Genomic DNA, 121896 nt, shown 5'->3' with positions numbered 1-121896 from the left:
GAAGCAGACACTGGGATCCCTCATCTAACGTCAAGGAGGGTTTATCACCGGAACTGAAGTACAGTTCAACGAAAGCTCTCTCGTCACCTCAAGAGGTGCCAGAAACATATTTGATAACAGCCGACACCAGTTACTAAATAAAACTTTAAAGAAACCAAGTATGAAATGAAATATCAAAAATAAATATTCCTTATCATACTAACAGCTAGTGTCAGAATGGTGACGTACATGAATCAAATCACAAATCAGTCCGAGACACTGTTCCAGGTATTCTCACCCAGGATATGAAAGGTACAAAAGAGGTGTAACTATCAGAATTGTACACAATTTTTCAAAGATTACATACCTTATACACCAAAAACCCAATATGAATATAATAAAGTTTAAATTTATAATAAACAAGTTTAGTAAATTGGTTATTTAAAAGGTAACTATATAGAAAAAAAAGATAACTATATAGAAATGTAAAACTTTACCACAAAGTGGCCAGTTAGAAGATCTAACTAAAAAAATAGATTTTATTAATAGCAACAAAAATATCTAAACATATGGCTAAAAAGAAGTATCTAGAACCTATATGAAGATGGAAGAACCAAATGTTAGTGAAAATATGGTTGGGATTCTAGCAAATATAGAGAAATACAATATTCTTGAGAAACAACAAGGAATTTTATAAACATGTCTGTCTTTCCCCTAAATAATTTATGTGTCTAACAAAAATCTCAATAAAAATCCCATTGGAACTTACTCTTAGAACTCGAGAAAATAATTGTACAGCTCTCACGGAAAAATCAACAGGTGAGAAGACAATCAAATTAGAGCTTTATCTCACAGCATATTTAAACACAAATTCTGCAGATGATTTGTCATTAAATATAAACCAAAAAATTAATTATTAAAAATTTAGAAGAAAAGTAAGTGACTGGTTAACTTTCCTGCAAAGGGAAGTATCTTTCTAAGTACAACATCAATGTAAAGGAGAAGTTTATACACATATGCACATAAAAACATATATAAATATACCAGTTATATTTATATATTCATATACATATATATACACATACATAAAACCCCCAAACAACTGCATGACCAAAAAAAACATACACAAAAATTAAAGACCACTTTTGGACCAAGAAAAAATTTACAATGAACATGGTGGACAAAAATTAATGTCCTTAAGTTTCAGAGTATCTCTAGAGTCTAAGAAAAATACTGATACTTTCACAATTTAACAGATAATTCTCTGTAAGATGATGAATGGTTTAGTAAATGTGAAAAAAACGTTCAATACTATTACTAATCAGGGAATAAAATGCTTTTTTCCCACTTATTTGCAAAGATAACATTCAAAGCTAACGAGGTGGCCCTAAATAAGAACTGAAACCACCATGGGTTACAGGGCACGATCCTGCGCCCTTTCTGTGAATGATCTTCCCAGAAGTATGTATTCGGAAAATTCAGTTATAAACTGGCAAGCCCACATCTAAAAATCTATTCTAAGGGAGCAATTAAAGATGTGAACAAACATTTACTTATAACCTGATGCTTCAAACGGTGAACATTTATAAGTAATGTAAATGTCCAAAATAGGGTCATGGTCATTAAATAATCAAATATCCAAATAATTTAAAATGACCAGCATTAAAAAAAGCGTATTTATGAAGAATACTTTAGTAGCCTGGGAAGATGCTCCCAAAATGAAGTGTCAAGAAAGAAGATGATAAAATTAGTATTACGATTCCTTAAAAAATTATTATTATAAGAACATGTGCCATATATGATCTCTGGGTAGTGTCAAGTTGGGAGATTACCACTTTAATTTTACGCCTTTCCCTATTTTCTACAACGAACATGTATTATTGAAACAGAAAATATTAAACAGAAGATTTACTGAAAACAAATGGCTTTTAGGAGGTAGTAGTTTCCCCGACAGCTGCGGATTGCTGTTAGTGCGCTGAAAACCCTACTGCTATAGGGACCGTGTGGCAAAGCGGCATAAAGTAACAGGCACACGCTCAAATATTGTCACATGTCAGTTTATTGAGCAAAAACCAGGATGCCAGCTAGAGGATAACTCTATTCACTTGATTACTTTTCATGATGTCAAACAAGACTCTGAAGGCCACAGAGTTACACAATGACTTTCCCACATTTTGTTCAGAAAGACAAAAATCAAATCCCAGGAAATGTCTGACTCTGAAAATTGCCTTCATTTTTTTTTTTTTTTTCTCCAAAAGGCAGTAATTAAGGGTCAGGAGGTACACTGGTGCGGGGGAAGGACAAAAAAGGAACATGTAAAAGGCAAATAGTTTTGCTAGATTTCATTGTCAAAGTTTCAGATCTTTTCAATTTTTTTTTTTATTTTTCGTAGCAAAAAAGGAATCAATACTTTTCATTCCGGTCTTGTCAACTTTAGCCAAAGCCTTCTGAGCTGCAGTCATTTTGCTATTTTTCTGTTAAGGAAAATAAGAGAAAAATTGTTACAAATGTAACATTTATGAATCGTACATGCAAATCAGACAAGACCATGCACGTCTCAAGGTTCATGTATTTGCTGCTAACGTGCTTCACAAGGGAGCGATGATGATGATGATGATTTTTTTCTTTTAAGTTCTGATTTCCATTCCGAGTTTAGACCCAAGACCTAAAGTCTGAAGCAACAGGCAGGAGACAAACCTCTGCCCTCTGAGGGTGGAACGTTACGACCCGTGGTTGACTTTGGGGGGACGGCTCCGGAGGGAGGGCCTATTAGGCCAGTAGCGCCAACAAAGGGACTGGGAGCGACTGGGGGGGTCACAGCGTGTTGCGGCGTGATGACGGGTGCACAACGGGCGCCCAGGGCAGCCACGGGGGCCTAGGACAGCTGCTGTATCCCAGACAACCCATACCTGGGAGCATGGGGACCAGCCGGGCGACCGCCCCGGTCCTCGTCCGACAAAGGGAGACTTTTCATAAGGCTGCCTGGAGGACCCTGCCTTTTAGAGGCCGCTGCCCTGCCGTCACTGCCTGGCTCCGTCCTGGGACCCGCGCTGCCAGACGCTAAAGAGCAGCAGGGCCGCACGGGCTGGGACTCGGCAAAGCCGAAGCCAAGCCCTCTGTCCCCCGAGCGCCGTGGGGCGAAGCCTCTGCCGGAGACCCTGCCGGGGGCACGGGGCACGGGCCCTGGCATCTTGCTTCTCACATTCGGCCCCGTTTCGGGGGCTTGTTTTCTGCCTGGATGGGACAAAGTGACAGTCTCCTCGAGACGAGTTACCCCCCGAATTCCGCTGACATCCTGGCCCAACCCCTCAGTTCCTGGGACTGTGCCCGGGTAGACGGGACAAAAAGCAGCCGTCACAAGGGTGGGGGCAAAAACAGTTCCACGGAGGAACTCAGGAACGGCCCCTCTACGGAAGCCGTCCAGAATGCTCCCTATCTTGCCAAGTCTCAACTTGGATTGCCCCCTGACGTGGCCTGCCCAGATACGTCACGCAGAGCCCCAAGGGTCAAACCGATGAACGTTAAATGCCAAGGAGCGGGTAACTGCTGTTAAAATTTAGGAGGAGGGGATCCCTGGGTGGCTCAGCCGTCTGGCACCTGCCTTCGGCCCGGACATGATCCTGGAGACCCGGGATCGAGTCCCACGTCGGGGTCCCTGCACGGAGCCTGCTTCTCCCTCTGCCTGTGTCTCTACCTCTTTGTGTCTCTCATGAATAAATGAATAAAATCTTTAAAAAATAATAAAAAAAATAAAATTCAGGAGGAAGTTAATTTATCTTAGGGCAGGCAAGGTCTTTCTAAGCATAAAAATAATGAGAAAGTCACAAGGAAAAACATTTCCTACATTTAATCCTCAGAATAACTTACAACTGTTTTTAAAAAAAAAAAAAAGAATAAAAAGGCTAAAAGCCAATTAGGGAATTATTTGTACCCTGTATGTCATGAAGTGTTGTTAAATTCCTAATCTAGAATAAGCTCTTAAAAATCAACAAGAAAAACCCTAGTATCCCAATACGAAAAGCAGGCACTGGACATGGACTGACAATTTGCAGAAATGCAAATGGGCCACAAGCATTTGGAAAAAACAAACAACTAACTTTTCTCGTCAGAGAAATACAGCCTAATTAGAGAGTCAAAAATTTCAAGAATAAAGATAATATTCAGTGTTGTCAACAAAGCAAGATGAATGCTCAACAGCAATGATGGTTGGGAATACAAATTTCTACATTTTTGGAAAGCAGTTTATATACATATACACATACATATGTGCATAGATACACAGTTTATATAACATGTAGACACACACACATATACACAAACATGTATTTACACACATATATAAACATGAGCTCCTTCCACATGATTTACATGTTTTATAGTCATATATATGATTATATGACAAAATCATATGATTATATATAATAAATACATAAAACCACAATCCTATATATGTGCACACACATATTTACATATTGTCTCAAATCACAATCCTACATATGTACACACACAAATATATTTATATATTATCTCAAAAATCATGGAAAGAGCTCATGTTTTCTTTTCTTTTTCCTTTTTTTTTTCTTTTTCCACAGAGCTCATGTTTTCTAAGCTCTTACCCTTTCTTAGTTCTAAATTGTGTCTAATGAGATAACCAGAGATACAGACTATAACGTTTATCACTTCATTAGCACAAGAAATTAAAAAAAGCAGGATAACCCATGTGTCCAAAACCAAGGGAGCTAGTAAATAGATCATATTCCTTACGGCGAAATAAAATAAATGACTGAATATCGTGAGACCATTAAGGTTGTCACAGAAAGCCTCATGACACGTAAATGTTTTCACGATACAGTGCTAAGTGAGAGAAAGGGGGCCCTGAACTGTAAATATTAAAATGCCAATTTTAAAAGCTATGCATGCATTTAGAATGTATGGATCAGATAAAACTTTGCATGAAAGGTCATGAAAGTATTTGCTGGGGTGACTGCTGGATGGTGACTAAGGACCATCGTCATCGTCACAAGCTCTGGGAAGCTTCCCGGCAGCACAGCTCCCTCGCTCTGCGCCCCTCCGAGGACAGAGTCCGGCACGCTCTTGCTACGTGTACCGCCCCGCCTTGACCCGGGAAAAAGCCTTCCTGGCTTGACACATTTGCTGCCGTTCACAATTGTGACTTAATCACTGAGTCACAGAAATGCAAGTTACTAATCCTTGCGTTAAATCACAAAATTAGGGCAGCCCAGGTGGCTCAGCGGTTTAGCGCCGCCTTTGGCCCAGGGCATGATCCTGGAGACCCGGAATCGAGTCCCACGTCGGGCTCCCTGCATGGAGCCTGCTTCTCCCTCTGCCTGAGTCTTTGCCTGTCTCTGTCTCTGTGTGTCTCATGAATAAATAAATTAAAAAATCTTTTAAAAAAATTAAAAAAAATAAATCACAAAATTATAATTTAAAATTTAAAAAAAAAATCACAAAATTATACAATCACAGTCAAGCACATTCCCGGATGTCCTCACGCAGATCGCCTAACTGGATCCAGGAACGGGCCACGACGGCGGGACACACATACCTTTTCAGTCTTCAAATCCTTCCTGTTAAACTTAGTGTAATCTTCTTTTGCTTCTACGGGCTCATCAGATAACTTTACTTTCTGCAATGTTAGAGCAGGGAAGTGATGTCAAATGTCACCTCAACACATCAATTCGGTTTTTTTTTTTTTTAAAGACTATACGGGTCATTTTGGTCAAGGCCAAAGGGAAGAGCAGACCCTGCAAGGGGCCCACTTTGCATTTCGCCAATTGTGTGGGAGAGCGAGCCGCGGATCCCCCCAGAGCGGCAGCCGTGAGGCGGGCCCATCCGACGGGCTCCATGGCCCGGCACACGGGCAGCCGAGCGGTGCTGCTCATGGATTCTGTTCGTAGCAGCGTGACGGGGCACCTGGGTGACTGCCGGCTTCGAGGACAGTCTAGGAGGGCGAAGGCGGGCACAGAAGTCAAAGACAAGAAATTCTTTGAAGGGGGCCAGGTGTCCAGCTGGAGCCACCACTTGGTGTAATGCCCGTTTAGGAATAAGGCATGAAAAAAAAAAAAAGCAATAAGGCACGAAATTATCTCTTATCACCATTTTCGTATAGCCTCACTCTTACCTCCTTTCAACTCAACTATCTCATTTTGTCCACACGAGGACAACTCCGCAAGGTGAGCAGCCAGCAGGACGAGGACGCACAGAGACTGAACGCACGACCGGAGGCCCCTTCGCAGAGGCCGGGGTAAGGCCTCCACTGCTGTGCAGGGCTCTTTCCATGAGGCCCAGTGCAACTAGTGCCCAGTGCTCCGCCTTTCCTTCCTGTTTCCACCTTCCTCCTGAGCACTTTGCACCCATGAATGCGAGAACCTTGTCAGGAGCTAGGTCTGTGGCCTTAATGTTCACATAACCGAAGGGACTGGGACTTATTTACTACGTGAGAGGCACGTAGCAGGGCAGGTTAGTCTTGATGCTCAACACGGAGAATTGACGGCACAGTGGCCACAGCCTGGGTTTCTGCAGATCCTCAGGCTCTCTGTGGAGACACGGGGTGGACAAGACCCACTGTGGGTCTCCCCCAGGAAAGGCGGATTTGTTCCCAGCTTCCCTCCTCCTAACCCAGCATTTGCTAAAGCACAGAACTGCGGCGTGGGCGTTAAAAGACGCCACGGCACGTGTGTGGGGCCGAGGGGATGCAACGGCAGGCCGTGAAGTTCTTCACCGTAAAGCACAGAGGGGCATCCTGGAAATCCGTCACGTCACGCGGCGGGGCGGGCCTTCTCTTGGTCACGGGGCAACCTCCACGCAAACGCATCTTCAAGGGAGAAAGCCTAGCTCATCACCAACGGACTACCTGCCCGCACAGTGTGCACCCAAGCCACGTTCGGAAGTAATACAGATTTCTACTTGAATTAAGGTCAGTAAAGGGCACTTAGGTGTGTGATGCTTATTTTTATGCAAAGGGGAAGGAGAGTGGACCTCACAGGGAGTAGAGATGAAGGCTACGATGGCCTCGCACTGCAAAAGGCAGGGACCCCGGGTGGCTCAGGGGTGGAGCGCTGCCCTCGGCCCAGGGCGTGACCCCGGGGTCCTGGGATCGAGTCCCGCATCTGCTCCCCACACAGAGCCTGCTTCTCCCTCTGCCTGTGTCTCTGCCTCTCTCTGTGTCTCTCATGAATAAGTAAATTAAAAAACCTTAAAATAAAAAGCCTGCAGAAGGCTTGAAGTCCTAAGATGGTCTGCTCTCCTCTATGGTAAAACGTTCTACTACAGATGTGCTGTCCACTTGGGCACGCTCGCTTCTCGCTGATAAGTCCGATGGAAAACGTTCAAGATGAGAGTTAAGACGAAAAGCGCTTCTTAATGAGCATACACCGTTTAATAAGATGACTGACTTGTCCAAGGGTTTTGGCGGCTCCGGATCAAGCAAGACACCGGTTATCAGCTCATCAAAAAGACGACTATGCTGGAGGGGCCTCGGCACTGACCTTTCTCCAGTTATTCACAGCACGCGCTGAATATGTTCAAAGGAATCCTCATTTCTACACTTATTTTGTTATTTAAATGACCAGATCAGGGTCCTTGCTTGGGTGGCTCAGTCGGTTAAGTGTCTGACTCCTGGTCTCAGCTCTGGTCTCAACCTCAGGGTCATGGGTTCAAGGCCCGTGTTTGGGCTCCACGCTGGGCATGGAGACTGCTTTAAAAAAAAAAAAAAAGCCCAAATTGCTACAGATTTGGGGGAAAGTTTCAGAAGAAACAGGAAAAAAAGGCTCAGAAAGACAGCAACAAAGGCTATGACTCAGTGGGTAACGGGTACAGTTCTGGAGAAGGAGCGAACGAACGGCCCAGTACCACAGGAGTTAGTGTCCGGAGGTTCTTATCCTTAACGATGGTCTGCAAGGAGGAGCTCAAGTGTCCCCAACCCGCTGACTGCATCCGCCCCGCTGGCCGCCAGCCGTCCACTCAAACGACAGAAAGGGGCGAGGGCGGGATGCTGGGCTTCGGCCCACGCAAACGTGTGATAGTAAGGAAATAGTGCAAAACACATTAAGGTCCACAGGCCCACGAATCGTGGGTGGCGGCCTCCCCGCTAGCACAGCGGAGCGGGGGCTGGGGACAGAGGCCGTGGGCTCCGTGGGGCTCAGATGGCCACTCTCTGGCCTTTACAGACCAAGGCTGCCGACCCCTGATCTAAATCATCCCCAAGGACATCACAAGCACTTTAAGGTCTGGAAATCAAAATAAGAAAACAGAAAACCGGGTTAAAAGTGAAGGAAGGAAATGCACCACCGAGGATGGCACCAAGGGCCGAAGGCTTCCAGAACGGGCGCAGGTCCCCTCTCGAAGGGCCTCGAAGTTACTACGGAAGGCAGACATCTGGGAGAAAGATGCGTCGCTTCTGGAGGGAGAGGAGCGAGACAGACACGCTCTGCCTCGTGTCACAGGGCAATCGGGTCTCTGCCCCGAGAGCGGCTGTCGGGGCTGAACTGCCACGGGAAGGACGCGGCCCTGACCCCGCACGACCTCGGGTCTTGCAGCAGCTGACCCCGCGCCGCGCTACTCCCCTCCAGAGAGGATGGCCCTCCTTTGACGAGCTGCCGACGACCGTTGATGCGCTTGAAACTTTCCGTCCTCAAAAGTCGAAGTAATGAGTGCTCCAAACGGGACAGGATACCAAAAAAAAAAAAACAAAAAAAAAAACAAAAAACCCCAAAACAATGAAACCCAAGCACGTTGGCCACGTGGAAGGCAGGGAAAGGCGCGGTCCCTAACACCCACGGCGTGTCCCCCTTCCATTCTCAAGGAGCCGGTACCCCGCTGGTGGGGAGGGACCTCAGCAACACGCTGCCGGCGCACGTCTCTATTTCCCTGCCTCCGAGAAGCGCTCCTCGAGGGTCTGGGGGATGGAGGGACCCCGCAGTGACCCCACAGTTTGCCATCGGGGTGGTGTATGGCCGACTCCTCTGCTCTCCCCCTCCAGGAGACAGACACAAGCCGCAGCCCACAGAGCAGAGGAGCCGTGGGCGGGAGCCTGAGAACGTCTGGAAGAGGAAGGGTTTTTTTGCCATACACAAGTTGCCTTGATCATTCCAAGTAGGGGTGTGTTTTGGGGGGGAAAAAGCTTGGCTCCCCTCGCTCAAAGGATTCTTTGTGTTGCAAAAATCATGCTTTTAGTGCCGCCTTCAGCCCAGGGCATGATCCTGGAGACCCGGGATCGAGTACCATATAGGGCTCCCCGCATGGAGCCTGCTTCTCCTCTGCCTGTGCCTCTGCCTCTCTCTCTTTCTGTGCCTCTCGTGAATAAATAAAATCTTAAAAAAAAAAATCATGCTGCGTTCACCTCTGGGCCAGTAACAATTAGATCTGGCAAAATGAGTTTTTGTTATACGTCGAGTATTCCTGACGATTAACAGAGCTAATTACAGCACCTGGCTGGATTTTAATTCTATATCCGTAAGGTTTTTACGTAGGTTATCTGGCTACAACCGACTCTTAACTTGGTTTTCGCAGCACTGTTCTTATCATTCAGGTAAAATCTACAAAAATAAAAGAGTATCGATGGAGAGCTCATTATAATCTTTAATCCACCCAGCGTCACTCCGCCCAAGGAGGACTCAGTAGGCTTTACAATGTACTAGAGCACACTCTACCTCTGCGGTAAAAATGTAATATTTATCCAAGTCCCCCAAAGATATCTTAGTCACAGCTCCTTACCTTCGATGGAGGGCTTGGCAATGGAACTGAAGGTTCTGGAAGCCTGAGGAGTCAAAAATAAGAATCAGAGTCATGGTTTTTCATAGACAAGCAAACAGAGAGACTGGGTCACCTTAGGACTTAGTAATGCGACTTTCTTGGACTAGCTTCACCCCCCGGTGTCCTAGTGTAAACCATCTCGGTGGAAAGAATGACGTTTCTCTAAATGAAAAAAAAAAATATTCATTTTTCTCATATTGGAATTGTCTGAACTAAAAAAATAAAATTAGGACTCACTTGTTACAGTGGAACTGCTCTTCTTTAGTCTCCATAAATTTAGCATAAATGTAGTATTTCTCCCTTCATAAGTGATGAATCCACCATACATATATTTTTATTTAAATACAATGTATTTGACATACAATGGAATCCAGCGTATATTGAATAAAAGTCAGAATTATTTTAACTGCCTAACAAAGAGTCAGAAAAACTTGACCTTTCTTCAGTTAAAGAGAAGTTTAACTGACATGTCTTTCTCTCCAAAAGCTAATCACTTCTGAGCAAAGAAAGGAATTTAAGAAATAACAGGAGTACAAAGACCTAGGTCTCTTATGAGACAAACAGGCACTGAGAAACCCAGGGAAATATTAAACAGAAAGATAGCGTTATCAATCTAAAGCAGGCTTTCAGAAACACTTTATTATGGAGACCAGTTTCCACTCATTGTTTTTTAAAGTAGGACCTATGCAGTTTGCTAAAAACAGCAACTATATATCTATTAAGAAGTCGCTTTATCTTCACGTATCAGAGGGGAAAGCTATTATAAGAATCAGGAAAAGCTATTATCACACCCATAAAATCTTAACAATAGTTGCTAAAACCTAGAAAAGAAACACATTCCTTTCAGCCTAACGTAAAGTCTTTATATTATATTAAATATCTTTATGAAGGACAAGCCACAAATCAAGTCGTTCTTAAACCCCTTTTCAGCCTCAGACACAGATTGTGTTTCATCATTTGAGTTCCAAGTGCTGGGCACAATGGAGGTACTTGGCCAACGTCTAATGACCGTGAAAATGCTACAAAACCTTTAAATGTAATTTTCAAAAATATTCTAGGGGCGCCTGGATGGCTCAGTCAGTTAAGCCTCTGCCTTCGGCTCAGGTCATGATCTCAGGGTCCTGGGCTTGAGCCTCAGGTCGGGCTCCCTGCTGAGCAAAGCTGGGGTGGGGGGGGTCTGCTTCTCCTTCTCCCTCTGCCCCCCACCCCCCGCTCTCTCTCAAATTACAAAAACAAATCTTAAAAAAATATATATATATATTCTACATGCCATCTATTGTTTTCTTCTAAACTTTATTTCGCTTAAAATGATCACGTGGAACCAAATTAGTAAAGTCTAACTGGGAATAAAATTTTATACCGTTTACCCTCTACAATCATAGCAACTCGCGATTCCAGTCCTAATGCTCACTAGTTTCCTCAATCAATATGCATCACATCAATTTGTTCCAATAAATCAGTGTCTATTAAAAGTCGCCTTCAAACCACAAAGCCTAGGATCTAACTCAAGAATAATTTCTTATCTGAAACAGTGATGTGATAAGCTTTAAAGGAACCTGCTGGGGAACTGAGAAGCACCGAGGCACTTCCTAATTATAACTAAAGACGAATGATACTTACTTTAAATATTTTGCTAAGTCATCACTTAGTTCTTTAGGGATGTAATCAGATATCAGGCCATGGGCATAGCAAACATAATCCTCTGGAAGAAACAGAATGGAGAGTGCAAGACAAAAAATTAGTAACAATTATGGTAGTTTTACAGTCAAATTGACCAGAGTTAAAATTCTGGCTCTATCAGGCCTTAGAGACTCACTTAAGCTCTTAGCCTCCGTTTCCTCATCTGTAAAATGGGGATGCTAACATCCATCTGTTAGAGTAGTGAGCAATTTCATGGGTGAAATATGACAGAGGATGATATCAAAGTTAGGAGATGACATAACACAGCAGATGCTCACCAAATGATGGTTAGCAAGGATTCGGGGTCGTTTTCTTAGCTGAGGCCTTTGAATACAAATAAAGCTCAAAATCAGCTGTGACAATTTGACATGTTCGTGCCTTCTAAAGACTAATCTTTTCTAGGTCTGTTGCAATACAGAATAAATCTAATTAACGAGTAGTAATGAGTATGTTCATTTAAGAGACATACTATATGACACGTCTCTGTCAAGTACGTGCTTTATAAGAATCCTGAGCATTACATATACCCTCAAACTAGTAAAACTGCCTTCTGGGCCGCCCGGGTGGTTCAGCATCTGCCTTTGGCCCAGGGCGCGATCCTGGAGACCCGAGATCGAGTCCCGCATCAGGCTCCCTGCATGGAGCCTGCCTCTCCCTCTGCCTGGGTCTCTGCCTCTCTCTGTGTCTCTCGTGAATAAATGAATAAAATCTTAAAAAAAAAAATAAAAAAAAAAAAACTACCTCCAAAAATGTATAAAACTAAGCTCGGTAGGATGTATCATTGTCAATTAATTCTTAGCACCTGGACACTCAGTTCTAAAATGAAGCCGTGGCATCAGTGAGCTGCAGCTACATGAGACCAAACCTGTTTACAGCCCTGTTTTTAAATTCAGTATTTCACGTATACTAGAGGATAATCAAAGTTAATATGTGGATAATCATTTGGAGATAATCAAAAACACTGTCTCAGGTTTGCTGCTGGGATACTTATTTGCTCCTTTTGTTTCGTTTTTTTTTCTTTCTCTTCTGCCTTCAAACTAAGATAATAATTTGCCTGAGCATTAAAGGGACTGCTGTCCGGACCACATGATCTCGGAGAGTCTTCAGTGAGAGACTCTCTCCACCAACATAGAACTGAAAGTTATCACTAGACCCTTTAAGAATTAAAATGTGCTCCTGGTTCTAGGTTGGTAATTATCCACGAATGGATGAAGGGACCTAAGAAAGCCAGCATGTTATTTGTTTGCCTCTTCTGGCTGCAAACTTCATTAAAGATCTAAAAAGAAAGGAAATAGTGTAAATACTGCAGGCTTACTTTCTGGCTAGACCCTAAAGCCATGGCAATAGAGCCGTGCCCAGTCCCTGAATTGGCTTATACCGACTCAGAAATTGGTATAAACGCTGGATTCAGAGCAGAATATGTGGCCTACGAGTTAGGATGGGTTAGTTGGCTAAGTCATTTACATCTCTGAGACCACAAATCCTTACTTTTAAAATGAGATCTGTCTAAATAATCTCTAATATCCCTTCTCCTTCTTAAAAAAAAAAAAAAATCATGGTCCATCCACCCATCCGACTTAACCCCCTCTCTTTTGTTAGAGCTGATCAAAAACCACGATAGCTGGTAAACTGAGGCTGGCCAGAGCTTTCCCCCATTTCCAGAATGGCAGGAGTCCTCTACCATCTACACGTGCAAAGTGTTTTAAGGTATATTTCGGCCAAAGATCGCCTGAATTATACCTTCAATCACAAGCAGACTCTTGGTTCTAGTTTTTTTTTTTTTTTTTAAGATTTTATTTATTTATAAGAGACACAGAAAGAGAGAGAGGCAGAGACACAGGCAGAGGGAGAAGCAGGCTTCATGCAGGGAGCCCGATGTGGGACTCGATCCCGGGTCTCCAGGATCATGCCCTGGGCTGAAGGTGGCACTAAACCACTGAGCCACTGGACCTGCCTTCTTGGTCCTAGTTTTAATTGTTTTAATGACAAAACTCAGAGGCTTTGGAGTTTGTATGCCCACAACAGGGGAACACTGGATTGGAGCTCAAAGTCAGAATAACTTCTGTCCCACCATTTGAGAAGGTTAATCGCATAATGTAGCTGTGTTTACTCAACTACACAACTATGCTCATATAAAAATAAGAGGACGGGACGCTGGGAAAAGCAAAAGAACAGACCTTAATAACCTAAAAGAAAAAAATTGCCGGAGGAATTGATTTTCACCTAAAATCAAAATATTAAGACCAATAGTAGGATCCGCCGCAGAGAGGTAGCACATTGGAAACCCAGGGCCACACAAGTAGTGGCACAAACACGGTAAGTGTGGGCCTCGGAGCCAGCAGCTCCATCGGAAGCTCCGGTTTATCATTTACCAGCCGTGGGACCTGGGGCGCAGCCGCCAGACTCTCAGTGTAGATGGGACCTGCGGGAGGGTCAGCGGGGCTGCTGTGTGTCCAGCGGCAATGCAAGCAGGGGGCTTGCACACAGCGCTCTCTTGATAACGACAGCCCGAGTCGTTTGGCCGGTCACTGCTACTAGTGCAAAGCAAATATTTGCCAAAGGCAGGATTTAAGCATCAATTAGTGAGAGCGATGATCTACGGTAGAAGTATTACTGGGTTCTGAACCCCGAGATCTGCGAGAGCACACGGGCAAGAACGCAAAGCCTCTGAGACATCACGATTTTAAATCCGCAGCACAGGCATTTATACGTCAGCAGCTTCCTCCGGGCAAAAAGGACTTCTGACGAAATGATCTGCTTACCTTCCTTGTCACTGGAAAACGGGTCACCAGAGAAAAATGCAGTTGCCTGTACCCGGGCGCTGACGTTCACGTTGTTGGTTTTTAGGGCTGATACGGTCTGCTGAACCTGTGAAGTAACCATAAAGGGAACGTTAGGGTATTTCCAACTAACGTTAGAAATCCAGAACCTTCCAGATCGTCCTCCCACCATTTAGGATCAGGAAGAAGTACCCGAGGACCTAGAAGTGTCTTCACCAGGTATCAGACGATGAGAGATGGCTCAGTTTATATGCAATAATTTTTCTAAACAGAATAAATAATAAATTTTCCCCTGCCTAAGGATTTAAGAAAAGAGACATATTCAATAAATATAAACGTCCCTTTGCTATTCGTGTCATTATTATTTGCTAAGGACAAAACTAAATGCCAAGGTCCTGCTCAGCACTCACCCTGATTCTTCACCTACTACTAATGCAAATGCAGGGTGACCCATGGGGGCATCTTTGCTCTGCTTTGTATAGTAGTGGCCTCACTGCAAGGTCCATTTCCATTTTTCCAGGTTCCCCATGTGCCCGGTAACACGATGGAACAAGCAGGTTTTTACATACAAGATAGAAGAGGAGCTTGGGAATCGGTACTATACCGGTATGCACGGAACCGGAAAAACTGTCATCCATAGACCTGGTCTGGGGAGATTCCTAATCAGTGCGAAGTGCACGATATTCTTACGCCACTGGCTGTCAAAGTGGTTGGTTTGTTTCTACTGTACCCACAGTAAGAAATAACACAGCAATCCAAATACTTCAACACATCTATAGTTACATGCTTCATAAAACCATAATTAATACTTGTCCTTACTCTGTGCTATATTTTAATACATCACACTACACCCCATCCCACCCCACCCCACTCCACCCCATCCCACCCCACCCCATCCTACCCACCCCAATCCCATCCCATCCCATCCCAGTCCCATTCCATCTCATCCCAATCCCATTCCATTCAATTCTAAGAGAAATACTGATCAAGACCCACTAAATCAATCTGAAAAACGCTGCTCAGACCTTATAATAGTTCTAGGATTTTAGGATCACTAAGATCCCTCCAGCAACCAGACGCTGACAGTGAGACACACTGTCTCTAAGTGTGAATCCCGTCTGCCCCAGCCCTTTGCTGTGCTGCATGTGAGCAACGTCAACCTCTGAGACAACAGCAGGACTTGCAGCAGCAAAAATGCATCATGCCTGGTATCACCTGGCATGGAAGACTCAAATCTCCATCACCATGGAGAACTTCTTGCACCCAGTGGTGAGGATCCTGGGAAATGGGGAAGATGACGCTAACTCCAGACATACATGAATGACGGAGGATGAAAAGTCAAACATTTCTTTTCCTATCTGGGTATCTTTATACAGTTTTTCTCCTTTAACTGCATACACAAGATGGTCTTTGGATTCGGACTTAGCACCTTCTCTAAATATTATTTAAAGGGAGCATCAAACTTTTCCTGCTGGAAAAAGTAGGTACTCCAGTACTCCAGGTACTAGAGATGTACTATACCTTTTTTCCAAGCCACTTTATTGTCTTCTCCTTGCTGTACTTATAATACTTCTTTTTGTCTACTTCTGGATTGAAGAAAAAAAAACATAAGTGTATTAAACAAAAAAATAAATTCCTAAGGTTATATCTTATACTATATATATACTATATATATCTAGATATATGCTATATATATATATTATACATCTATCTACATATATATACTATCTATCTATATATATCTTAAAAATGTTTCATAACGGTTTATATTCTTGAAAAACTCAATTTATAAGCCTGGGAGTCTAAAAAAAAAAAACAATCCCAAAACAGAACTTGGGTGACTCAGGTTTCATCCAACCATTAAATGAATGGGAATCTAAGCAAATCATCCAATTACACTAACGGTTCTCATCTCAAGGAGAAATTTTTTTTCTTCCCTTTTTGTTGCATCTATATGAGATGACAGATGTTAACTAAACGCACTGTGGTGAGCATTTCGTAACAGCTGTGAGTCAAGCCATCGTGCCGGACACCTTAAGCCCATACAGCGATGTGTGTCGATCGTTTAATGAAACTGGGAAAAGGCATAAAACAAAATCTGTAGAGAATGAATCCGTCATTTTTAAAACAGCAAATTAACACGGCAAGCAACCTTCATTTTTTGAAATAATTCTGAGCTTACCCTAGTGTTTTCCATTACAGACATCTTTTCTAAAATGAAAAGTGGAAATCCCAAGAAAGGAAACTGAAACTAAGTGCAGATGCATATGAAGTGCACTGCAGACGTTCAGGGGGAAAAAAAATCTTGTTAACTACTTGGGACTGTCCTGGCGGGATGAGCGAGAGCGAAGAAGCGATAAACCCATCTTCGAAGGCGCTAGCAGCGTGACCACAGCTGTATTTCAGGGAATCCAGATTTACGACAGGCTTGACTCGGCCCTTAAGGGGATAAAGGCTCCAGGTCTTCTAGGGTCCACTTGCTCCCTTCGCAACCCCCTGGCTTTGCACAGGGTGACGTGGGCCCAAACGTCCTCGGCGACCCTTCGCCCAGGGAGTTTCTGGCTCTCTGGGCCACCGGCAGAGCCGGGCCCCTGGCTGTGGGGGGTGACCTGGGGCCCCCGAGAGCCCCGGGCCAGCGCAGACTCCCCCACCTGACTGCTCGCCATCGCCGTGGGAATGGTTTTCCGTGGGCCGGCCTGTCGCCTGCACCACGCCACGGTTCCCACGGGCGAGGGGCTGGCCGTGGCTCCGAGCCTTGCTCCCCACTTCAGCCTGTGCTTGTGTGCACCGTGGGCACCAGGAGGCGTGACGGAGGGCCCGGAGCGGCGGAGGGGAGACGCTGCCAACGGTGCCAGAAGCCCTGGGGCCCCGGGGAGCGCCACCTGCTGCGCTCGAGCCAGCGGCCCGGCCGACCCGCGGCCTTGCTCCTGCCCACGGGCCCACACGAGGCGGTGCGGGGCGTGCAGGGGGCCCTCGCTGCAGGACGTGCGGCCGGGCGGGGAGCTCTGGGGCGCGTTCACCGCCTGAGCCCGGCCCCGGGCAGCTCGGCGCAGCCCGTCCTCAGAGATGCGCCTTGATGCCGCTGCGGCCTCCTGCGGCCTCCAGTCTCCACGTTCCTGAACGTCTGCAACCTGCCAGCTTCCTCGCCCTCCCGCCCCGAGCCCCGGAGCCCCCGCAGGCCCTTCCTTAATCCTCTTGAAAATGCGCTGCCGGACTTGGTGGAGACGCGGGCCTGCACCGACCCTGGGCCCGGCGCCCGGCCCCGGCCGAGCAAGGCCACCCGCGGGGCCGGGCGCACGTGCCCACGCCTCACCCGCCACCAGCACTTGATTACTTTAGAAGGAAGCTTAGGGACACCTGCCAGTGCCCACAGCACCACGCCGCGGTCCACGCGCAAGCCTGGCGGAGCCCCTCACGTACACTCCTCGCGGACTTCAGAATGAATCTTGGGTGGGAACCGCGGCCTGGCCCACCCCACCTCAAAGGACTGGGCTAGAGGGACGCGGAGCGCGTCGTCCCAGGTCACGGAGCCAGCGGGCAGGGCAACCAGAGCCTACGCAGCGGACTTGACGCTCTGGGATCTGATGGTCGTTTTATTGAGATGAACTGGGTCCTGACCCTTGGCAGTGCTTCTGACCCTGCTCTTCGTGGGGGCACAACTTCTCCATGATTCTACAAACACTCGTCCTCCTGGTTCTTCTAGGTCTCTGGTGGCTTTGCTTCTGATTCGTTTCTGGCTCGGTTGCTGCTGCTCCACGGCCAACCGTACTTTTCTCAGGGGTGAGTTCATTTTTTCTTTTTTTCAAGAAGGCCAACCAAACCCAAGCAGGAAGCCTAGAGACACTGCTCACCTTCCTCCCAAACCGTCCTCCTGGTCAGCCAGGCCTGAACTTCAAGGCCATCACTCACTCCTGCCTCCCTGCCCACATTCTATCACTGGATTCCAGTATTACCTTTGCGGGGTCCACGGAGGAGGAAAAAACAAGACCAAATACATAAACAAAAAAAAATACCACGTCTGATATGAGGAGGCTTGACTTCTCATGGGTCTGTAACTACTTCATTTTTTTTTTTTAAATTACCTTTATTTAGGAATAGCGTTTATGTGGTTAATATACCCACTTTATATAATTTGAGGGTTTTGAACAAATACATATATACGGTCGTGTAACTGTCACCCCAAAACGTTCTCGGGCCCTTCTGTAGTCTATTGTTTCACACCTCTCCAGACTTCAGGTGACCACTGATCTGCCATCAAAATTGATTACTTTTTGCTTTATTCTAGAACTTCATGGAAATGTAATCATACAGCAAGTACTTTTTTGTGACCATCTTCTTTTGCTCCACATAATTTCTGTGAGACACATCCATTTCACTGCCACTATTAATAGTTCTTTTGTCTTACGGGGTAGTATCCCATGTATGGACAGCCTACATTTTGTTTACACACTCACCTACCAAAGGGCATTTAGGTTGTTTCTAGTCTGGGGCTATTTTGAAAAAGTTGCTATGAAAACAAAAATGCTGCTCTGAACGTTCTTGCACAAGTCTTTCCATAGAGATGTGTTTTTGTAAGTCTTGGGTAAACCCCAGGAGTAGAATGACTGAGTCATAAGAAACTTGTCAAGTTGTTTACTATTTTATGCTTCCACCACCCAGGTAGGCAAGTTCCAGTTGTTCCTCAACTTATTGTTTTTTTTTTTAATTTCAAGCCACTCTAGTGAATACTAATGATATTTCCTTGTGGTTTTAATTTACATTTCCCTGGTGACTAACGATATTGAACATGTTTTCTGGTGCCTATGGGCTATTTATAAATCTTCTTTTGCTAATTGTCTGTTCACACTTTCTGGCTTTTTTTTTTTTTAACTGGGCTATATGAATTTCATCTCATTATTGTGTTAAGACAACTCTTTATATATTTGAGATACATATTTTTATCAGATATACCATGTAAAACATTTTCTTCCAACTACAGTTTATCTTTTTTTTTAGTGGGGTCTTAAAAAAAAACAGAAGATATTAATTTTGGTAAAATGTAATTCATGGGTACATTTATAATATCTTTTTTTATAATTAATAGGTTTTGTGTCCTAAGAAATCCCTGCCTATCCTCAGGGTCACAAAAGTTTTCTCTCTTCTTTTAGAAGTTCAGTAGTTTCCATTTCTGCATGTAAATTAGTGATCTATTTTGAGTTAATTTTTCTGTTAACACTGTTTTTCATATGAATATCCAAATTCTTCAGACCATTTGTTGAAAAGACTCTCTCTTCTCCCACTGAAGGATCTTTGTACCACTGAAAAAAATTCAATTGACCATATAAGTGTGGGTCCACTGCTGGGTTCTCTATTCTGTTCCATTATCTATATGTTTATCCTTACACCAATGCCACACTTCCTTGATTGTTATAGCTCTAGAGTAAGTCTTGAAATCAGATTGTGTGAGTTCTCCAACTTTATTCTTTTTCAAAATTGTCCCAGTTATTGCAGGTCTTTGCAAAGTCACATAAATTCTAGAATCAGCTCATCAATTTCTGGCTCTCTCCCCCAAGAAAGCCTGATAGGCATTACATTAAATCTATAGATCAGTTAGAAGAGAATGGACCTCTTAACAATATTGAATCTTCAAATTCATGAACATGGTATACCTCTCTATTTAATTCATTAATTTCTCAGCAATGTTTTGTAACATCCAGTATACTGGTCTTGCACATACTGTGTTATATTTATTTCTAGAACTTCATGATCTTTGATGATATTCTGTGTAATATGTTTTTATTCCATTGTCCAATTGTTCACTGCTAGTATACAAAAATACAATTCATTTTTTGTACATTGATTTTGTATCCTGTTTATTAGTTATAGTAATTTTTTTTGGTAGATTCATTTGGGCTTTTTTTGGTAGATTCATTTGGGCTTTCTACATACATGTATATACTTTTTATGTATAAAGATGGTTTCACTATTTAATTTCCAATCTATATACCATTTTCTTTTTCTTATTTTGTGAAACTCTTAGGACTCCCACTCCAATGGTGAATAGAGTGGTCAGAGCAGACATGCTTACCTTCCACCCAACCATAGGGGAAAACCGTGTTCAGTCTTTTACAGTGAAGTATGATATTAGCTTAGGTCTGTCATAGACGCCATTTACCAGACTGAGGAAGTGCCTTTCTATTCTAATTTGCTAAGAATTTATTTTATGACTGAATTTTGTCACATGATTTTCCTGCATCTCTTGAAATGATCTACAAGTTTTCTTTTGTCACGTGCAAGCAGGTGAATTATGCAGATCGATTTTCTAATGTTCAACCAACCTTGCATTCCTGAGATAAACCCCACTTGGTTATGTTATCCTTTTTATATATTTGATTTGCTGACATTTTATTAGGAATTTTTCAGTCTATGATCATAAGGGATATTGGCCTGGTTTTCTTTTTAAAATAATTTTGACTTTGATATTGAGGTAATTTTGGCTTCATAAAATTAGTTGGGAAGTATTCCCCCCTCATCTAATTTCTGAAAGGACTTGAGTAAGTATCATTATTTGAGTATTATTTCTTTCCTAAAGTAACGTAGAATTAAGCAGTGATGCTAGTTGGGCCTGGAGGGATTTTTTTTTGATAAGTTTTTAATTACACATTTATTTCTAACTGAACATTCCTTGGACAAGATGATCACTAAGAAATATCCAATTCGGATATCTCAGAAGGCTACAAAAGGCTACGAGTGCGTAAATTATGGCCTAATTTTGAAATTTACAAATTTTGATAAGCAAAGGAGTTCAAAATATTCGTGAAGGCCATAGATTACCCACAATTATGAAAAATATCATAACACGTTTGTTCGTGTGTTAGACTTAACGTTTGCAAGAGCTGGTGAGTTAGATAATATGTACATATGTTGGGAGGTTTCTTTCCCTAATGTGTCTGGTGCCTATAAAACGGGTCTCAAACATCTGGAAAGACTGGGTTTACAAAATAAAGATAGAATAAAAGTGAGTCCACAATTAAATAACATGTTCAGCAATTGGGTAATCGGCTCACAGTCTTGCATTTCCCTGATGTATTATTGAACGAACTGCCTAGAGCACATTTTCACATCTACTTTCTCAATGTTTTCCATAACAGAAACTCATATGGTCTCTTTTTTTTCCCCCCTGCCCCCTGGAGATAGAAACTTGGCAACTGTACTTGGGGTATTTTAATCAGGTAAGTTTTCCTGGCTCTTCCTGTTAATCACATCGGACAGCCTAGTGCAGCTCTGGCGTGCAATGTGAAACAGTGTTCCACTCGAGATGAAGTTCATAACCCTTTATTAGGCCTTTCCCCTGTCATCCCTCCGCTGAATGTGAGCTCCTTTGGCAAGAAACAAAGTAAGCCCCAGAGCTAGCAAACAGAGACACATCACTTCCTTCACTAATAAAGCAGGCAGAGCCGAGTAAGGTCACCGCCACCATCACTGGGGATACAAACAACCGTGGCTGGTTTATGCAGCAGGGATGAGGTGGGTGGGGGCGGTTCTCATAAACCCAGCAGGCTTAACCAGATCTTTAATGCCACAGACTTCTGAGACAGCATCTGGAGTCTAATATCAAAACAGCTGGCTGGGGAATTTGAGTGTTTGGGGTTTTGCTCCGTCTGCACAGAGCCTATGGAGAGAACGGATGTTAATAGCATCAGCTCTCTTCCTTATGTTTGCTCCCTCCTGTGGACATCACCTGACCACCCCTAGCAGTCCTCCTTGTTTCTTGTTTGGAAAATCCTAGCAATAAAATACGGAATGGAAGCAAACACTAGCGTATAAATGGACAGTAATTCAAATAAGCAGCCGATACCCAAGGCAATCACTGTTCTCTTTTCCTGAGAACAGGAAAGCTCACTGCCGGGATGAGAAGTCTGTCTTCTCCTTAAGGTGTTGCAGTCCCCTGTCTTCTTTTCTGTCTCCCTCTCTTTGCCTCTGGAAGGGAAATTATGAAGATGGGGTATATCCCAAGACTGTTTTGTTTTGAAATGAGTTTCTATTTTTATATGAGACACCACCTAAGGATTCTACCTAACACCTAAGTGTTCTGGAAGTGTTACACGGTTGCAAGAAGGAAGGGAAAGAGCTGCTGTCAGACAGGGGTTGCAGTTCTGGTGCCACCACTTCTATTGCCAGGATGCTAGTCCAGTAACTTCATCTCTTTGAGCCTCTGTCCCCTCATTTGCAAAAATGCAGGTTGTAAAAGTGAAAGGGATACTGTAAAGATACAATAACTTATGTAAATACAGAGGATACATAATTTCTCATTAGATGGTAGATGTTTTTGTTATTATCCAATTATCCCCATTCTACTTCACTTAATATATTTATTTAGCAATGGACCATCAAACGGGTGCATATGGGTGTGCCCAGTACTTAAGCATCAACAAAGAATTAAAAATTTTCTAATTCAAAAAAATAAAATAAAATAAATAAAAATAAATAAAAATTTTCTAATTCAGAAGCCTTACTAGTACTCACATTCACTGAGCATTTACTATACATCTAGTACTCTCTGGGCACTGATTTACTTGTATTACATCATTTAATTCCAGAAACATCTCTTTATGGTAGCTAGCAGATAGACTATTAACTGCAATACTTAAATAATGCTCACATCCTGGTCATTCAATAATCTCAACACTATGAAGCTAAGAGAACAAAAAGCTTTATTTTATGATGTAGAACAACTTTGCAAAGTACTAAATATAACATATGGGGGATACTCTCAACCCTTCCAACTCTTCATCTTACAGACCAAGAATGCTGAAAACTGAATGATTTCAACACTATATAACAAATACACTTTTAATTTTCCTTATAAGCCAGTAGATCCTGAGATCAGATTACCAAACTATTCTCTTTTTTAAAAGATTTTATTTATTTATTTATTCCTGAGAGACACAGAGAGAGAGGCAGAGACACAGGCAGAGGGAGGAGCAGGCTCCCTGCAGGGAGCCCGACCCGGGACTCAATCCCAGGTCTCCAGGATCACGCCCGGGGCCAAAGGCAGACGCTCCACTGCTGAGCCACCCAGGCATCCCTACCAGAGTATTCTTAAAGAAATTCTTTCCCCAAAAAGATATGAAACAAATACAATAAAATATTAACATTTCTTGATTACCGGGTTGAGTACAAATGATACTTTTATCTGTTTTTTATCTGAATGTTTTATATCTTGAATTTTCTCAAGTTAAAATGATTGTTTTACTTGCCCATAGATACTTTCACTTTCTGAGCAGATATTTTATCAGCCTATATGTTTTCCAGGTTTCTTAACATGCCAGGCCTCAAATTTTTCTTTTTTAATGACAGTAAGGCAAAACATAAAGTGATAATTCAGATTTGATTTCCTATAGTAAAAGATGTATGCAGTTCTCTCTAGAAGTCTTGACAGTTTCTTCACAATCAAAACATTCTTTAAATCTTAATGGAAGGTTTAAAAACAAAACCAAACATTTTAAAAACAAGGAAAGAAAAGGAATAGTAGAATCTCTTATAGCTCCCAAATATGCTTCAGCCTCTAAAAGGCCTGTTCATCAAAATACACATAAACAATCTCCCAGTACTTGCTTCACCCCTTAACCCAGAAGACAAATACGTGAAATACTGTCTTTATGTCGGTTCTGCGTGCAAGGACAGCATGCTGAGAGAGACAGCCTTGCCCATGAAGGTCCAAAGGGAAATGCATAGTATTTCGAAGTGTATTTAGAGCTGGTCAAACAGGTAAGTGCAGAACTTCCAACATTTAGGCAGTATTAAGAAGTCAGAGGTCGGGACAGCCGTTCAGATAATGATTCAATCAACGGTCAGGGGTCCGTGCGCAGGAGGGAAGGATGAGAGAGAGGGAAGCTCTTGCTCTGGAGCACAGGCTGCAAGCCAACACAGGCCGGTGCATTCACCTCGCTTCTGGATCTGGGCTTCTGGGTTTGGGGTTAACGTAACTGTCCTCGACACAGCTCGTAGGAGCACTGGGGATAACGAATCAGTTGCGTTTTCAATGTACGTGAGCTTGGCAAAATTCAAATGACTTGCAATTATCCTCCGTTACTGAAGCTCTCAGAAACGGCTGCGAGCTACTTCCCTCGAGACTGTTACGTCTCCCAGCTCAGGACCCGGCAAGGACTTTAACAGGACTCTTCAGACAAAACCTTGCTGCTATACACCATATGCAGAACGGAATGCTAGGCCCCGCCGAGCGTGAATTTAGTTGGATCGAAGATGTGAAATGCTATCAGTGAGGTCTCCCCTTTCGTGCTGAGCTCACACTTCTTGGAACCACCACTTTCTTGGGCTCAAAACCGTCACGACTGCCAAACCGGCCACCTTTTGTGAATCAGCAGCTTGCTGTCTTGTTTCCCGCACCACATTTCCACATTAACCCTGAGCCTGCCTGAGTGACCCTTTTGAGGCATGGATGCCACGTGTGCCCAGCGTTTCTAACTTTCCGGGACGTGCTCACATACGCAGCCTCTCTTCTTTCTCTCAGAATCCAAAGGAACAGTGACTCGGGCTCATCTCCTGGGTTCCCCCAGCCTGCTCCTCCCACCTGTGCCCCCAAGAGGCCCCGTGCAGCCAGGGCCCCACGCGGCAGTCATCCTGGACTCCTCCTCCTCCTCCTGGACTGCTGCCCAGCAGCCGGGGAGGCTGGTTCCCCGGACAGGTGCCACCTGCCGCTAGCTCTAGGTGCTAAGCTCAGGCTACCGTCATTCCTACCGGAGCCCCGCAGCAGCCTCTGGGGACCTGGCCTTAGACTCTCCCATGTGCTTTCCACATTATGGCTCACACTCTGCTGACGCTCCACTACCAGTAGGCAGAGTCCGACACACATAAGCCCCTTCTTCATCTGAGCACGTGCCTGTGTTCCCACCCCTTTCCTTCCTTACCACCTTAGAGGCACCGCTGGCATCCTATACCCTGGCTCACCTGAACTCCTTAGAGCTGCTGATCATGACAAACTCTCTCATGAACCCATGCCTCTGTGATGCCTCTGACCTACCCTTCAGCGCTGCACTGGGAGCAACACGATACCCAAATGCTTGCACTCTCCAGGCGCAAGGTTATACACCTGTCCTGTGTGCACCCAGAACACCCCGAGTTCACTTCTGTTACTCTCTGCTGCCATTGCCCTGCTTGCAATTTGTCCCCAGTAGACTCAGAGCTTAGTGAGACAAAGGATCATGTCTTATTTATAACCAGCCTGGAGTCTAACTCCAGTGCCCTACATAGGCTGCTTAGTTGGCACTCGATAAGCACTTCTGTATTCAATGAAGGCGTAGGCCTTACGTAATCTTACAAGTGAGAAATCCGAGGCCGAAAGCAGGTAAGGAACTGAACTAAAGTCACAGACTAGTTCAAAGAAGAACGGAGACCAAAGCCCAAGCCTCGTGACTCCTGGCCCTGTGGGAGACAGGCCACCGTATTCCACAGGATACAATTTCAAAGCCTGAACGATCCAGTGCAACAGAGAACCAGTTCTGACAAGTGGAAGCAAGTCTGAACGACAGCTTCCCCGACGGGTGATTAGAACAAGCCTTACGTTCACGGGGACAGGTGCCCAGCCTTTCCAGCAGCCACAAGCCTGATTTCAAAGGCCACCTAGGATACCTTTCTCCTCTGTCACGTGTCGAAGTAACTTCTCGAGATCAGGAAGTCTCAGCAACAAGATGCAATTTGGAAACGTGTCATCCAGCACAACTTGATCTAGGGGCTGGAACTTTCCCTGAAAAAAAAAAAAAAAAAAGACTTTATTCAGTCAAGAATGCAAGCACTCCAGTAGTCAGCAAACTCAGAAACTCACACCTTATAAGAAAAGAGAAAAAGGCACATCATCTCGTAGCTGGACCTTTAAATAAAGTTCAAAGCCACCTGTTTCACCTAAAGAACCCCTACACTGGGCAGCCCCGGTAGCTCAGCGGTTTGGTGCCGCCAACAGCCCAACAGTCCTGGAGCCCCAGGATCGAGTCCCACGTCGGGCTCCCTGCATGGAGCCTGCTTCTCCTTCTGCCTGGGTCTCTGCCTCTCACTCTCTCTCTCTCCTCTCTGTGTATTCTCATGAATAAATAGATAAAATCTTTAAAAAAAAAAAAAAAAGAACCCCTATACTGGGAGAGGCTCCAAAACTGACCTCAGCTCCCTCCTGGAGCTCTTGAAAGCCCTGGGGATCCAACCAGCATTACCACCCGTATCTAAAGTACAGTCACGGGATGAAGCGGGGATGGCGTGGGTGGATCTGGAAGAGCACTAGAAGCCATGGAAGCTTGCACAGATGGTGGAGACTGCGTTGGGCTGGTCCCAGCCATTCAGTGGGAAGAAGAACCAGCTGAGGTCACACAGCAGGGGCCCTGACCACGACTCAGGAGTAAGCCCAGATCGCACCCAAGCAAACAGCTTCCCCTCATCCTTAGCCCAGGGCTGAAGAAAGAAGAAAATTAACCAAAATGAATCCACTCTTGCCAGAGCCGTCTGACGGCGCTTCCAAATGTCGACCATAAGGAAAGACAAGACAGCCAGGCGGGTAGGTGCAAGGAGGCTGCTGTTAAGTCCGGCTCATCTGCAGAGGTGGGTGTGCGAGGCCTGGGAGCCCAGGGGCCAGGGCGCACACACAGGAATTCAGAACATTCTTCTTCCCAATCAAGTTGTTTTTACTGAACTGTCAGGAGCGTGGAGAGGTGAAGTCTGTCTAAATGATTAGTGCCCTGACTTGGAGATACTGGACCTTATAGAAAACGTATGGCCCTGCCCATGTCCCACTGCTAGCTCACTCTGCTGTTCTGTTTTGGCGACAACCCCATCGGAAGACAAAGAAACCATCTGGTCAGTTTTCTCACTGCAAATATAGCTTTCTTTGGTTTTAAGGGTGAAAACTCGTTCATTCAGTAGCAGGTGTGAAGGCTCCTCGTATGTTCTCTTAAGTCAACAAGTGGCAAGAAATGCCTTAATTGAAATGCTTTTTTCCATCAGATAGTAAGAATAACCCGCAGACTTCCCAAGTCTTGCTGTCTCTAGATATCTACCTTAATCTACATTCTTCCATGGTCAACAAATATTTTCAATATTTAGCAGTTTAAAACAATATTCTGATTTATATATAATGGACTGCCACACAGTAATGATATAATAATTTCATAATTAGGGATCCCTGGGTGGCTCAGCGGTTTAGCACCTGCCTTTGGCCCAGGGCACGATCTTGGAGTCCCGGGATCGAATCCCACATCAGGCTCCCTGCATGGAGCCTGCTTCTCCCTCTGCCTGTGTCTGCCTCTCTCTCTCTCTCTCTCTCTCTGTCTATCATGAATAAATAAATAAATAAATCTTAAAAAAAAGCCAACTATGTGTTAAAAAAATAATAATTTCATAATTAATATTTCATTCTCCCTTTCTTTACCATATAGGCCCCAAAAGGAAACACAATAGCAACCTGCTTCAAAATAAAGTCAATAACAGTTGGCATAGCTAGAAAGAAGAATCTCTCTGGTGTTAAACCTTATGATTAGAAAAGAGCAGGTCAACGTTTCAAAAGCGCATCCCAATATCCTTTAACTCAATAGGATAAGATTGTATCTAAAATGCAGGGAAGGAAGGAAATACCTAAATGTCTCATGAGTTATCTCATAGGGCATTTCAGGTATTTGAGAAGAAAAAGTAGGATGGTTTACAATGAAAGCCAACACCACTTTGAGCAGGATTTCTGCTTCGCTGTCCCTGTCGACCTGAACCAGCCACGGCACCCTCGGGCCTCCCAGGGGGCCTGGCTGAGGGCTACTTTGCCACAGTCGTGGTCCTAACGGGACACGGGCAAACACCCCCACGACATGGAGGGAGAGGCTTTCTCTCTGTTCATGCATCCCAGAAAACAAATGGGAGCCAACTCAAGTACTGAACTGAATACAACCGGGTCCTTCCTTCTGGGGGTGACCAGAACCACTCCTGCTCCCTAGAGATGAAGACTTCCTAGCTTCATTGCTTATATACCTTAAACTGCCTTGCTTCACGGTAGCTTCCATATGATGAGCACCATGGATGAAGCAAGGAATAAAACCTCCCGGGTCCACATGCCAGGACGGAGGATGTAGGGAAGGAGGAGAATGCAAGAAGCTAAGCTGCATCAGGAGAGAAAGTGTGACTTAAAGTTTCAAGTCCGTTTTATTGCTTTCAGTTTTTAGAGCAAATTAAATCGACAGACCTACTGTATGGAAGTTCTGGAAATTTGGTCTAAGGACTAAGTAAGATGAGCCCAAAAACATTTACATAATAAGCAAACATCGGGGTATAAAAACCCAGATTCTTCCAAGCAGTTTGAATAGCACTTCTTCCTTAAAATTGTTAATTCACAGGTTTTCCAACTGTGGTTGGTAAATCCCTGGGAGTCTCTAATACCTTTTCAAGGTCATTTTCACAATAATGCTAAGATGCTATGTGGATTTTCACTGTGTTGACATTTGCCCTGCAGAGGTGGGCAGAGGTGCAGCCTCCTGAGCACCAGCCATGGCCATGGCACCAACCTGTGCTCCTGTGTTCAACCAGGAGCTCCTGTGCTCTCCACTGCCATGCAGGGCAGTTAAAAAAAGAGAGAAAAAACCAGTTTTACTGAAGGATATCCTTGATTAAGGAGTAAAAGCAATTACTTTTTGGTTAAACCTTGACCCTGAGTGCAAATCTTTTAAACATTCCGTGTGTTAAAAGTGATGTTAAAGCCCTTCTGCTACCCAGGCACCGTGATGACCTCAAGAAAATGTCCTTGCATCACTAAGCCAGGAGCAGAAATGGCCCCTTTTTCCCCTTTTTGTAGGATACCATTTTCAACTGGAAAAACCATCGTGGACTATGGCTGTTCAGACTTGGGTGTTTGGCTGGACATCAAAAAAGTGAACCCGTCACCTCAAGGAAAAGACTGGCAGTACTTGTAGCCTATGATACAATTTTAATTTCCAAGTGAAAATCAGAATCGTAGAAGAGTGGCCTCTGTGGCCGTGACAGCTTCCCGATGACTCGGTGGTGACAGCAACAACGGAGAGAGACACAATGAGGTGTGTCCAGACGTGGAAGGTCTGCAGAATCCAGCGGAACAGTATTCTCCCAGTGACTATCCCAATGCGTGATATTACAAAGTCGTATGTGGGTAAAAAAATCCATTCTCGGTGCAAGACAGACCAACAGACTCACATGAACAGAACATGGGGACTTCACCGACGGGGTTTCAGATTCCGCATCGCCACTGACGTTTCAGAAACCGCCCCCTCGATGTTTGGAGTGCTTTCAAACAAGAGTATCCAGTTACCTGAAAGAGCCTATTGCACCATCCTTCCCTTTTCCGACTACGCATCTCTGCGGGGCTGCACACTCTTCATATACTTCCACCGAAACACGTGCAAACAGACGGATGCAGAGCCAGATACGAGAACCTAGACGTCTTCTGTTGAGCCCGACATCAACGAGATTTGCAAAAAATGGAAAACAGGGCCACACCCTCCACTGGATCTTTATGTTATCACGTAATGGGCTTATTATTTTTATTTCAAAATAAACTAATAAATTATTTTTAGATTTCTCAGTTTTCATTTCTAATGTAGTCAACGAATCAGAATCTATACATTCTACACATGTATCAGAATCTATACATGATACATCCAATGTATCAATGTATCAGAATGTATATTCGAATGTATCAGTATCCTGATAGATAAAATCAGGAGCAAAGAGCTTTTTGGGACCCTCAGAAACTGTCAGGAGTGTAAAGGTATCCTGAGATATGCCCCAGGACCTCTGGCTGAAACTATCGCTCCGTGAAGTCTGTCCTTACACTGCACAGGTAACTTCATCCTGTGGATCCTAACTGGGATCCCTCAAGTCTCGGGTGCAGCAGCCCCATTAATGAGCTTTTCCTAGGCACACCACAGTTTACCTAAAGTCTCTCACAAAGAAGAAAATAAAAGAAAATAAGTCTTCTTTCCTCCCCGAAGGCCTGAGGGAGGTCCGTTCCTTAACATCTGTACTGTATTTCAAAACTAATGAGTACTTCACGATAACATTTTCATCGTTAGGCTTTTTGCCACACGAGCCGGGCACGTGGCAGAGAGGGCTCGGCCGTTCTCAGAAGTCACAGGAAAACTAGATCAGGGCTGGCTCTCAGGCGTGGAGGTGCCCCAAGCCATCCCAGCCCACCTGGTACCCATCCATGTTCTATACCAACGACGCCAACCTGAGTTAAATTACACAACGTCTGAATTGTGGGGACTCTACATCTGGGTCACGGGGAGCAAAGAGAGAAGCTCAGCCGAAGAGCACCCTAGTCCGTCGTCCCCTCACCGTTAACACCCCCAACAGGGAGACCCACCTCCTTATCAGCCTTTCTGAGGTAGTGGAGAAGCAGAAATAGAGGATCCATGGGTGTGGCGAAGTGGAGCAGACCGCCTACAGATTAAAAAGAGAACAAAGGAAATTAAATGTCTTGGAAAGACAACTTAGTTATTTCATCTTAATCCCAACGTGGAAACCATTCCTTGAAAAATATACGTGGAATTCCAAATTCAGAAGTTCTTCTTACATAGGCACAGGATTTTTTTTTTAATAATAAATTTATTTTTTATTGGTGTTCAATTTGCCAACATACAGAATAACACCCAGTGCTCATCCCGTCAAGTGCCCACCTCAGTGCCCACCACCCAGTCACCCCCACCCCCTGCCCTCCTCCCCTTCCACCACCCCTAGTTCGTTTCCCAGAGTTAGGAGTCTTTATGTTCTGTCTCCCTTTCTGATATTTCCTACCCATTTCCTCTCCCTTCCCTTTTATTCCCTTTCACTAATATTTATATTCCCCAAGTGAATGAGACCATATAATGTTTGTCCTTCTCCGATTGACTCATTTCACTCAGCATAATACCCTCCAGGTCCATCCACGTCAAAGCACATGGTGGGTATTCGTCATTTCTAATGGCTGAGGAATATTCCACTGTATACATAGACCACAGCTTCTTTATCCATTCACAAATTACCAAAACTGGATCAGGCACAGGACTTTCTATAGGACTCTTTCGAAAGGCAGAATGTGCTAAGTGTTGTCACCACCTGTCACCTAACACTGTTAATACAGTCTCATTAACTATGTTCCCTGCGCTGTATTTTTCATTTCTGTGACTTATTTATTTTACAACTGGAAGTCTGTACCTTTTAATCTTCTTTAATTCAGCCAGCCGTCCCCCCAACTCACCTTCCCTCTGGCAACCACCAGTTTGCTCTCTGTATTTTAGAGTCTTTTTTGGGGCGACTGGGTGGCTCAGGCAGTGTCTGCCTTTGGCTCAGGTCATGATCCCAGGGTCATGGCATTGAGCCCTGTGTCAGGCTCCCTGCTCAGTGGGGTGTCTGCTTGCTCCCATCCTCTACTCATGCTCTCTTTCTCTCAAATAAAGAAAGAATATCTTTAAAAAAAAAAAAAAAAAAGGTGGGGGCAGCCTGGGTGGCTCAGCAGTTTAGCGCTGCCTTTGGCCCAGGATGTGATCCTGGAGACCCAGGATCAAGTCCCGCATCAGGTTCCCTGCATGGAGCCTGCCTCTCCCTCTGCCTGTGTCTCTGCCTCTCTGTGTCTCTCTCATGAATAAATAAATAAAATCTTAAAAAAAAAGTGTTTTTTTGTCTCTTTTGTTGTTTATTTGGTTGGTTTCCTAAATTCCATTTATCAGTGAAATCATACAGCATTTTTCTTGGACTGACTGACTTCATTTAGCATTATACCCACTAGGTCCACCCATGTTGTCACAAATGGCCAGATCCCATTATTTTTTATGGCCGAATAATATTCCATTGTAAATATACATACATATGTATTGTTCTAGTTGAAGTTCATATATGAATTGTTTTAGTTGATATATATATATATGTCTCCTCTGACAAAGGAAACAAAAGCAAAAATGAACTATTGGAACCACCCCCCCCCCCCAAAAAAAAAGAGAGATCTGGACATTGAAGGAAACCACCAACCAGATGAGAAGGCAACTACTGAATGGAAAAAGATACCTGCAAATGATACAGCCAATAGAGGGTTAATTTCCAAAATACATAAAGAACTTATACAACTCAACACCAGAAAAACAAATAATTTGATTAAAAAATGGGCAGAAGACCTGAATAGATATTTTTCCAGAGAAGACTTCCAGATGGCCAACGGATACATGAAAAGATGCTCAACATCCCTCATCATCAGGAAAATGCAAATCAAAATCACCATGAGATATCGCCTTACACCTTACACGAGTGGTTAGAATAAAAAATACAAGAAATAACAAGTATTGACAAGGACACAGAGAAAAAGGAACCCTTGTGCGCTACTGGCAAGAACGCGAATTGGTTCAGTCACTGTGGAAAACAGTATGGAGGGAGATTCCTCAGAAAAGTAAAAATAGAAGTGCCACGTGATCCAGGAATTTCACTACTGAGTATTTGCTCAAAGAAACAGAAAACACGAATTCAAAAAGATACATGCACCCTGATGTTTATTGCAGCATTATCTACAGTAGCCAAGGGATGGAAATAGCCTAAGCGTCCACCGAAGGATGAATGAAGAGACAAGATATGGAATATTTAGAAATCTTTTTTTTTTTTTTTTTTTTAGAAATCATTTTTAACAGAGGTCCTCCCACCATCCCAAATAAGGGGCAAGAGTCAGGGGAAACACTGACCGAACGTGAACCAGGGAAACATTAGGAGACCTGTATGTATAAGTTTACCTATAAAGCTTCAGTAAAAGGTAATTTCCTATGTTTTTGAGGATGAAGCCATGGGCAAGCAATAGTCTTCCCTCCATACATAGCTCTTTTTATGGTCTGTGGGTTAAGAGCTCGAAACTGCCAGTGATTTAAAGCTCAGAAAGTGGTTCCCCAACCTGAGGCCCTGCCCTATCCAAACCTCACCCTATCCTCCTACTCCCTGAGAAAAAGGCATGAGGAAGAGAGCCTAATAATAAGACTGAGCGTAAGAAACAGGACACTCTGTAGCAAGATTCATGGTATTATCCAGGAAAAAAAGGCAAATCAAACAAACTAGGCTATCCATTCCCCACTTTTCTTCCCTCGTCACAGCCCATCCAAGCATCCCAGACTCTCTTCCATAAGCCAGAAGATATAGTTCATCAAATGGAATAATAAACAATTCCTTTATCTTTATACTTATTTTGGTTTCAGGGAACATACGTACTTACTTTTATTCCCTAACAGAGCAACCCACCTCTACAGCCAAGAACTTCTAACCCCTAAATTATATATGCAATTCCATTTCACAGTAAGTGAAAGGAAATTTAAGATAGTAATGCACATTATATTAGTTGATTGTTCTTTTTAAAGTAGAAGAGAAGCTTATGAAAACAACCTCTTAGAAGCTCTAAGCTCCTTTTATATGAAGCATCCACGATAGAAATTAGGAACCGGTTTCTAGGTCTGAAAACAATATCCTGGTGGCTATTCTTAAAAACAGTTCTCTCTTCAAGGCTGAGTTTAAAAAGAAGACGATAAAAAAAATAAATAAAAAAAAATAAAAAGAAGATGATGATGAAAAAAGCAGGCACTTTGCTATGAACCTAAAACCACTTGAATAAATAAGGTCCAGTAAAAAAGAAAGGGGGGGGGGGTTAGGTACCAGCTCTGACAGTCCAGGAGAGGAGATCAGTATTTCCCAGTATCATCTGGGTGTTACTGTGTCTCTCTAGCTAAACCCAATTGCAAGTGCATCACGTTAGGAGTTGGAACTCTCATATTTTGCCAGATCAATGAGCACAGCGGCAACAATAAAAGGGAATGCAGACTTTCCACCTGCCGGATACATACACAGACGGCCACTGCATTTTGGCGACCGAAAGCCATTGCACATATTCTCAGGCACGTAGGTATAGGAAATTTGTCACCAGCAATAAACTCTTGCTCTGGAATGTCTCAGAAGAAAGTGGCCTTTCCACCTTGGCACTAGGTGAAGACATACACGGCCAACAGAAAACAGAGGGCTTACAAAGAGATACAAAAATACTCTCCAAAAACCATGAGAAAAGAGGCAGAGGGAACGCGAAATGCCTCAACTATCCCCGACTCCCCCCACCTCCCGACTCCTAGAACCATCAGGACACGTCGTATCCGTTTTCCTTCTGAGTCAATGCTGCCCCCAAATCAGAGGACCAGTAAAAGAAACAGAACGTTGGTGCTGGGTATGTCGGGGATATGTGGGTGAGGGCAGTAATAATTTATATGACAAAGCATTAAAAAATCTGTTATATTCTATTTTATTTTAAAAGCAGCAGCAGTATCCATTTGCACAGGAATAAAATGCTACTACTAAAATGCGAAGATCCTCAGAAGTGCCTAACAGAACAGAGTTCCCAGCCCATACAATGCAAACCCGCACGTTAGAACGATCATCTAATTTCTTTTCTTTCTTTTTTTTTTTTTAAGATTTTATTTATTCATGAGAGACAGAGAGAGAGAGAGAGAGGCAGAGACACAGGCAGAGGAAGAAGCAGGCTCCATGTGGGGAGTCCAAGGCGGGACTCGATCCCGGGACCCCAGGATCACGCCCTGGGCCGAAGGCAGGCACCAAACCACTGAGCCACCCAGGGATTCCCCGATCATCTAATTTCTAAGAACCCATCAGTGTTTTAAGACACAAAGCAGAGTTATTAGTTTAAATTGTCCTACTATGTAAGATATGCTGGATATTGATCTTAACTTGCTCCAGTGATCTTCCCCTTGCCCTGGATTACACCCTGCTGACGCCCAGGCAGCCACGGCATGGGCCCGACTGCGAACTGGGCCGCCAGGCCTGTGCCTCCACCCGTGAAGGGTGGGAAAGCCTTCCCACACCAAGTAGGTGTTTGGTGAATGGAAATATATACACGAGTCACTCACCTGATTGGACTGATTGGTCTATAAACCAAGAGTGGTGTTTCTCCTTGAAAACTTTTATTTCAAACAGCTGCTGGAGACACAGATCGAACAAGTAAATGGTTCCTTCCCCTGTTAAGACAAATCTGGTTTTTATTTTTAAGTTTTCACACGCACGGAGCATCAAGAGGCTGTGGAGGCTGTCCCTCAGTTCTGAGGAGTGTCCCTACTATGAACATAAACACATTCTACACAGACTGGCTCCAAGGAAAGCGTGTGGCTACCGTAGACAGACGCTTATTCTCCAGCTCTGTGATCCTCACTCAACTCAAACCAATAAATAAAAAAGCGCAAGTCATTCATCTCAACTGCTACAAAGCGTCTCACTGACTCCTGCGTTAGGTCACGAAGGGAAACCCGTTCTTAAACTGCCCAAACCTACTGGTTCAGCCAGATGCACCGAGCTGGCGGGTGGCTCCTCCCGTGGGGACCCCAAGGGCCAGCTCTGGGCAAGGAAGGACCTCGAGTCTGAATCTATGTGCACCACATGCTGGGCGTGTGCCCTTGGGTAAGGTATGGAAACCTTTCTGTGCCTCTGTTTCCACCTCTGTAAAGTGGGAGCAATATGGAACCGACCTCACAGGTTTTTGCAAGGATTAGAAAGGCAGAGCACGTGCAGAGTTCTCAAAACAGTACTGGTACGTAGTAAATGCTCAGCGAACGTTAGCCTTTATTTTTCCACAGTCACGTAGTAAATGCAAACATTTGTTCCTCTGTTGTTTATTTTTTAATTTTTTTAAAAAGATTTATTTATTCATTCAGAGAGAGTGACAGAGAGGCAGAGACACAGGCAGAGGGAGAAGCAGGCTCCATGCAGGGAGCCTGACACGGGACTAGATCCCGGGTCTCCAGGATCACACCCCGGGCTGCAGGCGGCGCTAAACCGCTGCGCCACCAGGGCTGCCCTGTTCCTCTGTTGTTTAAAGGCATTTACATAAAATAAATTTTACAAGGAGTTTGACTTTTTTGTGCACCTTTACTTTCGTTGCATGCTTCACAACCCTTTACTGCTACCAAAGACTTCGCTTGAAAAAAATTGCTTGCCTCAACTTAGTCTGATGTGTAATGAGGAGTTCCGGGTAATATAGCTGACCGATTCCATTTGCAATTCAAATTCAACTCCACGTTGAGGAAGAGGACACGGGAAGAAGCCAGAAGTGTGTGTCTTTCTTGTGGCTTCCAATTGTGTCTTTCCATCAACACCAATAAGGCACCACCCATTGGCTTTCCTTTGCTCTTACTATTCAGGACTGACCCACCAGCACAACGCTCTAATTGGCTACATATCAGATGTCGACCCAAAACCTTAAAAAATCAATTACAACCTTCTAACATACATCTTGTAGAATAATGAAAAAATAATCCCACATGGAGGTGCATCAATACTACTATGTATTTATGGAATATTTTAATGTTTTTGCCTAAAAATCAAACATAAAATGCACTTAATAGAGTCAAAATGAAATTAGTTGCCATAGAATATGTATCTCTGTACACAACGCTTTTTATATTAAAAAAAATCACTTGGGCAGCCCAGGTGGCTCAGCGGTTTAGCACCTGCCTTTGGCCCAGGGTGTGATCCTGGAGTCCTGGGATCGAGTCCCACGTCGGGCTCCCTGCATGGAGCCTGCTTCTCCCTCTGCCTGTGTCTCTGCCTCTCTCTCTGTGTCTCTCATGAATAATAATAAAATGAATTAAATAATAATTTATTTTATAATAATTCATTTATTAATGAATGGATGTGTAATAATTCATTTTATAAATAATATGAATAAATAAATAAAATTTATTTTAAAAAAATCACTTCTAGACTGGGAACAAATACACTGCCTTCTGGTCAGAACAAAATAATGGAAGTACCACTAACAATGAAAACACTCAAAATCCTGGCAGGTCAAGAGAAAACTTTGTTTTTTGTTGTTGTTTTACTCTGATTATTTTACTTCACCACATAACATGAATGTAAGTGGAGGCTAATGTTGGATAGCTGCTTTAAGAAGAGTTGCTTTAAGAAAGCTGAAGATTAGTCTGTTTTCAGAGAGAAACTAAACACACCATTTCTTATCTTGCATGCATTTCTGATGAGCGAACAGTTTTACTGATTCAGGAGAAATAAAAAATAAAAAATAAATAAAAAATGTTCAGATCAAGCTTGCTTTTGTCACCCAGCAACGCCGTCTTGCCTTTAAAAGCTAGTAAGGAAGGACAGACGTACGAAGGTAAATAAGTATACAGACTTTTTGGCAGCAATGTTTAAAAAAAACCTTAAAGTTACTGCTATGGGAGAAGGGGAGAGGAAAGCTTACCTGAACATGGATTCACCAATTTTACAAACATAAGCCCACTTTTCATCTTCTTTGAAGCATCTTTTAAATACTCTGAAAAGAAATGATGAGTTTGTAAAAGTTAAGACATTTGCTTTGTCGCTCACCTTATTTACTCTGTTTTTCTTTTCCCTTCTGTTTACGTGGTTTTTCTTTGTAAAGTCTCGAGCTCCCATATGGTTGTACCCTCTGTGTCCTACGTAGGCCTTCTCAAGCCTATATGCATCACCTCTATTTTCTCCAAATAATGTGTCTTTAATCTATCTGGAATACGCCTGGGTAGAAGACATGGAGAGGAGATCGAACTCTTTTTTTTTTCTTTTTTCCAGTGAACTGCCCGGTTGTACCAATGTGGTCTTCTAAAAACCCATGACTGGAACAGATCCTTTAGGCTACGTGTTTATTTATTTATTTTAAATTTATTTTATTTTATTTTATTTTATTATTATTATTTAATTTAAATTATTTATTTATGATAGTCACAGAGAGAGAGAGAGAGAGAGAGAGAGAGAGAGAGGCAGAGACACAGGCAGAGGGAGAAGCAGGCTCCATGCACCGGGAGCCCGACGTGGGATTCGATCCCGGGTCTCCAGGATCACGCCCTGGGCCAAAGGCAGGCGCTAAACCGCTGCGCCACCCAGGGATCCCTAGGCTACGTGTTTAAACTACACTTTTAAGTCTGCGTATGGGAACTCTATGTCGGTCCACTAGTCCGTGTCTTTATTAGCATTACTATTTCAAAATTTTGATTATTACAGCTTTAAGATACATTTCAATATCCATCGAAATAAGCTCTCTCATTATGTGTCCTCTACAATATTTTACTGTCAAAGTTTTAATCGTGTAGATCAAACCACGATGGCCATTTTATTCATAACCTCCTCCACGCATTTTGAATGCACCCAGACTCCTAGAGACTCTCTCTCCAGATGGAACAAAGGGGCTCCGATCATCGAGCAGAGCAACAACCACCCAAAAACACAAATCGGAGAGCTTTGGGGTAAGGAGCGGCTCTTTATGGTTTTTATTTTCTCTGGCCCCACTCCCTTCCCCTACTTCAGATCTTCACACGCTTAAACGTAGCAAGTGTGATTAGAAATCGGTTTCTTCATAAATGGTTAAAATACAGCTTTCTTCTTAAAATAAGAGTAACATTAACTATATAAAGGAAAAAAACCTGATTTTGAGATTTCCACTTGGAACTAAATGGAGTAACGGGACTGTATCTATCCTCCCACCTGAAACCACCACCACCAACAAAATATACAAAACTGTTAAGTTCCAGACACTGAGTGGTGATCCCCGAGAGATGGGCAACGATCGAGGGGCCCCCCCCGAATGCCCCCGCCTACTGCCTGGGGGCGTCTGCAGCCCGGAGTGCAGAAGTGAAGGCCCCAGATGATGCCGGGCGGCCTCCTTGGGTAGATGACGGGGCGCTGAAGGTTCTAGAGGCGTCAGGGCCATGGTTCAGAGGGCAGCGTGCGGGCAAGGAGGGAGCTACAAAGAAACAAAACCCCAGAGACGTGCACAAGGGAGAGCTGCAGTCCTGGGGCGCAGACCCCGACGCACCTGCGAGGACAGAGGCCGCCCCGCGGTCGCCGGGCCAGGGGTCCCTGGTGGCGCAGGGCTCTCAGCGCCGGGCGGGTGGGCGCCCCCACACCTTCACGCACCCAGAGGGTCGCGCCTCGGCAGCAGGAAACCAAGGGCCCGAGCTAAGTTCTGCTGTGGCACCAACGAAGGGCTTTAAAATGCAAGACCGAAAAGCACCAAAGCGTTTCCGAGCCCCTTCCCCGCGCCCAGAGGGAAGCTCCAGATCACGTACAGGCGCACGGACGTATTCGTCAACCCGAAAGGTAAAATTCACGCTGTCTGGCACCGAGTCGCATATTCCTGGGCGCTCAAAGCCACAGAAAATGGCCCACGAGGAGGAGAATAAAGGAGCCAATGACCGAGGGCGGGGCCCTGAGCTTAGACACGGATGTTAGAAGGATCGGGCAAGGGCCGTCCTCATGCCCTGAGGATTAAGGCGAGACACAGAAGGTTTTTTTAAAAGACCCAAGTTGAAATGAAAACCTCACTAGACGGGGCTGATGCGGGAGGGAAGGTCAACATGAAGACGTGGCAGCAGGAGCTGCGTGGAAGGAACACGGAGGACAAAGGGTGGCGAGTCCGTGGCCGTCGGGGAGCTGGGGGGGCCTCACGTCCTGCTCCCCCACGGGCGCCGGCGGGGACGCGGGCAAGGGCAAGACGTCTGAAGGAATTACGGCCGCGTATGTTCAGCTCTGATGGAACCGGACGCCCGCAGGTCGAGAAGCTCACGGAAACCCAAAGCACAGGAAAGACGCGTAAACTATACGCGATCGAAGGCTCAGAGCCAGTGACAGAGGCGCAGACGGTGGGAGCGGGTTAAAGGAGACGCGCTGGGCGGCGGCAACTGGTCCTGGAGACTGAGCAGCCGGAGGCCGCGCCGGCGCCTCGGACGTCCTGGCCCACACGGGAAGAGGCCAGAGCAACGGCCTCGGGAGACGAGGGCGACAGCAGACTGTCGGGGCACGCCAGGGCTGAGGGCAGGGGCCACGGACAGGGACAGGCCGCCCTCCGGGACCGTGAAGGAAGCCCGGCACGAACCCACAGGCGGCGCGGAGGGCGTGGGAAGGAGGCCGCGGGGCCCCAGAGTCACGGGACTCGCGCGGGGTGATCCTGCCCTCGGCCCAGGCCGTGGCCCCGGGTCGCGGGATCGGGTCCCCCTGCTTCTCCCTCGGCCTGGGTCTCTGCCTCTCTCTCTGACGGTCTCAGGAATAAACAAATAACGTCTTAAAAAAAAAAAAAATCACGGACAACACGAGGAGTGCGGGGCTTGCCAGGCGGACGTCCGTGAAACGCGAGGCGGGGAGGCGCGCGGGCCAGGGCAGGGCGGGAGGCCGCGGCCGCGGACCAGGCCTCGATCAGGCCTCGGGGAGATTCCCCTGCCCCCGGGGGCGGGACGTGGAACCCCGGGGGGTCACCAGAAGTAACAAGAGGCGCCGTCACTGCTAAGGTAACAGGGGAGGTGAAACAGAACCATAAAGACTCAATTCACCCAAAAAGGCAGAAAGGGAGTAGGAGACGGACGTTCTGGGGGACACACGGGACAGACGGCAGCCAGACGGCAGGACCCAACCCCATCAACAATCACACGCGACGTCAAAATCTGTGCCCCCCAATCCGAAGGCAGCAATTTTCGGATTCACTGAGGAAGGGGAGCGCCGCAGCTGCCTGTAGGGCCACCCGAGAGACGCAGGCAGGCCGAGGGGGGATGGCAGGTGGGTGCCCCCCATCCTGCGGCCACCGGGGGAGCGAGCCCAGCTGGCCCTTAACAACAGACACACAGACGACCCCAGCGGCCAGCCCCGTCAGGTGGCCGCAAACGGGCTCTCGCCCAGGCTGCACCCCCACCGGCGCCCCCCGGCCCGGCCGCACCTCGGCCCACACGGCGCCTGGCCTTGTCCGGTGAGGGCTTCGTAGTGGAATTACTGGGTCTCACGGTGACCCTAGGGGCTCTAGGGTTTTTTTGAGGAACCTCCATACTGTTTTCCATATGATTTCACTTATATTAGGATTTTAAAAAAATTTATTTACTCCTGAGAGACACAGAGAGAGGCAGAGACCAGGCCGAGGGAGCAGCAGGCTCCCTGCGGGGAGCCCGAGGTAGGACTCGATCCCAGACCCCGGGGTCACGGCCTGGGCCCAAGGCAGACGCTCCACCGCGGAGCCATTCAGGTGCCCTCATATTTGGAATTTAAGAAACAAATTAGTAAAGAAAAAAGAAGCAAACCAACCAAACAAAAGCCGACTCTGAACCGCAGAGGGCAGGTGAGGGGTCAGGAGTCCACGTGTAACGTGTGCGCTGTGGAACCACCGTGTTGCACACCTGACACAACACATCTGGGTTAGTTATACCGGAATTTAAAAAAAAAATAAGGAAAAAAAAAGAAAATGTCAAGGTCGTGTCATTTCGTAAGGATAAGAGGATCGAGAGGAACTAGTCGCCGACGCTTTCGCCCGGGCCGCGCCCTACCCTGCCCGCCCGCGCTGTCGCCTTGCGGCTCTGAGGATGGTCTGCACGGAGCCACGCAGGTCTGATCGTAGGAATCTCTTCAGACCTTCCTTCGGGCGGCGAACAAGCCCGAGGGACGCCCAGCGCCGCCAAGAACTTTCCCGAAGGCCGCCGGGTGGCCCCGGCCCGGCCCGGCCGGCTCCCGTCTCCCCTCCAGCCGCCCGCCCGTCGCCCGACTTCAGTTTGGTGAACCGTTACGGATTTTTTAAATTTCTTTTCTTTTTTTTTTCTCGATGGAGGGTTCTGCTTCTGGTGACTCTTGCCAGGTCTCCTTCCACTTTCCCACTCCTCCAGCGCTCAAAAGAATGAAGATTTACAGACACCAAAGGTCCAGAGAATCTCACTTCCGACGCCTAACAGCACGAGGGACGCGGTGTTCCGTGTTCCTCAGGGAGGGCGCGAGGCCAGAGGCTCAGCTACAGCCCCGACGGCGACTAGCAACGCTGGAACTAATTCCTAAGTGCGAGCAAACACGGACGTTGATGCGTTTGGCGGCAAAGGCCAAGGCTCTGTGGGATGCACTGCGGGACGCGTCGGCGCTGAAGAAGTCCGCGTCCGGGGGGGGAGCAGCTTCTCTCCGGCGCCGACTAAATACGCCGCCGTCGGACTGAGTCCTCCGACACAGCATCCCGCTGGGGCTACCCTCCTTAATGACAGAGTTGTCCTACCTCTTTAATGATAGGATGGATTCGATCGATCTTTTTATTTTTTAAAATATTCCATTTATTTATTTGAGACAAGAGAGAGAAAGCACAGGAAGGAGCGGGGGGGGGGTGAGGAGGAGCAGAGCCCCACCCACTGAGCAGGGAGCCCGATGCGGGGCTGGACCCCAGGACCCCGGGATCATGACCCGAGGCAAAGGCAAATGCTGAACTGAGCCCCCCAGGCGCCCCCACAGAATGGATTTAAAATCCACGTCTCCTGCCTACTTCACTCATTCATCTATTAGCTACTGAGGAGCAAAGGAGACCCAGCCTGCTCCCACGAGGAGCTGATGGACGCTCCACGGAAGAGACGGACACCGCGTCCCCCAATCATGCAGATGTAGGCTCCAGGCGCAACCGCTGCTAGGGAGAGGACATGCACGGAATCGGAGGCCTTCAGATGAGGACACCACGAGGTACGCAGGTCCACAAGGCCTTCCTGCGCCTAGCGCTGCCCGATGTCTTTGCTTTGATGCCTAAGAAGTCAAAGGAGTTATGCATTCACTGCACCAGAGACATCTTCAGCAGGCTCCTGGGCCACATCCGAGCCACAGCGGGGTTTTGTTTGATGTGCACATTTGAAAAAAATTGATTTTAGGTGCCAATAGTTGTAAGTAGGGTGATTTTACATACAGCGCAGGCTTCACGTATGTTCTTTCCTAAATATGAAAAAAACATTATATGGTCTCATTCATTTGGGGAATATAAATAATAGTGAAAGGGAATAGAGGGGAAGGGAGAAGAAATGGGTAGGAAATATCAGAAAGGGAGACAGAACATGAAGACTCCTAACTCTGGGAAACGAACTAGGGGTGGTGGAAGGGGAGGAGGGCGGGGGGTGGGGGTGACTGGGTGACAGGCACTGAGGGGGGCGCTTGACGGGATGAGCACTGGGTGTTATTCTGTATGTTGGCAAATTGAACACCAATAAAAAATAAATTATTAAAAAAAAAAACAGCCGTGTTAAAAAAAAAAAATTACCAGGCAGATTTTGCCTCGCAAGATCAAAAAGCCTGGCGACAACCAACTCTGTCAAACTCCAACGACCAGTCTCTACTTCCCCTTATTCCTCTGTAGCACCTTGACCACTTCATGGTCAGACCATGGTCACCACTTCATGGTGAGCAGATGCCACAGGGGTCCCTCCCTAAACCACATTCTCGTCTGCTAGAGTCCAGGTACCCACAGCACCACGTATCAGGTGCTGCATAAATAACCATTTAGTAACAAACACCACTCTCTTATGGAGTCTTTTTATCACCAAACTTTATTACCAGTTTTCTATTCCCAGCTCAGTCAAATTCCGAGGCACTAAGAATACAGCAGTGAATAAAACAAAACCCCTGCTCTCAGAGCAAGACTGCATCCATTACACCCCGCGATCCCCACCCCACCCCAACTACACCAGCCTACTTCATCGATTCCCAGGCTCCATTCTCCCCTCTCCTCCTCCCCTCATCCAGTCCCACAGGACAGGGACTAGGGTTCATATCCACCAGACCTTGGAGGCCCTGGGTCCAGAACAAAAAATGCATTCCACAAATGTGAGCCACTTCTACAATTTAAAATTTGCTAGGAGACATATTAAAAATGGGTAAAATAACTGCGGGTAACATATTTTATTTCACCCAATATATCTAAAGTATTTTCATTTCAACATGTAAAGAAAATTTCCTATGAAATATGTCAGCATGACGTTACCTGTGGGTTTTTTATAGATGCCCTCTATTAGATTGAGGAAGTTCCCTATTCCTAACTTTTGGACCGTTTTTTTAACCATGAAATAGCGCCATATTTTCTCAAATGCTGTTTCTGTGGCTGAGATGGTTATGTGGTTTGGGGCTTTTATTTTATTAAAATGGTACATTGATTGATTTTGGTATGTTCAAACAATGCCGCATTCCTAGGATAAATCCCACTTGGTCATGGTGTACGATGCTTTATACATACTTCTGGATTTGGTTTGCTACTTGTTGAGAACTTTTGCATCTATGTTTATGAGGGACATTGATCTGTGCTTTTCTTACGCCTTTGGTGTTGGTATGAAAGTAACACTGGCCTCAGAGAACGAGCTGGGAAATGTTTTTTCCATTTTTTGAGAAAAGTTTAAAAAGGATTAACATTAATATGTTCAATGTTTAGTGGAATTTACCATGAAGCTATGTAGGATTGGGCTTTTTTTTTTTCCTGTGGGAAGCTTCTAATTTACTAATTTCTTTACTTGCCCTAGGTCCATTCAGATGGTCTGTTTGAAGAAATAGAGTTGGTTTTGGTAATTTATGCCGTTCTAGGGCTTTGTCCACCTCATCAAACTTAACTATTTCCTTGGCCTACAGTGGTTGATAGGGTTCCCCACGATCCTTCTTCATTTCTGTAAGATCAGTAGTGATGTCCCCTCTTTCATTTCTGATTTTAGCAATTTGAATCTTCTTTTATTCTTAGTCATTCTAGCTAAAGATTCAGTAATGTTATTGATCTTTTCAAAAGGACCAATATTGGTTTCATTGATTTTTTCCTTCTGCTGTTTTTCTCTTCTCTACTTTGTTCATTTCTGTTCTAACCTTCATTCCCTCCCCTTCCATTTGCTTTGGGTTTGGTTTGTTCTCCTTGTTCTAGTTTCTTGAACTGGAAGTTTAGGCTATTTGAGAACCTTTCTCCTTTTTAGGCATATACAACTACATATTTCGCTCTGAACACTGATTTACCTGCACTGCTTATGTTTTTGATATATTGTGTAACATTTTCATTCATTTCATTCATTTGATCCATCTGTTAAGTCATTTATATCCACATATTTGTGAATTCCCCATATTTCCTTCTGTTACTGCTTTCTATTTTCATGTCAGTGGTTTTGGAGAGCATATTTTGATTGAGTAATTTCAATCTTTTTAAAGGTAATGAGGTTTGTTTTACGGGCTGTGATATGGTTGGTCTCTTCTAGAGAATGTTTAATGTTCACTTAAGGTGAATGTGTAGTACACAATTGTCGAGTGGAGTGTTCTACAGATGTTTGTCTCTTAAGTCTAGTCATTTTATAGTACTGGTCCAGTCTTCTGTTTCCTTGATGATTTTCCCCTTACATGGTTTAGCCATATCGGAAATGGGTTATTTAAATCTCCCACTATTATTATTCAATTGTGTTACATCTACCTTCAATTCTGTCAGGTTTTGGCTCATGTATTTTGGGGCTCTGTTATTAGGTGTAAACATTTAATAATCATCACATCTCCCTAATAGACCATGTGCCATACACACACACACACACACACACACACAAATTACATCTTTATATAAGCCCATCAACTGTTTGTGGTTTTCTTTGCCTTATGAAGTTGTATTTTTTAAAGATTTATTATTATTTTTTTTATTTGGAGGCAGGGAGAGCGCATGAGTGGGAAGGGCAGAGAGGGAGAGAGAATCTCAAGCAGACTCCACACTGAGCACAGAGCCAAGACGGGGTTCAGTCTCACAGCCATGAGATCACAAACTGAGCTTCAACTAAAAGTTGGGCGCTCAACTGAATGTTCCACACAGAGGCCCCTAAAGTTGTGTTTTAAATTAGAAAGAAAGGAGCTACAAACACACACACATTTGTACCGCCTTTTATAGTAAGCTATGTGTTTATCTTTACCAGTGCTCTGTATTCTTTGCGTGGATTCAAGTTACCATCTAGTTTCTTTTCCTTTCAATTTCAAGGACTCCCTTCATGATGTTTGAGGGTCACGTCTGCTAGTGATGAATCCCCTCAGTTCTTCTGTATCTGAGAATGCCTTAGTTTCTCCCTCAGTTTGGAAGGACAGTTTTGCCAAATACAGAAATCTTGGTTCAGTAGCTTTTCCTTTCAGTATCTTGAATGTATCATCCAACTAATTTCTGGCCTCTATGATTTCTAATGAGAAGTCAGCAGTTTGCCTTATCGAGGATCCCTATACTTGATAAGTCATTTTCTCTTCCTGCTTTCAACATTCTCTCTTTAACTTTGCCATTTGACAGACTGACTATGAGGTGTGTAGGTGTGGAGCTCTTTCAGTTTATTCTACTTGGAGTTTACTGAAATTCTTGAATATGTAATGTTTTCCATCAAATTTGGGAGGTGTCTGGGCATTCTTCAAATATTCTCTTTGCTTCTGCCTCTTCTGGGCCTCCCACTATACGTATGTTGGTATGTTGGTGGTGCACTACATGTCTAGGAGACTCTGCTCAGTTTTCTTTCTGTTCCTCAGGCCAGCTCATCCTAATTGACCTATCTTCAAGTTTGCTATTTCTCTTCTCTCCCAGCTCAAATCTGCTACTGAGCCTGCTAGTGAATTTTTTATTTCAGTTATTGTGCCTTTCAACTCCAGAATTTATACATTCCTTTATAATTTCTCTTTACTGATACACTCTACTTTGTGATACTTCATTGTCACACTTCCCTTTAATTTTTTAGACAAAGTTTGCCTTAGTTCTTTGAATATATTTATAATAGCTGATTAAACACTTGGCAGAGTAAGTCCAACAATTGGTCCTCCTCAGGGACAGTTTTTATTGACTTTTTTTCTCTTGTATATAAACCTACCTTCCTTTCTCTTTAGGTGTCCCACCCCACCCCCTTTTCTTAATTAGACATTTTAGATAATAAAATAGTTAATGTGACAATTCCGGAAATCAGACTCCCCTCCCCAACTTCCCAAGATTTATTGTTGTTGCTGCTTTTTGTCATCATTTCAGTTGCTGTTTGCTTAGTGACCTTCCGGGACTAATCCTATAAAGTCTGTATTCCCTGCAACCACTGATGTCTCAGTTAGTTTAGTGATCAGTGAACGATTAGTCTGAGATTTCCGTAAATGTTTTGAACAAACGAGCCTTCTCCCAACCTTCGCTGAGGAGTTCTGCATGTGTTTGGGGACATGCCTACAACACTCAAGCAATCTGAACTTCTGCCTTAGCTTTTTTTTGTTGTTTTTGTTTTTTTCTGCCTTAGCTTTTATTAACTGCTTGCCTAGGACCTCAAAATCAGTCAGAGGTGGGAGGTTGGGGCCTTCTAGGTCTTTCCTGGGCATGCACACAGTCCTGAGTAAATGCTCAGCCTTTTAATTTCCTAGGAATATGTCAGAGCTTTTCAAAGTCCCTTAAGGATACCTTATCCCTTTTAAGTTTTTGGCCATGTTCTTATTTGCCCAACTGCTAAAGCCCCCTCAGCAACTGATATGTTAAACAATTGCCAGTGATTATTTTTGACAAAGGCCCTGGGGCCAGGGCATTTTCTGCAGAGCAAGTTCTGAGCTCCAATCAAGCTTTTCCAGGGACCTGCAAGACAGGTCAAACAGGGACAATACTCTGGGAATGAAACTTTTTGAGAAGCTCCAAGCAAGGCCCGTCCCATCCAGTGGTTGCAATGCTCCTGGTTTTTTTTTTTTTTTTTTTTTTTTTTTTTTACAAGTACCATGTTTGCAAGACTGCTGGTTTTCAAGGTTACTGTAGATAGACCTGAGGAGAGGGATATGTGAGCGGTTCAAGTTACAATGCCACAAACCCTGCTTAATGAGATTCAGCAGTTTTTCTTGAATAAACACTTCTCAGATTGTTGGAAGACTTGGCTAATTTCAAGAGTTTTGAAAAAGTTGATTTTGGCCATCTTTGCCAATGTTTTCATTGCTTTTATGGAAGGGTGGATTTACCCTCACCGGATTTTGAAGGCTTAGCATGAGTAAAGAACTCATATTGCTATAAGACTTTTGATAAATTCTTTAGTCTATACCTGGCTGTAGACACACAAAATTACTTGTGACTATAAATTAAAGGCTTTATGAAAGCTAAAGGGGTTCTTTTTAAATTCTCCTTTAAATCTGGAAAATCCTGGGTCATCCCATGGCCTAGTTCCTCACCCACAGGCTTGGAAGCTCTATCTTTTTTCTAAATTTTACCTGCATCTAGCGTAGCTGAAGGATAGCTAAATTAATTAAGGAAGAAAAAAAAATCTGCTTTTAGAATAATGGGAAAGAATCAGAAAAATAAGAGAGTGAGAGTGTGGAGAAGAGGTCTCCTCCATTAACCCACTTTTAACTCAGGCCTATTTCTTTAGTAATGTCAGCATAGAAAGAGCATAAGATCTGGAGACCGAAAGGTCCATAATCCACTCCCAGCTCCTCTTCTTACTCAGCAGTATGTACTTGGGCATGATGCTCAGACTCCGTGTGCCTCAGTCGTTTCATTTATAAAATGGGCATAATAATAATAATTATTATTTTATAGGTTTTTCTTAAGCTTACATATATGGGAAAGTAACTAGAACATGTAATAAGCACTCAATTAAAAATCAGTTTCCTTTCTCTCAATGACATGGAAACATTAAGAATACGTAGGGTAATAAGATCAAAATATAAAAGTCAAAAATTCTAAGCACAGAATTACTTAAGGGCCTAACAATTAGCTTTCCAAGAAGAGATTAAATTAGGACCAAGATATCCTTTTTTAAGAATCCAAAACACAATGCATTTTATCTAAAAAAAAAAAATTAAGACCTATATAGTAAAGTACCCAGTTTTTGGCATATGTGATACACTCAATAAATGTTAATGGATGTGTTGGTCGATTTTAGAAAAAGCTCAGTAAGAAATGGTAAAACAGGGCAGCCTGGGTGGCTCAGCGGTTTAGCACTGCCTTTGGCCCAGGGTGTGACCTTGAAGACCTGGGATCGAGTCCCGCATCCTGCTCCCTGCATGGAGCCTGCTTCTCCCTCTGCCTGTGTCTCTGCCTCTCTCTCTCTCTGTGTCTCTCATGAATAAATAAAATCTTTAAAAAAAAAAAAAAGAAAGGGGTAAAACAAGTTTTTTGTTTTGTTTTGTTTTTGTTTTTGTTTTTGTTTTTTTTTAAGCAGGCTCCATGCACCGGGAGCCCGACGTGGGATTCGATCCCGGGTCTCCAGGATCGCGCCCTGGGCCAAAGGCAAGCGCCAAACCGCTGCGCCACCCAGGGATCCCTAAAACAAGTTTTGATACTTAACAAGCTGAACTTCATTTATCTAGAAAATTGACTTCTTCTAAAACTATGCTGAGTAAAATAAGACTTCAAATTACATTTTTTAAACAGCAAGCTTTACACTTTCCTTCTTTTTTTCTCTTTTTTGGACTGTTTTTTTCTTCCATAAGAGATGACGTAAGTCCTGCTGGCCAAAAGGCTATTTTCACCAAAATTAAAAAATTCAGACAAAAGCAGGTACTCAGTCTTTTCAGCCCACTTTGAACTCAATAATGTCTTAAACTTTCCAAATGTCTCCAGTCCTGCCCCTCTAGCTTCCTCTAACCAATTCCATGGCAGTTTTCTCAAGGTCTTTGTGTTTTCTATAAAGATCCAATTTTATGTCCCACTGGTCACCATTAATTCACCATTAATTCTAGCAGCAAATCTTCCACCTGTTTGCCATCCTGATCTAACTATCTCAACAGGAAGGAGAATCTGGTTGCTACTTTCCTGACACTTGAACTTTAAAGAAAACATACCAGCGATTAAGAGACAGCTATGCCCAATGAATATAAAACAGCAAATAACAGCTCAGGGGTGCTGGGCATTTACTCCTCGGATTCCCATTTTCGTGGGTCGGAAACTTCCCCAAAGTTAAGGAAACTGCTCGAGGTCACAGAGCTATTTAGCCGCACGCAGAACCAAGCACGAACTCAGGCAACCAACCGCTGAAACTGTGACACTTCAGAGAAACTCTTAATCTCAAATCCCATCCGTCTCCACTCAGAAAACATGAGCCGCGGCTCTGAAGCAGGTCACCCTGGGACGACTGTCCTCTTACGACACTGGCGTCTCGAACTCCGGTCCCCTCCTGCTGTGTCCTGCCCAGCCGCGAGGGCCAGAGAGTCCCCGAGCAGCTGCCCCCAGCAGACCCCAGTGCGGCCTGGGCCCCACACGGCCGGGGGTGCCGCAGACGGAAAAGCAGGGGCTGGGGGCGGCCGGGGGAGCGAGAAAGAGAAAAGCACTGGATTAAAAAATACAGAAATAAAAGACGAGAGAAGTCTGCCGTGGGACACAAGAAACATCGCGTGATAAACCGATAAAGTCAAGTTTGACCAAAGGTGGGAAAAGGAAGCGCAGCGGCCTCCGCAGAGCTGCGAGCAGCCCAGGCTTCCCGGGCAAGGTGCGTACACAGCAGGGGTCAACGCAGCCTTCACGCCCCCGTGCCATCGAGAAGATACTCGGGACGTCTTGCAGAAGCCAAGCGGGACACTAATTCTCATCTTCAGACTATGCAGTGCGGCTTGCACAGTTGATACAGTTATTTATCACCCGCGGTCCAAGCCTGGCAGCTCTTTCCCATCCCTCCCTTGGTTAAGACCAGTGTCTTCATATCATTCAAAGTTCAAAGACTCGAGGCAGCAGAGAGAGCCACCTTTTGCCAAGTGTCTTATGACTTGGAAGCAATGGACGTTTGTCCGTGGACCTGTCGGATCCTTGGCACACAGCAGGCAAGCTCTGAGGGACACACACCCACCGTCACTCGGAAAGGAAAGAACAGACATCAAAGCACCATTCACATTCACCATATCAAAGCTATTCAGTTTTCTTAAGAAGATGTAATAGGGAAAAAGAAAAAAGATGAGAGTATCATTCTCATGCTCGTGCAATAGAGTGACTTAAATAAGTTCCAGTCCATTCTCCGTAGTCGTCGCCACGAAGACCTACTCAAGTCTCCTGGTTCCGGTCTGTCTGATCGCCGGGGACGGCTCCTTGGAAACACTTGGGTAGGACACAAGAACAGCGCACGCGAGACGAATCAGCAGGATTTTCAAGTTACTTGCCACTTCCAGGAATGCTAATTTCAGCAAGAACTAACGTCTTCCCTCCCCAAGATGTCACCACTGCCATCAAAGGGACCTGGGTCATTTTCCCAGCTTTGAAGCTCTCAGTTTCCTTAAACACGACAGGAGGCAAACCAAGAAAGCTAGAGAGGCATGCGCCAGAGAAATAATTTTCAAGTCATGAGTTCCTCTAAGAATATCTTTCGAAGCTTTGAAGAAAGAATAAAAAATAAGAACTGGCCTCCGCCACGGACCACAGAAGATAAAATCTCCATTTTCTGAGGGCTGTCCCTGCCAACAGCCAAGTTTCTAGGACTGGCCTGTGTGCTGAAGAAGAAACGGATGAAAAATTTCAGGGGTGCAGCCAATTCGGAGCCACAAAGTTGGGCAACCTATCAAGACGGAGCTCAGCTCCTGAATCTCTGGGAAGCAGGAAAACTCTGAGAGGTGGAAAGGACGGATGACTGAGATGTCTAATAATGACCAGGGCCGGCTGCAGGACAGGCGGCGTGCCTGGTTCCCAGTCCTCAAGCTGACAACAGAGGGAGCCCAGGCCCCTTCTGATCCTTCCACCTCTCCCACCCTGGTAAGAGACCCCCACTCCGTAGCAGGGTGGCCTCTGGCACAAAGCAGGGTCCTAGAGGACGGGGAGAGCCCGTCGTCTCTGCCATTTGATTCCTGTTGAGTGCCGGACAGATGAGCTGACTTCTCTGAGCCTTGCAGAGCGGTGATGGTCAAGCCTGCCTTGACCACTTCCCAAGGCCGCGGAGAGTCAACTACAGCAACACACACCGGCGTGTAGTGCAACGGTCCAAGAGCTGGAAGGTACAGGCTCTAGAGGGTGGGCTTCCTAAAACTTACATAAACCTTGGGTAAATGAAGGAAGATAGAAGTTACCGCCCAAATATACTTCTTCATACGATAAACCTGTGTCCCACCTATATGTCACCTGGTCAGAGGCCACCGGTAACTGAGAAAGTGCGCGTGCTCGGCTGAGACGGGCCTGGTGCCGTGTGGCCCAAGCTCAGGCCCACTGGTGAGTGGGGCAGGGGCTAGCTCTTGTGCTGCCTCGCCTCGCCGTCCTCTGAACAGTGCTCCCTACCCTCAGGTGCCCCTCAGGCCTCCCCGTCTCCCACCTGGGGCTCGCCCCTCAAGGCTACAGCTAACAGGGGATGAGGCTGGGGGTGCAGGTGATCACAGTGTGGCCGGCCGGAAGGTTGGCTTGGAACAAGAAATAAAGAGAAAAGAGGCAGCTTCTCCCAGCAGGCTCTGAGATCCGAGGCGTGGCTGCGGTGTGCCGCCTGTTTTCCACCAGGTGGAGGGTGCTGGTTTGAGAAGAGGAAGTTACCTCTTAGGGAGGCAGGTCCCTGGACCTCTCGGTGCCAGGACACCCTAGCTCCGATGTTCTTAGACTCTTCACCCTGTCCCTGCCCCCAACTCGCACTGGCCCTTCCTAGGACCGTGTGACCCGGCTGGGGAACTCCTAGAGAAGCGCGGGCCAGCTTTGTGACACAATTAGGATGGACGGACTCCACGTGAAACAGTGACGTGCATACCAAGGCAGGCCGACTCACGGCGCACCCACACTGTCATCCTGTGGTGGCAAGCACACCGAGGGACGTTTGCAGGAGCCCATGGCTGTCCTGAGAGATTCGACCTCAAATGCCTTACGAAGAATCCCAGCTTGCCCCTGTGTCCACTGTGGCTCTGTGGATTTACGCTCGCCTCTGTGGCCCCCATCTGCATTTTCAGTCTGTACCTGCTCTTAAAGATAATCCATCCAAAATATGCAGTCTAGGCTGTAGAGCAGTACTTGTTTGGTGTATTTGTTACCGTAGAAATAAACTCCTAAGTAGGGAGAGTAAACAGTAAAATACAGATCAAAGTAGAAAAATGAGAAAAAAATGTAAGAACACTGAGTTTATACTAGGATATATACAGAGTAGAAAGAGGTATTTCCAAAATTGTTGTTTCTCAGCAGCAAATTATTTTCTTCTCCATATTTTTCTGCATTACTAAAGTTTCTATATTGGGGATGTATTACTATTTAACTTCTAAAAAGTTACTAAAAAAAATACTGGGAGGAAAATGTCGACATGAAGATTTAACTGGTCAAAAGTGAGCAACCAAATGGCTTAGGGTCTCGCAGGATATCATCAGCTCTGGCTAGAGACCTGGGCCAGTTTGGATCCGAGTCGAGTCAGCAGCAGGGAACACAACAGGCATCAGAATGCGCAGAGCTGACCCTTTCGGCAGGCAGCCAGGTCCACTTTAGCAACAGTCATGCCTGGAATGGAAGGTCACCCTTTAAAGATATCTAAAAAGCACATATAAAGGACCTCTGAACAAAAAGGCTGGAAATCCTAAGGGGCGTGCTCTGCTTTCAGAGACACTCGGCAAGGGCGGGCTCCGGAGCTGGAGCCAAGACGCCCGGCACCGGGAGGCTGATGGTGGTGCCGCAGGGAGCACACGCCGCCGGCTTGGACTGCGGGCTCCACGGAGCTTTAGAGGAAACCGATAGTGAACTGGGTGGCTCAGCAGGTTAGGCGTCTGACTCTTGATTTTGGCTCAGGTCATGATCTCAGGGGCAGGAGCTCCAGCCCTATGTTGGGCTCCAGGCTGGGCGTGGAGGCTACTAAATAAATAACTAAATAACTAAATAAATAACTAAATAAACAAATAACTAAATAATGAAATAAATATCTAAAAAATAAGTAACAAAGTAAATAAAAATTTTAAAAATATATAGAAGATATGTACACGAATAACTAAATAACTAAATAAGAAATAACGAAATAAAAATTTTAAAAATACAAAGAAGATATGTACACGAATATACATATATATGAATACACATATATATTGAACAGAATAACCATGATGAAATGTGCAAGTAAGTCGATTAGGTTTATACCACCAGCTTGCACACTATTAGGGGAGAGGCTTAGATGGAAGATGTCTTGGGGGAGCTGTGGTCTGGGTTTAAAGGATAAATAGGCATTTGCCAGGCAGAGGACGTGGAGGAGAGTAGGTGGGGTCCAGGCAGATCCGAGGTCACAGCCATTCAAAGAAAGAGATTGTGTGTATCCCCAATATCCCTGAGCCTTACAGTAACGGAGAGTCTAAGTACATAGTGAAATAAGAGCAGAAACAGAAAGATGAGGAAAATTTAAGAATAGCTTTCAGTGAATGTTTACTGGATGCTGACTCTGTCCCAAGTCTGGGGCTAAGGGCTTGGGGTGCAAGGAAGAGCTTAAGAGAGGAGGCTGGGACCGTTTTCCCCACCTTAAATATGAGGAAATTGGGGTTTATCAAGAGGCTGCAATGTGTCCAAGGACGTGGACACACACACATCCAGATGGTACAAACCTAGTTTTAGGTTTTATTGCAACACTTCAGGAAATATCGGTAAGTTGTTTCTTAACATCGTGGTGAAAGTTTATTTCCCTATATGGGGACGATCTGTGCAGCCCCTTTTCCGTTATTCAAATAAAAAATTATGTTTTCTGTCGGTAAATACCCAGAAATACAATTACTAGACCATACAGTATAGCTCTACTTTTAATTTTTTGAGGAACCCCCATCTGTTTTCCACAGCGGCCGCGCCACTTTGCGTTCCCACCAACAGGGTGCCCGAGGGTTCCTTCTTCTCCACGTCCTCACCGACACTTACTATTTCTGCTTCTTGAGTCTAGCCCTTCTGATAGGTGGGAGCTGGGATCTCGTGGTGGTTTTGATTTGCATTTTCCTGATGATGAGGGATGCTGAGCATCTGTTCACGTGTCTGTTGGCCATCTGGAAACTGTCTTTGGAAAAACGTCTATTCAGGTCCTGTGCCCATTTTTTAATCAAATTATTTGGGTTTTTTGATGTTGAGTTATATAAGTTCCTTATATAGTTTGGAAATTAGCCTCTTATTGGATATATTATTTGCAAATATATTCCATTCAGTAGGTTGCCTTTTTGTTTGGTCGATCATTTCCTTCACTGTGTAGAAGCTTTTAATTTTGGGGTAGTCAATTTTTTTTTTTAAAAAAAAGCTTTTTATTTTGTGGTGCTTTTGACTCCCTTGCCTTGGGAGACACAGCTAGAAAAATGCTGCCGTGGCCATCCCTATGGTTACTGCAGCGTTACTTAAATACCCAAGATGTGGACTCCAAGTGTCCATCAACAGATGAATGGATAAAGAGGATGACATATATGTGTGTGTATATAAATATAAAATAAACAATAGAATATTAGTCATAAAAAGGATGAGATTTTGCTATTTGCAACCACACGGATGGACCTAGAAGCGTTTTATACAAAGTGAAGTAAGTTAGACAGAGAAAGACAAATACCATGATTTCACTTAGGAATGGAAAAACAAAATAAAACAAAACAAGTAAACAGAAAGCAGAATCAGGCCTATAAATACAGAGAACAAAGGGATGGTGGCCACAGGGGAGGAGACGGGGGACGGGGGACAGGAAAACCGGTGAGGGGAGTGGGAGATCCGCCCCCCAGTCATGGGACGGAGGCGGCAGGAGGATACGAGGCACCGCAGCGCGCGAACACAGCACCGAGCGGATGGACGGGAGCGACGTTCGTGGCCAGCACGACACACGGTGTCCGGCCGGTGAATCACTACGTCGCACACCCCAAACTACTGTAACATCGTGTGTCAACTAGGCTCCCAAGGAAAAAAGAAAATCATAAACATTTCTGACTTTCCTTTTATGAAAATGTTTTTCTGCCCTGGGAAGATAAATACGTGAGCCTCGTAAGGTCTCATCAATGTCCTACATCTTTCGGGCCGATTCCTAGGCCGGTGACGCCAACCGACAGGTGACCGAGTCCACACTCGGGACCGTGCGCGGCCGGCCCGGGGAGCAGGTCTGGCGGCGGTCTCGCCAAGGTCACCGGGGTCGCCACCAAAAACAATTTTGTGGACAGAACCAGCCTCAGGATCCGCGTGGAAAGTACCGAACGTGCCTCCAGGCTGCTGACGGCCCGCAGGAGACTACTCAGTAGGGGACAAATACTCGGGGACTGTCCACCCGCAGCACCCGAATCGCGCCCCAGCGGATGCGCAGGGCCCCCCGGGAGCAGGCCCCCTCACGGGCGAGCCGTCAGCCCACGAGCTCTCTTAGGAACACAACCACGCGCCGGGCAAACGGTGCTGCCCAAGAACGGAAAACCCACTTCTAACCCTGCACCTTTAGGAAGAGGAGGGAAAAAGTTTTACGGTTGTTTGCTTGTTTGTGCAGGGCCGCTGAAAAGCCATGTAGGTCTGTAGCTATTTTCCTTTACCACATACTTTAAACTGTTGTTCCCCCCCCCCCCCCCCAAATAAGAGGTGTTTCTTGTAGGCTTACTAAAAAGCTACAGGACTCTAATCAGAAATAACAGCAACATAAATCCTCTCTACCATTAACTGTAAAAATTAGTCTTGCCTTCTAAATTTCACTTTTTTTAAAAAAAGATTTTATTTATTCATTCGACACAGAGACAGAGGCAGAGGGAGGAGAAGCAGGCTCCCTGCAAGGAGCCCGACGCAGGACTCGATCCCAGGACCCCGGGGTCACACCCTGAGCCAAAGGCAGACGCTCAACTGCTGAGCCACCCAGGGTGTCCCTGACTTCTTTTTCAATCATTTAATTAGAACGTAGCCCTAAAGGCTGCAGTTACACGATGCTTTCCAATCTACTGTTGTATTCTATTTGGAAAGACAAATCTGATGTTATTCTTTGTGATTATCATGCTGACTCTCATAAAAGGCTCATTAATATATTCAGAATGACTAAGGCAAGCAAGCCACCTGTGATTCTTAGTTTTCCCAAAAAGCAACCCATCCTCTATCCCCACGCAAGCTAGCATTATTCCTGCCGTGGGGAAATAAATAACCAATGCAACTCTTCCTAAAACACTTCTGGACGGGCGTTTTCTTGAGATAAAGGGGAGTAGCTTCGTTGCAAAACTTGTCTGCAGCTGAAGATGTGACGTGGTCTACTTTGATCTGGAGGCTCCTGCAGAGCCTGCTTCTCCCTCTGTCTACGCCTCTGTGTGTCTCTCATGAGTGAATAAATAAAAAACCTTTAAAGAATAAAAAATAAATAAAACTGAGTACAAAGTGCCTCTACCAAATACTTATGAAAAATCTAATATAACCTTTGTTCTCTTCATTAAGGGCCCAACTCCACCGTAGCTATGGTGCTCACTCCAACCAGGACACAGTCTCTTTCTCTCAAATTTACTACCTACTGGGGCTGATTTCTCATCTGCTAGAAACGCACCAGCACCAGCACCAGCACCACCAGCACCAGCACCACCAGCACCAGCACCACCACCACCAGCACCAGCACCACCAGCACCAGCACCACCAGCAGCAGCACCACCACCACCACCAGCACCAGCACCACCAGCAGCAGCACCACCAGCACCAGCACCACCACCACCACCACCACCACCACCACCAGCACCACCACCACCACCAGCACCAGCACCAGCACCACCAGCAGCAGCATGTACCTGTGAAGACAGGCCTCACAGCCTGTGCGTATGTGCGCCCCCGACGACATTAACTCTGCCCACACAAGGAGAGCTAAACCCGGGGCTGCCCATTCCTACCTCCCAACCCTCTCGCAAGGGCTGTCTCAGTGCCGTGCTTCCTCGCAGTGTCCGCAGACCGGCAGCAGCGGCATCACCTGGGAACCTGTTTGAAATGCACGTTCTCAGGCCCCATCCCAGAGCCACCGAATCAAGAGCTGTGGGGCTGGGGCGCAGTTCCCCAGGTGACCGATGCCCTCAAGCTTGAGCAGCACTGCTGCACTGCAGGAACTCCCAAGCCACCACCCCGGCTGTGCACTCAGAGCCTGCAGGTGGCACTCAAGGCCGGCCGGAAGGACAGGAGCAGCCCTCGCTGGCAGCACAGTTCCCCAACAGCTGGCTCAGCCTCCCCTAAGGAGTTCAAAGGTCACAGGACATCTCAGCTGTGAACAGGAACCGCACTGAAACTCTCACCGCCCAGAAGTACACACACTGAACCTATCATTCATTTTCGGGGACACAATCGATATTTAATCATTTTAAAGTTTTTTTGTGTTGTTTAATACGATGAGGATACAAACACATTTGAAGAATGAAAATGTCGATGAAACAGAACAAAATAAGAAACTCGAATTATCCTCAGCCGTCGCGTGTATCTGAATAATAGAAATACCCTCTATGGGGAACGAATCATTAGAGTCCCTACCCTGAAAATCTCACTGAATTGATGTGACAAGAGCGAGGATTTTTCTAACGTCGGGCACGACCTCTGCTAGAGCCTAGCAACGACACGAAGCATAACGGAAGGCACGATCTGTGATAGATTCTACCGAAACCCGGAATTGTGCCTCCCGGGTTTTAGTACACACACGTCTAGCGAGGATGTGGGCCGCTCTGCTGGTGGGGCGCAAGTCGGCAGGAGCCCTCGGGGGAACCAGTTGGCTGCTGCGGGAGCTGAACACAGAGCTCTAGGGGTACCTGGAACCACAGAGGTCCGTCCGCCTGAGCACAGGCCGCAGCGGCTTGAGCGCTCCACCCAGACGGGGCTTCCTCAAAGAATGTTCTTACAAGTGTCACAGCAGTCACAAACTGGAAACGACCCAAACGCCCACTGGCAGTAGAGGAAATGGTCACGGGCAGTCATTCAATAAAATACATACAGCAACGCACACACAAACCAGCCGGTAAACCAAGCCGCGGCTCTACACAACTGGGATGAACGTGCAGATACCAGGGAAGCCAAAGAGGCCACACTGAAGGGGCGCCCGTCCCCCCCAAACAGGGAAAGCAAATCCCCAGGGACAGTGGTCAGGGGTCAGCGCAGTTACCAAGGCTCCCCAGTGACAGGTGCACCTGCAGGATCAGGGCTGGGGTGTAGACAGCTCGCACGTCCTAGGCTGCATTCACTGAACTGCACACTTAAGCGTGTACTTGACTGTACATCCCACCTCTTTATAAAGAGAGGAAAAAACACGCAAATATCATCGTTGACGGGAATGTCATAATGTTCAGTTTGCATCGGGAGAGTCCAGGCTGCTGGGTCACCGAGCTCCGCTTGTGCTGGGCTAACCCTAAAGTCAGATACAGTGAAAACTAAAACCAAGTTTCCCTGAATTCGCGCCTTATGCCAGCGCGTGGGGGGGCACCCCAGAGGCCGCACTCCTCTCCCCGGGCTCTGGCCATCATCGGAGCCTGCAGCATCCCCGGCCGGCACACCCCGGGGCGCGGGCATCCCGGGGGGACAAGGCCTGGCTCACCCGCCTCACCGGGCTCCCCGAACCACCCCTCACCAGGGTCCCCCGGGCCGCCCCAGGCCCCGCCGGTTAGCGCAGTGTCCCAGCCCCTTGGGGCCTGTGGATTCTGGATACTGGATTCGCCCCGTGGGGACCAGGGGTCGCGGGGGGCGGGGGGGGGCGGGAAAGCGCACCCAGAGCAGCAGCCCCGGCCGCCCCCTGCAGTCCCCTCCCTGCCCCCCCCCCCGCGCCCTCCCCACGCCCCCAGGCGCTCGGTCCCTTTCTGCGCTTCGGGTGGGAGCGATGCTGCGGCGCGGAGGGGGCGCATCCGCATCCGCATCCGCATCCGCAACCGCAGCTCAGGTGCGAGCCCGCCGCGCGCAGGTCCCCGGCACCCCGTCCCCGTCCCCGTCCCCGTCCCCGTCCCCCCGCGCGGTACCTGGAGCAGGAGCACGTGACCCCGCCCCCATCCCCCCTGTGGTCCCCCTGTCCCCCCTCCCCCCGCCGTCCCCATCCCCGGGCGCCGTACCTGGAGCAGGAGCACGTCCCCCGGTGCCCCCCGGTCCCATCCCCCACTGTCCCCCCGGCCCGTACCTGGAGCAGGAGCACGTGCCCCGCCCCCATCCCCCTGTGGTCCCCCTGTCCCCCCTCCCCCCGCCGTCCCCATCCCCCGCCCCGTACCTGGAGCAGGAGCACGTCCCCCGGTGCCCCCCGGTCCCATCCCCCACTGTCCCCCCGCCCCCATCCCCCCCGCCCCGTACCTGGGAGCAGCAGCACGTGCCCCCCGAGCCCCCCGGTCCCATCCCCCCGCCCCCCGCCCCCGCCCCCCCCGGTCCCATCCCCCACTGTCCCCCCGCCCCCATCCCCCCCGCCCCGTACCTGGGAGCAGCAGCACGTGCCCCCCCCGAAGCCCCCCGGTCCCATCCCCCCGCCCCCCCCGCCCCCCGCCCCGTACCTGGGAGCAGGAGCACGTCCCCCGGTGCCCCCCGGTCCCATCCCCCACTGTCCCCCGCCCCCATCCCCCCCGCCCCGTACCTGGGAGCAGCAGCACGTGCCTCCGGGCTCCGGCCGGGCCCCCCCGGTCCATGCCGCCCGCCCCCCTGCAGGGCGCGCCCCGAAGCCGCAGGCCGGGCGCGGCGGGAACGGCGGGCGGACGCGTGCTCCGGGCGGCGCAGGCCCGGGAGGCGCCCTCGGGAGCCCGCTGCCCCCGCCCAGCCCCGCCCAGACCCGCCCAGTCCGCCAGCCGCGCCCGCGGGGCTCGAATTTAGCGCCGGGCCCAGGGGCGACCCCACCGGAGACGCGGCCTCTCCCCCCGCGCGGCCGGGCTGGGTACTCGGAAGGGGGAGGGGTGGGCGGGGAGGGGGAGGGGGAGGGGAGGTGCAGGGGGAGGGGGAGGGGAGTGCACCGGGGGAAGGCGGGACGGACGCACGGGCGCGGGGGAGGGGCGGACGGTGCGCCGGGGCGGGGCGGAGGGTGTACGGGGGCGGAGGAGCGCGGAGGGTGCGCGGGGCGGGGGCGGAGAATGCAGGGGGAGGGGCGCGAAGGGTGGGGAGGCTCCGCGGGGGCGGGGCGGGCGTGCGCGGGAGGAGGGGGCGGAGGGGCGGAGGGTGCGCGGGGGGGGGAGGGGTGCGCGGGGGGCGGGGGTGCACCGGGTGCGGGGGGGCGAGGGGTGCGCGGGGGCGGGGCGGGGGTGCACGGGGGGGAGGGGTGCGCGGGGGCGGGGCGGGGGCGGGGCCGGGTGCACCGGGTGCGGGGGGGAGGGGTGCGCGGGGGCGGGGCGGGGTGCGCGGGGGGCGGGGTGCGCAGGGTGCGCGGGGGCGGGGCCGGGTGCACCGGGTGCGGGGGGGCGAGGGGTGCGCAGGGTGCGCGGGGGCGGCCCCCGGAGTCCCGGGCGCAGCGGGCAGGGCGACCCCGCGCGGTCCGGCCCGGGGCGGTGCTGCTGGAGCCTCCGCGGGCCCGGCCCAGTCCTTGCCCCCCCCCCCCCCCCCCCCCCCCTTGGCCGAGTGAGCGCGGGAGCGGCCCCCCGGGGCCCAGCCCCCCCCCGCCAGCCGCGCAGGTCAGGGACTCCGGGTGTGGGACCGGCCCCGCCACTTCGGAAGTGTCCTTGTAAGGAGTCAACAAGGGAGACCTTTGCAGAGCGATGTTTTAGGACCCCGAGGCCAGGACGTTTGGGGATTCAAACTTGGGAAAATAAAATTTTGATTGGAAAAATCAAATACCTGGTGTGTGGCTTTTAAAAAGAAGATAGTAAATACTTATCTCATAATTTGAAGAAAAGCGGGCGCCCCTCCGACCCCACCCAGATCCCCATCCCCACCCGGGGCGGGAGGCAGCCCCTGTTGACCGTTTCTTGTCTCTGCCTCCCAGGAGTTTTCCAGGCCTGTACAAGTCCGTGTCTTATTTTTTTGCACACATGGAAGAAAAATGCTACGTGACTTTTCATGCACTTCACTTTTCTTGAAGACAGTGAAATCTGGCAGCGCTGGATCTCAGGCTTCTGAAAGGGATTTTTAATTTCCATCCTATGTCCCCTGGGCGGTGGCAAATGCAGTTGCCGGGACCCCAGAGCGCACCTTTCTGGCTGAGGAGGGTCGTCCAGATGCCAGCGCTGGAACAGGCCTCGGATTATCTCTCTGGTCCCTTCCCTTCCCCAAGATCATATTATGGGAAAAGTTATGGGGTGTAGGCCAAATCCCCAGGCGCACCCTAATCATTACTAACAGCTACAGGAGAAACGTTTCCCACAGTCCCCGCTCCGACATACAGAGTCGTTCTCATTCTTCTCTGATCCTTTCCAGCCTTTGGCTCCATGAATATGTATTTGTTACGCGGTGGCTTTCACAGGGTAAGGACAATTTTGTCTGCTTCTCTCCCTCAATTTTGTCTGCTTCTGTCCCTGCACATGGTATAAACACGTTTTCCACGGCCTCCAGAATGTTGTTAATGAAGACACAGTCTCACACTGCTAAGGTACCCAGGTTACTGAACCCTTCCCTAGTGTGCGATATTGAGGTTCTTTCCAACTGTTTTTATAAATAATGCTACGATGCAACCCGTGCGTGGACTTTGCCACAGTTGAAAGCAACGAGCTAGATGGACACGTAGCAACTTGGATGCTTCATGTCAGGGGGGAAAGATGCAAGACTAGAGGCAAGACGAGATTTATAACGCAGTACCAAGGAGATGAATTTAAAAACACACAGAAAACAACACTATCTTTTTCTTTTTTTTAAGATTTTATATATTTATTCATGAGAGACACACAGAGAGAGGCAGAGACACAGGCAGAGGGAGAAGCAGGCTCCATGCAGGGAGCCCGACGTGGGACTCGATCCCGGGACTCCAGATCACTGCCTGAGCCCAAGGCAGACGCTCAACCACGGAGCCCCCCGGGGGCCCCAACAGTGTATCTTGTATGAGGACACATGCACCTCTAAAAGACCACGAATCAAACTCATAAGGAATGGGCATCTTCAAAATGCAGGGGGTGGGATGACGGACAGGTAAGGGATGAAGGGGCAAGAAAAATCAAGAGAGGGCCCAGGGCACACGCGGCCAACTGTCACTGTGTCTTAGGAACAACAGTATAATTTACTCTCTGACATTTAGGCCCAGAGACAGAAACTTTTTTTTTTTAATGTGTTGAAACAAACATTTGTAAACAATTTCCTTTATCCACTTAAAAAATTTACCCTCTTGGAAGGGGTGCCAGTGGTGATAAAGGAAACTGCCTCCAGAGTCCTGTGGTCCTCGGGGTAAATAATGCCCAAGGTACTAAGCTTTGAACACAGGGACTTTGAGATGCGGCCTCACTTGCCCCCTCCAGCCACATTCCCCGCTGCTCCCTCCCTGTCCACGGTCTGGCCACCCGGAACTGCCCTTGTCACATCTATAGCTCTTGACACTGTGCTCCCAGTGCCAGACACCACCGCGCCCACTAGCCTCATTCCTTCACCTGCTCCCTCACCTTCCACCAGCGCTTGGCCAGCTTTACTCTTCCACCAGGTCTTACTTAGCGGATTCCCTCTCCAGGGCTTCTCCTGCTGGTGCCCGCCCCCCATCCCCAACATCCCCCCAAGAATGAGTGAGATGCCTCCAGTGTTCCCAGTAATGTCACTGGGCGGTGGAGCCCAGTCCGTCCCCGTCAGCTCCTTGAAGGACGGAGCCCAGTCCGTCCCCGTCAGCTCCTTGAAGGACGGCATCTAACAATCCTCCACTTTATCCTCAGAAAAGGACAACGGCTTTCTCTCGGTACTGTGACCTCGCCCCCTAACTCAGATGACCCTTCCACCCTCCAGCAGCCTTGAGGGGAAGTGGTAGTGGGATCCCCACATTTTACAGAGGAGGAATGGAAAGCTGGGAGGGATCAGCTAAGGGCCCCAAATCCCCAGCCGGCCAACCCACAGGCAGCGCCCCGCCTGCCCGCCCTCCCTCCCTGGCGTCCAGCCTGGGACAAAGCTTATGGGCACGCGGTGAGCTGAGCTGCATCTTTTGAATAAACCTGTATGTGGAGAGATGGCAGTGATGGCAACTGTGTGGCCTGCGGTGTTCCTAAGTTTTATAAATGAGAACAAATTGATTACACCCAGTATACCATAAAATATCCCACAAATTAATTTGTATGTAGTCACACTAACATGCAGGCACAATCTCCAAATAATAAGAAAGAAACAGCAAGTAGAGAATCACAGAAGCTCCTCTAAATGCCAGAAGCAAGAGATGTTCACTTTCTATTTAAAAAAGAAATAAAGGAACTGGGAGGAAAAAAAAAAGTTCAGAGTCAAAGGACTTTCACGAGGCTTGGGGGTGACCAGAGCAGAGGAAGTTTCAACTAAGGGTAAATAAAAAATTTCTCTCTTTCTCGGAGATTATTAAAAACTTCCGACAATGCTTCTTTCAAGACAAAATTTGCATTTATCATCACTTTTACTGTAAGAAACGATCGTTGTCTTGTTTTTGTCTTGTTGCCAAATGTTCATCTAGTGACACCAGGGAAGGCCACGTCAAGCACAAGCTGGGGAGGAGCGAAGGATCAGCTCTCTAGAGAGCCCATTGTTTTTTATATTTTTTCTTTTTCCCCTTTATTCCCTTTCACTATTTTTTATATTCACCAAATGAATGATAGTGAAAGGGAATAAAGGGGAAAGGAGTGACAACGAGTGGGAAATATCAGTGAGGGAGACAGGACATGAGAGACTCCTGACTCTGGGGAAGGAACAAGGGGTGGAAGGGGAGGTGGGTGGGGGTCGGGGTGACTGGGTGATGGGCACTGAGGGGGCACTTGGTGGGATGAGCACTGGGTGTTACCCTATATGTTGGCAAATCAAACTCCAATAAAAAAAAACAAAACAAACAAAACAAAACAAAAGCTGATTGTTTAGAAAGGGGACCAGGGAGCACTGGTGAACCGTCCTTTCTGGGGAGGATATTTCCTTTCTGTTCACTCTCTTAACCACCCCAAGCTAAAAGTGCATTGCGCCTGCTGCAGAGGGGCAGCGAGGCCCACGTAAGGTAGTGAGACCCGCCAGTTCTAGAGGAGTGACTGGAGCTATTGGGAGAGGAAGAAGAGCAAGCCCTGGCGTGGAGAAGCTGGCCCTGGGGCCCACAGTGGGGCCACGGGGCTCTCCCAGGAGGCAGAGGCAGGACCCAGGGGCCAGCCTTGCCCAAGGCCGCCCTGAGGCCAGAATGGAATGAGACAAAGCTGGGCACCTGGGGGGCTCCGGCCTTCCCCTCAGGGTGTAACCCGAGGGTCCCAGGGTCCAGTCCCCGCATCGGACTCCCTGCATGGAGCCTGCTTCTCCCTCTGCCTGGGTCTCTGCCTCTCTCTCTCTGGGTCTTGCAGGAATAAATAAATAAAATTATTGAATTAAAAAAAAAAAAAAAAGAGGAAAGAAATGAGACAAAGTCAGGCTACTTTGTGATTTTTGCAAAGCACAAAAATGGGTCACTGCGGCGTCCACAAAACGCCACACGCCTCCCCTCTTCCCCAACATGAGTGACTGCTGCTGCTTTTCTCCCCTGCCTCTGTCCTCATTCCACTTCCCCTTCCTGTGCATGAGACTCGCCACTCGCCGGGTCGCCCACTCATAGAATTGCCTCACTTTCTGTCTCTAGACAGAACAAATGAATGTTGTCAGTGCACAAATATCCCTGATTCTCTAGGAACTTAAATTAATAAAAAGACTGTCTTTTAAAAGTGCTTATAATTTTTTAAAATTTTTTAACATAAATATTAAACGCCCCCCCCCCCAAAAAAAAACAACCTATCAGAACCTCTAGACAGAACAAACGAATCTCGTATTTCTTGCGAAGATCACGCCGGAGGTAAAGGATGTGCAACCAAGGAAGTACTCCTTGTTCTGCAGTTAGGAAAAAAACCAGAGATTCAAAAAAAAAAAAAAAATTAACATTGGTTGAAAAGGTGAAAGAACGGCCCTAAACGTTAGAGACTGCAGTATTTATCCCACAGCATTGGCAATGTGACTAAATGGGCTAAGATGTGACAAGCCTATCGTGAAACAGATTGTCAGCTTTCTGGTGGATGGGAGCCACGCAGGCAGGTCTCCGTTTATTTAAAACGTAGCTTAAAATAAAAACACTATTAAGGTATGGGACAGTGCTTCTGGCTTCAGGAATGAGCACTGACGCAGAAGAGGGCTTTCCAGCGGAATCTACGTTCAAATTGCTCAAGTAACGCTACAGGTGGGGATGAAGGAGGTCTCAGCAAGTGATGCTGCTCAGCTTCCGCGGAAGGGCAGCCGTGGGCTACCTGCGGCAGCACAGATGAGGACGAGGATGGACAAGAAGTGGCCACATTCTGAGTTATCCCTTTTGTGGAGCTTTTCGTTATCTGTTGTTTTGGGGTTTTGTGCTACCGACACGATGTCCATCTATTTGCGGCCCGGCCCCCTTGTGAATGGCATCCCTGGTGCCACCATGTACAGCCCCAAAGTGTTAATTCTAATGTTTCTTCCGGAAATTATTCATTTCATGATCTTCTTGCTTCTTAAAAATGGAAACTACTTCATATATGATCCTCATGACACAAACTAGATCAAGGTACCTTTTTTTTTTTTTGAGAGAAGCACAGGAAGGCATCGCTGATTTCCTTAGGTGCCAGGAGTAGTCTGCTTCTATGTGGGAAGTTTGGGGTGAGAAAGAGATGAAATGTCCAGCTGCCTGGGTGCCAGAGCCGACTCCACCGCGGGCCTTTACCCCCCAACCTGGGGGCTCCAGACACAAAATTTCAGAGCCCGTCACATTGATCTTGTTACTTTTCTCCCTACGTTTTATGTTGTAAACCAAGTGACCCTGTAATTTATGTTCTGACCTCCTTTACGATTTCATTTTCCACGTTGGATAAATAAGCTCAGCAGAGACACATGTTTTGATGATTTTACCTAGATTAGCTCCATTAAACCTATAAATTGTAACCAGAGGCCCATTTCTTAACTTGCGCTGCACTCTTCTGGGAGGGGCTCCTAGAAGTTAGTTGGAGGCTCTCGGTCTCGCGGCTTGTAGAGCCAGGGGAGGACTGGGCCTTATAAGGAGAAAATGTAAGTTAGAACGCCTGCTTTCTAAAAAGAGTTAGAAGTTTCTGACAAAAGGCAGAAAATAACCTACAAATGCGATGCCAATCTCCTGGTGATTGTGAATCTGGTGCTTGGTCTCTCTCCGTCTTGACGTGGGCCCAATCTAAATTAATTCCACGGTATTTATTGACACCTAGTCTGTGCCAGACACGGTTCTGATGGTTTGGGCGAGCTCAGTAAATAAAACAGACAAGCCTACCTGCCTTCCCGGAGTTTGCATCTAGTGGAGGGAGACAGATGCGCATAACAGACCCATCCCACGGCACAGCTGAGGGAAGATCCAGCAGGGACAGAGGGTTGTGCCAGGGGGGCTGCAGCTGCAAATAAGGAAGTCAGAGCGGGCCTCATTAGGAAGGCGACAATTGAGCAAAGACTTGACTTGCCGGAAGAGAGGGAAGCAGGGACGTACATCTCCAAGGGAAGGTGGCTGCAGGCAGAGGGAGTGGCCGATGCAAAGGCTCATGCCGAGGGCTCATGGCACATCCAGGGACAGCAAAAGACGCTGCGTGGGGTAAGTGGAGTGAGCAGGGGGAGAGGTAGTAAGGGAGGTGGTTGGAGAAGTGAGGACCCTGCACACCACCCAACGGGAAGGGATGAGGTCCCTCGGAGGGCTGAGCAGCCAGTGCTAAGAGAACGTAAAAAGGCTTGGATCAACATGTGGTCAAGAGAAAATGGTAGAACAGCCCAGAGTAGCTGCTGCTAAAAATCTGAAAGAAGCCCAGTGTTGCTCCGGACGTTTTCCCTGTGACCCACAGCAAGAGACGCCTTTCACAGCGTGACCCGCATTCCTACAAGACACACAGCTCAACCAGTGCCCATGCCCAACATCCTCTGCAGCTGAAAGAGCTCTGCGACCAGTCATGTGACCGTCTGGGCTCCACCCCAACACGGGGACGCTGTAATCACCACCACTCAGAGCCACTTAGAACGTGCTTTGGCTAAACATCACCTCGGGCCTAGGGACTGTGCCCAGGGAACCACCGTCAGCTCATTAATCACGACCCAATGTGTATGTAAGATCGTCTGCTCTCCCGACAGCTGTCGTTATGCAAAAGTGCTGTGTGGGCTGGATCCCTGCTAGGAAATGTGAAACGTGAAATCTGGGCACATCACTTCTGACAGGCAGCCAGTATTTATGGTGGTTGGCCAAAGAGATTTTACTTCAAATAAACAAGTGTCTAATGGTTCCCAAAAAGCATAGATGTGACCCTAATTAGTAAATTTGCTAATAGATTGTTGTTCATTATCTCCAGACCAACCTTAATATATATATATATATTTTAGATAATACAAAATGTAGAACTGCATCTAGAAATGTTTTGACAGTTTCTCAAAATTGAGAGCAGCCTGTTTGCATGAACATATAAGCCCTGATACTATTCTGACTTGTTAAATTGCTCTTTTAAAACTCAAAATTAGTCTCAATGAGATTATAGTTTTAAATGTTTTTTTTTTTCCCCTGCAAAAAGTTCTTACATTTGCCATTGGGTAGATTCAAGTTTATTTGTCTGTGACTTATTCATTTTATAACTGGAAGTCTGTAACTCCTAATCCCCATCACCTAGTTCACACGTCCTCTCATCCGCTTCCTCTCTGGCAACCACCAGTTTCTTCAGTGTATGTTAAGAGTCTGTTTTTTGCTTGTTCATTTGTTTTATTTATCAGATTCTACATATAAGTGAAATCATATGATATTTATCTTTGACCTATTTCAGGAAGCATAATTCCATCTAGGTCCATTCATGTTGTCAGAAATGGCAGGATTTTATTCTTTTTTATATATTACTACACACACACACACACACACACACACACACAGCCTCTTCTCTATCCACTCACCTATCAACGGACACTTAGGCTCCTACCGTATCTTGGCGATTGTAAATGCTGCTGCTGCTGCAGTAAACCTAGGGGTGGATATATCTTTTCGATAGGTGTTTTTGTTTCCTTTGGGTAAATATCCAGCAGGGGAATTACTAGATCATATGATATTTTTATTTTTGATTTTTGAGGAACCTCCATATTATCTTCCATAGTAGTTACACCAATTTACACTCCCACCAACAGTGCACAAGGGTTCCTTTCCTCCACATCCTTGCCAACACTTGTTATTTCTTGTCTTTTTGGTACTGGCTATCCTGACTGATGTGAGGTGATCCCTCATTATTGTTCTGATTTGCATTTTCCTAATGATTAGTGATGTTGAGCATCTTTTCATGGGTCCATGGCCATCTGAATGTCTTCTTTGGAAAAATGTTTATTGAGGTTCTCTGTTCAGTTTTAATTGGATTATTATTTTTTAGGGGGGTAAGATGTTGAGTTGTATAGGTGTTTTTTTTACATACTTTGGGCACTAACCCCTTATTGGATATGTCATTTGCAAAATATCTACTCTCATTCTGTATGGTTGCCTTTTTGTTTTGTTGGTTTCCTTTGCTATGCAAAAAAAAAAAAAAAAAAAAAAAAAAAAAAAGCCTTTTATTTTGCTGTAGTCCCAACAGTTTATTTTTGCTTTTATTTCTCTTGCCCAAGGATATGTACACATAAATATGTTGCTGAGGCCAATGTCCAAGAGATTACTGCCTATGTTTTCTTTTAGAAGTTTTATGGTTTCATATCTCACATTTAGGTCTTTAGGTTCAAGTTTTACAGTACACTGGAACCGTCCCCTCTGAACCACTTACTACAGAGCAGTGTCCAACTTTTTCAACAGTGTTATCCAAAGAATCATTCTGCAATGATGGAAATATTCTATATCTGTGCTTTCTATTAAGATAGCCACTAACTGCTCGTGACTTTTGAGCATTTGAGATGTGGATCATATGACCAAGAAGATGAAATTTTAATTTTGTTTATTTCTAATTAATCTAAATCTAAATAGCCATGTGGGGTTAATGGTTGCCATATCGGATAGAACCATTTTACAAAAAAAAGTTGAGCAAGTCACTTCCGTACTCAAACCCCACCAACAGTTTCCAATGACCTTTCTTTTTTTTTTTTTTAATTTTTATTTATTTATGATAGTCACAGAGAGAGAGAGAGGCAGAGACATAGGCAGAGAGAGAAGCAGGCTCCATGCACCAGGAGCCCGATGTGGGATTCGATCCTGGGTCTCCAGGATCACACCCTGAGCCAAAGGCAGGGGCTAAACCGCTGCACCACCCAGGGATCCCTCCAATGACCTTTCAAATAAACTTTAAAGTCCTCAGTTTGATATTCAAAGACAAGCTGATCCCTACCCCATTACTTGCTCCCTGTAACCCCAGTTTCCTTGGTCTCCTTTATGCTCCTGCGACATACTATGTTCCTTCCACCCTCCAGGAGCTGATTCAGGTTGCTCTCTCTGCCAGGAAAGTTCTCTCCATCCTCACCCAGTACTCCTCTCACATTCTCCCATTTCTCTGGCCAAAGCCTATTCATTTCTTAAGTCTCTTTCTCTTATTGATGCCACTTACCTGTTCATTTAGCAAATATTTGTTGAATTCCAACTATGGGCCAGGCATCATGCTAATGAGTGAGAGTAAAGGCAATAGAACAAGATAAAACGGGCCCTCTGTCCTCGTGGAACTTATAGTCTAGTTAGGATGACAGAATTTTTAAAGTAAATAATCAAAACAATAGTAAGTTGTGATAAGTTTCTTAACTCTGGGCTCTGAACCAAACCAGAGAATAATGGCAGGTGGGGAGAGGCTTCTCGGAGGATATGGCATTTTCAATGAAACCCTAAAGGGAAAGGAGCCACATTATGTGAGAATAGGTAGAAGGGCCCTGGAGAGCACTTATTACAATGGTAGTTAAAGCTTCACCCTGTGATTGCATATTTATTTAATGTCTGTAGACTCCATGAGGGCAGGGGCTCTATCTTGTCTTATTTTCTCATTGCAAGAGGCTGGCATATAATTGATGCTCAGTAAATGCTTGCTAATAAGTAAACTAGTAATAAGTAAAATTAGACAAATAAGTAAATTTTTTTGAAGTCTAAAACACAGAAAAATTGTTTAGAATAATTATAAAAGGAAAAAGCATTAGTGATTATTAATTATGATTCACATTGGCTTATTAAGATAACTTTATCTAAAGGCTTTGAACCTTTAAAGTGCAAAGTAAAAAATAATCTCTCAAGAATCAAGGATTGGTTGATATTCCTCGAATTCTCAGAATATCTTAATGAAGCAACTTTTCCCTGATTCTCATCTTCATACTCAAGTTTCTACTAGTTATTCAATTAATTATTAAATTAATTCTAAGTGAGGCCATTCTTTCCATTTGTGCTTCAGATTCCCTTCCGGGTATTCAGATCCGAAACATATCAGCTCAAGATCACACAGTTAATTCATACTTCAAGTTCCCAACCACACTAGTCCAAACAAATAACACTGTAGGTATGAAACTATAATCGAAAAGGCACAGCTCATGTTATAAAGCCAGATAGTCCTCCCTATGGACTACCTGTAGAGAGGAAGCTCAGAACAATAAGTTGGGGCTAGCTCTGTAGGCCTACAGGCTCTGAGCCCAGAGGCAGGCAGAGGCAGCTGAGAGTTCCACCGTGTTGAGTACCAGGATTAAAGGTGCCCTATGTGAGACAGGGTCGGTGTGGCTTCATTATGTCAAATCAGGAAGTGAATTGAGGATGGAAAGAGGGATAATGGGATGAAGGTAGACACAGACATTACCCTGCAGCTAGGACATTTGCAAGGCCCCCTGTGACCAGGTGACTGGATCTTGGAGCTCTCCAACATGATCAAGGGTGGGAGCCCGGAGCTACTAGATTGAAGCTTGGTTCTGAGTTGGGAGCTGGGTGGAGACAATCACAAAACTGCTACTTAAAAGGGAATAGACTTGGAGGTAGAGATGAGCAAGACCAACAAAAAGCAACCCTTCAAGATGAGCCTGCAATCTAGAATTCCAAAGCACAAGAAGAAGAGGACAGTTGCACAAAGCATGGCACATGGCTCCTACAAGAGGAACATGGATTCTCTGAAGATGATATGAAAATAACAGAGCAATCTGAAGCTGATATTGAAATAAATGTTTCAGAGCCCCAAAGAGATAAAGGAACACCTTCGCAAGAAAAAACATGGAATCCTAAACAAAAGCTGGTGGAAATAGGGTGCGAAGAGCGTATATTTAAAAAACAAAACAAAACAACCCAGTTAGAGTCCTCAAAATAAAAAATACAGTCATTGAAATAAGTGCATTAAGCAGAATAAAATCTAGACCGGACACAGTCAAGCCAAGAAGTGGTGGATTTGAAGGCAACAATGAGGAAATGACCAGGAAAGCACATACAAGTTGGTGGAAATAAAAAAGGGCAGCTGGTAAACATGGTGGCTGGATTGAGAGCTTCCTGCAAGAGTTCTAAAAAAGATTGCAGGGAACAGGAGAGAAACAAGATTTGGAGCAATTATGGCTGAGTATATTCAAGAATCATTGTGATATAATGAGTCCTGATAGGGAAGAGCACACAGAATGTGTCCCCATCTCCTGACCCTTCCAGTGCGGCTACTGGAACTCATCGTGGTCACCCCCTGAATCCTTTATATCACAATCTCTTCTCTGAACATTCCCTTCTCCTTCTTGCTCTAAAGCAGACTTGGCTTATCCAAGGCAAGGGCTTTCCTGGAAGCTCTCTAGAGTTTTCTCTTTATTTATTTTTTAAAGATTTTATTTACTTATGCACGAGAGACATGGGGGGTGGGGGGCGCTGCAGAGACACAGGCAGAGGGAGAAGCAGGCTCCATGCAGGGAGCCTGACGTGGGACTCGATCCTGGGACTCCAGCATCACACCCTGGGCTGAAGGCTGCGCTAAACCGCTGAGCCACCAGGGCTGCCTGAGTTTTCTCTTTAATACCACTTGGCTTTCAGGTGGGATAAGTATCCTCAGTCCTTATTGCTAGGAAGAAACTTTTGTGAACATAAAATGAAATGCAAAAATCAAAAACTCTGAAAAAAAGATTGACAAATTTGACCACGTTAAATGTTTTTTTAAAAAACCTGTAAAATATGACACTTAAAGTTAAAAGACAATCCACAGACCAGGAAAAGATATTTGTCCTGTTTGTAACTGACAAAGGATTAGAAAAAGAGAAAAACAGAATGTATATATTTAAAGCCTACATGTCAGTAAGAATGACAAAATAGACAAATGGGTAAATGCCACAAAAAAATAATTAACAGAGAAGGGAACCCAAACGACCAATAAACAAGAAAATATGCTTCCTCTCACAAACAATCAGAGAAAAGACAAGACACCAAATTTTCACCTACTGGAAAAAATTTAAAACCCTAACAGTGTCAAGTGGTGAAAAACTCAAAAACCTCTAGTGGAAAGGTGACTTTCTAGAGGCAATTTGGAGAGCAGATTTTATAATCTGGTAAAATTCAAGATGTGCCTTTCTATAATATAGCAATTCCACGTGTGAGCATTATTATAATCTTAGAGAAGCTCTCAAATATGTACAGGTTCTGATCCATACATACATGCTCGATATATAGTTTGTAATAGAGGAAATTGGACGCATTTTAAATGTCCATCAGTAGAAGAATGAGTAGGTAAATTATATTACTGTTGTAAAAAGGAAAACCATGTTGCCAACTTGGTGAAACCCTAAAAACATATTCTTACATGCAAGTACATTTCCGAGGGATACGTCCGCTGTGATATAAAGAATATGAACACCCCACACGGTGCCTATCGTATCCCATAGCACATACATGGATATGATATATGTGTATATGATACACGTAGATGGCACATACAACTAAAAACTGGACAGAAAGAACATGCACTTGGCTTCAGTCCTTACCCTTCTGGAGAGAGAACAGTCAGTAGTCTAAAGGGGGCATTAATTATATCCATTATACATTAATTTTTAAAATAAAATATTTAAAGCAAATGGGACATAATTCCCTTGTACTTGGAATGTTTGTGAATTTAAAGGACTTGCCTTATAATAGTCGATAGTACAGACGGCTGTCTACTCTAAAACCAAGATCAGATGTAAAACACAGCAGCACGTCCTTTTTTTCGGGGGGGGGGTGGGGACAGCAGCACATCCTTAATTTGTCTAGAAGACAGACTGGCAAATAACATTTTTAAAAATCAGTTATATGGTGTGGACGTGATTTTCAGCAAGGAAAGCCCTGGCCCCTGTTTCCACTTAGGGTTGGGAGAAAGGGAATGGACTTGAGTTGCAGCCAGAGTCGGATTAGACGTTAGAAATAAGTGTGTATCTCTGCACGACATTCAGGATCTCCTGGGGATTTGGAGAACAAGAGCTTGGCCGAAGCGGCGGACACCCCGGCCTACTTGGAGCTCGAAAGGATTATCAGCGTCACGGATGTCCTCGGAAACCCGAGATTTGGGCTCTGCAGATAAGGGGAACTTAATGGATCTCAGAATCTCCTGCGAGGCAGGAAGGACACCGAGGAAGAGAACGAGAGCTTGGTCCTCCGTCCTCACAGGAACCTCTGCTGATGAGAAGCTGCCTCCCCACCAGGGCAGCGGCGCCGGCTGGGGGACCCGGTGACGCAGGTCAGGGGGCAGCTTCAGGTGTCCCCAGGCGGCTTCTATCCACCCACCTGCCAGCGTCTGCAGACGAGCCTGTGGACGGGGCTGCAGCATGGATACAGAAGAGAAAGACGTCGCTGCTTATTCTTAAGGACGGCACGCAGTGGGATTAGAGGAGGCCCACCACCCGTCTGAAATAGAAAAACGTAACCCAGGTCAAGGGTGAGCACCACTGAGGGCGAGGAAAGGCCAGGAGCTGGGCCCAGTGTCACTGGGAGGGATTTCTGAGGAGCCCGTGCGGGTGGATGGGCTTGAGGGGTCCCAGAGGAGCCGGGGGCCGGTCAGAGGTCAGGCCCACATGGGCTGGGACCCAGGGAGGAGTAGCCCGGGGTCTCAGGGAAGGCCTCCGGAAGGCCCTGGTGCAGATGGTTTGGGGAACGTGTGGTTCTCCATGGTTGATGAGCCGCATGTGGTCATGGAATGCTTTGGAAATTGGCCAGAGGATTCTAGAATTAAGGATGGGGGGGGGGCATGCATGTTCTGGAGTCGGTGGCAATATCCTGAGAACCGTGTTCCCAGGATTAATTTGGGAGCAATTTTTCCCACTTAAGTATTTTATTGGGTTAGGTATGACGTCAAAGGTGTGCATGTTGCCCTGCTTCTCGTTCATCCCACAGCTGAGGACTTTGTTGGGGTGCAGCCCGACTCTTCATTGCTTAGAACGCACATCCTGAAGCAAAAAGCGGCCCTCTCAGGCGCCCGGCGGTCCAGCCAGCTTCACCCCGCGGCTCAACGCCCTTTCCTGTGGGCAGGTCTTCCTTCTGAGCGTGGGTCTCCAGGGAACGACAGTGACAGTCCGGTGGTGGCAGAGCTGTGGCACCGCAGCAGGTCCGTGTGGGCCCCGGCAGCCCCGGGCAGAGGGCTCCGTGCTGCTCTGTGTCCCCTCAGTGCCTCCAGAGCCAAGTCTGCTCAGGTCACTTTCCCAGGCCTGGCTTGAGCTAAAACCGAGAAGAATTAAGTTTGATAAATTAAAAAAAAAAAAAAATCCAGCTCAGACTTTATCAAAACACATTTCTGTGTGTGTCTGGGCTGCAGTGCAAGCCCAGGCGGGTGCAAGGGCATCCGGGGCACACTGGGCAGCTGCCAGAGGCCCAGTCTGGTCGCATGAGGAAGAAATGTCGGGAAAAGAACTCAGGCTGAGAGTGGAGCTCACACATGGTTCAAGGAGCTGTGGGCCTGGAAGGGTGGGGAGTATGAAGTGCCTGCTTCCTACTTGGAGCCTCTAATGGGCCCAGCGCCTGGACAGGCCAGGAATCCTAGGACACTCTGGGGAGACTGGGGTCAGGCTGCTCAGGAGACCCCTGAAATCGGCTGAGTATTTTCAACCACAAGGAATCAAAATCCTGGAGGCGAGCGGGCGTAACCGTGGGAAGACTTATTTATACAACTGGATGCCAAGGGTCCAGAAGCATTGGCTTCCCCCTCAGAGGGATCCTTGGGTGCTCCCCGTCTGGCTGCCTGTGCCCATGGGAGCTCCGTGGTGCCCGGTCCACCTGAGGCCTCAAATACAAGGATACAAGGCCTTCTTATTTTGTCTTTGTTGCCTTAATCATGTTAGATTAGGTGCCTGGCCCCATCACGGTGGCTGGGCGACCACCACTGACTCGGCCTTGAACCAAGGAGGCTGTATTGCTGGTGATGTGGGTGGTGCTCAGAGCAGGAGATGCGTGCAGGATGGGTTGTTTCTGAGCAGCTCTCTGGTTTGCTGAGGTACAAATGAATATTCTGCAAGCAATGAACACCCCTTAAGACTCTTTTTTTTCTTTTTAAATTCAATTTGCCAACATATAGTAGAACCCCCAGTGCTCATCCTGTCACGTGCCCTCCCCGGTGCCCGTTACCCAGTTGCCCCATCGCCCCACCCTCTCCCCTTCTGCAGCCCTTTGTGTTTCCCAGAGTTAAGGGGCTCTCATGGTTTGTCTCCCTTCCTTTAGACTCTTACCTAGCGTTTGGAAAGTGTCTGGAGAGGCAGGGAGAAGAGAAAGTCTCCTAGAGATTGGAAACACTTCCCTGGAGGGCAGCAGGGCACAGGGGTTGCTGCCAAGGAGGGGGTGGGTGATAGTTTTCCAAGAGCTGAAAGGACCGGTTCCCTAAACCCATAGGCCATTCAAAACGCGGCTTTGGTAATTCTGACGGTTCACGTTCTTCACCGTGAGGGTCTCACTCACTGCTACTGATTTGGGCCGAGCTCACGCGCTGCATGCACCTGGGAGGAAGCTGCCGGAGAGACGTTACCCAAGGTGTGTGAGGAATGGAGACTTTAGTGCATAGGTGGTGAACATGCTGGCTGGGATTTGGGATAAACGAAAATTCAAGAAATGCATTTGGACAGGCCCCTGGGGGTTTGGCTAAAGCAGAGAAGGGAAGACATTTAAAAAAAGAAAAAAGGTTTTTCCTTGATTAATGGTATAATTTTCCTTTAAATCACGAATCCAGCCTATTTCTTGGTAGGTGGGGTTGATGAACTGCAGAAATTCTAGTTCAGCTTTACCTTGCCTCAAGGCATCATTTTACTGTTACTGTCGATCGATACATGCCTCTTTTCTTTAGCAATGAAACCGCCTGAGCTTATTAGAAAAGCTATGTTTCCTACCTCATTTAATGCATCTACTTTGCATGTAAGGAGGGAGCTTGGTTGTGGCCTAACTGAATTTCTATGCACACCAATGTGGTTTCCTGATAAAGAAAATGAAATTTTGTCTCCATGTCATTATGAGTCTAACATTCATGCTAACTCTTTTTTTTTTTTAACTGTGTATGTGACTCACACTGAAAAATCCTATTTCTACTCCAAAGGAAAAAAAAAAAAGTTAAATTTATGTTACATGCCTGTAAGGCATTTTAAAGTTAATCGGGCCCTTTGGGTCTAATTTAATTTGTGTAAGATTGCTGTTGATGATTAGAATAGCTATTTAAGATTTTTGTTAACAGTCTGTTATGTGGACTTAATGGAAACACTCCAAAAGCAGTCTGTTCACTTTCCCCTGTCAAATTCAGGTTACAGAGCCTTCACAGATGTTGTAAGTAGACATCGATATGAAAAGGGAATAGAACATAAATTAAAATCATAAGTGTACTCAAACTGCCAACGTTGAGCTTTGGTTAAAAACATCTGTCACATAAAAGCACACATTCAGAGCTATTGCGTCTTGTAACAATTGTCTTTATTTTTCATATCTTTGGCATTTTCATCATTTTATGTTACTGCTCCCTTTGGGATTTTTCTCACGAATGATTGCTTTTTTAACACCACTGATTTCTCTTTGCAAACGGCATTTGTAAGGTTTTGGGACCAACACTAAGAAGTGAAAAATCCCAAGTATAACTAGAATTGTAATGGTCTCAGAGAATCGGAAAACTGACTAATGCAGAGCACGCGGAGCAAGTGAATGTATTTAACGCGTACGGGCCCGTGTTAACTCCAGCTAGCCCTTTGATTCCGTCTACGAGGCTAGGTTTCCTCATTTACAGTTTTACAGTTACCATCCTGACAGACGTAAAATGACCATGAGAAACATTTGGGTCCAGTCCTTCCTTTTCCATAATCAAGGAGATTTCAGGATGCTCCAGACTCAGTCTCCTGTTATTTGTTATAATCAGACAGGTTTTTGTTTTTGTTTTTGTTTTTCAGTTTTAAGACTTTTGTTCTCTCATGACTTTGTTCCAAAGCTTTTGATTTTTGTATTCCTTCATTCTGTTTTACTTTTCTGCTGCTCAGGCTTTGCATTTCAAATCCACAGACCTTTAGTTCATCTTCCCCCTTCTTGCTTTTCCCTTCCATCTCCTCAAAGTCCTTTCCCCTCTTTGACTCATGTTTCTCTAAGAGAGAGATTTCTCAGAGGAAGTGAGTGTCCTGTGAGCTGCAGCTGAGTGTTCACACAGCAGAGAAGAGCAAGGAGACAATGAATGCCATCCCTGTGCCACGTTGCATTGCACTGGGATCAGTGGTGGTGAAGGGGGGACTGTATGTGACAGCATGGATGCTTGAGATTGTAGCAAATATTTTGAAAATAATCAAGTCAATCCCTTAGTGGGAAGTGGTTGGACCAAAATGATAGCCTTTATTTATTCTTGATTTACGCTTAATGGTGATAGGTTATGATACTATAATTTATACATTATAATCAATCAGGTGATGGAAGACTTAAACTTATGTGAAAAGCATTATCTTGATAGGCATTTTGCTAGGGGTTTGCCATTAAAGCACTCTTTCCCTAAAATGTCTTTTAAAAAGTATTAATTTGGGGCACCTGGATCACTCAGTTGTTTAAGGGTTTGCCTTCAGCTCAGGTGATGATCCCAGGATAGCTCCCTGCTCAGCAAGGGGTCTTGCTTCTCCCTCTCCCTCTGCCCTTCTCATGCCCTCATGCTCTCGCTCTCTCTCTCTCAAATAAATAAATAAAATCTTTGAAAAAAAAGTATTAATTCATTGAAGGGGAACATAAGATTTGGGTTAGCCGTATTCCTTAATTTGGGGAAAAAAAGTTAGGTCCAACTTTGTGTTTTACCCTCAAATATATTTTTAAAGATTTTTTTTTAAAAAAACCTAACCTTTTGCTTCTACACCTCTGACAGTAATGATAAAAATGCCTTATCCCCCCATTCCTACGTGTCTATTAGAGTTGTAATGCTCTTGAAAGCTGGGGAAACAGGATGAAAACAGGGTATCACTGGAATGAAAGTAGAAAGATCCAGCAGCCTTTCCACGTGTGCTTGAACTATGGAGATCTAAGCTGAATGCCGGCCATTCTTTAAAGGCTCAGGCCACTGTCCTGCGTGGAGCTGTCCCAGCTGTGACTCCATCTCAGGAGCTGTGTTTTCTTCTCCATCACAGGCCTTCCTTATACCTGCCTTAGTGCACGGTGTGCTGGTAGATGTTAACAGGTGGCTGTGGTGGAGGGTGGGGGCACAGTTTATAGCAATTCCTGTGGTATAGATACTCCCAGCACTGCCACTTCTAAGCTGTCACCTTGACAGCACTAAACTGAGAAGTGATATGCATCATGGGCTCTTGGAAGCAGGCTCATGCCACCTCAGAGATTATTAAATTACAGTTAAAAACAAGACAACAGACCCAAAATGGAGCCCCTTATGCTAAGCCCCACATCACCAAACTGAGAATTACAGTTCTGGCTTTCCCAGAATCGAAATCTTGAACCAGTCAATTAAATAAACAAAGGGTTGCAGAAGGGGAGGTGGGGAGGATGGGGTCACTGGGTGATTGAGCACTGAGGCGGGCATGTGATGAAATGAGCTATATGATATACTATATGCTGGCAAACTGAATTTAAATTAAATTTAAAAACAATAATGATAAAAAAAAAAAAGAAACAGCTTGCTCAGTGCTAGTTAGGTAGACTGCCTGATAGAGCCCTGTACTCCCTTAAAGGAAAATAATCTTGCAATAACCAACATCCTTTTTGCCTGGTATCACTTCCTTTATCCTGCTCCCTTCTGGCTATAAAAGTCTTTCGTTTTGTATGGCTTCTCAGTTCTTTCCTATCTGCCACATTGAATACTACCCAATTCAAATCAATTTTTACTCAAACTCTTAAAAATTTTAACATGCCTCAGTTTATTTTTTAACACTACTCAACAAACATTGACCTGCTGAGCATCTACTGCTTTTGTTATGTATCGTGGGAAGAGACGGTGTATAAAATAATGTCGCTGACAATGGAGAAGGAGCCCCAAAGCAATTGCCAGAGGAGGACAGTATGCAGTAGTGACCCACCAACTCCAATGAAGGGACTCAGAAAAGCTCAAAAGAAGGGCATGTTCACGGGGGAAAGCGTGCCTCAAAGATGCTGAGGATTTCACTATGTGGAGGAGAAGGCAAAGGAAGGCCGGAAGGCTGAAATAGTCACGGTATATTCTTAGAGAAGATAGAACAGATTTCGAGTCACCCACACTGCCCCAATGACCACAAATGAACAACTTCTTGTACGATTACAGAATATTTGTTTCCCATTTACCAAGCATTTTCACACACAGTACTTCTTTGGATCCTCACTAAAGCCTTGGGAGACAGGTAGAATGGAATAGGTATTATTATTATTATTATTATTATTATCATTATTGTTTTCATTTACTATAAATAAGGAAACTTAGAGTAAGGGTAGTTGAGAGCCTTCTTGTGCTCCCATAGGCCCAGGTCTAGAATGATTTATCTCACACCTTGTCGTCTGCCAGTTTGAAAGTCCTGTTCTGAGGTCCCTTGCTAAGAAGTACATCCATTCAGCGGTCCCCCAACTGCAGAACCTCTCATGCATGAGCATGATCTGCTTTTCTTTATAAAGAAACTGACACATTGCCTCAATGGCTTTATATAGAAGAGCAGAATCTTCTAATCATGTCATTATCTATAACATGTTTTTAAGATACTGTGAAATCATTTTGAAAATAGACCAGTTATTTGAAATAAATAAATGAACAAGTAAATTTTTTTAAAGAAATGCTTTTACTTTATTTTTTATTCACGCTCTGCCTAATTGCACAATAATTCCACAATCCTTGAGACACCTCACAATGAAGTGCTCTACATCAGGACGGGTTCTTTTGGTTGTAAGTGACAGAAATCCAGTGAGAAACTAGTAGAAGCCATGAGAAACCTGTATTGATTGACTCAGTTAACCTAACTGGGAGATGAGCAAAGTCGTTTGTAGTTTTTAACATGTATTTGTAGCATAAACAACATGCACTTTTTTGGTGTGTTTTAAAACTACAGAAATACTGTAACTATTTTAAGTATTCAGTTTATTTTTTGTAGTAGACACTGTGATGTGGCCACCCAGATCTTCAGGACAAAGCACTTTCTCCCCATTTGGGAGTGTTGGTCATGGTGATTCCCTGTCTGAGACTTTGCATCTGCCAGAGAGAAATCCCTTGCCCAAACTCATACCCTTTGAGTAAGTAAATTGTGGCAAGTTAATCTCAAACCAGTGACTTCTATGAGCTTTTCTTCTCCCACATTCCCGCCAACATTCTGCGTTGTCAGGTCAAAATACTTTCTTTGTAAAGCCAGTGGGTGTCATGGGCCATTTCAATGTTGTTTTAGTTTTAACTTCTCTGAGTGCTGGTGAGATTATCCATCTTTTCACCTGTTTTTTGGTTATTCACCTTTCATCTTTTGTAAACTGCCTATTCACATTTTCCGCCCATTTTTTTTCTATGGGGTTATCACTTTTAAAAAATTGATTTGTTGTAATTCTTCACATACTAATAATTGCTATGTGTTATGCAAATATCCTAGTGCATGTCTTGCTTTTCTACTTTTGCTTGTTTGTTTTGTTTTTTAATCTTGTTTTTGTTTTTGATTTATTTGCTGTTTTACTTCTACATGTTATTGTGTGGAGGATTTTTTTACGTTTAAGATATTTGAGTGTATTATATTTTTTATGGTTCATGTTCTTGAATTTTATGTAACAATTAGTTCTCTATTCCAATGCCATAAAGATATTTTCTATCTTTTCTATCTTTTTTTATTTATTTCTATATCTATTTATTTCTATATCTATTTTTTATTTATTTATATATTATATATATATTATCTAAATAAAATATATCTAAAAAGATATTTTCTATTTTCTTCCAAACTTTTATAATATTGCTTTTCTTACATTTAGGTTTTCCATCTGTCTGAATAGCAAATTCTTCAAGATTCCTAACTTATAATGTTGTTTCAAAAGTCTACATATAAGTTTCTTAAGTTTCTAGACTTCTATGTCTTTGGTGTTCTGATGTTTCACTGTGATATGTCTAGCTATGGTCTTATTTTCATCCAAGAGTGAGGGCAAAATAGACTTTCAGAGAAACAAAGCCTGATACACTTACTAGATCCTTGCTAAAAGAACTACTAAGATATACCTCAGGAAGAAGAAAATTAAAACCAGATGAGAGAATTAGGATGCAAGAAGCAGTGCATCTTAGCTTTATTTGACAAAGATGAAACTGAAACAAAACCAGCACTGGCTTTCAAACAATAATCATAATGCATGTTGGCTCTTCTAAGCATTATTTAACAGCCAATCTCTTCTTCACAGTATCATTAAAGGTAAGAAAGGGAAATGCAGAGAAAATAACAGGAAGACTAAATAGGAGATGGAAGATTCTGAGAAATCTGTGCTGGTTGAGATCATATTTGGTGCTTTCCTCTTTTTTCCATTATGTGAGTTAACAAAAAAAATCAATAATAATAACAAAGTTATGCTTTTCCTAAAAGTATATATAATTTGCAGGTATTTCCAATTTGGAATAGTATAAGCATCTTTAAAATGTTATTTTAAGCTTTAAAAAGTAAGTAAATACCAAAAGGTAGAAGCAACACAAGTATTCATCAATGAATAAACAGAGTAACAAAATAGGGGTTCCCTGGGGGGGCTCAGCGGTTGAGCCTCTGCCTTCAGATAAGGTCTTGGGATCAGGTCCTGGGATTGAGTCCCACGTCGGGCTCCCTACAGAGAGCCTGCCTCTCCCTCTGCCAGGGTAACAAAATATGTTTACATGTAGAATGAAATACTATTCAAATTTTGAAGGAGATTTTGACATATGCTGCAACGTGGATGAAGCTTGAGTTTTCCCGATGCTACGTGAGATAAACCCGTCATCAAAAGACAAGTATGGTGTGACTCCATCTATCTGAGGTACCTGGAGTAATCAAATGTGGCAATAAAAAGTGAGCGGTTGTTGTCAGGGATGCGGGGTGAAGACGATGGGGAGTTACTGTGTGAGGAAGACAGAGTTTCAGGTTTGCAAAAGATGAGAAAAGTTCTGGAAGTGGATAGTGATGATGGTGGCACAATCAAATGTTACTTAATGCCGTTGGACTGTATGTTTAAAAATATATAAGATGGTAAATTTTATGTCATGCGTATTTTAAGACAATTTTAAAAATAATTTAAAGAAATCAGTAAAATTATATTTGGATCTGTTTTATAATATGTTTAGGGATGAAATTACTTCTGAGAGGGAAGTCACTCGCTCTGTCAAGGTTCTAAGCTACCAAGTTCAGTCTGGTGGGGCCATACCCTATCCACTGTACCCACCTCCCATAGTGCCCCGTCTAACTGGTCCCTACTCCCTAGGGTCATTTTTTCTAATAACTCTAGAACCCGTTTCCCCTCTCTATCAGTACTCCAAGCCTTGGGTCAGGCCCTCTCATTTCTTACTTTTATTAACGCAATAAAATCCTAAGCAATATTCCCTGAAGTATTTTCCATACTCCAAGCTAACTGGTCTTCCCAAGAGCTGGAATCTGCTTTAAAAAGAGTGGGGGGCATGGCGGTTACTAATGTGAAATGATGCAGAACAGTCAAGGAGAAAGTGAAGCGTGAGAAACACTTGATGGATTGCTGTCCTTCAGGACAGAATAGTTTAAGTTGTGGAGACAAGCTAGATGGCAAAGAGTTGAGAAGAAGTGAAGACAGTAAAATAAAATTACCTGTCTAAAATTATCTACTTCAAAAAATAATAAATAAATAAATAAATAAATACATGAAATTATCTACTTTATTTGTCTGCCTAGCAAATAGTCTTTAAAGACCAGGTACATGACATCTTTTTTCACGACGTCTTCCTTAATATTTTAGGAAATAAAAATATTAATAACATTTTATTAAATCATTAAATTATTATTTTTATTATTATTTTAAAAGTTATTATTATATTATTAATATGCACTTAATATTGTAAGTGTACATTAAATCAACATATTATTAATATACTTAATACTTTAGGAAATAAAAATATTAATAATATTTTATCAAATCATTAAGTTGTTATTTTATTATTTTAGATTATTATTATATTATTAATATACAGTTAATATTTTAAGCATATATTAAATTAATATTATATTATTATCAATATACACTTAATATTTTAGGAAATAAAATATTAATATCTTACTGAATCATAAAATTATTATTTTTATTATTATCTTTAAGAATTTATTATATTATTATTAATATACACTTAATATTTTAAGTGTATATTAAATTAATATTGTATTATTATTAATATACACTTAATATTTTATGAAATAAAAATATTAATAATATTTTATTAAATTATTATTAAATTATTAAATAAAATATTCCTTAATATTCATGAAAAGGACCCCTGGGGGGCTCAGGGGTTGAGCGTCTTCAGCCCAGGGCTGACCCCGGAGTCCCCGGATCGAGTGCCACGTCCGGCTCCTTGCACGGAGCCTGCTTCTCCCTCTGCCTGGGTCTCTGCTTCTCTCTCTGGGTCTCTCATGAATAAATGAATAAAAATCTTTAAAAATATTTTCGGGAAAAGTGGAGAGCTTTCGTTTCCTCATATCAGAGGACCTCGCTCACCTACTGTGGAATTACTAACGCCCCCTAATTATCAGTCTTCCATCATCACTGCTGTCGCTGCACCGGCCCTTGGGAGCAGGTGTTCCCTGTTGCGTTGAGCCCCCGGGTCGGGCACGTGTGAGCACGAGTGCCGGGTGCGTGGAGGGGTGTGTGGGCCACGCCTGCCCCTGGAGGGACCGTCCCCTCCCCCTCCCCACGCAGGGACAGTGCCCTCGGCCCGCACCACGCGCTCTCCCAAGCCCCACATTGGGCTCTGTGGCCCTCTGCACGGTGGGGCTGCGTCCCATACCCCGTTTCTGCCTGGACCCAGCCAGGATCCACGTGTCTTGTGTGATCTGGAGAGTCTGACAATCCGAGTTAGAGTCTAACTCACCCTTGTGCTCAGGGGTGGCCCGCAGGCCGACTCCAGCCACGGCCTGGTTTTGTAAATAAAATTTTATTAGAACAGGGCCACAATCATTCCTTTAGGCATTGTCCAGGCGGTGTCGTCGCAGGACAGCAGAGCTGAGCGGTCGTGGCAGGGACTGTGGGGGCCCAGAGCCCCGAATGTTCAGGTCTGTGAGGTTACGGGAAGTTGGCTGGCCCTGCTTTGGTTGACAAGCCAGAGCGTGTGAGTGGCCATGACCTCAGGTCGCGGGCCGAGTCGGGTGAACATGACCTCAGGTCGCAGGCCCTGTTGGGTGAACATGGTCTCAGGTCGCAGGCCCTGTTGGGTGAACATGGTCTCAGGTCGTGGGCCCTGTTGGGTGAACATGGTCTCAGGTCGCGGGCCTAATATGATCTTTTGGTCTAAGATCCTAGTAGTCGACTCAAGCCAGGAAATGCATTCTCCCACTTTTCACAGTCTCAGAAGTTGAAGCAAAAGAAAGGAATGCAAGAGCACAATTCAGGATGTTACTATTTCTAGGCTAGTTCCCGGCTCACTGCTCTTCTCTGCCATCCACGTGATGCTCTTAAAATCGTAGATGAAGGTTCATTTTAACTTGAGGTTCATAACTTCTGTTAAATTACACTGGATTGCTTATTAAGTGAGCACTATTATCCACATTAAATCTGTCACCAGTGAAAAAATTACACACAGAGAAGAGTGTAATCCCCGCATTAGCCTGCGACCCCAGGGCATGCCTGACTGTGCACAGAGGCCCTGGATACTTGGCTTTCCATGTGGATCTCTGACTTTGCTGAAAGATGTCTAGAAACTGATGGAGTCAGGCGGCTCCCTGCTGGCTGCACATCTGTACAGAACTCAGAAGCATTGTTTATTCCAGCAGAGATCTGGGATAAATTATCCTTAATAATTTGGCTCCTGAAATGGCTGTTTCAAATGTTAGAGCATGGTGGATTTGCACACTGTGGGAGTTCTCCCATCTAAATCATGAGCCTTTTATTTTTCTAGAGGTTCACTATAATGTCAGCTCCGTGAGACTCCAGGCCCTGAAATAGTTACCAGCACGTAGTAGGCACACAGCAAGCATTTATATCCTGCGAGGCCATTGCAAAGATGGGAGATTCTAGAGGGCACTCTTGAAGACCATGGAAAGTTTAAGCTCTCTCATATTTAGGATGAGTTTTGACCTTTGAGGTTTTAAAGCATGTTTAGCCTCATTTAAAAGGAGTGTGTGTGTGTGTGTGTGTGTGCGCGCGCGTGTTCCAGGTAACCTTCTGACAGGTACCCAACCTAGACCTTGAAGACGATGCGGATGAGAAGATAAGACTTCATTTCTGTATAATTTCTGTCACTCTTACCCTAGAAAGAAGAACAGCCAGAAATGCTACAAAATCGTAGCTGGATTTGTTGCTGTTTTTGTTCACTTGCTTTATGCTCATAAGAGAATTAATGAGGTAATAACTACATTTTAGAAAGAATCAAGTACTTTCTGGAAGAGCTGTCCCACCGCTGCTTTCTTCTCTAGACGGTTTGAACGGATCATAGGAAAGGAAGGAAGAGACCAACCTACCTTTAAACACGCTTTCAAGGATTGTACGTGGACGGGCAAAGTGGATTGGAATCACGAGGTGCGCAGCAGCGGTGTGCGGCCGCTCAGCCTGCACTGCACGCGTGGGGCGACTGCCCTGGAGTTGGTGCCAGCGCAGGGGGCAAGATATCCCCCGGGGTACCGATGTGAGGAAGTGGCTCGCTGAGGGTAGAAGCCGAGCGGGAGCGGGGAGAGAGATGTTCTTGGGTACAGGAGTTTCATCGACTGCAGGACATTGGCTTGCAAAGGTTGGGTGAAGGCAGCAAAGCTGAGAGGAATTTCCTCAGAGCTTGGGCTCTCACCCAGTGCCGGGCATCGGCCTGTAGAAACTGAAGCAAAGCAGGAGCACGGACGGGAATGCCCCTTATCCAAGGCGCGGCAGACCTTTCCTCAGTACATCTTGGTTGTGAACTGAAAGCTGAGGGAAGGCATCAGAGTGGAAAGAGATATCCCAAACTTCTATGGGGAAGCAGAGCTGGGGCACAGAAAAAGCCACAGCAACCCCAAACGCTGGTGGCTGGGCTATCTAGCATTGGTGCCCTACAGTTTGGAAAACTGGGACCCGGGCTGTGAAGCTTGAGGAAGTTTCTAGAGTCTTGCAGGCTCTAGGATTCCAAGATACACTGAAAGGAAAGTCTCGATTCCACTCTTAAAACTCACGAAACCATCCGGCTCCTGGTGCATGGAGCCTGCTTCTCCCTCTGCCTGTGTCTCTGCCTCTCTCTCTCTCTCTCTGTGTGACTATCATAAATAAATAAAAATTTAAAAAAAAAAAATTAAAACTCACGAAACCAGTCATAAACTGAATCTAATTACTTGCAACAAAGCTTGGAACCTGCCCAACTGCAGATGGGGTTGACTGGCCCCTCAGCCACGGATGACTGATAGAATAGGGTCCACGCTGTATGACAGGGATAAATACTATTTACTCCCATCCCTATGGCTCCTTTTAACCACATGGCCATATACAACAACAGGAGCACGAGCTACTAATAGTAGTAGGACAATGTGACCCACAGTCAAGAAAAAATAATGTTTATTAGAAGTAGAGTCACAGATGGCTCAGATTTTAACAACAGAGGAAACTGGCTACGGAGTATCTGGGAACTATGTTATCTTTGCACTTTTTTGTAATCTCAAACTATTCTTTTAAGAGAGTTTGTTTTAAAACACCTGCGGGGCAAAACCAAATCATCTAAGACACATGCAATTAACAATAATGAAGCAGCAGAAAAAGAAATCAAGGAATGAATTCCACCACCAAGAACCATAAGATACCTAGGAATAAGCCTAACCAAGGAGGTAAAAAAGCTGTACTCCAAAAACTATAAAATACTTAGCAAAGAAATTGAAGATGAAACAAAGAAATGGAAAAACAATCCGTGCTCATGGACTGGAAGAACATGTATTGTTCAAGTGTCTACAGTACCCAAAGCAATGCACTTCCTATCAAAATACCACCAGCATTTTCCACAGAACTAGAACAAAAAATCCAAAAATTTTTATGGAATCACAAAAGACCCCAAAGAGCCAAAGCAATCTTGAAAAAGAAAAACAAAGCCAGAGACATCACAGTTCTGGACTTCAAGGTATATTACACAGCTGTAGTGATCAAGACCGTATGCTCCTGGCACAAAAACAGATGCATTGATTCATGGAACAGAAAACCCAAAAATGGACCCACAATCCTAGAGTCAACTAATATTTGACAAAACAGGAAAGGAAATCTAATGGAAAAGAGTCTCTTCAACAAACAGTGTTGGGAAAACTGAACAGTAACATGCAAAAAATGAAACTACACCACTTTATTACATTACACACACAAAAATAAATTTAAAATGGATTAAAGACCTAAATGTGAGACATGAAACTATTAAAATCCTAGAGGAGAACACAGGGCAGTAACCTCTTTGACATTGGCCGTAGCAACTTCTTACTAGACATGTCGCCTGAGACAAGGGAAACAAAAAGCAAAAATGAATCATTGGGACTTTATGCAGATAAAAAGCTTCTCCACAGCAAAGGAAACAATCAACAAAACTAAAAGGCAACCTACCAAATGGGAGAAGATATTTGCAAATGACCTATCAGATAAAGGGCTAGTATCCAAGATCTATAAAGAATTTATCAAAGTCAATACCCCAAAGCCAAATAATCCAATTAAGAAATGGACAGAATACATGAACAGACATTTTTCCAAAGAAGGCATCCAGATGGCCAAAAATCACCATGAAAAGATGCTCAACACCACTCATCATCAGGGAACACAAATCAAAACTACAACGAGCTATCACCACACACTTGTCAGAATGGCTAAAATTAACAAGTCAGGAAACAACAGATGTTGGTGAGGATGCAGAGAAAGAGGAACCCTCCCACACTGTGGGTGGGAACACAGACTGGTGCAGCCGCTCTGGAAAACAGTGTGGAGGTTCCTCAAAAAGTTAAAAATAGAGCTGCCCTATGATCCAGTGATCATGCTATTGAGGTTTACCCCAAAAAATGAAAAAAAAAAATCCACCACTAATTCAACCCTTTGAATGCAGCCCGATGTTGATAGCAGCATTACTTACAATAGCCAAATTATGGAAGCAGCCCAAGTGTCCAATAATAGATGAATTTATAAAGAGGATGCGATCTATCTCTATATCACAGAATAGAATTCAGCCATAAGTAGAATGAAATTTTGTCATTTGCTACAAATGGATTGAACTAGAAAGTAGAATACTAAGTGAAATACGACAGCCAGAGAAAGACAGATACCATGTGACTTCACTCATGTAGAATTTAAGAAACAGAACAAAGAACATAGGGGGAAGAGAAGAGAAAGGCAAACTAGGAAACAGACTCCTAAGTACAGATGACAGATGGAGGACTGCTGGAGGGGGTGGGTGGGGAATGGGCTAAATGGGTGCAGGAGAGTTAAAGAGGCATTGTTGGGATGGGCACTGTATGTCATATGCAAGTGATGAATCACAGAATTCTACACCTGAAACTAATATTACACTGCATGTTAGCTAACTGGGATTTAAATAAAAATGTGAAACTAAAAAAAACCATATAATTATGTATAGGCAGAAGAATTTTTTTTCAGAAGAATTTTTTTAATGGCCAGGAATTATCAAAATTGTTAAAAAATGCCAAGCTACACTTTTAATAAATTCAGTGAATACTAAGTAGGATGGATAAAAAACCAAAAACAAAAACAAAGAAAAACCCACATCCAGGCACATCATAGTCACACTGTTGAAAACCAAAAGTAATCTAAACTCAACTGAATACACATTCTTCTCAAGTGCACATGGAACTTTCTCCAGAATAGACCACATACTGGGTCACAAATCGGGTCTGAACTGACACCAAAAGATCGGGATAGTCCCCTGTATATTCTCAGACCATAATGCCTTGAAATTAGAACTTAATCACAACAAGAAGTTTGGAAGGACCACAAACACGTGGAGGTTAAGGACCATCCTGCTAAAAGATGAAAGGGTCAACCAGGAAATTAAGGAAGTACTAAAAAGATTCATGTAAACTAATGAGAATGAAGATACAACCGTTCAAAATCTTTGGGATGCAGCACATGCAGTCCTGAGGGGGAAATACGTCGCAATACAAGCATCCATTCAAAAACTGGAAAGATCTCAAATACAAAAGCTCACCTTACACATAAAGGAGCTAGAGAAAAAAACAGCAAATGGACCCCACGCCCAGCAGAAGAAGAGAGTTAATTAAGATTCGAGCAGAACTCAATGAAATCAAGACCAGAAGAACTGTGGAACAGATCAACAGAACCAGGAGTTGGTTCTCTGAAAGAATTAATGAGATAGATAAACCATTAGCCAGCCTTATTGAAACGAAGAGAGAGAAGACTCGAATTAATAAAATCATGAATGAGAAAGGAGAGATCACTACCAACACCAAGGAAATACAAACGATTCTAAAAACATATTATGAACAGCTGTACGCCAATAAATTAGGCAATCTAGAAGAAATGGACGCATTCCTGGAAAGCCACAAACTACCAAAACTGGAGCAGGAGGAAATAGAAAACCTGAACAGGCCAATAACCACGGAGGAAATTGAAGCAGTCATCAAAAACCTCCCAAGACACAAGAGTCCAGGGCCAGATGGCTTCCCAGGGGAATTCTATCAAACGTTTAAAGAAGAAATCATACCTATTCTACTAAAGCTGTTTGGAAAGATAGAAAGAGATGGATACTTCCAAATTCGTTCTATGAGGCCAGCATCACCTTAATTCCGAAACCAGACAAAGACCCCACCAAAAAGGAGAATTACAGACCAATATCCTGATGAACATGGATGCAAAAATTCTCAACAAGATACTAGCCAATAGGATCCAACAGCACATTAAGAAAATTATTCACCATGACCAAGTAGGATTTATCCCCAGGACACAAGGCTGGTTCAACACTCATAAAACAATCAACGAGATTCATCATATCAGCAAGAGAAAAACCAAGAGCCATATGATCCTCTCATTAGATGCAGAGAAAGCATTTGACAAAATACAGCATCCATTCCTGATCAAAACTCTTCAGAGCGTAGGGATAGAGGGAACTTTCCTCGACATCTTAAAAGCCATCTACGAAAAGGCCAAGCAACTATCATTCTCAATGGGGAAGCACTGGGAGCCTTTCCCCTAAGATCAGGAACAAGACAGGGATGTCCACTCTCACCACTGCTATTCAACATAGTACTGGAAGTCCTCGCCTCAGCAATCAGACAACAAAAAGACATTAAAGGCATTCAAATTGGCAAAGAAGAAGTCAAACTCTCCCTCTTCACCGATGACATGATACTCTACTTAGAAAACCCAAAAGCCTCCACCCCAAGATTGCTAGAACTCATACAGCAATTTGTTAGCGTGGCAGGATACAAAATCAATGCCCAGAAATCAATGGCGTTTCTATCCACTAACAATGAGACTGAAGAAAGAGAAATTAAGGAGTCAATCCCATTTACAATTGCACCCAAAAGCATAAGATACCTAGGAATAAACCTAACCAAAGAGGTAAAGGATCTATACCCTAAAACTATAGAACACTTCTGAAAGAAGTTGAGGAAGACACAAAGAGATGGAAAAATATTCCATGCTCATGGATTGGCAGAATTAATATTGTGAAAATGTCAATGTTACCCAGGGCAATTTATACGTTTAATGCAATCCCTATCAAAATACCATGGACTTTCTTCAGAGAGTTAGAACAAATTGTTTTAAGATTTGTGTGGAATCAGAAAAGACCCCAAATAGCCAGGGGAATTTTAAAAAAGAAAACTGTAGCTGTGGGCATCACAATGCCAGATTTCAGGTTGTACAACAAAGCTGTGGTCATCAAGACAGTGTGGTACTGGCACAAAACAGACACATAGATCAATGGAACAGAATAGAGAACCCAGAAGTGGACCCTGAACTTTATGGTTCTTTATCTATTCGAAAAAGGAGGAAAGACTATCCACTGGAAGAAAGACAGTCTCTTCAATAAATGGTGCTGGGAAAACTAGACATCCACACGCAGAAGAATGAACCTAGACCACTCTCTTGCACCATACACAAAGATAAACTAAAAATGGATGAAAGATCTAAATGTGAGACAAGATTCCATCAAAATCCTCGAGGAGAACACAGGCCACACCCTTTTTGAACTTGGCCACAGTAACTTCTTGCAAGATACATCCACGAAGGCAAAAGAAACAAAAGCAAAAATGAACTATTGGGACTTCATCAAGATAAGAAGCTTTTGCACAGCAAAGGATACAGTCAACAAAACTAAAAGACAACCCACAGAATGGGAGAAGATATTAGCAAATGACGTATCAGATAAAGGGCTAGTTTCCAAGATCTATAAAGAACTTACTAAACTCAACACCAAAGAAACAAACAATCAAATCATGAAATGGGCAAAAGACATGAAGAGAAATCTCACAGAGGAAGACATGGACATGGCCAACACGCACATGGGAAAATGCTCCGCATCACTTGACGTCAGGGAAATACAAATCAAAGCCACGATGAGATCCCACCTCACACCAGTGAGAATGGGGAAAACTAAGAAGGCAGGAAACCACACATGTTGGAGAGGATGCGGAGAAAGGGGAACCCTCTGACACTGTTGGTGGGAATGTGACCTGGTGCAGCCACTGGAAAATTGTATGGAGGTTCCTCAAAGAGTTAAAAATAGACCTGCCCTACTACCCAGCAATTGCACTGCTGGGGATTTACCCCAAAGATTCAGATGCAGTGAAACGCTGGGACACCTGCACCCCGATGTTTCTAGCAGCAATGGCCACAATAGCCAAACTGTGGAAGGAGCCTCGGTGTCCATCGAAAGATGTTGGATAAAGAAGCTGTGGTTTATGTATACGATGGAATATTCCTCAGCCATTAGAAACGACAAATACCCACCATTTGCTTCGACGTGATGGAACTGGAGGGTATTATGCTGAGTGAAGTAAGTCAATCAGAGAAGGACAAACAGTGTATGTCTCATTCATTTGGGGAATATAAACAACAGTGAAAGGGAATATAAGGGAAGGGAGAGGAAATGTGTGGGAAATATCAGAAAGGGGGACAGAACATAAAGACTCCTAACTCTGGGAAACGAACTGGGGGTGGTGGAAGGGGAGGAGGGCGGGGGGTGGGGGTGAATGGGTGACGGGCACTGAGAGGGGCACTTGACGGGATGAGCACTGGGTGTTATTCTGTATGTTGGTAAATTGAACACCAATAAAAAATAAATTTATTAAAAAAAATAGAACCAAAAGTAAACAAAATCCTAAAAATATCCCAAGAAAAAATACATGTTACATTCAGAATATCAATAAGAATGATGGATGCCTTTCTTTGAAAGAAAAATGGAGACCATAGATAGAACAGTATTTTTAAGAAGTAGAAAGAAAAGAAAAAAAAATCAACATAAAATTTGCCATATAGTTCAGCAGTGTCTGGTAGTTTTAACAATGTGTGTGTGTGTGTGTGTGTGTGTGTGTGTGTGTGTGGTCACTTGATACATACATATAAATTTATCTATATATTATCTATATATAATATATTTATCATATCTTAGATCTCATATATAAAATTTATCTTATATCTATATATTTATCTACGGAGACATATATATCATGTGTAATAGCAGCATTTGATAGTTTTAACAAAGTTTAAGATAGAGAGATACTGAGACAATGTTCATAGATGAAGGATTAAGAGGTCTATTTTCTCCAAATTGATCTATAGATTCATCACAATCCCAATTGAAATCTCAAAGGGCTCTTTTGTAGAAAATCACAAGCTAATTCTAAAGTGCATACAGGAAAAAAACAATAAGGTGCATGTAGGAATGCAAAGAGGCTAAAATAGCAAATTAACTTTGAAAAAGGATAAATTTGGAGAATTATTTCAAAGCTGAGTGTGAGGCTGCATTAATCAAGACATTTCTGGCATAAAGATAGACAAAGTGATAGTGACCCAGATCAGAAAGTCCAGGAACAGACTTTCACATAGATGGACAACTGATTCTCAACAGAGGTACAAAGACAATTCAACAGAGAAAGGACAGTTTTTTTTCAGCAATAATGCTGGAACAATTGGGTATCCATGCTAAAAAAAAAAAAAAAAAAAAAAAAGCTTTGATCCATGTTTCACATTAAATACAAAAGTCAATTCAAAATAACTCAGATCTTTAAATGTAAAACGTAAAACTATAAATTTCCTAGAGAAAACATAGGAGAAAACCTTGGCCACTTTAGGTTAGCAAAAATGTTTTAGCTATAATACCCATAGCATAATCCACAAAAGAGAAAAAAAAGATAAATTGCACTATATCAAAATTAAGAACTCCTGTTCCTGGAGGGACATTGCTAAGGGAGGGAAATGGGAAGCCACAAGCTGGGAGAAAAATATTGCTAAAGCACCGATCTGATAAAGTATTCTTTTTAAAAAAAATTGAGAGACAACACACGTGCACAAGCGGGGAGAGGGGCAGAGGGAGAGGGAGAAGCAGAGCTCATGCGGGGATTCTTGTATTCGGAATATTTACAGAGCTTTTAAAACTCAGTAATAAGGAAAGAATGCAGTTAAGAATTGGGCAAAAAACCTGAACAGGCACTTTACCAAAGAACATATAAATACTGCAAATAAGCGCATGAAAAGAAACCATCATCAGGAAATACAAATGAAAGCCGAGACGAGCTCAGACCCGTTAGAGGGGCGCACGTTACACAGCCGGGCTGTAGCTGGGCTGGAGAGGACGTGGATGAAACGCGACTGCCACAGGCCTCTCTAGTCGGAATGTGACACGGCCCAGTCATCTTGGGAAACTTCTTGACAGTTTCTTAAAAAAGGGAAACAGAAACACTTGCCCCCTGACCCACGCTTTCCCCTCTGTGACGGTTACTCCATGCGTCAACCTGCCTGGGCCCGTGGGCACTCTGACACCTGGCTGAGCGTCGTTCTTGTTTTGCATGAGGTTAAGGTTTGCATCAATAACTGAGAAAGTCGCTGGCCCTCCCGGGGCGGGCCTGGGCCTTACCCCTTGGACTGAGGCCTGCACCCCTTGTACTGAGGGCCTCACCCCTTGGACTGAGGGCCTGCCCCCTTGGACTAAGGGTCTGCACCCCTTGGACTGAGGGCCTGCCCCCTTGGACTGAGGGTCTGCACCCCTTGGACTGAGGGCCTCTACTCTTGTACTGAGGGCCTGCCCCCTGGACTGAGGGCCTCACCCCTTGGACTGAGGGCCTGCCCCCTTGGACTGAGGGCCTCACCCCCTGGACTGAGGGCCTGCCCCCTTGTACTGAGGGCCTGCCCCCTTGTACTGAGGCCTGCACCCCTTGGACTGAGGGCCTGCCCCCTGGACTGAGGGCCTCACCCCCTGGACTGAGGGCCTGCCCCCTTGGACTGAGGGCCTCACCCCCTGGACTGAGGGCCTGCCCCCTTGGACTGAGGGCCTCACCCCCTGGACTGAGGGCCTGCCCCCTTGGACTGAGGGCCTCACCCCTTGGACTGAGGGCCTGCATGGAGCAGACTGACAGTGGACAGCCGCGCTCTCTCTCACAGTCTTCAGGCTGGAACACCAGTCCCCTCCTGCCCCCAGGCTCGCACTCAGGCTGGAGCTTAGACTTGGGGCTCTCCCGATTCTCAGGCCGTTGGACCTGGAGCCACACCGTCAGTTCTCCTGAGTCCCCCCCTTTCCAACTGCACATTTACTTAGGACTTCTCTGTCTCCGTGATCATGGGAGAAAATTCTTGAAAGTAAATCTCTCCCTGTCTCTCTCTCTCACATACATATGCACACACCTACCCACAGATGTATCATGTGTGCATATACGTATGTAGGTACGTGTGTGTGCATGTGTACATGCTCTATAGATGTATGCGGTTACCTGCAGATCTATGGGTCTCTTGATCTTTCTAGCTACCTAGCTCTTCGTTTCCTTTTCCTCTGGAGAATGCAGACAAATACGTACTCCTAGGTGTGTGCCCCCACCCAAAAAATCAGAACATATGTCTACATAAATATTATACACAAATGATAAGAGCAGAGCTTTTCATATTAGTCCAAAACTAGAACAACCCCAGTATTAAAGTAGGCGAATCCAAGCACAGAATGCAGTGTATCTGCGTGATTAGACACCACTCAGCAACAGAAACAGATCTAATTTTATTTACAACCACATGGATGAGTCTCGAAACCATAATGATGAGTAAAATAAACGAAATTCAACAGACCGTATACTGTATAATTTCGTTTCTATACAGTTCTAGAAAAAGAAAAATTAATCTATGGTAACAAGAATTGATTAGTGGACGGACCATCGGGTCACAAAGGGACATGAACAAACCTTTGGGGGTGAAAGCGATGTTTTCTGTTTTGATTGCAGTGCCAGTTAAGTAGGGATGCGCATGTGTCAAACTCATTAAGCTTTACGATTAAAATAGATGCAGTTTATTTTACTTAACTTATACCTCAACAAAGACATGTTTAAAATATGCAGATGCACAGAACATGGTTCGGAGAGTCACCTCTGTACGGGGATGTCAGCAGGAGGTTTAACTTTTTACTTCACATAGTTCCAGATTTTTAAAATGTACTATAAAATATATATAGCTTCATAACAAAGATTGGTCAAGTACAGAGACTTGTAAGAAAAATTATGGATCACCCATAATCTCATCACTCAGAAAAAGCCTTCTTAACATTTTGGTTTAATTTAAAATAGTATCATGTGTGTATATTTCTTGGGAGTATGATTGCACAGATGCACATAAAATTGAGATCATTCCGTATGTAATTTTTGCATCCTGCCTTTTAATTGAATATTATATCATAAGCATTTCCAAATGTCTTTAGCTGTTGTTTGAAAACATGATTTTTATGGAAATGTTGTGTTCCACTCTACATGGAAACACCATGATTTATTTAACCAATTCCTCATTCTTGGATATGTGGATTATTCCCCCCCCCCTTTTTTTTACTATAAATAACGTCCCCAATAAATACAGTTAATCTTTCCATGCATCTCTATTGAATATCTCAAAATAGATTCTTGGGAGTTGGAATTTTTGTATCTAAAGCAATATAGACACTTTTACTTTATACGGTTCTCATGTGATTTTGTTGCAGGAAAGCACGCGAGAGAGGGCCGCCTGCGTTTGCACGTCTACACCGGCACAGGCCACATCGCTGTCCCAAGAACTGGACCATTCCACGTTTCCACCAGCCACCTACCGCACGTCCCAGCCAAACCCAGGTGATGTCACTTTTAAAAATGTGATCATCTGAGAGGCAAAACCACGGTATCTAATTTATCATTTATTTTTTCTTTTGTTATTAGAATACCTCAACTTCTGTCATATGTTTATTAGTCATTTGTATTTCTCCTCTTGTGAACTGCTTTAAATTTTGAGGCAAGGGACACCTGGGGGGCTCCGGGGTTGAGCGTCTGCCTTTGGCTCAGGCCATGATCCCAGGGTCCTGGGATCGAGTCCCCGCAGGGAACCTGCTTCTCCCTCGGCCTGGGTCTCTGCCTCTCTCTGTATCTCTCAGGAATAAATAAATAAAATCTTCAAAATAAATAAATAGATAAATAAATCTTGAGACAAAATGTTCTGTAAGGGCAAAATGGAATTTTTAGCTAAACTTTATATCTCTGTAACAATCCCTCTACTCTCTGTCAAACTTCAAGTCTCTACAATCTCCACAATATAATCTTTGAAAACCTCTCGGGGGTATCGGCAAGGCTGGGAGTCCTAAGTCAGTAAGCCACGGCAGACGACTGCTGGAAAAAACACAGGTGACAAAGGAACATAAGACTTGTCATCTCCACTTTAATCTCAAAGCTTTCAAACCCATAAGGTTTGGTCCGGACTCAGAATTCTGAATCAAATCATTTCTCAAACACACAATTTCTCTTTTCCTATAAAATAAGCTCCATCCTGTTTCATACTGTAGTTGTCGGGAAATGCAAACGTTCCAGGCGAAGTGGTCTATCCATCATACGTCATTTTCCACTCCCGCGGTAACAAAGACCTGTCTGACCCCATGGAGCTTGTCCTTAAGGAAGGGACCAGGTCTGGTGCAAAGCACATCTGTTAGGAAAACGGGACTAAATAATGTCCAGACAAAATGGGCTTCCAGGGTGGAGGCTCAGCCCAGGGAGGGACACAGAGTAGATGCTCAATTAACTACACCGAGAGAGTAAATGTGGATTAAATAAACACCATCCCTGCCTCCTTAGGGTTCTTTTGTCATTTTTTAAATGAGATAAAATTGACATATTCATAGAACTTAAGTACTTAGTCTAATAATCCTGGTGGTGGTGCTAACTTGAGTATAGTTAACAGACAACGTCACATTAGCTTCAGGTGCACAGCTGAGTGATTGCACATCAACAGTGATTTGAGTTTACACATTACGCTATTAGTCTAACAATTGTTAATAATTACGTACTCCTGTGTCACCATCACCCAAAAGAAAATATTTCCATCACCCAGAAATTTTTCCCTGGCCTTTTCCTGTTCATTACTCATCTCCCAAAGCCAGAGACAACGATTCTCTGATTTTTATCACCATGGTTAGTTTTTACTGCTGATGGACTTCACAAAAATTGAATCCACAGTATTCACTCTCTTGTGCTGAAATTATTTTGCTCAATACATCATTTTAAAGATTCATCCATGTTTTCATATCACTTTTTTTTTTTTTGCTACTGAGTATACATTGTGTTCATGGTGTGGATATGCTGCAATCTGCTTTTCCTTTCTCCCACTGGTGGATATTAGGTTATTTTTGCAATTTAGAGCTATTATGAGTAAGAGTGCTTTGAACACTGTTGTACAAGTCTTTGTGGGCGTAGCTTTCAATTTTCTTAGATAAATTCCTATAAGCAGGATTGCTGGGTTATGGGGAGAACGTATATTTAACTTTATGAGAAGTTGTCAAACATGCTCCAAATTGGTTGAACCATTTTATACTCTCAGCAGTAATGCTCCACATTCTTTTATTCCCCCCTTTTGTTTCTTTTAATTTAAATTCAATTAGCCAACATATAGGACATCTGTAGTCTCAGATGTGGGTGGAGTTCACTAACTCATCAGTTGCAGGTAATACCCTGTGCTCATCCCATCACGTGCCCTCCTCAGTGCCCGTCACCCAGTTACCCCATCCCCCTGCCTGCCTCCCCTCCAGCGACCCTCAGTGTGTTCCCTATAATGTTCCACATTCTTGCCAACACTTATTGTAAGTGTTTTGTTTGTTTGGTTTGGGTTTTGTTTTCTGTTTTTGCTTTAATTATTCTCATGGGCAATCATTGTGTTTCTTTGTTTTTGATGGAGACACGAAGTTTAATGAGTTTCGATGATTTTATAAACCATGCAATCACCAACGTAAAACAACATATGGAACATTTCTATTGCTCCAGAAACTTGCCTTGCGCCTCTTTGAGTTAGTTCTCTCCTTTTACAGGAAACTATTTTCTGGCTTTTATTATCGTAGATTAGTTTTGCTGTTCTAGTAATTAAAATAAAAGAAGTAATCCAGTGTGTTAGTTACCTACTTCTGCATAAAACTTTGCCACCAATTTAGCACTTAGAACAGCAGGTATTTATCATCTCACAGTTTCTACAGGTAAGAAATCTGTCACTGCACGGCTCGATTCTCTGCTTAGGATCTGACAAGGCCAAAATCAACGTGTCGGCTGAGGGGAGTCCTCACCTGGGGCTCAAGGGCCTTTTCCAAGCGCTGGTTGTGAATCCATTTCCTTGTAACACTTTCCACCGGACTCCTCCACCTTCAGACCAGTCTGACTTCCTCGCAAGCTTTGCTTTTAGGGTTCATGTGATTAATGGGGCTTCCCAGGATTATCCCGAATAATCTCCCTATTTTAAAGTCAACTGATGAGTGACCTCAATTGCACCTGCTGAGTCCCTTTGCCAAGGAATGTAACAGATTCACAAGCATAACAACATCACCAAGGTGGTGGAACCCAAATTTTCTCACCTACGGTAAGCATTCTTTTATTGTTCATTTCCTGCAATCACATTAATATTTGTAAGATTCAGGCATATTTTGCAATTATCAATAGCTTTAAACTTTTTTTTTCTTGAGAAGTATTCCATTCCATGAATATACCATAGTTTTTATCTACTCTCCTAGTTGATTGACATGCGTGTTTTTTCAGTTTTTGACTATTGTGAATAAGAATGCTGTGAATATTCTTTACAAGTCCTTTAGTTAACATGTGTTTGCATTTCTCTTGGTAAGTACCTAGGAATGTAACTGCTGAGTCATAGGGGACATGTATGTTTGATTTTATAAGAAGCTGCCAAATAGTTCTCAAAGTTGCTTGTACAATTTTTTACACTTCCACCAGCAGTGTATGAGAGTCTCAACTGCTCCATATGCTCCGTACATTTGTTATTGCCAGTCTTTCATTTTTTTAAGCCATTCTAGTGAGTGTGAAATTGTAGCACGTTGTGGTTTTAATTTGCCTTTTTCCAGATGACTAACGATGTTCAGCTACTTTTCTTGTGCTTGTCGGCTATTAACGTCTTCTTTTGTGAAATGTCTGGTCAAATTTTGTGCCTGTATTAAAAATAGGACTTTCTCCATTGTTAATATGTGTATATCAGGACACAAATCCTTCGTCAGATATTAATAGCAAATATTTTCTCCAGTCTGTGACATGCCAATTCATTTTCTCAATAATAGCTCTTGGATGGCAGAAAATTTAATTTTCATGAAGTCCAATTTATCAATATTTTTGCTATTATTGTTAGTGTTTTTGGAGCCTCTCTAAGAATATCTATTTTTTTCTAGAAACTGTATAATTGCATATTGTTTACACTTAAGGCTGATCTAAAATAAGTTTCTTCTATAGAGTGATATGGGGGGTTGAAGTTTATTTAAAAAATATTGATATTAGGGGTGTTTTTTAGCACTTTCCTTTATTAAAAAGAGTTTCCTAGGACAACCTCAGGAGGTTGAGTGTCCAACTCTTGGTTTCAGCTCAGATCATGATCTCAGGGTCGTGGGATTGAGTCCTGCTTCTGGCTTCATGCTTAGCCAGGAGTCTACTTGGGATTCTCTCTCTCTCCCACTCCCTCTTCCCCTTTTCCTCCTTGCACATGCATGCAAGCTGTCTTGCTTTATCTAAAATTGATCAATAAATCTTATTTAAAAAAAGACTCTCCTTTCCCCGTTGATATATTTTTGTCAAAAAAATCATATGAAATATATGTATAATAGAAGTTCTCAGTTTTATTTTTCTTTTTCAAAATTCTCACTATTCTAAACCCTTTGCAACTATTCCAGCACCATTTGTTGTCTTTCCCCACTTAATTACTTTAGCAATTTTGTCAAAAGTCAGTTGATCATATGTGTGAGTCTATTTCTAGCTCTTCTGTTTCATTGATTTATTTGCCTAGCTTATTCCAACATCACAGTTATGACTACTGTGACTTAAAAAAAGTCATGAAATCAACTTTAGTCCTCTTCAAAGTTAGTTGTTCTGGTATTTTAGGCCTTTGCATTTCCATATAAATTTCAGAGTCAGTTTGTCATTTTATACAAAAAAGGCTGCTGAAATTTTGAATGAGATTGGGATGAATTTGTATAGCCATTTAGGATGAATAGATATCTTAATACTTAATGCTTCCAATCATCAAACATGGTATATCTCTCCATTTGTTTGGATCTTCTTTAATATCCTTGAGCAATGTTTTATCATTTTCAGCATAAAAATAATGCCTATATTTTGTTAATGATCTCTATTACTTTTTGTTGTACTACAAATGACACTTCTTTTCAGGTTTCAATTTCTAATTGTTGCTAATGTATGGAAATACAATCAATTTTTGAATATTGACCTCTTTCCTGTAAACATGCTATATTCATGTTCTGATCTTTTTATAGGTTCCTATTGATTTTTCTAACATAGATGATCATGTTGAAACAAAAAGAAAGATTGTTTTACTTTTTCCTTTCCAATCTGATGCATAATTTGCTTTTCTTCCCTTATTACACTGGCTAGAATCTCTTAGAATAATATAGAAGTGGTAATAGTGAATATCATTTCCTTATCTCAGATTTTAGTGAGAAAACATTCAGTCTTTTGCTATTACTGTGGTGTAGGTGTAATTTTTTCAAGGATGCAGTTTTTTTAGATTGAAGAAATGCCTTTCCACTCGTAGTTTTGCTGCAAGTTTTATCAAGAATGGATGCTGGTTCTGCCAAATGCATTTTCTGTATCTGTTGACACAATCCTATAGTAAACATACACACCAGTGTATTTTTAGACTGGTAACATGGTGTGTTTCACTGAATGATTTTATTTTTATTTGACATAGAGAAAGAGAGAGTGAGCACAAGCAGGTGGAGTGGCAGAGGGAGAAACAGATTCCTTGCTGAGCAGGGAGCCCAATGCAGGGGCTCGATCCCAGCATCCTGGGATCGTGACCTTATATGAAGGCGGACACTTAACTAACCAAGCCACCCAGGGTCCCCTCACTGAATGATTTTTAAATATTAAATCAATCTTGCTTTCCTGAATAAGTATCAGTTGGCTATGGTGTGTTATCATTTTTATTTATTGTTGAATTCAATTGCTAAAATTTTTATTACAATTTTGGGGTTTATGAAAGACATGGTCTGTAGTTTTCCTGTAGTATCTTTGATAGGTTTTGGTATCAGGATAATACTTGCCTCATAGAATGTATTAGAAAGTATTCTGTACTCCTTGATTTTTCTGGAAGAATTTGTGTAGAATTGATACTATATCTTCCTTAATTGCTTGGTGGAATATACCACCTGAACGAGGAGTTTTGTTTATGGATAAGTTTCTAGTTACAGATCAATTATCTATAGTAAACAGATATTAATTTTTTGAATACTTTAATGAGGTTATCTGTTTCATCTCATACACTTTGGTAGTTTCTGTCTTTCAAGGAATTTATCCATTTTATCTAAGTTGTTAGCATAGAGTTGTTTATAATAATGTCTTAAGGGGATACAACACTGGAAATTGAACAGATTTCATGAAGATCTTATAAGCTGTTTTACTGTGTTCATACTTTATCTTTAGGGACAAAAGTAGCAGAAACCATGAGAAGAGAGCTTTCCAAGAACAAAAAGGTAAAGAGACCAAAAAGCAGCCCCTGAATGGACAACAGGAGGCTGACAGGACCTTGGGAAGGGCCCATTTCTGGAATGGAGTAAAGCTGGCAGGCAGATCCCTGCAGCATGGGAATGGAGTTAGAAGTGAGGAAGCACAAGGAGAACCGGCAAGTCTCTCAAGAGGTGAAGGAAGGAAGGAAGGAAGCTGGACTGAGGGAAGATGGAATTTTTAAGCTGTGAAAAACAATAAGCGTATTTGATGGAAAGAAGCCATGATACAGAGTGCAGTTAGACAACAAAATAAAAAACAATTCAGAGATTGCTTTATGTGCTGTTTTATGTATTTTTTTCTTATTTAATTCATACAATACTAATATTCCCAATTTGCAGATGAGGAAATTGTATCAGAGCATAAATACATTATTCATTTTACACAGCTAGTAATAGATGTTTTGGTCATAAATCCACATCTGTCTGACTTCAGACCTTGTTTATGTTTTTTTAAAAATTGTTTTTATAGTATGGAGTTTCCTCAAAAATTTAAAAATAGAAACACCAAGGTATCCAAATTGGTAAGGAAGAAGTAAAACTTTCACAATTTGCAGATGACATGATACTATATATAGAAAACCCTAAAAACTCCACCAAAAAGTACTAGAATTTTTAATTCAGTAAAGTCACAGGATATAAAATCAAAGTGCAGAAATTGTCTGCATACACTAATAATGAAGCAGTAGAGGGAGAAATTAGGAAAACAATCCCATTTACAACTGCACCAAAAATAATAAGATGCCTAAGAATAAATCTAACCAAGGAGGAGAAAGACCGGTACTTTGAAAGTTATAAAACACTGATGAAAGAAATTGAAGACGATACAAACAAATGGAAATACGTTCCATGTTCATTGATTGGAAGAACAAATATTGTTAAAATGTCCATACTACCAAGGCAATCTATGTATTTAATGCAATCCCTATCAAAATACCAACAGCATTTTTCAACATAACTAGAAAAAAACAATCCTAAATTTTTTTTAAAGATTTTATTTATTTACTCATGAGAGACACACACACACACACACACACAGAGGCAAGAGACACAGGCAGAGGGAGAAGCAGGTTCCATGCAGGGAGCCCGACGTGGGACTCGATCCCAGGACTCCAGGATCACACCCTGAGCCAAAGGGAGACACTTAACTGCTGAGCCACCCAGGCATCCCACAATCCTAAAATTTATATGGAACCACAAAAGATCCTAAATAGTCAAAGCAATTTTGAAAAAGAAAAGCAAAGCCAGAGGCATCACAAATCCAGATTTCAAGCTATATTACAAAGTTGTAGTAATCAAAATAGTATAGTACTCGCACAAAAGTAGACCCATGGATCAATAGGACAGAATAGAAAACCCAAACAAACCCACAAGTGTATGGTGAATTAACCTTTGACAAAGGAGGCAAGAATTTGCAATGGGAAAAAGACAGTCTCTTCAACAAATGGTGTTGGGAAAACTGGGCAGCCACATGCAGAAGAATGAAACTGAACCACTTTTTTACATCATACGCAAAGAAGAAACTCAAAATGGCGTAAGGACCTAAACGTGACACCTGAAACCATAAAAATTCCAGAAGAGAGCACAGCAATAATTTCTCTGACATTGGCTGTAGTAGTATTTTTCTAGATAGGTCTCCTGGGGTAAGGGGGATAAAAGCAAAAATAAACTATTGGAGGTACCTGAAAATAAAAAGTTTCTGCACAGCAAAGGAAATAATCAACAAAGTAAAAGGCAACCTATAGAATGGGAGAAGATATTTGCAATGACCTATCTGATAAAGATTTAGTATCCAAAATATATAAAGAACTTATACAACTCAACACCAGAAAAAGCCCCCAAATAATTCAATTTAAAAATAAGCAGAAGAGACGAACAGACATTTCTCCAAAGAAAACCTACAGATGGCCAACAGATGCATGAGAAGATGCTCAACATCACTTATCATCAGGGAAATGAAAGTCAAAACTACAATGAGCTACCACCTCACACCTGTCAGAAGGGCTAAAATCAAAAACACAAAAAAGAACAAGTGTTGGTGAGGATGTGGAGAAAAAGGAACCCTCGTGCACTGTTGGTGGGAACGCAAACTGGTGCATCCACCGTGGAAAAGAGTATGAAGATTCCTCAAAAAATAAATAAATAAATAAATAAAAGTAGAATTACCCTATGATCCAGTAATCATGCTATTGGGATTTACCCCCCAAAACAACCCCACACTAATTCAAAGGGATGCATGCAGCCCTATGGTCATAGCAGCATTATTTACGAAAGCCAAATTATAGAAGCAGCCAGTGCCCAGCAGTGGGTGAGCGGGTAAGGAAGCCGTGGTCCATCTGCGTGTCACGGAGTGTGGTGCAGCCAAAACCAGGGTGAAATGTCACCTTCTGCAATGCCGTGGCTGGAGCTAGAGGGTGGTATGCTGAGGGAGGTAAGTCAGAGACAAACCCATATGATGGCTCTCATAGTCATTCCCATGGGAAGGACTCTTGACCTCAGGCTAATGAATCCAAGTGCCATGCTGGGTGTGGAGCTTACACCAAAAAAAAGGAACCAGAGTTCCCAGCCCGGCCGCTGACCACTGCGCAACCCGCAGCCTTTCTGTGACCACGGGGACAAAGCTTGCAAGCTGAGGCCGATAGAGCAGAAAGCTGAGATTTTCATTCTTGGGTAAACCACCCCCAGCCCCAGTTCCCTTGCCTGAATTGCTGTGACACGTGATCAAGAAATCCTCCTGTAGTGAAGCCTCGGCTACTTGGGTTTCCTCCCGCAGCGGGACAGCAAGAGGCCACACATGCACTTGTGGACTTGTTGGTTGTCCAGCAACAGGCATTTGGTGTGTGTTACTTATTTTCTACGTCCCCAAATCTACCGGTTGACAGCGACGCTCAGTCAGTGTTAATACTTGTCAGGGGAGGGTCCTGCCCTCTCTGCCACTTGCCCCTTTGCAGGGGATCGACTCCAGTTCTACCCACCGTTTGTACCAGCTTTCCCGTGACGGGGATACACACTCTCTCCGTGTGCCATGGTTGCACTTACCCATCCCCCAGGATCGGCTTTGCAGCTGATTGCATTTCCCTGGCATGGACACTGCACCCACCTGCCACTGTCCCTGCGGGTAACAGCACCCCTGCGAGGCGGGCTTCGTCTACTCCTCCCAACGGCCTAGGAGACAGGCCTCAGCCTGCTTGGCCCCCACGTGCATCTTAGCCGTGTTTCCACCCATCTGAGGGCTCAGGGGGCACGAGGCGTACCCCAGCGTCGCCTCCACCTGCCTTTCCCTGAGAACTACGGAGGCGGCCTATCTTCTCAGGTGCTTATTAGACCATTGATTTTGTCTCTATCTCTTGCCTCTATTTGATCAAAATCTGTATCATTAAAAAAATTGTATGGCTGCATATTTATCCTTTGCTCGTTTTTCATGCCACAACTGTATTTTCTCAGACTGCACAAGTTTTTAAATGTTATCTGTGGTCTTTCATTAAATGAAAGTTTTACAATTTTAGGTAATAAAATCTATTCAGTTTTTCCTTTGTGGTGTATACATACTGTGTCTTGTATATATTTCGGTGGCCTCAGCACTCGGGGCAGGGAACTTGAGATCCACCTGGGGCTCACCTGGGGCTCACCTGGAGCTCACCTGGGGCTCACCTGGGGCCCATCTGACTGCAGAACGGAGCTACGGGGAAGCCTTTCCAAAACCTTTTCCTGGAAGTCCTTCCTCTCTCACATAAATCAGTGTCCTGCTCCTGCGGAAGGCCCCTTCCACATGTGCATCCCTGGTTCTGACGCTAATGAATTATTTGTCCATTTTAGCACCATTATCATACTTCTAAAATTAGTATAGCCTGTAGCACAGTTTGATACACAGTAGGGGTCGTCCCTCCTAATTGTTCTTATTTCAACATTTCCTTAGCTCTTTTGATGCTTTCTCGTCTAGATGACCTTGAGAACAGGCTTGCTTAGTTTCATAAAACTCTATTGAGTTTTTTTTGGGATTGCATTGAGTAATTTAATTTAGAGAAAATTTAAAGCTTTGTAAGTTTGGACTGTTCAGTCAGAAAGGGAGTATTTTTCTTCATTTACTTAGATCTTCTTTCACAGTTTTTTAAAAAAGATTTCTTTATTTTTAGAGAGAGAGTGGGGGGAGGGACAGAGGGAGAGGGACGATCCTCAAGCAGACTCCCCTCTGAGCAGAGAGCCCAATGCAGGGCTTGATCCCAGGACCTTACATCATGACCTGAGTCAAAATCAAGAGTCGGACATTTAACCACCAACTAAACAACCCAGATGCCCCTTCTTTTACAGTTTTTAATAATTTTGTTTGCCATATAGTTTTTATCCTAAGTCTTGCAAATGTTCCTGTTTACTGTATTTCCAGCTATTTTGTAAGTTTGTAGTTGCTATATGAATCAGGCCACCCCCCCCTGACATTTCTAATCAGTTATCATGGTGTACAGGAAGGCTAAGCAGTTTTAGTATGTTGACTATGTAGACCCGAAGTCAGCTCTCATTTGTTCTCACAGCGTTTAAGTTGATTCGTGGGATTCCCCGGGAGACATTTCCATCATCCATAACAGCCCCGTCTGTGAGCTTCCAGGCTACATCGCTTTGCTGCGAATGGTTAAATTTAGGAATTGAAATAGGAGCATGGAAATTTAAGAGAGCTAACAAAAGTTTTATTTTGAAGCACAGTGCACATTGTGATAAATAAAATACAATAAGATAGATTTTTTTTTTTTTGCTGGCCATATGCATTTTAAGTAAGCTTTATGCCCAACATGGACCTTGAACCCATGACCCTGAGATCAAGGGTCAACATGCTCTACCAATCTAGCCAGCTGGGTGCCCCATTATATGCATTTTATATTTTATGCTGACTTTTAAAACTAAGCCTTTGGAAAATAGAATTGCATATTAAAATTAACACTTACCTAAAAAATAAAAATAAAAAAATAAAATAAAAAAATAAACACTAAAAAATAAAAATAAAATAAAATAAAATAAAAAGATGAAATTAACACTTACCTAGAAAGCATTAGATTTTATTCTTGGCTGAAATGAACAGGATGTTAAGAATCCCTTCCCTGCTTTAACAAATCATCTACCATTATCTACAAATGATCCGTCAAAGACTATAATTTAAGCCGAGTAAGTTTAGATATTTGAACAGAAACGTTAAAGATCCTATTGAATGTGGTTTCAATTTTTCAAATGGGATGTACAGACCAAATAAAATTTACATATGATGTTTTCTGAACAAAGGCTTGAAACTTGATTGCTTCTATGGACCATTAGCGTTTTGTGGTCAGATTCACATCTAAAAGACCCCACTTGCTAATGAACTGTGAATAGTCCAAAAAACCCCAGATAATGAGAATTAAAATATAGACATTCTTTATGCCAAAATATGCAATGTCATATTTTTATGTAAACATAAGTTTTATAACAGTTTCTATCTTTTTCCTCCTAGGAGGGGGAGATATGGATCCCTTCAGTCATGTTCAACAAATCCTTATTTTTAAAATGTCTTTTCCCTTACTTCAACTCTTTTGCCTCTTCTCAATAATATTTTGAAACAAAAGGATCGACATGACCAAACAAATCAAACAAGCAGATCTGTCGGCCCCTCTTGTTTTCCTAACGCAGAGAGCCAGTGTGGGAAGGCGCTAATCCAGTTCCCAAAACTGCTTGAGCTCCCCGTCCCCCCCTTGCCACACTCAGGGTTTAAGAGCTGGAAACTGGACCAAAACTCCCAGCAGAGAGCCAGTGTGGGAAGGCGCTAATCCAGTTCCCAAAACTGCTTGAGCTCCCCGTCCCCCCCTTGCCACACTCAGGGTTTAAGAGCTGGAAACTGGACCAAAACTCCCAGTAAGAAGTTTTGACTTCACGGAAACATAAGCATAGCGATCTTGCTACACAGAAGAACCATGTGCCTCCCACATCCCTCCTCCCTGCCCCCTTTTCTCACTTTTCTTAGGAGAGGGAGCTCTGGAAAAACAGAAGGGAGAGAGGAGGAAATGAGAGGATGGATAAAACCGCAAGGTCTGTTCCACCATAAAGGCCGACAGAAGAGAAGTCGGTGAATAACAGCTGAAATTTTTTAGGGGGAAAAAAGTGCATAGGGGAATGAGGATAAATATCAGGACAGGATCAGGGAGGTTTTTTTTTTTTTTTTTTTTTTTTTGCATTTTTAAGTCTTAAATATATTAGCCCAAGTCAAGTATTTCTTTCAATCATAATAAGAGAGTACCTACTAGAACTTGAAAATACGAGGGTGGTCACGGGACGTGATGAAGGGAGTCACCTTTTTTCCCCCACTAAGATTAAAGAACCTGCAAATAGTTCAGGGAATCAAGCAGCTTTTAAATTCTTCCCTCCAAGGGAATGGATATTCTTCGGGGGTTACAGTTTATAATCAGAAATTGAGGGGAAACCCCAGCAAGCTTGTCGTGTTGAAGTTACGCGTGGGCAGCACGCAAATCCATGGCCACGCCGTCACTAATCAACATAAAATCACCCATCAAAGCTACAGGAATTAGGAAAAATCATATCTGCTCTTTTAAAATCTGCTTTTGATTTTTTTTCTTCTGCCAACATCCAGAATTCCTCCTGAAAACGAACTTACTAGTAAGACAGAACCAAGGAAAATGATTTATACGTCCGGAAAGGATTGCATTTTGTGTTAAGGAGGGGACTTGCACATCGGATTCTGTTGGTGCAGGCAGGTGAGCTCCAACATTTTAAATTTCTCGTTTCCCTCCCTTTACTATGCTTGCCTATTTTTCTACACTTGGTTTTTACAAAACTTCACTTAGCTTCACCAGTTTAATAGGGCCCGGGCAGGCGGTGCATATATGATGTCCTGAAAACACATTGCCCGTGTAAACAATTGTTTTTGGCAATTCAGAGGTTTCGTGGTGGGGTTGCTTTTTTTTTTTTTTCTGAAAAATAAATGTTTAGGCCAAAGCTGGAATCTCATGTGCATTTTTATGACCTGGCTTATTCAAACATCACAATTGTACGTTTAAAAAGGGAATTTGATCTTTTTCTGCTCTTTCTTCTTTGGGCTTCCATCTTTTCTAGCGCCATAGTCTTCTTTTTTACAGTCCAGTCTCAGACCTCGGTAATGTCTCTTCAGCATCTGTTTCTCCTCAACCATAATTTTCATTCAAAAATAATAACTCTCTGGTCTCTTTGGACATGTTTTGTTCGCTCCCGCCTGTGAACTTTGCCAGGGTGTACTGAAGGTGAGCAGCTCCATTTCTGGAATTCTCTTGGATCCCTTTTGGAAGAGAGTGCCAGTGTACAGAAGGGGGGCTCAGAGGCATCTGGGCGCTGCGGAGCCCCCCGAGGATGGCTGCACGTGGCTGGCCTGCTCCCACGCCCTCGGGCTCTCAGGGCGCCAGGCTTCCTCAGTTCCACCAACGCCTTCCTTGTCTTGCAACACTCGCGGCCAGTGTGTAGCATGATGTACAGAGATGTTGAATCGCTCCGTGGTCCACCTGATGTGATCTTGTGCATCAACCACACTCAAATGAAAGAAATAGTAAGAAGGGGGAGAATAAGAATCTGGCGGGAGAGAACCTTGGGATTAGCAGAAGGGCCAGGACACTGGTTTCTCCAAGCGCGGGCATCCTCGCTCCAGGAGTCCTCCACCCTCTGCAGCCCTTGGCATCCCAGTTCCCCAGGGTCATATGTCCACTGCTCACTGAGTAAGGCTCCTGTCAGTCGTCGGGAACGCCCAGAGTGGCTCAAAGAGCTTTGGCCACAATAGAGGAGAGAGTGGAAAGTCCATGTGAACGACAGGAGTGGCGCTGCCCGGGGCAGGAGGCAGGACCTGGAGGTCTTTGGCTTGAGGGCCACGCAGCCATCCACGCTGCACCTGCGCTACCCTACACGCCAAGCACTTTGCTTTGGTGTGACTTTCTATTGCCAGAGGCCGAAAACTATAAACCCCAAGTGACTCAAGCAAAAAGATTCCAGGGGTCTGTGTAGCTGACAAGCTCAGTGTGGGGCTGTCTCCCGGGGCTGTGGAGTCTAGGACCCCCCGTGGTGTTGATGGTGTTGTAAGGCCACTGCTTTTCTCTAGATCTTTTGTTTCTTCTCTCTTTAGTGTTGGCTCATTCTAAGGCCGTCTCTCCCTCAGACTCATAAGGTGGCTGCAGAAGCTCCGGAACTCTCATCTTAGTCTCACATCCAGAGGGGTCACTGCAGTCAGCCGCTTAAAAGTACAAGCCGCGAGCGGCATGAAGCCGGATTTCCAGGGTATCTGGAAAAGGAGCCCGCCTTGGGATCTGACCTGCCTAGAGGTTAACCAGCCCTGGAGCCATCCTGCCTTCAGACTCGTGATCCGAGACCTTCTTCTTATAGGTTTACATAATCAGTTGATTATTGCTTATATTAAGTTTTCTTGTTGGAAAGGAATTCGCCTTTTCTGCTATTTCATCTTTTGGCCTACACTCTCTTCTTGTTCTGTTATTTTATTGTATATAATACATTCAGCTGAAAGCATCCTAAATATTGTTGCACTGGTTCCAGGTGGGTCATGTGCCCACCCCTGACCATTCAAGATGGGAAGGTGGCGTGTGACTGGCCCCAGCCTTCTGTGGCGGGACAGCGTCCTCCTACCTGACTCTATGGACAGGGATGGAGACGGAGGAGGAATCTCTACTGGCAAATGAGGGCATGTTTCCATAAAAGAGTGAAACGGGTGCGGCGAAGCAGAGATCTCCGGTGTCCCGGGCTCCATCCTCTCACGTGTGCCTTCTGTTACAGCGTGGCCGAGCCGGGACAGTGCGCGTGGAGGGAGCCCGCATTCAGCCCTCGGCCCGGTAGCCCAGCACCAACGGCTTTGGCCGGGGTTAGACCCAAGGCCCATCTGCTAGGCCGCTGACCCGCCTCAATAGCCTACGAATACTTTTCCTCACTTGGAGCCTCGTCTCTCAGCTTTGGGACATCAGCCCCTTCAAGGTCATGATGAAGAAAGACATGGCCCGGCCTAAGACAGACCCCCCCCCCCGCCCCGAAGTGCTGGGCAGTGCAGGGCGCTCTAAAGGTCCCGAGGAGACCCAGACAGCGATTTCAGCAGCACGTACCATCCCGTGGGCCCCACGGGTCTCAGGGCCCTTGTCTCCCACTCCGCGAGGCTCAGCGGCTCCCGGGGGGCTCAGAGTCAGCCTGGTACGCGCAACAGCGGGGCCTCGGGTCAGGCTGCGCCTGTTGATTCCAATTCTGCTGTTGGCTGCAATTCCATCTGTCAGGAAGGCTTTGCACTCAGCCATTTGACAGTGGAAGAGTCAGCCCACGAAACTGGATTTCCTGCCTACCTGGAAAGAGGAGCCCCCGGAGAGCCACGTGCTCTGAGAGTTAGGGCTTAGTTTTCGCTGTTCCTGGTTAGTGTCTGCTCAACCTGATGCATTTCAATAGTCGAGGATTAAAACACCCACACCCAGAGAATCTTCTATTTTTCATCATGAACTTCAGTAACTTCGTCAAGAGAAGCTAATCAACATTAACCTATTTACTTCCCTCCAAAGTCACTTCCTCTCCGTCAATGCACAGACATGCATTTTTGCTTGGTTATAATTAGTGTGAACATACTCGTTTTTGTTTAAGAAAGGTTTTCTTTACCTTGGCATTCAGATTTGTTTTCACAGGCGAAGAAAGCACTGAGAACTAGAAGGAACCTTCACTGGAGAGTTGGGAGGATTATACAGGGTCATGTTATCCTAGAGTTGAAGAAACCTTAAAGGACCCGGAATTCCCCCCGCCCCCCATCTCTGATGACCGCCCTTTAGACTAATGGACTCACTGGAGCAGCTTTCCCACGCAAAGGCCTCTCGGCTTCTCACTGCACAACACCGAGGCCGGACTCTCCCTTCCACAGGAACAGTGAAATCCCAGCCTCCCGGGCTAGTGGGTCCGGTGGGTCCGGTGGGTCCTGTGGGCCCGGTGGGTCCAGTGCCTGCCCTGGGCCTGCACCCTTGTTATGGCTTCACGTGTTGTCAGGTGTTGGGAATAGTTTCCCAGGCAGGGAGAAAGCGGAGACCCTGCTCTGTGATGCTGGTCCACACCATTCTTCTCATATGTGTGCTTCTTTACCCCCTTAAAATGCAATCACACACCAGTAGTTTCCAATCTATCAAAGTGCAGATTTCCCAGTCTTTTCTCCTAAATCCAGGAAGAGGGAAGTTAGGTTTAATGAAAAGCAGCCACTATCTGTGCAGCAGGCCCTGGGGTCATGGCTTGCAGCCGGATTTAGCTGCAAACCCTTTGCCCCCCACCCAGGCCCTTGGGGATCCTCACCCGCAGGGCCAAGGCCGCTCCCCAGCCCCCTGGGGGAGCCCACCGGCCCTGTGCCCCAGGCAGGGACCTGCACACTTGGGGACACAAGCCCCCTTCTGTTTGGAGGACAGGAGCCCCTGAAAATTCTCCCAGGGTGGGAGCAGGGAGGGTCCTCCCCGCCTGCCCTTGTCCGGCCCTTGGCCCTCTTGCTCAGGGTGGGTGTCTCCCAGCCCCGAGCACCCAAGGCGGCCGGTCGCTGACAGGCATCCGACGCCCCGCACCTGCCGCCCTGACCCCGGGGAGGGACGCAGCGCTCCGCCTTCGGTGACTTCCAGGCGCACGGGGAGCAGCGCCCCAGGCCGTCCAGGCTCTGCACCCGGCCCCGGACCTGAGGAATGGGGTCCTCGCCCCAGGGCCTGGGCGCGGCCGCCCCACACGTGACAGGGGGAGGCCGGGAGCCGCGGGGTTGGGAGTGGTACCCTGGCGCTGCACTTGCTGGCCGAGTGCACCCAGCTCGCGCGGAGGCCACGGCCAGCCCGACGCCCTTGGTGGCCTCCGCAGCCCCCAGCTGGTGGCCCTGCAGACGCTGCAGCTATTGCGGCTGGAGTGGGGCTGGGGGGGGACCCTGTGACCCCCCATGGCCCCCCGAGACCTACTAGACCCCGGGCTCCCGTTCAATCCAGATCTCGTGTCCGGCCCCGGCAGGTCGTGCAGGCCCCAGGCAGGCCGGGCCGGGTGGGAGCGCGAAGAGGGGACGGAGGGGGGTCCGCAGGGCGCGGGGTGTGGGCAAGCTCCCCCCGGAAGGGATGAGAGGCGCAGAGGAGGCGCGGAGCTGCTGCAGGTCCCCGGGGCGGTGCCCTGACCCCCGCCCCGACGGCGATGCGAGCTAATGGCGGGCGGACTCCACCTGGGAGCTGGTGAGCGTGGAGCAGCCAGGCCCTCAGCAGGTGTGGCCTTCCTGTTGGCCTGGAGGGGAGTGCGGCCTGGGGGAGGGGGCAGGACCCCCCCCCCCAGGGCGGCCGGGGGCGGGGGGGGGGGGTGGTGGTGGTGGCTGAGCCCTCTCCCCACGGTTCTGCCACTGCGAGACCCAGGGGGCTGCTGACACCCCTGGGGCTGGCCGGACTTCGGAGCCCACCTGGGCCCACCTGCCTGCGGATGGGGCCGCGGATGGGCCTCCTGCAAACCTTCCGGAACCTCCTTTCTCAGCTCCCCCTGCCCTTCCCCTCCCAAGGCTCCTTGCTCCGGCAGCTCCTGGGCTGAGGAGCAGCGCCTGCACCCCAGTTCCCCTGTGACCCCTACCCCGGAGCCTTAAGTGCATGGATTAAGTCCCCTCTGCCTCCTGTAGGACAAAATCACCTAGCTTTATGTAAAGTTCTTTAACTTCTTTCACACTTAAGAACCCCAGTGATTTTTGCCTGAATCCCACTCGCCACAGAACGCAGAGGCCTTACAGGGTCCACTTAAACCCTCAGGAGCGGGGCTGTGCACAGAGTGGGCCCGGGAGTACTGGAGCTGAGCTGCGGAGCCTCCTCTAGGGTCAGTGTAGACCCGAGCACAGCCGCTGCCCCTCAGGCCCGAGGGGACCCCGGAAACCTGAGGTCATTCACTGACCTCACTGGTTTGAGGTCACAGATCTTTGAGACCCTCGGGCTCCCCCGATCCATGCCTTCCCCGGGGAGGCTAGCAGAAGGAAGTTAGAGCAGTTCTCAAGAGCTGCTGTTCTGCACTACAAGCAGAGACTTGGGGGGAAACGGCTGTATTTCGGGTTGTACTATACACTGTAAAAGACCATTGGAACGCAGGTGTAATAAAGCACAAGATACACCCAAGTAGGTGCTTTACCCTACACATAGTTTGTGAACCTCCTGCTGTTGCCATTTTGGGCTGGTTAATTGTGGGGCTGTCCCAACATTACAGGAGGCTGAGCACCACCCCTGGCCTCTGCCCAGCACTACCACCCTAGCGCCCAGTACAACCCAGTCTTCCCCAGAGTGTGTTGGGGGAGGGGAAATAAGATCACCTCCCAGTGGGAAGCACGGCCCACAAACATCGGAAAGTTCAAAAAAATGAAGCTGCATTTCACCATTGCTCACCAGTTAGAATGCACCTTTTCTGAGGGGTACCAAAAAGATGAAAAATCTTGCCAACTAAACCACGATGCACCATCTTTTGTAAGATCTCGTCAGAGGTTTCTGAAAAGTGAAAAAAGGTGCATCTTAGGATGCTGAAATGGGAAGTTGTGTGTGATGGGAGGGGCATGTGTGAGGTGCAGGTAGGTGGGAAGGGAGAGACTGATCAGTTCTTGGAGGAAGTAATCTTTTATTTTTATTTTTAAAAGATTTTATTTATTTATTTATGAGAGACACAGAGAGGCGGAGACACAGGCAGAGGGAGAAGCAGACTCCATGCAAGAAGCCTGATGTGAGACTCGATCCCAGATCTCCAGGATCACACCTTGGGTTGAGGGCAGCGCTGAACTGCTGACCCACCTAGGGATCCCCAGAAGTAATCTTTAAAAAAAAAAAAAAAAGAATGTTTGTCCCACAGGCATGAAAGGGGAAAAAAACACATTTCAGGGGAGCTGTGTGATCCAAGGCCCCAAAGCAATGAAAATACCTTGCCCTTTGGGGGAACTAAAATTAGTTCAGTGTGACAGAAGGTATAAAAGGATGCTGGAGAGGTATGAGTTCGGGTGGCAAAAGGCCTGCGTGTCATGCAGGGGACCTTGAACTGCCTTGCACGGAAAAGTAATGGTTGGAATGACTGAGTCACAGCAGGTGAAGCTGCAGTTTGGGGTCAAGTTGGAGACCCTGCCCAGCTGTCCCGGGACCCTGCCCCTCTCAGATGCATGAGAGCTCTCTGCTCTGGCCTACACATCATGCCTCTGTCGCTTCAAATGGTGATCCTTTTAGTGCTTTCTACTTGATTTTTTTTGTCCTCAACATCTTTCACCTTCTCAAGGTTTTTTTTTTTTTTTTTTAAAGATTTTATTTATTTATTCATGGGAGACACAGAGAAAGAACCAGAGACACAGGCAGAGGGAGACCAGTCTCCCCGTGAGGAGCCCAATGTGGGACTCCATCCCAGGACCTCGGGGTCACACCCTGAGCCAAAAGCAGATGCTCTACCACTGAGCCACCGGGTGCCCTTTAAGCTTTCTTTATCCAAACGTCAGCCCATTCACTCCTCTTCTGAGAAAATTCAGACCATTGGGCACAAATATTTTCCTCTACCCACCCCTCCAAAAAAAATCCCACTTCCACTCTTCTTCCTCTTTGTCTCTAATAAAGAGATGCTATCGGGACCCGCACCCCCAACCCAAAGTAGTCTTTCTACTGAATCTGCTGTTCACCTGCAGGGGAGCTATGAGATCTGAGGGCTCTTGAGAAGAGCCAGTGCTCTCAGAAGGGAGAGAAACAGGGCGAGGTTTCTCTGGATGACTTGCCTCCTGGCCAGCATCTTGGAATTTGGCTTGGTTTTCTGTTTGGGGAAAAGGTAGCAGCATGGCTACTCGTTGTAGGGTAGTAATTACAAAGGACTTAGACTTAAGGACACAGTAGCCTGTCATCCCAGGGGGCTGGTTATGCAGACTTGGCTTCATTATTACTAGTGTTAACTCAAATGATTTAGAAGAGTTTTCTTGCTATATGTTTTTTTGTTATATAAATTTTAGGCATACAGCTTTATAATTTGCCAGCTGTATACACTGCAGAGTGATCACCTCCCTAAGACTACCCTTCATCAGCATACGGTTGACCACCTTCCCCCATTTCACCCACCCCTCAACCCCCTTCCCCTCTGTGAACCACTAGTGTGTTCTCTGTATCTATGGCTTTGTCTTTGTTTTATTTTGTTTGTTCATTTGTTTACTTTTTTTTTTAGATCTCACATATGACTGGAGTCATATAGTATTTGTCTTTATCTAGCTTAAATGTCACACAGCATAATACCCTTAAGGTCCATCCATGCTGTTGCAAATGGCAAGATTTCATTCTTTTTTTATGGCTGAGTAATATTCCACTGTATTTATAGACCATCTCTTTACCCTTCTATCTGTCACTGGACATTTAGGGTGCCTCGTAGCTCGACTGTTGTAAATAACTAACACTGCGATAGGCACAGGAGTGCACATATCTTTTCAAATTAGTGTCTTCATAATTTTTGGATAAATACCCAGAAGTGGAATAGCTGGGTCATGTGGTAGCTCTGTTCTTAATTTTTTGAGGAATCTCCATACTGTTTCCCTGGTGGCTGCACTGATTTCCATGCCCACTAATAGTGCACGAGGGCTCCCTCCCCGCCCCCTTACCAACACTTGTTATTTCTTGTCTTTTTGATAGTAGCCATTGTAGCAGGGTTAGGAGATACCTCCCTGTGGTTTTGATTTGCATTTCTCTAATAAAGAGTGATGTTGGGCATCTTTTCATGTGCCTGTTGGCCATCTGGATGTCTTCTTTGAAGAAATGTTTATTCACATGCTCTGCACATTCTTTAACCAGACGTTTATTTATTTTTTGTTGAGTTGTAGGAGATATATATATTTGAATACTAACCCCTTCTAACCCCTTGTCAGATATTTGGTCTACAAACATCTTCTCCCCCATTCAGTAGGTTGCTCGTTCGTTCTGGTGAAGGTTTCCTTTGCTGTGCAGAATCTCATTAATTTGATGTAGTCACATTTGTTTATTTTTGCTTTTGTTTTCATTGCCTTTGGAGTCAGATCCACAAAGATGTTCCTAAGACTGATTGATGTCAAAGAGCTTGCTGCCCATGGGTTGCTTTATCCCCGCCCCCCGCCCCCCAAGGAATGTTACAGTTTCAGGTCTAACATTCAAGTCTTTTGTCCATTTTGAGTCCATTTTCGTGTCTGGTGTAAGATAGTGACCCAGTCTCATTCTTCTGCCTGTGACTGATCAGTGTTCTCATTACCATTTATTGAAGAGACTGTCCTTCCTCCATTGTAGGTTCTTGGCTCCTCTGTTGTTGATGAATTGTCCGTATGTGTGTGGGCTTATTTCTGGGCTCTTAATTCTGTTCCAGGGATCTGTGTGTCTGTTTTTGTACCAATATGATCCTGTTTTGATTACTGTAGCTTTGTAGTATATCTTGAAATCAGGAGCCCGATAACCTCCAGCTTGGCTCTTTTTCAATATTGCTTTGGCTATTTGGGGCCTTTTGTAGTGCCACACAGATTTCGGAATGATTTATTCTAGTTCTGCGAAACACCCCATTGGGGTTTTGATAGGTATTGCACTGAACCTGTTGACTGCTTTGTGTAGTATGGACGTTTTAACAATATTAAAAAAATATTAATTCTTTCAATCCAAAAATATGAAATACCTTTCAATGTATGTGTGTCTTCTCCAATTACTTTCATGTTTTCTATATTTTTAAATTAAGAACATGTGGATTGATGTCACACACAGAATGATTTCAGGAGGATTTGTGTTAATGGAAATAACACTTGTGTATCACTTGGAAGCACGTGGAAACATCCCGAACAGCAGTTCTCTTTGTTCCCTTCCACAGTGTTACTTGCCACCGAGAGGAGGGACTTGCTTGAGCTAAAGCCAATGGCCCAGATGAAAGGCATTAGGGACCCAAAGGAGAGACAGCACAGCACAGCTCAGTGATCTGGTCTGTGGAACCCTTCAGCCTACTATGCAGCTTTCTGCTGGAGGCCCTCGGGCCAATTATTTAGCCTTCCTGTGCCTCAGTCTCCTTGTCTATAAAGTGAGGATAGAAGCGTCTAACCTTACAAGGTTATTAGGATAAGGCTTACGGAGTCTTAGCTAGTGGCTGCCCATACAAAGTCCCAATACCTTTGAGCTTCTGTTATTATTACTGTAACTAGCAGGTTAGCACATCATGTTCTCGTGGACTATTAATTACTGTTGTGAGTTCCGTTCCTGATACTGATGGATCTGAGCCGTGACTTGATTTACTTCTCGAGACTGCAGACAAAAGCAGAGTTAGGATGACCCAAGGAGACTTCCGAGAAGCCTCTACCATCCAGAGGCTGGCTTTTAGCCCATGCCTGATGGCTGACTTAGAGATGTTGCTACTGAATGGCTTGCTGATCAAACCACCGAGGCTTAAGGAAGTGACGTGATCAGGTGTGAAGGAGGAGAAGCTCTCAGCACAGTACTAATGGATATTTTAATGGTATTTTACTCTTTTCTTAAAGAAACTGACACTTAATATTCTTATTGAATGTTTAGAGATTACCAAACACATGCAAAAATACACGAAGTGAGTTTCTTTAGAGTGGATAGAAAATGCATCACAGTACGGAGTCTTATTCCATTTGTTGGAGAGGCTAGAGTTAACCAGCCAGACAAACGTTTATTATAGGAGGAAACGGAGACTCAGGAATTTAGGATTTTGCTAAAGGTCTCACAGTTGGGAAGTCATGGCCCATGATTCCAACATGGTTTTATCTGACTTTTTCTACCAAACCACAGTGGCTAGATTGGAGGTGTTATGAACATCATGCAAAAATAAAGTCTGTGGGCCTGGATGGTTGGTTGACCCGGTGGGGTTGGACGGGCTGTGCCCTGCACACTCCGCTCGGGCTGCCACAGTCGCCTCACAGACTGGGTATCTTAGCCAGCTTGGGCTGCCGTAACAAAATGCCGTGGACTGGGTGGCTTAAACCATAGACATTTATTTTCTCACTGTTCTGAATGCTGGAAAGCTGAAGATCAAAAATTTGGATTCTGGTAAGGTCTTCCAGGCTTGTAGACCACCACCTTCCTGCTCTGTCTTGAATGGCTTTTCCTCTATGCGTGCAGAACGAGAGAGATCCTGGAGGTCTTTCCCTCTTCTTACAAGAACGCCAATCCTATTGGATTAGGGCCCCACCCTTGTGACCTCATATAACCTTAATTATCTCCCTAAAAGTCCTACTTCCAGTACAGTCACACTGGAGGTTATGTTTCAATGCATGGATTTGTGTGTGTGTGTGTGTAGAAACACAATTAGTCCAATCTTTATACTGAGTGATTTGTGTGTCTCTTTCTATGACGGCCACTTACATACTGTCCAAAAGCGCCAGGAGAATGTAGGAAATCATCATCAAACTAGCTCCAGCTATCGAGAATGCTTTAGGCCCTCCCCACTCCAAGGGAGCGTAGAGACGTGCAGAGGACCCGAAGGAAGACAGTCTAGGATTTTAAGAACGGCTGAAAGTGACCAACTCACATAGACACCGTGAGCCAAGCCAGTTATGAAGTCACTCTGACCGAGTCTTCCCGTCTTCCTTTGAGAGTCAAAAATATGGATGGTTTGCAAGACTTCTGCTCTGGTGCAAGCTTCATGGGAACTAAGGCTGACGCCAACTGTCAGAGGCAGGAGGACTCTCCCGCACCCCAGACTACACTTGCCTGTGAGTTCACCACTTCAATTAGCTGAGTCTGGTACCAGTTATGCCGTCACGTTCAGTAGTCCTGGCTGGTTTTCTCATTCTACGTACCGAGCACTGCGGTGATAAAGTCTCTGGCTTTGGCTTCACAGTCACCGCTAATGCTCTTTGCAAACAGCGTGTGTGGATATTGGGTCACTCAGGGAAAGACATTGAGGACGAGCGCTTTTTTCCCCCCACGTACAGGAGTGTGAGGGCAGTTTCTGCAAATTTGGGAATTGTGTCTTTAAAAATCACTTCTTATGGAAGAAGTAAATGCCTAGGGTTATATGATTAGTAGCAGAGCCAGGGAATCGCTCTTCATTTGGGATAAAATTGTGCTTTTCTGTGACCAAAAGGCCCAATGACTAATTTACAAGTAGCTTAATTATGGCTCCGTCACTGCTCGTAATGTGAATGATAGGAGAATCAGGACATGTAAGCTTTCCAGGATGAAGCTTTTGGGAGAGATATTGCAGGAAGGCCCGAAAGCAAAACTACTTAGTTCAACGTCTTGGTAGAAACGCTGCCATGCTTTTTTTTTTTTTTTTTTTTTTTTACGATTTGGGGGTTCGCCTTGGGAGCGTACCTGAGTCAAGTGCTTGTATCCATCACAAAGTGCTTTTAACTGGACTTTTCTAATGAAAATGGTACCATACCCAAAGCAAATGCCTAAGGAACCTTAGTTACTTGTGAGCGTTCACCACCGGGTCCACCACAAGT

The 121896-nt window shown here is 45.0% G+C and overlaps 1 protein-coding gene across 3 annotated transcripts; it reads right to left on the bottom strand.

Moving 5' to 3' along the window:
- Positions 1 to 2020: 2020 nt before the first annotated feature.
- On the bottom strand, positions 2021 to 60687 carry RNASEH2B (ribonuclease H2 subunit B). Of its 3 annotated transcripts, XM_041731217.1 has the most exons (12): positions 60362 to 60687; positions 57675 to 57759; positions 37462 to 37533; positions 35120 to 35227; positions 30574 to 30650; positions 25845 to 25959; positions 15735 to 15799; positions 14196 to 14301; positions 11374 to 11455; positions 9715 to 9757; positions 5546 to 5626; positions 2021 to 2453 (listed from the first exon to the last, which is right to left on the bottom strand). In XM_041731217.1, exons 3-12 carry the CDS (start codon positions 37505 to 37507, stop codon positions 2346 to 2348), a joined length of 831 nt encoding a protein of 276 aa, XP_041587151.1. In that variant the 5' UTR covers positions 37508 to 37533; positions 57675 to 57759; positions 60362 to 60687; the 3' UTR covers positions 2021 to 2345. The 3 variants fall into 3 exon arrangements, with proteins under 3 accessions (XP_041587151.1, XP_041587150.1, XP_041587152.1); XM_041731216.1 differs by lacking the exon at positions 57675 to 57759; XM_041731218.1 differs by lacking the exons at positions 57675 to 57759; positions 60362 to 60687 and having other exon boundaries at positions 35120 to 35241; positions 37462 to 37510.
- Between the last annotated feature and the right edge of the window lie 61209 nt (positions 60688 to 121896).

This window comes from Vulpes lagopus, chromosome 16 (assembly GCF_018345385.1).
Source record: "Vulpes lagopus strain Blue_001 chromosome 16, ASM1834538v1, whole genome shotgun sequence".
NCBI lineage: Eukaryota > Metazoa > Chordata > Mammalia > Carnivora > Canidae > Vulpes > Vulpes lagopus.
The sequence above is the reverse complement of the archived record's forward strand: the minus strand, read 5'-3'. Positions and strand labels throughout refer to the sequence as shown.

Bases quoted from the DNA above. Each gene is read 5' to 3' on its own strand.
- RNASEH2B (XM_041731216.1), bottom strand. From the start codon at position 60,413: ATGGACCGGGGGGGCCCGGCCGGAGCCCGGAGGCACGTGCTGCTGCTC. The intron at 15,800-25,844 runs GTATCCTAGGTG...TCTTCAATCCAG, and splicing joins ACACGTGACAGAGGAGAAAG to AAGTAGACAAAAAGAAGTAT. The intron at 14,302-15,734 runs GTATAGTACATC...GTTACTTCACAG, and splicing joins TAAAGTGGCTTGGAAAAAAG to GTTCAGCAGACCGTATCAGC.